The sequence below is a fragment of the Plodia interpunctella genome, chromosome 19 (assembly GCF_027563975.2).
Source record: "Plodia interpunctella isolate USDA-ARS_2022_Savannah chromosome 19, ilPloInte3.2, whole genome shotgun sequence".
NCBI lineage: Eukaryota > Metazoa > Arthropoda > Insecta > Lepidoptera > Pyralidae > Plodia > Plodia interpunctella.
This window is the reverse complement of record NC_071312.1, coordinates 1670848-1788767: the sequence shown is the minus strand read 5'-3', so window position 1 is coordinate 1788767 and position 117920 is coordinate 1670848. Positions and strand designations below refer to the sequence as shown.

Below are 117920 nucleotides of genomic sequence, written 5' to 3'. Positions count from 1 at the left end.
ACGGTTCTGCGTTGGTTGAATTGTCAAAAGTTGCGGTTTTGCATCGGCAGCAAATGTGTAGCTTTTGCGAATTTTTTGCGATTAAGTTGTGATAAAATTTTAAGGTAGGTAATTCCTTGATTATAAAGTACCTTTTCGGGTGTTTATTGTTGACTAAATATTTTTGTTGAGTCAAAATTCATTGTTATTTCATTGGTTTACCTGACAGTTTTTTTTGATATCATAAACATACTCATATCTTCTTACGTATTATTCTTGCAGAAATAATGAGCTCATATTTAGCTTGGGATATGATGTTGAGAGCGCAGCTTCAGGACATTGCCCGGGCTAGAGACCGTCGTAGACAGCCGCAATTCGGTATCAAGAGGGAAGGCCTTTGATATGACCGATAGGGAATTTATAAAAACCTACAGGTTAACAAAGACCCTTGCACGTAACCTCGTCAAAGAATTACGGCCCTTTTTATGCCGGACTCGCCGCAGTGATGCCATAAGCCCAGAAAATAAGGTAGAAATCAGTTACCCATCCATCTACAGTGTGCCTACTATACCAACTTTTAATTTATTCAATTTTAACTTCTAGGTTCTAATAGCATTAGCATTTTTTCATGTCACAGCTAGAAATACTGTAGAGCGATGTATTGGAGTTCTAAAATTAGTGGTTAACCTGTAATTGTAAGTGCAGTTAGCTTAAGGTAATTTTATTTTGTACTGATTTTTTTTTTTTGTATGATATTGCTGTACTTATGTTGGTAACCCTATAAATAAATAAATAAATAAATAAATAAATAAATAAATAAATAAATAAAAGCTCGTTTTAGGTGTGTATACTCAAATTGCTTGTTAAAGTGATTAATGAAATAATAATACAATTATTTATGTTAAGTTGTGTAATAACTATTTTATAATCATTTTAGCTATTTTACTTTTTGGCTCTTCTATTATAATCTCTTTTATTTTTATCTAAAATCATCTCAAGTCTTATTCTAAAGAAATTTAAATCAATAACAATAAAATCATATCTTATATGCATCTTTGAAATCACAGTTAAATTACAAATCAGTCTTATTACCTAAAGAAATATAAATCAATAACATTAACAAGCTTTTACAATGAAACATATTTTAAAATATTCATTATTACTTTTTGGTACCTCTATATCCATTGAAATCACAGTCTTATTACCAAAATCAGTCTTATTTAAATAAATTTTAAATCAATAAATTGTTATTAAGCTATGTAATATTAACATATGAAAAATATTTTAATATACTAATATAAGTATTACTTTTTGATACTTCTATTATTTATATTATGCTTCTTTGAAATCACAGTTAAATTACGGATCCTGTATCAATAAATTCTTATCATTAATATTGTAGATGCCTGTTATCTGCTCGTCAACTTCACTACGATCCCATCTCAGCCGCGCGCATAGTGAATGCATGTTGTGTTTTACACAATATAGCAAACAAGGCACGCTTGAATGTCCATCCATTGAACAATGACGAAATAGCAGCTGAACTTGCTGCTAATGTTGAGGTGCGCAGGCTTGAAGCAAGGACTGACAGCAATAGGAATCAAAATCAGGAACTAGAAGGCAGGGCAGTCCAACAATCGCTCGTGAACCGTCTGTGGGAAGAGGAACAAAGACGTTAATTAAAAACCTAATTGGTAGTGTACTCACCTGACAATAATTTTATTAAATTTTATCATCATCATAATATTTACCTTTCATTATGCCCTCTAGTTACTACTAATGGTCACTCTCATCACTCGAATCAATTCTAGGTCTCTGAAAAAAAGTTATGATTAAAAAAACTGGGAACGTGCCCGATGATATATTATAATTAAAATAAAATCAAAGTATATGTAAAGGCAGTTATACCAAAAAATTCTAAGTTCTATTATTTGCCGGTTTATGTGGTGGTGGCCTATAGCCCAAACCTCTTTGAATGAACAGAGATCCGATCCGCATTAGAACGTATGAATGTGTTGTGACTAACTATAATTTATAATAATAAAAAAAACTTACTTTGTTAAAAATTTTCGCTTGCCGCTTCGTGAATTCAAAACAAACCGCAAAACAAACTTGATACTTGTCAATGTCAACTTCGAACTAAGCGTAACCTTTTTAAACACTGAGCAAAATACTCATACAGCCAAAAATCTTGGAAATTTATTACAAAAGCAGCAATGTACGCGCAACTGTTTTTTTTTTTGAGTTGCAACACCGTAACCCTTTCCTAAGCGACTCTATAACCAACCGCTTCCGTTTCATTTGCGCTTCAGCTATCAACTTAAAGTTACTGGAATACCGTTTGACATTACAAACGCAACTGTAACCAAGGCGAAACGGAGCCGATCTGTTTCGATTAACAAATAGCAGAATTGGCCAGGTATCATTACCAGGAAGTTACATGAGGTTTTATCTTAATGTCGTAATTATAGTAAGGGCCATTGTTTGATGTCGGATTATGGCGACATAACTCCTCCCCCCTTAAGATGAAGGCGTATCGACGACTGTGGCTGGAGCTGGACCTCTTCAGCTTCAGGAACTGGAGTCTGGATATTCGCCGATCTTGGTTTCCACCAGAACTTGCGTACTGCTACTCCTATTATTGTTGGGAGTATTGTGATGTACAGGAGGATAGATGGCCAGCTTGGTGTGTTGGAGACGATGGTGAAGTCTTCGTCTGGTAAGTCGATTTCTTCTGCGTGGCTAAGGATGTTCTTCAGGTTATCTAGCTGTATATTTTCCAGGTTAACTCTAATCTCCGAAGGTTTAGGTGTCAGGTGGGCACGTGGTAGTGGTATGGTTTCTCTAATATTTACAAATCGTTGATGTGTTTTGAGTATTTTATTTAGGATTTGTACTCTGCAGTTGCTGTCTGTGGTAATTAGGAAAACTCCTTTGCTTCGTTGGTATTGCACGTCGTTATTGCAAGTAGTTTTTATCGTTTAGGCGCGATTGGTCCAATTCGCGATTGGTCCAATTGTCCAATTCGCGATTGGTCCAATTCGCGGTTGGTCCAATTCGCGACTGGTCCAATTCGCAGTTGGTCCAATTCTCGGTTGGTCCAATTCGCGGTTAGTCCAATTCGCGATTGGTCCAATCATAACAATGAACAAGCTGTCCGCCCCAGCGTCGCCTGTGAAACATCTTTCCAACGATTAAAGACTTTTTTAATATGAGGACAGTAGTTTATGAGTTTATTCATATCAAACATACATACATACATACAAAAATATAAATTTTTCCTCTTTGTAATATTAGTAGGTATAGATGTATAGATTAATAATTATACAATTACACATTTTTATGTACATGTATTGTTTATTTATCATAATCATATTACCAATCACATATGTCTTACAAGCTTCTTATAAATTATAATTGTGTACTTCGTAAAAAATGAACCAAGTTCAATAAAAATCAAAAATATACTATGATCGTAAACTTAACACATTCATCACATCTTTCATCAAATATATAAGAGAAAAAAATGTTTATACTCTTACTTATCTCAAGATAAGGTAGAAAAAAACTATGGCTTTATATAAATATATACATACGTATTTTTAGTCAAAATTATAATAATGTTCAAAGATATAAATAAATGTGACAAAAATACGTTTTTTCTCTTACTTATCACAAGATAAGGGAAAAAACTATGGCCATATATTTATATATTCATACGTATTTTTAGTCAAACGTATGATATTACAATAATCTTCAAAGATATACATAAATATGATAAAAATATGTTTTTTTTTTCTCTTACTCATCACAAGATAAGGGAGAAAAAAAGATTACCATATTTATGTATACATTATACATATCAAATCAAAAGTATGTTAAGAAAATTAACCTTAAAGATAATATAACAAAATTTTTTTCTTACTTATTACTAAAAAAAGGAAGAAAAAAATAAGACAGACTTATTTATGGCACTAGAAAATACATTCAAACAAAAATAAAAAGAACATGCTTTAACATAACTTTTTATCAATTTTTATATAATGACAATCGTAAATAGATAACTTTTTGAAAAAAAACATCAACTGTTATTGTTCCATTTTCTAGGCTTTTGAGTAATTTTTCATATTTTTTATCAAATAGAATGTCACAACTTCTCCTTTTGTTATTTACGTTTTTGAATAAACTTTGTGTTATTTTTTTATCATAATATTGACTTTCTTTTCGCAGTTTGTAAAGAAACCAAAACAAATTGGGTTTTTTAGAAATGCGTCGATTCAGCCGAGAATGCCAGCCCTCTAAAGCATTGGTTGTTCTATGGCGCTGATGAGCGCAGCTTAATATGTTTGGTGAGAGTCTTGGGTACCACTCCATCTCAAAATACTTGCGAAATTTGATAAATTTTTCGTTGTCTGAAGAAGATTCTAATATATATCTCCAAGCTTCCGGAATGCGACTAGCTGGAAAAAGAGGAATCACCGATGCCTTTCTAGTAATATTTCTATTTAATTTAATCTTTTTGGAGTATCTCCATATGGCGTCATTAAAGTGATGGTAGCATCCACTTATTTTTGCCTGAGGGAAGACAGCTGAAACGGCGTTCATTTGCGCCTTCTCATAATCGCATTTAAAAGATTTGACGTTGATACCCAATTTTTCCTTTAATAATGCGAAAACACGTAGGTAAGTTTTTTCTTTTTTATTGGGTAACAGCGTATAAAAAACAGGTATAATATTTGTCTTCGTTTTCGTAGAATTTAAATCTAAATGTAGCACGTAAAGCTGGTAAAACGGCTTTGGAACTGTTTTAAAAGTACCATCTGCAAAATAACTTTCATGGTTCTTAGCAATTTTTCTACCTAACCTTGTCCCAAATATAAAAATTTTTTCTTCGTCTTCACATCTATCTTCAATCAACAAAAAATTATTTGTAAATGCTTCTGGTAATTTCAATTGTTTTGTGTTGTTACAATTCAATAAATTGGTTTTCAAATATTTCTTTCGAGCTCTGTATAATGAATCCTTTATCGTTCTAAATTTGGGAATAAACCTGGGATTTAAATTTTGAGTCTTTTCTTCAAATATATTTTGCACTGGGCCTAAATCATTGCATACCGCTTTCTTTAATGATGAAATTAACTTTGCTAATTTATTAGTGCAATCAGACTCACCACATGTATGTCCTGTTTTAGATTTCCTTAAAATAGTTTTCCTTGTTGAATCTATGGTTACAGTAGCACTACATATTTTTCTTTTGTTACACCTCCACAACGAACTGCCGTTTGTATTAATTATATTTAGATTATACCGGTGTCTCTTATAAAGCAGTGTGTCATTACCACGTTTGTTTTGAATAAATTCAAACTGTTCATTCTTTGTTCCGTCCATTTTATACTGAATTTGCAAATTTTCAAGTATGGAGCTCAAATGCAACGACTAATACCCCATTGCAAAACCGCACGTAACATGACAGATTTGTTATGACAAATACGATTTTTTTTACTACCTACCCTCAATGACGATTATATTCCTATGCGTTTTGTTTTAACAATCGAGCAACCGATATAATAATTTAATAATCATTTCATTAAATATTTTTTTAAATTATATTACATTAAAATATACATTTATTTTTATAATATTTATGTTTTGTTCTAACGTAAATTTATTTTAATATTGTTTATAAAAATATTTTTTGACGACCGCCGTGGCGCAGTGGGAAAGACCTTGCCTCTGAACCACGGGGTCCCGGGTTCGATCCCCGGTCGGGTCAAGATGGAAAATGATCTTTTCCAGATTGGCCTGGTTCTTGGATGTTTATCTATAAATGTATTTGTTATAAAATATAGTATCGTTGAGTTAGTATCCCATAACACAAGTCTCTCTTACTTTGGGGCTAGTTCAATCCTGTGTGATTTCCCATTTATGTATTTAAAAAATAAGATTTTGGACCAATCGCGAATTGGACCTATCGCGAATTGGACCAACTGCGAATTGGACCAAACGCGAATTGGACCAACCGAGAATTGGACTAACCGCGAATTGGACCAACCGCGAATTGGACATTTTTTGCATCTTTGGACCAATCGCGAATTGGACCAATCGCGCCTAAACGGTTTTTATTACCTCTTCTTGTTTGATTACCACTATCCAGCTGTTTTCTTTTATTTGCTGCACTATATTATTGTTATAGGTAGCCGTCGCGTAAGTGCAGTTCTGTGGTTCTTGATGTTGAATGAGTTGGGCTATGCAGTCGTTGGAGTGCATTAATGTTTGCCATTCTAAGTGTTTGCAGATGACGTCATCCTCTGTGATCTCGATGCATGTGTCGTGAGGGTATGCGAACTCAGCATTTCCCAAGACAAGGAAAGGATATTTGGGTATAAGTATTGTATTATTTGCGTTAGGTGATGGAGTATAGGTGAAGGAGGTTGTAGGGTTGTTCCGCAACGAGTGGCACATCGAGAATAAAGGTGAGTGTTTCATTGTCGCTGTACGCTTTTACTATGATGGCTTTTTCCCATAGGTGGATGTTTTCCATATTTGGAGGAAACGCCAGATATCCGCTTATTTCATTTTGTATTAAATTTAATTCTTCTATTAGGTAGGTTGGGTCTATAATACTAGGATGCATTTTCTTAAGATGAGCAAATGTTATTGCATTTTCTAATACTTCTAATCTATCGTAGAGCTGCTGGAGCGATGTCTCTATGTTAGTTAAAATATTTTTAATTAAAAAGTCTTTTTGAATATCATTTCTTTGTTTTGAGTGTTCATTTATGGCTTTGCTAATTTCCTCTTGATTTTTCTTTATGTACCTAATATATCTTTCAAAATCTTTCATGAAATCCTGCATAATGCTTACTGTTCGTATTTGATTTGATTTATTATTATTAATTGCCGTTTGAATTGCTTTAATTTCGCTGTTAAATTGCATGGCATCGTTTTGGTCTAAATTTCCTGTAATAGCTTTGATTACGGATCCTACTCCATCTACAAGACCTCTTTTATTCCTATAACTAGGCCTAAGACCTACTTTTTCTAAACCTAAATAAAGTAGTCGACTTTCTATAATGTTAATGAGGTATTCTATTTGCTTGTTAATTGTTAGTTGTAGATTACTTATAGTACTATTCTGCTTTAATCGCATGGTATAATAATTACTACATATCTCTACATATATGTCTCTTAAGCTAGATGATAAAATAAATAAAATAAAAATATCTTTATTCACTCCACATCAAAATTGACGTGGATACAAATAGAAATCAAAATCTTAATACTAGTTAAGTTTAAGTAACATTGAAGGAGATAAGTTCTAGGGTTTTAGGATAATACGAGTAATAATACCATATAAAATAATCAATTTAGATGTGGAGATCTGGTGCCAACACTAGGCGTCAAAAACACCTGTATAGCAGGTCACCAGGTCCCCCCCACGGAATATGGCACATAGGTATTAAATCTACGAAATGGTACAATAATTAAAAACGAGTTTTGCGTGATAACCCCTGCATTCAGCCCTACGACGTTAGGTCTTGGCATCAGTAAGATCGGTATTACTACTGAATGCAGAAGCCAGACATTATACACAAGGCTATGCTATGTACATACTTATAACTATATTTGAATAATAAAAATTCTTTAACACTTAGATTCCAAGAGAAATCGTCGAAAGTAAGGAGTAGTCAAACTAAAGGGTGAAGCATATTCTCTGTTTCTTCATAAGAACAATGTAGAAGCCAGTTCGTAACAATTTTTTTGCATGAAAATTTGGTCAGTGCGACAATAGAAAGTTTAGCATTGAGATTTTTGTATAGAAAATGCCCTATAAAGCCAAAGAATCGATTGGAAAACATAGTATTATATTTTGGAAAAGAGAGTTTAAGTCTGTTGTTACGGCCCAAAATATCAGGATGATAAGTTAATGTTGAGTGAAACTTCAAAACAGTGCTTAAAATAAAAAGTTGTCTCACGGTAAGTACCTGCCATTCATTATATAGGTCAGATGTTGGGTATCGAAAAGGTTTAAATGCACTTACTTTGAGGACTGCTCTTTGAGCTCTTTCGAGTGTTATAAGATTAGTGACAGCAGCTCCGCCCCAAGAGGTTATGCAGTATGTGATAATGGATTGGCATAGAGCCTTATAGGTCATTTTTAGAACTTTCATATCAGCTACAGGGCGAAGTAGTTTAAAAATATATATCAATTTTCTCACTCGAGAGGATAGTAGTGAAATATGTTGTTGAAAGGTCATATTAGAGTCAATTGTAACACCTAAGTATTTAACCGTGGTCACTCTCTCCAAAGCTGGGCAACCACAAGCTAAGGACTCGCAAAGTGGGGACGAGAAGTTATGTGAAAATATCTTATGAGTGCCTGTACTCGGGAGATTAATATTTCTCATACTATAGATCATGTATGATGACTTAGTGGTGTTAAGTGTTAGAATGTTCTCTGCAAGCCATTGATTAACTCTATTTAAGCCTAACTGTGCGGATTTAAATACTTCGGGCCAACTATCTCCAATGAAGACAAGTGCAGTGTCATCAGCAAATGACAGTACGTTACCATTCACAAGCTTAAGGTTTGTAAGGTCATTTATATATACTAAAAAAAGGCTAGGGCCCAATATGCTGCCCTGCGGGACACCAAAATGTACGGGACAATCAGCACTGACATGGGGACCAATTTTGACAAGTTGATTACGGTCGGTAAGGTAGCTACGAAATAGATTGAGTTGAGTACCACGAACACCCAAGGCTTCTAATTTCGATAAAAGACGTGGTATCGAGACTGAATCAAAAGCCTTGGCGAAGTCTAGGTAGACAGTGAGGCATTTTTGACCCGAGTCCAAAGCATCAGTAATAAGAGAGGTTAAAGTATCGACCGCTTGGGAAGTTGATCGGCCCGTGCGAAAGCCAAATTGATTCTCAGATAATAGATTATTTTTCTCGAGATAATGAATGAGACGTTTATTTAGAATGCGTTCTAGAATTTTTGAAAGTGCGGGTAGTATGGAGATGGGACGGTAGTTTTCCATTTGATCTTTTTTGCCTGCTTTATGTATAGGATAAACTAGTGCAGTTTTAAAAACATTGGGAAAGACACCGTGTTCTATAGAAAGATTGCATATGTGTACAATTGCAGGAGTAAGCTTACTTTTGTGTTTTTTGATAAGAGAAGAAGGAATATTGTCCCATCCCATCGCAGTGTCATCTTTCAAGGAGTCAATCAATTTCATAATCTCATCTTCGTCTGTATAATTGATAACAAGGGATTTAGTCCATATTGGTAGAGTAGTTGAGGGGCTAGTAGGGAGAGGAGGAGGGATCTTTTTAGCTAAAGTTTCACCGACACCCGAGAAGTATGAATTTATTTTGTTGACTGAGTTAAGAGGAGGAGTACCTATTTCTAGAAGTTCTTCAGAGCTCGAATGAGGTTTATGTGAGTTAGTTATCATCCTGATGGATTCCCATATCTTTTTAGGGTTTTTGCCTGCATTGATTAGTAATTGTTTTTCATGTAGGTGTTTTAGTTTTTTTAGCAGAGTTGTCAAAAAGTTGCGGTATCTCTTATAGGTGGTCAAAAGTATGTTATTACTTGGGTTACGTTTTAATTTTTTATGTAATTTGTCCCTATTACGCATACAGCGCAAAAGTCCCGGTGTGATCCATGGCTTGATTATACTTTTACGTTTAGAGGGTGTTACAAGTTTGGAATTTTTGTCTATGCAATTGGTTAATGAGTTAACTAAGGAGGTGGCAGCAAATTCAGTGTCGTTGGAAGTAAGAACAGGGGTGAGGTCAAGGTTTTCAATGTCACGGGAGAGGGAAGCATAATCAGTCACTAGTTTAGTAACAGGTCTGGTGATGGGTTTGTGATTAGTTGATAGGGCTAACATAATAGGAGCGTGGTCTGTAATGAATGTGTCAAGAACCATAGCTGTAGAAGGCCTTTTGGATTTCACAATGAGGTGGTCTAGACAGGTTAGAGTTGGGACGCGAGTAGGAAAATTATGAGCCGGCAGAAGTTCATGATATGCAAGTAGTTCAAGGTAGTTCGGGCAACGCTCATCAAGATGTTCTTCTATGATATCAATGTTAATATCTCCGACTAAAACAATATTTTGAAAATTTGAGTGTTTCGAGATTAGTGAGTTAAGAGAGTCGAGAAAATTGGATATACTCTTGTAAGATGGTGATCGATAGATTGCAATAATTAAGGTATGATTGCTAATTTTTATAAGAATACAATTTGCATCTGAGAAGGATGGGGTTTCGACTAAAATATTACTCAAAGTTTGTTTCACATAGACTACAACTCCCTCATTTTGATTATTATTGTTGGTGCTATTATAAGAAAGGTATCCATTTAAATGAGGAATATGAGGATTAACTGCTAGCCAGCATTCAGTAAGAACAATGAAGTCCAAATCGTAACCAATTCTAGCCAATAGCACTTCCAGCTGGGGAAGATTAGCAGATACGCTGCGTATATTTTGGGACAAAATAGTCAGTTTATGATTATATTTAGAGAGAATGTTAGATACCGATTCGGGTTTACAATTAAAGGACTCTGAATTTTTGACAGAATCAATATTATTAAGTACTTGTATTACAGAATCGAATTTTGAAAGATATAAGTCAATAGGGGTAAGACTGTGGTAATGTGTAAGAATGGTACAAAACAGGGGAGTTGGCACATTATAAATTTTATTTTAGTGGGCAGATAAGTAAGTAGAGAATTGACAAAGTGGAATAACTTATAGGTAGGGATAAAAATAATGTAGTTAAAGAAATTGCTCAATGCAGGAATATAGACCAAAAAGAGACTTATAAGTAAGTGAAGGTAGTTTAGTAACAGATCAGTAATAACACCAAAAAACTGTAGTAAAATCTTCAAATAAGGAACATTGACCGCTGGATCCGAAGATAGTCATGTAGGAAGATTTATCTTATCTAGGTCGGACTCACACTCAATGCGATATATCGGTCCATTTTCCCTTTGACGGAGATAAACCTTTCCATAGCTCGTCCAACAATATGAGAATCTATTGGCAGCTGCGTAATTTCTAGCTAGGTAGTAAAGTTTTTTCGTTTTGGGAGTCAAAAATTCTGAGACATAAACTGGAGATTGAGGGCCTCCAATACCTAAGGAGCTTGAGTTAAACTTAGTCGTGCCTTTGTTGAAAGTTCTAGCAGCCTTGACTACGTTATTCTTAATAATGACACTATTAAATTCCACGACTAGGGGCTTACGAACACCCGGTTTAGCGCCCGACCTATAAACATCCCTAATGTCAGATGTTTGGATGGGAACAGAGAGGGCAGAGCCGGCATTTTTTATCATTTCAACAAGATGATCTTTTGTTTCCTTGTCTGATTGGGGAACATTCCTCAACTCGATAGAAGAGACTTTAAGGTTACGTTCTAGGGTTTCCACTTTGGCTTCTAGAGTTTGTATATACTCGCGATCCCTCCTCCTTTCGGCTTCAAGAGAGATAATTTTTTGGGACATGTCTTCAAATCTATTGGACATGAATTCCATCGAGCAACGTATGTCTAAGTTTTGGTCTTTAATCTCTTTAAGACTATCAAGCATAGCCCTGTGCTTAGCATCTTGGTCACTTTTCCAGGTGGCGAACATGTCCATTAGAAGCTCCTTAAGATCACCTGAGTCGCCTCTGGGCCGTTTAAGACCACGCACTGTAATATTGTCACTTCTCAGGGCTGTATTGGGCGATGTGCCAGTAAGGGAATCATCAACAGCAGAGACATCTGGTAGAGATCCCGTATAAGGGGTTTTAGGGGGAGTACGCTTCATCATATTAAACTAAAAGCTATAGTACCCTATACCGTGCACTGTATACTAAAAACTTTTGAAAAACTTTTATTTCAAGCACTTACCCTGTGCAGGGCAAAAAATTAAAGTTTCACTCAACCAAACCTTCACAATCAATACTTATTGTACTTACGTTTAGGGATGTGGCAGTAACAGTATACTAGGCAAACATAATTCACAAGCCAGTAAAATACACAAACACAAATCACCAATTCATGTAAGAACTAAAATTATATACTGCCAATATTTGAGTAAAGTCACAGGCGACCATATAGTTAAGTTGTTGTCATAGGGATTCTTGTTTATAATAAAATTTATCAAATATACCACCGAATCCGCAATTGAGTACTAGGAAACATAAGATATTTACAGATGTTCATGCAACACAACACAAGCAATATAGATTAATAGATCTAAAACATACTTAAATCACTGTTATTGTAAATGGAGATACTAGTAATATTTAAAGTTCATAATGAGAAGAGTGGACTGGAATGGAACTGAGGACAACGCCGGGTGTGTAAGTAGTCTTTCACCTGTCACGCACGTTTGGACGGAGTGATGCGATCCGATGTGTACTAGGCGTTCATAACTCAAGCGATGGTCTTCGATTCGCACTGCGATGTACCATTACGTAGGTAGGACAGACGAAGCCGATGCATAGTATGTAATTTCACTCGCACTTACTGCTAACGGTATAGTTGCGTCGCTGTCAGCCGGCGGCGGAACCGTAAGGCAGAGTTGCTCAGGCGCACACCTAATGGGTGCGACAAGGATGAAGATATATTGCGCTGCACCCTCCGCACTGCTGCAGTATGACGAACTTGCGCGGTGATGTGTGTGTGTGTATCGGTATTACTCACTATCTTCCTTTGAGTCGGGTTCCTGCGTGTGCTAAATCGCGTTCACACACAAATGCAGCAGGATGTGGCGTGGAGAGAGGGACAGTCTGTCGAATCCCACAACTTTATGTTCTCCGAATATTCAAAGCGAATTTATTGAGATGAAATTGACACTTTTTTAGAAAAATACAGCAAAATATTTGAGGCACGTCTGCTCATAAGCGAGGTCCGAGGGGAGAGCCAAAGATGTGTTATATACTACTGCTATATGGTACGTATCTATTTGATACTGTGCCTTTGCTTCCGTTAATACTAGTATCCCATTGTGATTGTCTATTGGCTGTATGACTGCTGCTGCGGCGGCGAATCCGAGCGCTGCGAGGAGGAAGATGGCGTTCCTGAAACATTTTCAGGTCGCCTTAATAAACGGAAATGAACTCTAATTGTTTTCGCGTTTACGTGTTTTCCTACTATTTCAGCTATTTGTTGTGGGTGAATGCGTACTATTGTGTACGGGTCTAGGTATTTAGGCTCGAGCTTATTATTTCTTGCTGTTTTTGCTACCTGGTTATAAACAATGTCGCCAACTTTAAATTTTGCTATTTCTGTATTTTTGTTTGCTTTATCTATTACTTGCTTCTTTTCGTTTGATAATTTTTCATTTATTAATTTTTGTGTGCTTTCCATTATTTGTTTATGTTTCAGGACATATTCCTGGTAAAAGAATTGAATGTATATGTTGTGCATTGCACAAATTTCTGTAATTACTTCATTATTGAATTTTGAATCTGAGTCCGTTGTTAATTTCTTTGGTATCCCTATTACCGAGAATATGTTGAGTAGTGCTTCCGCTATGTGTATACTTGTAGAGGCTGTTAAGGGTATGGCTTGAGCATATTTTGTGAAATTATCTATAATAGTAAGAAAGGTTGTACTTCCACTACTATATAAGTCCATGAACATGTGTTCCATAGGCTTGTGGGGGGTTTCTGTCAACGAGAGTGGTAGTTTTAAGGGGTTGCGTTCATATTTGCTTTTTAGGCACTTGTCACATTTATTTATAAAGTGTTGTATAGACGCTAGCATTTTTGGCCAATGGTAGTTTCTGTGTATATGTTTATAAGTTTCTTGTATTCCTCTATTACAGACCATAAAACAACATTTTTATCTATATCAAAAGTTAAGAAAAACGTTACCCCACAAAAATCATTTACAAAAATCAATTTTGAAAATGCGCGAAAATACTTAAGGGAGAAAAATTTACACAATTTATTATTTTGTAATGATCCTAACTTAATTACGTATACCCTGACTCAAACTGTAATAGAATCTATAAAAGAAAACTCTACTGTTACAAAAATTGCTAAAAATCAACGGACAGTTAAACCATGGATGACCAAAGGTATCTTAAGATGCATTAACAATAGGAATAAACTGCAAAAACAATATCGAAATGATCCTGACAATATTACTACAAAAATTACTTTCACCAGGTACAGAAAAGGGTTTGAAGATTTGTGGCATACCTACTGCCGCCATTTTGATTTTTTTTTCAAAATCGCGGCCAGCCATGAAACGTATATAAATCGATAGCTGACATTAATACCAACAAAAAATATTAAAACAATGACCCTCGTAAAGTGTCAGGTTTCTGAGATAATAACCGTCAAAGTTGATCACGTGACATCCATAATTATAAGCAAGGGTATGTGTTTTGATGAATCAAGATGTTAAAAAAAATAACTTTTAGAACAAATATGTATGTTGCATTGTATCTGGATATATTTTTCAACTTAATAACATATTTTGTGACCATCTATGTGTGAGTGCAGTATCGTCATTTGATTTAATATGACATTTGACATTATAGGGTAAATAAAAGTAATAGGTACCTCTGTAAAACCATTTACTACATAACATAAGATAGGAATAATCATAAAATTAAAAATTCTCTTTACATTTATATTGTGGCATAGTTTTATGGTTACCTACTACAATTTCTCTTTGCGAAAATAGTTATATAAACGTGGATTTATTTTTATATTGGCACAAAAGGGAAAAAAATTAAAAGTACAGTTTAGGAACAGTATTTTTATTGCCCGATAAACATTTTAAGGCATCATGCTTTTAGTATACACAATTTAAAGACTTTTGAGACTACTAACACAAAAATCACATTCATAACATCAATACAAATACTAAATAACGAATAACTCGCACAGAGAGGCGTTTACTCCCGCATAGAAAGAACACAGGTAGCAACAACTGAGTGCAGCAGTCGGGGGGGTATAAAGGTGCCCCCCCCCCTTCCGTCTCGCTTGCACATTAGAATAATACAATATATAATCTATTTTCTTGTTACGAGTATATATAACACCTAAAACAATACCTAATGAACAGTACGTCACCATTGACTTTTTTGTCGTAGTATGAAATATTCTTATTAAGTACATAGTAGCCGCAACATGTAGAAATATCATGAGGCATAGTTATCTATGTTTTATTATTAATATTATCTATACCTATTAGAATATTTTGTGTATGTTTACACATAGTTATACCAAATAGATGGGATTATAGTAAAAAAAAATCACGTGATCAACTTTGACGGTTATTTTCTCGGAAACCTGACACTTTATGAAGGTCATTGAATTAATATTTTTTGTTGGCATTAATGTCAGCTATCGATTTATAAAAGTTTCATGGCTGGCCGCGATTTTGAAAAAAAATCAAAATGGCGGCAGTAGGTATGCCACGCTCTTCTAAAACTTCACGCTAGTAAAATCTTCAAACCCCTTTCTAAACAATCTAATTAAAAAAACAAAAAGACACTATGAAAAAAATTTAATAAATAATTCAATCAAAAACAATAAACTACTTTGGAAAAACATAAAAACATTAACATATAAAAACAAAAATAATACAAGCCCGAATCCAGAATTAATTAACTTAAGACCCACCCCATTTGAATCAGCAAATTATATAAATGACTTTTTTACGAACATCGGGAAAAACTTAGCAAATGAAATTCAATCTACCACATCCACAGTTGAGTTAAATAATTATCTTCACACTTTACCTTGTCAGCCCCAATCCTTTGTTTTGTTAAAAACAGACTTAGCTGAAATTGAAACCATTATAGAAAACTTAAAGCCGGATAGTGCTCCTGGATGGGACAATATATCTACTAGGTTCATAAAGTATATAAGTAATGACATATCACCCATTATATCTTATCTTGTTAATGTATGCTTTGAAACAGGCTGCTTTCCATCTCTTCTCAAAATGTCTATTGTTACACCTGTGCACAAGGGTGGGGATGGTGAAGTCGTCAATAACTACAGACCCATTTCCGTTATAACAGTATTGGCAAAGATTTTGGAAAAAATATTAAATTATAGACTTATGAAATATCTTGACAAATATAATATATTATCTAACTCACAATTTGGCTTTAGAACTGGAATTTCTACAGAAGACGCTATAGCATCCCTCACCTCAACTGTTATTAACAACATGGATAAAGGCACCAAATGCATATCTTGCTTTATAGACCTAAAAAAAGCATTTGATACTGTATCCGTTCCCATCCTTTTGCACAAACTAGAAAAGATCGGAATTAGAGGAAAACAACTGGCCATATTCAGAGACTACCTCTCTGGACGAACTCAAAGAGTGAAACTTGATGGTTGTGTTACCAGTGAGAGCACAGACGTCACTTACGGCGTTCCGCAAGGAAGTGTGTTGGGTCCAACACTCTTTCTTGTCTACATAAACGACCTGTGTAACATGGCACTTAAGAATGGAAAAATTTTCACTTACGCTGATGATACAGCTATCGTTTTCACTGGCTGCAATTGGAGAGATGCTCTTGATTGTGCGGAGGAGGGTATGGCTAGAGTGGCTGAATGGTTAAAATTTAATTTACTTACACTTAATACCTCCAAAACTAATTATATTTGCTATTTTATTAACAGTAGTACTAATCCACCCCCCGTTTTCAATTTAAAAATTCACACATGTGGCATAATCTCCAACTCTGACTGTAATTGTCCCTCTATAGCTAGAGTCGCTCAGACCAGATATTTAGGTATATTGGTCGATGAGAGGCTATCCTGGTACCCTCAAATTGAGCAAGTTACGGCCAGGGTCCGAAAATTTATTTGGATGTTTAAGACTTTACGCCATATTGCATCTAAATCAATTTTAAATAAAATTTACATTGCATTAGTTCAATCGGTTATTACGTACTGTATTCGGATCTGGGGTGGTGCGTTAAAAACTCGCTTCCTAGAGGTTGAACGGGCTCAAAGAATATTGCTAAAAGTCATGTATTTAAAAAAACGAAGATTTCCAACTATTGAACTATACCAACTAAGTGATTTGTTATCAGTGAGAAAATTATACGTTTTGCAAATAATTCTAAAAAAACATAAAACGCTACCATATATTTCAGATATTGCTGGGAGAGGGAGAAGGAGAAGAACGGCTGTAGCTAACACCCCCCTAGTAAACACCCAGTTTGCAAGGGCACAGCTAGATTCTCGAGCTTCTACCATTTATAATAAAATAAACAAAGAAATATATATTTATGACAAAGCATATCATGAGTGTAAGTCAATGCTAATAACATGGCTCAAAGACAAAACTTATGACGAACTCGAGACGTTTATTAACATTTCCCCTGTATAGACACATATTATTTTTAATATTTGCTCTAATTTAAATACAATTTTATGTATAAGTATATATCTATGTATATTTATTTATTTAAGTACACTATGTAAGTATATTTATTTTATTTAAGTACTTTATAATAATTTATATTTATTAAATTAAATTTATATTTACTATAGCAAATACTTATATTTACATAAACTGTTTATTTAAATTCATAATATATATTATATTCTATTCAATATAATATTCCAACATATAAATAGTATAAAATTGTGAAAAACTTTGTTTTATAGTTATAGCTTAAGAGGTCAACTGTTAAATAAGTTATGAAAGAGCGGAGCTTCCTGGCACAAGCACATTTTGCTTAAAAGGAGGTTCCCACAACCTGATCTAATGTAATTTGTAGTTGCCCAATAAATATTTTTATTTTTTTATTTTTATTTTATCTATGTATTGTTTTTCCTTCGTGGTACTTCCGTATAATGTCTGTTTGTTCCGGAATGCTTTAAAGTGACTCTATTTTTACATCATATTAATTTTGGGCCGCAATTACTAAAGACGTCTTTATAAACTTCGCAGAACAATGGGTAGAATTCTTCGTTGTGGAAAAAACAGTGGAAAATTCTGTCTGGGATTGTATGTTCTTTAAGGAATTCTATTATTTGTTCCTTTGTATTATTTATAGGTATCCAAACGTCCTTTATGCTTGTTTTTACTTTTGATCTGTCGTCAATTCTATAATGATTTCCGGGTGTTTTTCGTATGTGGAATATGTTGTTGTTGTCATCTATTATTGGTATTTTGTCCTTAGTCGTTTCCGTTTCCGTGTTTTGAGGTTGCGGTATGAGTTCCATATCTATTTGTTCAAGATTTTCTTGACCTTGTTGTAATGGGTCGGGCGTGATTGGTATATTTAATAAGGTACGTATGTCTATATTTGTTATGTCCTCGTCAATGGCTGAGGTACTTGGTTCTGCGTTATTATCCGTAATTCCGGTGTTGTGATGTAATAATTGGACTCTTGAGAGGGCGTCTGCATTTATGTTAGTTTTCCCTTTTTTGTATTGTACGTCGAAGTTATACTCTGCTAATCGTAGTCGCCAACGCGTGAGTTTTGAATTAGGGTCCTTTATAGACATGATCCACGTTAGTGGGCGGTGGTCTGTATATATGGTGAAACGTTTACCATAAAGGTACGGGCGAAAATATTTAATAGCCCAAACTATGCTGAGTAATTCTTTTTCTATAGTGGAGTACCTTTGTTCTGTGTCGGATAAAGTACGTGAAGCGTACGCGACTGGTTTATCTTGGCCTAATTGACCTTGAGAAAGAACTGCACCTATAGCTATATCAGACGCGTCTGTGGTCAAGATAAATGATTTCTGAAAATCTGGGTACTGAAGAATTGGTGCGTCAATAAGTACATCTTTGCATTTTTCGAATGCTTGTTTGTATTCTTCAGTTATTTCGATTTTACTGCCTTTTTTTAAGCATTTAGTAAGTGGTTTTGTTAGTTTTGCAAAATCCTGAATGAATTTCCTGTAATATCCCACCAGTCCTAAGAAGGATTTTATTTCTTTTTGCGTTTTAGGGATTGGAAATTTTTTTACGGCTGCTATCTTATCTTCGTTAGGTTGAAGACCTTTATCTGTTAAAGTGTGACCTAGGAATTTTACTTGTTTCTGTAGGAATTCTGATTTATTTAGTTGAATTTTTAGGTTATGAGTCCTGAATCTGTCGAATACTTGCTTGCATTTTTCTAGGTGTTCTTGTAGGGAAGTAGAGTAGATGATGACGTCATCAAGGTAGGTGAGAACATTATCTATTCCACGTAACACTGAGTCCATTAGTCTCTGGAACGTACTGGGTGCGTTTTTTAAACCAAAGGGCATCCTTAGAAATTCGTAGTGACCTCGTTCTATGGAAAATGCTGTTTTTCTATATCGTCTTCCTGCATCTCCAGCTGATGATATCCAGATCAATGGTTGAGAAATATTGCGCGCGCCCTAATTTGTCTAGGATATCATCTATGTTTGGGAGTGGACACTTGTCTTCTATTGTTTTGTCATTTAGTTTTCTGTAATCTATGACAAGTCTGTACTTTTGTTCACCAGTAGCGTCAATTTTTTTGGGACAATGTGGACTGGACATGACCACGGGGAATTACTTTCTCTTATTATATTTTGTTCCAAAAGTTTACTTATTTGTTTTTTTATTTCTTCTTTTTGTTTTGGGGCTTGTCTATAATTTCTTACAAAAATCAGTTTGTCCTCTGTTAGTCGTAGTTTGTGTTTAATTTCGTGTGTAAACGTTAAAGGTCTTCACAATGGAAAAGGTCGCGATAATTATAGCACAATTTTTTAATTTCGCGATATTCCTCTGTATTCATATGTTCCGTCCGTAGTATATTTAAATTGTTTTTTAGTAATTCATCAACATTATTATTATTTTTTTTATTTAATTATTTTCGGTTGAGATTTTTCTTCTTTTTTTTTAATGTTTAGTCGTTGTAAATTAAAGTGACAACTATTTTTCAAAATTATGGTTCTTTCAGACGTATTAATAACAGTTGTTAGCATATTTCCGTTTTGCACTGAGACTATCGCTGGTTGTAATATGAGACCACTTTTTGTTGAAATACCGCTTGAGAAATAATCTCCCTCTTGGTAGTTACACAATAAGTTAACTACCTGTTCACATTTGGGTCCTATTTTTGTAAAAGATTTTATATCGTCTCTAATGCTAATATTAGCTTTTGCCGTGCGAAGTTTCATGTTTTTAATGTTTATTTTACAATTTAAGGGAACCAGCAGATCTAATCCTAACAAGCCTACGAAGTCCGAATCAAAGTTAAAAATTAGAAATTTGTGTATAATATTGTCATTAAATAATTTTTTTGGCAATTTTATATGTGCTATTTATGGTTTTTACAACTTTCGGGCTTATGAGGGATTGTGAGGCTCCTGTATCTATTAAAAATCGCCCTCCTAATTCACTTATATAAATGTAAGGGAGGCGACTGTAGTTTTGTATATTGTTCATGAAAACTACGTTGCTAGGTGTTTTTCCACCTCCAACAGAAAATTTTTGTCTAAGGTTTCCTCATGTGAATTTTCCTCGAGGTCTTCCTCGGAGGGTTGTTGTTCTTCTTCATCATAGTCTAGTTCCTGATAATGTATTTTATTTTTATTTCCCGAATTTTCCGAAGGTTTTTTGAACTGATCTTTCTTTTGGGAAGTATTTGGTTTTTGTTGGAACGACGATTTATTTGTGCCCGCAGCATTTTTTGAAGAATTTGATTTATTCTGTTGCATTCGCCTATTGCGTAATTTTGTTTCTTCTTGTTTAGCTACCGTAATCGCTTATTCTAGGTTTTCTACATGTTTTAGTCGAATAAGAATAGCTGTAATGGGATTCAATTTATCTAAGAACGTATCTAAGGCCATTTGCTCGTAATAGGTACGTTTAGTAGGTTCTAAGGATATTAATGTACTCATTAAATTTCTAATCTTATCGCCAAATGCTTCTAAGGAATTATTTTCTCTATTTGTTTGAATTAATTCTTGGACCAATTGCAGTTCGGTACGAAATTCGCCAAATTTTCTTTGTAATGCGTTTTTAATTTCCGGCCAGGTAATAGCACCTGGGCTTTGAGATAGCGCCTCAACAGCTCTACCCGTCAATTTATTTCTAATTAAACAACAAATGTATTGATCATCTCTACTGTTTACAATTAAATTTAATGCATTTTCTACACTTTCAATATAAAATGCAAGGGTTCTTTTGTTGCCATTGTATGTAGGTAACAATTTCGCGAATGTGGAAAGTTCAGCGCATACTGTTGGCTTTTCTTCCACGAAGGACCCCTCACCTAGGTTTTTCTTATCGGAAGCCATTTTAATCTAACGAATAAAAAGAACACAAAAACAAGGAGGTCGTCACAAATGTGTGAAAATTATTTTCACAACACTAATACCTTGACACTCGTGATACCACAATAATGCGGAACGTGTGACAGGAAAGGTTTTTCAGGGAAGTCTCGGGAGTAAAAGAGTTTTATGCTTACCCCACGAGCATTGCCAATTTGGAGGCTTGAAGGTGTTGCGAGTCCGGCTGTCCTCTGAACTGCTGTCTGCTTTCTCGGCTATCTGCTCCCACTGTAGGTTCTTTTCGGGTACGGAGTTGATTTCTTGAAACTTTTTCACGAATTCACTACCGATATACGCGTTTGCCGACTGCGCCAGTTATGTGTGGGAATCGGTAGATAGTCTTTTTAAAAAGAGACTTTAATACACTTTTATTATCTATCAATATTGAGTTTACTTCAAAGGTTTCTAAATAAAAGATAATATATGCGTGTGATCAGCTTGAAGAGCAAGATCGGACTGGCTTTAATTCTATCTTAAAGATTATCTCTTATCCTAACAATGGTTCTTATTGCTAATGTTTCCTGGTATCATTACCAGGAAGTTACCTGAGGTTTTATCTTAATGTCGTAACTATAACAAGGGCCATTGTTTGATGTCGGATTATGGCGACATAACTCATGTCAATATAATTTTGCCATACACCTTATGCCAATCGCTTGCAGGACCACGAAGTCTCATCACTGCATTTACTAACCTCAAATTATCTGACCAACTTGCCAAAGATGCTACCCTTTCTACTTGTTTAATCCAATCCTTGACATTATCTGTCTTATGCCCAGCAAAAATAGGAATTGCCTGGCTAGTATCTGACGTAGAGAACACCTGAATGCCTGTCTGTGTTGGATTGACCAATTTATTCAATAATTCAGATTGGGTTTGCAAGATATGAATTAATATCGGATTCTGTGACGTACCTGGATTTTCTTGCTCATCTTTATTTTTCGACATTTCTAGCTCCAATTTTAAGTTTTTAAGTTCTATTTGCTCTGATTGTCTCCTTGATTTCTCCAATTTGTACGACTCCAACATACCTGTTTCTAACTTCGCAATGTTATCTTGTAACAAACGTTTGACGAAATCGCCTTTGTTTCCTGTCATTGGCAAAAATCTTGATCGCAATTCATCCTTAAATTGATTTACGGTAAATTTATCGAGTTCCTCAATTCGTGTGCTTTCCATCTTGAAAATTTCCAATTCCAAGTCGTGAAAAAATTTTTGTTTTTTCCCTAATATATATTCTATGTACTATTTTCAATCAACACAACTAAATATAAATAATTGGTGAGTTGATCTCGGGCTTCCGGGTCAACTACCGGATATGCAAAGCAATCCGCCATTGGCTCTGCGCCTCGACCCCCGCGCGCGCCATCTACCACCGCGCGTTTTGAGAAACCTCAGTACAAGTATTAGATCGGCACGCGACTCTTGAGTAGCGGCGTTGCACGCCCCTCTAAATAGCTATAAGTGTTAATCATAATATCCTACCAATTATCGTGTCTGGCCATCCGACTCGAGTATAAATACAACCCAGTGCCTGTGGATTTGTGCGCTCATGGTAGAAGAAGATCGAAGGCGCCTTAGCATACCCTCACCACGCGGAGCCCGAGGAGCGCGAAGCTGTACGGTGTTTGCCAGGTAAGCCCGGAGGCTTCTCACCATGTATATATTTGTAAATCTGGTTGTAAATACCTTTCCTTTTGTATATAATTTCGTTATTTATATATTTTCTATAGTTTGCTTTGTATAAAGTGTTGCTGAGGTCGGGGTAAGTTTTTACCTTTCCAGCGATGGGCGGCAAGAAGAGGAAAAAGAAGGAGCAAGAATCTGAAACCATTTCGGTAATCCAGAGCTCTGGTAGTGACTCCGAATACTCTGACGCGTCAGAGTCGCCACTGGACAAATACAAACCATATAGGGTCGCCGATTATAGTCGTAGATATCCTGAAGATAGTCCAGGGCATGATCATGTCGTGTTCATAGCTAGCTCAGATGAAAATGTCCCAATAGGTTCCAGAGATATGATGTATTTAAGTAATAGTTTCACTCGCTTTGTAAAAGGGATAAAATATTTTAAAAAAGTCAACAAATATAGAATGGGGGTTGTATTCGATAATCCTAACATGGCTAATTCATTCTTGGACAATGCTACTTTCCATAGAGAACATCGCATCACTGCTTCTATTCCGGCAGCGGTTACAGAAATAACTGCAGGCCAATTCTGCTATTTGTTAACCGAAACAGATCGGCTCCGTTTCGCCTTGGTTACAGTTGCGTTTGTAATGTCAAACGGTATTCCAGTAACTTTAAGTTGATAGCTAAAGCGCAAATGAAACGGAAGCGGTTGGTTATAGAGTCGCTTAGGAAAGGGTTACGGTGTTGCAACTCAAAAAAAAAACAGTTGCGCGTACATTGCTGCTTTTGTAATAAATTTCCAAGATTTTTGGCTGTATGAGTATTTTGCTCAGTGTTTAAAAAGGTTACGCTTAGTTCGAAGTTGACATTGACAAGTATCAAGTTTGTTTTGCGGTTTGTTTTGAATTCACGAAGCGGCAAGCGAAAATTTTTAACAAAGTAAGTTTTTTTTTATTATTATAAATTATAGTTAGTCACAACACATTCATACGTTCTACTGCTGAGACGGATCTCTGTTCATTCAAAGAGGTTTGGGCTATAGGCCACCACCACATAAACCGGCAAATAATAGAACTTAGAATTTTATCTTGTAAAATCATCATATCAAATTTCGTTCGTAGATAAAATGTCACAAAACTCGTCTGCACTAGCTGGCGGTAGCAGAAGAATAACTTCTGTAAGGCAGTTCGAGCTGTTAGTACATTTTATGGAGTGCCATAAAGATTTGGCACTTGGTCGTGTACACAGTAAAGAGGCACGGGCACTTGCTTCTCGCCTGTGGAACGAGTGTGCCACTATTTGCAATGCTGAGGGCACATACAGAAAACCCAAGGAATGGAGCCGTGTAAGTACCTAGAAATAACTTTACGAAAAACTATCCATTTAAGGGCCGGTATGTAGGTATATTTTTATTTCATTTAAAATTAATCCTCTCTAATATAAGAGTACAGTAACACTGAACCTATCTTGGATGAAATTTTGCATACACATAGGGGTATAGAGAAGGATATAGGATATCCTTCATTCCGGATAAGAGAATTGTTCCTGTGGGATCATGATAACGCGGGCGGAGCCGCGGGCAATAGCTAGTAACACAATACAATCGAAAAATGTAGGCACTAGTGCATGCACAAAAGGTAGGTATTGAAAATATTCTTTATAATTCATAAAATTATTTTAGTTGTTTTAATAATTTCTTGCCTAGCCAAGCAAAAACCTTTTACTAAATTTATTTTTGTACATAATTGTTTCAGTACTGGAATGATTTTAAAAGCAGGGTGAAATCAAAATTGCTTACCATATGCCAAAGTGTGGGTGGGACTGGAGGAGGACCGGCTACAAATATCTGTTTGAGCCCTATAGAGGATAGAGTGGCAGCAATATTAGGACGAGATGTTGTCACTCCATTGCAGGGTGTTCAACAAAATCCCTTTTTGTCTCAGGTAATTTATGTATACAATAAATGTTGGTTTGTTATGTTAGTTTAAGAGTTATTTATTAAGTTTTGATTTTCACTGTAGAACACTATTGCTGATGAACAACAACCTCAAGAGTTGTTGAGTTATATGAGGGACATCGAAATTGAGTGAGTAAACTAACATTGTTGTGACCTCTTTTGTGCCAGAGCTTTTTTTTGGCGGCTGGCAACACTGGAGATTACTTGTCAATTTGATAGCTCCGTATTTAATAATTGTAAATAAATAATAAAAGCAAATAAATCTTTACAATACAAATAATAATTAATAATAACAATTCAGTGAATATATTTGTAGATATTTGTGTGCAATAATTATATGTATTTTCACGACAAATAGTGTTGAAAGTTATCTTTGTGGTTACCGGTGTATTTGTGTTTGTTGTGGATTTCTTTCTATTTTTACAAGGTAATCACAGTCTATTACATCATTTAATACAAGTTAGAACACTATTATCTCGTTTTGCTGGACACTTAACTTACTTTGTCTTGATACTTTCGATAAAATATTTCTTAGTAGGTAGTTCGTATTTAAGGTTAGGTCGGTTGGTTTACTGGCTCGAAATTGGAAACAAATCGTTCTTTCTGCTCCCTGTATTAGTCCCTTTTTTGTTCAAAATGTCTTCCTCAAGTCGTGCTGTGACAGCTCGTCAACTTGAAACTGAGTTAAAGGCAACTTTACTCAAACTGAAGACCGCGGAGGAGGATAAGGAACGTTTAATTTTGGAAAGGGAGGAGAACGAACACCTGTTCGTTTCTTTATTAAATAACAATACTCAGCTAAAGCGTGAGTTGTCAGAAAGTAAAATTTATAGTGATAGTTTGAATGAGCAGCTTAACCACCTTGAGTTAGAGTTAGGATCTTTCCGTCAATCTACTGAGATGTATGAAGATATCCTCATGCGGAACACTACACTAGAAAAAAGACTGGGAGAGGCACAAAGGCAAATTGATAGTTATGAACAAGCTGTCCCACCGATTCAGTCACTGGAAATTAACAACCAATATAACCTCGTTGTTGTTGCGTCTGCCCCTCTCTCATCTAACTCCCCAGCAATAGCTTTTGCAAATAAATCATCATTATGTAGTAATTGTAATAATAATAAATGTAATCAAAGAATAAGTCATAAGAAATTTAAAAAACTTAAAAAGTTAAACAAGATTATAAAGAAAAATAACTTACAGTTAAGAATAAATACTAATAAATCCCGTTTGTTGAAATCTGGATTCAAAATGTTCAATGATGTTTCCTCTCAATTAGCACTAACAGAAAGTAAATTGGCGGAAAGTCAGGAGTTGTACTGTGCCGACATAGCCAGACTGAAATCTTACATCACAGAACTTGAAGAGCGATGCTCCAATCTCATGAAGACAATTGATTCATCATTGCAGGCAGTCACCGAACATGTGATTGATATGGAGTCATTGATTGAAGAAAATAGGTATATTGGAGAGAAACTTCACTCTGCAAGTAACTTATGTACCTGTGGCGCGTTTAACCAGCCCGAAATCAGTGACTCCCTACCAACTCTCTCTCCATGTGAAGGTGATTTGCATAAATATACTAGGCCTGGCTGTGCTGACGCGGATGACTCTCATAATACTTTAATATTTTCTGATAGTGTAGGGCGTAATATGGGTTACTTGTTCAACCAACACCTAGAGAATGTTACAAATTATTGTCTGCCTAATGCATCCTACACCCATATAATAGAGAGTATCAGAGCGACTACTTTTAACAGAAACTCAACCATAGTACTCCTTATAGGTAACTGTAATAATTTATGTAAAAAAGATATTATTTGTGGTCTTGATAGTTTGAATAAGTTAAATGTATATAAAGTTATAATTTGCGCCTTCCCATATCTTAGTTGCCAGCCTCCATCAAAGAATAAAAACATTCACTATTTTAATAATTTAACATACTGCGACATGTTGTCATGATAGTAAATTAGTTTTCTTTGACACTAATAATTTATTGGTGAATGTTTAATGACTAAAGATAAGAATATTTATCTCTCAAAGTTTCATAGACGGAAACTTGCTACATTGGTAGCTTATACTGTAGGTGTATTGTATGCGTATCTATGTGTATGTGTCTCGAGCGCATTATAAACTATGTATGCTAGAAATATGAGTCTTGTTACTGGTGCGGGCTTAGCGGCGTGACGTGCCGAATAAAGTGCTATCTATTTTCGTTCAGTGTTATCATTTCCTCCACACCACGTTATCCTAAAATACTATTAATTTTTGGACGAGTTTATATTGTAAACAAAAAACTATTTATAAGGAGACTTCTACAGAATTGCCAATATTTTGTGATGGTAACTCTGTAGATAAATTAGATTTAAACTAGATAAGCAGACAACAGGAAGGTCATATGAACTGAGAATAGTACACCAAAACCTAGAAGGCCTTCCCGGCAAGGAATTAATTACTGTTATTTAACCTAACCATCAATCGCACGCGCGCGTCTGCGGAGCGGAGACGTTTGTTGTGTGCGTGCGTATTTTGCGAAAATGGCGGCTAATATTGTGAAATGTACGAAATGTAATATAGTTATTAATGAACTATTAGCATTTATCCAGAACAAAGCTGACGTGATGGATGAAGACTCGCTTATTCGGATTTGCAGTGACAGTTTTTCGGATGGTGAAATAGTGACGGCTAAGAAGCTGCTTTTTGATATAATACCGGAGTCGACTAGAAAAATCCGAAGGAAGAAAGATAAAAGCCGCCGTGATATTGATGATATCATAGGCCTTCTCAAGCTAACGGACCCTGAGAGTGTACCAATCTTCGTCGCTCGCGACCTGGCAAAATTACCGCCTATTTTGTTTGACCACATAGATGTAACTAGACTGCTAAAAGACATACTTGTGTTGCAAAGTGATGTGAAAAACATAAAAAGCAATTTTGCTACTTCTGCAGAGGTGATCGAGTTAAAGAATGAGATGGAAAACCTGAAGCAAGCCTCCCTTGTATGTAACAAATATAACTTTGTAAACAATAAGCGAGGAGCCTTTATCGATAATCTTGATTGCTACGACAGTGGACCCATGGCTCTATACACACCAGACCCAAAAAGTTCTGAAATATCAAATTTGGCGATAAATAATGAGTGCGAGGGTAGACAACAACAAAAATCGGTCTCAACGGCAAGTTGTGTTAAAAGTTCGGAAGGTATGTGCTCGGGCGCGGTCGCCCCACTTGTTCAAATGGATGTCGAAACTACTCATACGCGTGAGCGAGAAACTGTATCGAAGTTACCTGTCGCTATCTCAGTCTCTCCGACTATCGCAGCGCCACCGACACGGAAGGTGGTGCCCCCGTGCAACTTGACGGCTGCTGTCAATGTCACAGTCAATGACAGAATGTTTCACCCACCAGTTGCTAATTTGGATGTAAACAGTAATAAATCGGCTAGTAGTCAAGCGTCTATGTCGAATATTATGAGGCAACGTAAAACAGGTCATAATAATGTGGAGGAATGGCAAACTGTTTCAAAAAAGAAGCGGAAAAGAGTGAGTGGGAACATGGGAAAAGCAGACGTAAGCCCGGACAGTACTTTCAAGGCAGCAGATGTTAAGATTCCTATCTATATTTCCAATGTTAGTAAGGATACTCAAGAGAGTGATATTGTAACATATATTAAAAGCAAAACAAATGAAGAGGTCGCATTGTATAAAATTAATAGACAGTCTGAGAAAAGCTATAACTCCTTCAAATTGTATATATCCAAAAATAAGTTAGATGTATTTCTGGATAAAGGCTTATGGCCAAGCGGAATTTCCTTCAGACGTTTTGTGAAGAATAACTTGCCAATAGATAAAAGCAGTATAAAGCATAACTTAGAATCAAATGATAATGGACCACAACAACCTACAAACCTGTAAATTAATAAGCTTTAATTGCAAATCAGTAAAACGGTCATTTGAAGCTGTGCAATCATTATGTGAGATATGCGACATTATAGTCCTGCAGGAGACATGGCTGTATGACTATGACATCCCTTTACTGAGCAGTATCCATGAGAATTTTGAGTATACAGGAAAATCATCTATGGATTTGTCAACTGGCCCACTAAGAGGTCGACCCTACGGTGGTTTAGCTATCCTGTGGAGGAGCGGAGTGTTTGATTCAGTTTCAGTGATAGAATGTAATAGCGACCGTCTCTCGGCAATCAAGGTAACGCTGGCAGACCGGCAAATTCTAGTTATTAATGTGTACATGCCGACAGATGAGATTCCAAACTTAATTGAGTTTACTCAATGTCTTAGTGAAATGAGTGCAATTGTTGAGTCTTGTGATGTGGAAAGTGTCTATATGCTGGGAGACTTTAATGCCCACCCCGGTGAGTCTTTTTATTCAGAACTTTTAAACTTTTGTGCTATGGAACAGTGGACTTGTGCAGACATAGAAAGGCTTAATTCAGTCCCCAATACTTTTACATTTATAAGTGATGTGACTGGTTCTAAGCGCTGGCTTGACCATTGTGTGGTTACAGAACAGGCTCGTGATACAATAGCTGATATAAGTATTATGTATGATGTTTTATGGTCTGATCATTTCCCAATGATTATAGAATGTAATTTTAGTGTCATTAAACCTAAGTTTGTAACCCCTTATTCATTACATAATAAAGCTATCTGGGGTGAAAGAAATATTGAGCAAATTAGAGAGTACTATCACCTATGTAACGATTCACTCAAGGATGTTGACTATCCCCATGAACTTGGCCTTTGTAATAACAGAAATTGTAATATTTTTGAGCATAGAGTTGTACTAGATGTCATGTATGAAAGTATTGTCAAAATTTTAACTAAGGCTGCTGAAGAGACTCATGTGGATTGTCAACATATAAAGCATAAAGCCCAAATGTTGGGCTGGAACAGACATGTTAGGGAGGCACACGGGTTGGCTAGGTCTAAGTATCAGATTTGGCTTTGGCATAATCAGCCTTTGACAGGTCCTATATTTAATGATATGCGTGCTACACGTAAGATATTTAAGAGCAAACTAAAGTGGTGCCAAAAGCACCAAGAACAAATTAAGCTGGATATTATTGCTGAACATCGTAAAAATAAAAATTTCAAAAAGTTTTGGAAATCTACAAATAAACTTGATATTAGACCCAGTCTTCCCGTGACTGTGGGTGATGCCAACGAGCCTAGTACTATCGCCGATATGTTTGTCCGGCACTTCCAAGTCCAGTCACCACTTGGTTTGTCTAGCAAGGTGGTTGATAATGGGACCTGTTGTGACTCTGATCAAATTCGTTTTTCAGCTAAACAGGTAGATGATGTCATTAAAAAAATGACTCGGGGAAAGTCCCCTGGTCATGATGGGCTCTCCATAGAACACTTGCAGCATGCTGGCCTTCACCTCAATAGAGTATTGGCTATGTTTTTCTCCTTGTGTTTTGGTCATTCTTACCTGCCCGACAGCCTCATTAAAACTATTGTGGTACCAGTCATTAAAAATAAAACTGGGGATGTAACTGACAAAAATAATTACCGGCCCATTTCGTTAGCAACAATTATTGCAAAGGTATTGGATAGTTTGATGGATATTGAATTGGAAAGCTACTTGAACTTACATGATGCCCAGTTTGGTTTTCGTTCTAATCTGTCCACTGAGAGTGCTATCCTGGTACTGAAGAATACTGCACACTATTATACACAGCGACATACACCTATCTATGCTTGTTTTCTAGACTTCTCACGAGCATTTGACCTTGTGTCTTATGACATTCTCTGGGAGAAGCTCAGGGAAAGAAATATCCCTGCGGAGTTGTTGGGTATTTTTCAGTATTGGTATCAGAACCAATCTAACAATGTCAGATGGGCCAACCAGCTATCTGTGTCCTATGGTCTGAATTGTGGGGTCAGGCAGGGGGGAATCACCTCACCCAAGTTGTTCAACCTCTATATTAATGACCTGATAGTTGGACTCAGCAACAGACATATCGGTTGCAGAATTGATGATATCAGTATTAACAATATCAGCTATGCTGATGATATGGTTTTGCTTAGTCCAACTGTCAGGGCGCTACGGGAACTGCTTGGTTTATGTGAGCAATATGCACGGCAGCACGGTTTGCTATATAATATTAATAAAAGCGAGTTTATGGTCTTTAAGGCGGCCGGCGGTAGGTGCCCAGTCTCTGTGCCTGATATCAAGTTGAACGGACAATGCCTAAAACGGGTGTACTCGTTTAAGTACTTAGGGCATATTGTCGACGACCGTCTTAGGGATCAAGCCGACATTGAAAGGGAGCGCAGGGCGCTGGCGGTCCGGTGTAATATGTTGGCACGTAGGTTTGCACGATGTAGCCAGCAGGTTAAAGCGTCATTGTTTAAAGCTTACTGTCAGGTGTTTTACACGTGCAGCCTATGGGCTAACTATACGCAGCGGGCCATTAGCGACCTGCGAGTCCAATACAATAATGGCTTTAGGATGATGTTTGGGCTGTCTCGCAGGTGTAGTGCATCAGATATGTTTGCTCAGGCGCATACTGATGATTTCTTTGCAATCATGAGAAAAAGAGCTGCCTCTATGCTCAAGAGAGTTCGCAGCAGTACAAACACCATCCTGAAAACCATTTCCAACCGGTATGACTCGCCCTTGCTGATGTCATGGGTAAAACTGTGCATCACAGGACGCCAAATTGTGGCAAAATAAAAATTTGTTTATTTTGTATTTATTACTAACATAGCAAGTAAGTATAAATTGTTACTAATATTTATGGACTGTTTTGATGGTCTGAAATAAAGATGATTATTATTATTATTATTATTAACCGCCGCAGTCGTATATAAGCGACAGTGTGATTTCGACTTATAACCGCCACAGTCGTAAAATACCGACTACAACTTCCTAATCGAATTTTATTAAAACTATTGCCTTGAATAACTCATAAAAATAAAAATAATTACCTTAATCATATAAACGTTTGTTTTAAAACACTATCTATCCTCTTATTTACCTCTAACATTCAAGAAAATATCAATAAACATTCACATCTAATAGGTCGCTCAATTGGTGATTTACTAATAGTTGAAACGCCACAGTCGTATAATTCCGACAGTAGTGCTGTGGTAAAACAATTTTAATAAATTATTAAAAAATATATATTTTATCTATCCGGGTATGTTGTTTGTGATAAAAATGAGTCAATCATATTTTCTCGATAAATAAAACCAATTAAGTATTGGTTTCTAATACAAAAGGGCAGATTTTATCCTAAAATCATCAAATATATATTAACCGTTTCCGTGCGGAGGTCTTTTTAGTAATCTTTAGTTCCTGGCGTCAAACATAAATTCCGTGATGCCTCTGAGGCACCAAGCGCCAGAGACTTTGATGATTCCCCTGGGGAATCATCCGCCATGAATTGTAACTTGTAGCTTGTTCTCGTCTACTTGCTAAAATGTCATTTGCCATTGTGTATCTAACGTAAGCAGTCAGTAAATTCGTTCAGTGCGTTTAAAAGTGACGATCTGTGTGTTTTTATGGAAATGGAAGGTAAGTGATTAATTTATATCAGGTGTTGTAAACCTTTTTGCATTATTTATTGATTTATTCATTCAAGAGTGTTATACCGAATTTATTCACGTACCATTTGCGTTTGCAGCGAGGTGATATTTATTTATTATTATTTATAATAGTGTTTTGTAACATATAACTGAATGGGAAGTACGATTCTAATGAATCAAAAATATTCTACTCGTACCTACCAAACACTTATGTGTATCTATTTAAAAATGTGGATTTTTGTTAAGCGTTTAATTGACAACCTTTTTATTTTGTTGTAGAGTCACCCAGAAAAAAAATGAAATATATTCCTCAATCAGAAGTCGAGACTCAATGCGACGACGACGACGTGTTTTATGAGAATTCACAAACTTATGACGATTCGGAACCAATAGCGAATAATGTTAGTGGAACTATAAAAAAAACAACGAAGGATTGTGCAACATGCACAGAAAAAATAAAAGATAATTCCACGAGCCTTCCGTGCACTTTCATAACTAAATTTTGTTAACTGGTTAAGAAAAACCCTTTTTTATTATTGTTTTCACAACTGGTTTTTAAACAAGAATACGAAGTGTTCATTCATAACTGACAATCACAAATAGTTAAGAAACGAATAATTATGATTATGTTTTTATAACTAGCTACAGTCAGCAATAACATTTTTCCTTTAACCTTAAATCAAAATAAAAACAACAGAGTTAGAGTTTTTATCGAGAGTATTGCATGCGGAAAACGGATGAGGTTCTTATCTTAATAAATTATCTATTATTGATATGTAAACTGCAATGGCATGACATTGACATTGTCATTTTAGTATTATTTAGTTTTCTATTGCAATTGAGTGCAATTTATATAAAATATATAGCAACCGAAAACTTAAGTGATAAACTATGTCGCTTTCTAAGCCCACCATGGAGTTCATAACGACAAAAAGGGATCGCGAGAAACTACTATACGACGGCCGTCAGTACCATAAAATTAAAACTTATGTGAACGAAAATGTTTTTTGGAAATGCTACAATAAAACCGGTTGTAAAGGTAATGTGACATTAAGCAATGAAAACCATATAGTTAAAGAGGGCGTGCACGATATTGATTGTTTACCTAATAGTGCAAAATATCTAGTTTTGAAGAAAATGAATTTGAAAACTAAAATAGTAGCTAATGTCGATCCAATACAAAAACAGTTTGAAGAAGTAGTATGCGAACTGGAAGACGATGGCGTGCACTTAGTTGCTGACTTACCAAAATTTGACAATATTAAAAGTGGTCTATACAAAGCAAGAAATAAGGCATTAGGAGTTTCTAAGCTCCATTTTGAATCACCAACTAAAGTAGAAATACCAAAAAAATATAAAAACTTCCTCCTGGCTGACTATAACGACAATGACACAAACAACAGGATTTTAATATTTTCTTCTTCTGATATAAAAACGTATTTGGACAATTTCGAACATTTCTTTCTGGATGGAACTTTTAAGTCTTGCCCTGAACCTTTCACACAAATATATACCATTCATGGACTACATAAAATAACAAAAAAAATGGTACCTTTATTATTTGGTTTCATTCATAATAAAACTGAAAATACCTACAAACTTATATTTGAAATGATAAAGTCACAAATTCCAGAATGGAACCCCGTAAAATTGACACTGGATTACGAAATCTCAGCAATGAAAGCGATACGTAAATTTTTTCCGAATGCAGTAATGAAAGGATGTTATTATCATTTTTGTGCCAGTCTTTTTAAAAAGGCGATACGATTAGGGATTAAATCTACAGTACAAAGACGACATATTGCGAGATGTGCTGGCTTAGCCCGATTGCCATTGAGATATGTAATGGCAGGTTACAAGTATACAATGACCAAATCCCCGAAAACTGAAGCAGTGATAAAGTTCAACAATTACCTAAACCGTTACTGGTTCAGCGATGTAAATTTTATCAAGACTTGGTGCTGCTACGGCGAGGAAATTCGGACCACCAACAATCTAGAAGGCTGGCACGCAAGACTTAATAGAATGGTTGGACGCCAAAAAGCGTCGCTAGCAACAATTCTGAATGTTCTTCTTAAAGAAACAAAAATTTCAATGTCGTTCAAAACAAACAAAAACACATCGAACAAAAATTACCAAGAAATTGCGGATACTATACATCTTTTAACAAATAAGTCTATCACTGTTGGACATTGTTTAGAAATAATTGCCCCATTTAAATATTAAGTAATAGTTAATTTCACCTAAATTACATTCTGTGTTTGATTTAAGGTTAAAGGAAAAATGTTATTGCTGACTGTAGCTAGTTATAAAAACATAATCATAATTATTCGTTTCTTAACTATTTGTGATTGTCAGTTATGAATGAACACTTCGTATTCTTGTTTAAAAACCAGTTGTGAAAACAATAATAAAAAAGGGTTTTTCTTAACCAGTTAACAAAACTTAGTTATGAAAGTGCACGGAAGGTCCACGAGCACCAAAAAGACCCGGGAAGAAATAGATGAGCGGCAGATTCCAACAATTATTGATTTGCATGGTTGCAAATATTTTGGACAATTCGTGTCCAACGAATTGCTACGATTTAGTATAAATGAAAGATATGCAATCATGCAAAATATTATAGAAATTCTGAAATAATCATTTACCAACATTATAGTAATGTGTGAGGATAGAGCTGATTAGTAAGAGTAAAATGAAACCAAGTTTAGTGTTTATATAGATTTATTAATATTTAACGTACAACGTGATACTTATAAATAAGGCTAATTATTATAATTGTTTGAGAGACTGATTTTTCATTATGTAAGCTCCTGATTTTTGTGATAGAACCATTTCTAATTAAAAAAAGTAATCGTTTTAATGTGTTTCCATTTTTCATTGAGCCTAGACACTTATAGCTACACATGTCTACCTCGAAACATTACTCACAAAGCCAAATAACATTTTTAATATTTATGGTATTCCCTAAAACATGGGGTAAGACACAACCCTGGGAATCCTGGGCAATCAGGACACCCATACAGAACTTGGTTGTTTTTCTTTGTTTTTTTGTAGCATATCCTACACCGTTTTCTACTTACCCTTCCGCCATGGCTTGGGAGTAGTATTGGCAAATGTATTCTTTCATTCGGAGATTGAGCAAGCCCTGGGACATTTGGCAATAAATTTTGTAATATACCCTTTCTAAAATCATAAAGTTCTATAGTTGAATTGTTAATTTTTCGATATAACAAAAAAGCGTTCACTAAGCATATTTGGATGATATGTATAATAATTTTTTTATACCAGCGCATCGTTTTGTGTTCGCACGAGTAATAACTTAAGAGTTGATCGTGCCTGTCAATTGCTCGCATGTATTTGTTATACTCTACTTGCGGCGCAGGCTTATATTTTACACTGCGTATGCGGCGACTAGTAGTCTTTTTATAATTACCGTCATGTTCAGAGCTCAAAAACAAGATTTCTCGTTTATCCAACCATTTGGTAACAACAATATTTTTTCTATTGTGCATTATACAAGATTCCCCGGGTTTTAATTTATTGTGTATTAAATTAGGATTGCCAGCGCGATTTGCCCGAAGGGTCCCTGTTACATATGTGTTTTTATTTAATAACTCCTCTGCTAATACCACACTCGTATAAAAGTTATCAACATATAGTGAATGTCCCTTATTAATATATTTTTCCAACAATAACATTACCACTTTATTCACGTGGTTTCTGCCACCCACCTTTTGATCCCCAGAACCAGCATAAAGGTGTATTTTTTGTATAATCCCATGCATGTCAGCTAATACATATAATTTAATGCCATAACGATGTCTTTTCCCTTTTAGATATTGGCGGAAGGACAGACGACCTTTCCATAATATTAAAGATTCATCAATCGCGATGTTTTTTGCCGGGTAATAAATGGAACACATTGATTGGTTAAATAAATCAATCAAAGGTTTTATTTTAAAAATGCTTTCGGGTCTTTCGTCAGTTTGGACGTTTAGTGCCCTTAAAATTAAATAAAATCTGTCTCTTGACATAAATAAATGTGGGCTAAGCCGCATTAAGTAATTTGTTGACCAATAATCAGCCATTCTGTTTAATTTAACGGTACCCATAAACAATATTACGCCGATAAACACTTTTAATTCAGGTATTGTTAAATCTTTCCATTTAGTAAACCTAGCGCGAGAGGTATTTGCTTCGGTTTTTAATTTGTTGCCACGCTTATTTGTACAATCAAATTACATAAATTTACGTTAAGAAATAGAAAGAAAAAATCGATATAATTTTTACCATGCATGTTATGAGGCGGTAAAAGGCCTGGTGTACCGCTAAAAGGAATCTTAATCATACTGGTAGGATTACCGGGATACCAGGTATTCGGTGCTTCAGGCGTGTTCTCGTGCGTCAGTGTTGGCAATTCTTCGTCATAGTCGCCAGTTTCGGCTTCAGGGTTTTCATTGACCCATTCGTCAATGATGTTGTCCATATTATCTGCTAAAATCCCGTAGAGATCAGTGTCACTTAGTTCAACATTTAAGCCTGACATATCTTGTAAATCAATGTTTTGGGGAGACATTATGCCAGACAACTCCGCAGACACGACATCCCAGTTTGACGGCCCAGGTTGAGGAGATGGTGGACTCGCAGCCATTTCCGTTAGGAACTGAAAAATAAATTCCAGAATAAGCTACCAGCACCAAAATTCACCTAAATTGTCAACTCCGATAATTAAAACTGCACAAAAGTTTCTCCCTTTAATTTTTCATCCTAACAATCACACTTTCTAACTAAATAGGTACTCTATTTCTAATGTAATATAAAATGTACACAATAAATATTTCTAATGTAATTAATAATTTTCCGATTCATTTAACTTCATAATGTCGCAGTAAACGACTTTAATATACATTTTTAAACATACAAATACAAAATATTTACCTATTAAATCACTGTAATATCGTTTCGCTTACTATATGTTTATTGAACTTATTGCTTTTATTTTTCGTTTTATTCTATACCTGCTGTGTGTGGTGCGAGTGAAAATGGTCATAAACCTTGATTATAAACATTGCAAAAGAAAGTTAATACTTATAAAAAATAATACATTTTATGTAAAAATATGTTTTTTTTTGCAATTTTTTACGAAAAATAGGTAAAATGTATAAATTATGGGTTTCTGGGGAGCATATTGCCTTTTATTATAAACATAAGACCAAAAACTTACCTTTAATGCACGGCACGTAGCGGAATTTGTGAAAGGCAATCTCAAATCTCGGAGTTCAGGTAAACAGGATACAGTCTTCACATTGTAAAATCAAAGAGTCCATTATCACAAGCCAATGTCGTCACAAATTAAAATCACGGAGTCCTAGTGCACAAGCGAATGTCGTCTATAATATAAGTAGTAAGATCACATCTGTTTACTAAGGGCAGCAAGACAGAAGTGCGGGATGGAAAAGTTATGCGCCGGCGCAAACAATTATGAACGGTGCGTAGTTTTAAACAATAATCAACCGTATACGCAAGGAAATACGGAACTTCGTAGGCGAAGGGCCGAGGAAAAAATGAGTAAGTCCATTTTTTGTGAAGTCGCCGATCCGCCCCGCATTCTTTGTATGTTTTGGGGCAAAAATGAACCTTATGTCAAAAGCTTTTGATTTTAGAGAAACATTCCAGAAGGTTGGCTGTTAGAATTATCACTACATAGTATAAAACAAAGTCGATTCTGCTGTCTTCATGTCCCTTTGTTCGCTTAGATCTTTAAAACTACGAAACGGATTTAGATGCGGTTTGTTTTTAATAGATAGAGTGATTCAAGAGGAAGGTTTATAATAACATGCTTACTATGATTTATAATAACATGCTTAATATATTAGAGAACCACTAATAATTTCAAGATTTCTAATGCGAAGCCGTAAATAAACACATGTTTTTTGCGCTTACATTGCAAACGCTGGCTGAATTCTACGAGAGAGATCAAAATAATGTACTACAATATTGTATACCTTAAAAAGGTCTAATAAGAAAGTCCGCGATGTTATATGTTTATCTCTTAGGGTTAACCCACAATAACCAATTTTTATCCTTTACATTTTACGAGAAATAATTGCTTGAAATCGCTTTCGTAAATACGAAAGCAATTTCAAGCAATACAGCATTAATCCTTATCTAATTAAGTACCATAAATACATTTTACATTTAATATGGAACAATATAGCCCTTTACAGCATGTGTAACGGGCGTGAAAGAAAATACAGGATCGTAGTAAGAAAATAAATATATTACAATGACCAAATGCAAACTAGGCGCACTATAGTACAGTGAGCGAGTCACCGCGCGTATAGTAGTCAATACGTTGACGTTGGTATGTACAGTGCAGTGAGTGAATCACCGCGCGTGTACGCTCGCGTAGTGCGGAGTCCGGTTCTAGACTGTCCAGCCCGAAAGGTGAAGCAGCCGAGAGCGCGGTCGCAGCGATACTGGCGGCACGTAGGCAGCCGGCGATCTTTTATAGTGGAGGCGGCCGGCGATAAGGGCGTGTTCGGCGCAGCGCTACAGCGCTGCCGTTAGCAGGCGCGGGCGCTCGATGACGCTTGTTACAGGCTCCCCCTCTGTCTTGGAAGGCGTCCCGACGACAAGGCAGGAAATGGACGTCGAGTGGGTGGTGGTCTTCTTGGGTCTTCCACGTTTTCTTACAGGGTTGCCCTCACCATTGGGCTTCTTGCCTGGTTGTTTAGGGCGTCCTCTCTTTCTCAATGGTTGCACAGGTGTCGGTAGTTGAGCTGAATCTCCAACGAATGGGACCAAGTCGGAGGCGTGGTACAAGCCTACTATGACATCAGGGTTTTTTGGATCAGCAACTTCGTAGGAGGCTGGACCATGTCGTTTGGTGATGACATATGGACCATCACGTCGAGGAGCAAATTTAGCACTGACTCCCCTAGAAGCGTTACTCAAAGGATGTGATTTAATAAACACAAGGCACCCAGGGAGGTATTCAGGTGCTGCACGACGATGTTGGTCGACATACTGCTTCTGTCTTTCCTCATTATATTCTTGCACTTCTCTAGCTCTTTGTAGGGTATTTGCTAAAGTTTTAAGTTTTGGGGTGATTTCGGGGATAAAATTTTCGGATAAGAGGACTTGCCGAAAATCAGTCGATACATCATCAGGAGTCCGTAATTCTCTTCCGAATGTCAGATAGGCGGGAGTGAAACTCGTAGATAGGCACTTGGCCGTATTCATCGCGAAACGAATACTGGGAAGTTTTTCAGGCCAATCTCCATGTTGATCTCCGACTAGAATAGCCAACTGAGTCTTCAGATCACGGTTTTTTCGCTCTACGGGATTAGATTCTGGGTGGTAATAAGGGGTGAAGGCATGTTTTATGTTCAACGTATAAGCAACTTGCTGCATGACTGCACTCACAAACTGCGTGCCATTGTCACTTATCATGCGGCGTGGCAATCCATATCGGAGAAATATCTCATTAATCAGTATCATTGCGCAATTTTCTGCTGTGGCTTTCTCGAGAGCAAATAGCTCAACCCAACGTGTGGCTACGTCTTCCACGATAAAAATCCACATTTTCCCATCGGAGGACACGGGAAGAGGTCCAAAAAGGTCAAATGATATGACTTCAAACCGTTGGTTCATAATAGTGGTCTGCAACAGACCTGCTGGTTTTTGATTTGAGGGCTTGTAACGTTGGCAGTCAATACAATTCTTGGTATAACTGTCTATGTATTTTCTCATGCCACGCCAATGATATCTTTGAGCGATTCTCTGAAAGGTTTTCTCCGAACCGTAGTGGCCCGCTAAGGGATCATCATGGTAAGCTGCTAAAACATTAGCCCACTCCTGTTCCGGTACTACGAGCTGGGCGTCATCGGTATCGGCGTAAGGAGAATGTCTGTACAGAAGTCCATTGTTTACAAAATAGCCCTTATTACTCCAATACTCAGCTTCTTCGTGTTTGTCTGAATGTTCTAATGCTTTGATTATCTTATTTATCTGCTCATCTTTCACTTGTTCAGACCTGATTTCAGATGGGCTTCGTTTAGGGATATCCACTGCAACTGTACAGATACTACAAGCTTGCATCGTTTCAGCAGTACACGGCGGCCTTGATAATGAGTCAGCTACTATGTTTGTTTTACCAGGTGTATACTTGACGGTTATGTTGTATGCTTGTAACTGCAGGGCCCACCGAGCGAGTCTTCCTGTAGGTGACTTTAATGACATGAGCCATCTGAGGGCTTGATGGTCGGTAACGATGGTGACGGGTAGACTTTCAATATATCCACGAAATTTAGATACAGCCCAGACGACCGCAAGTGCTTCTCTTTCGGTTGTGGAATAGTTTCGTTCCGAGGCAGTCAAGAGGCGACTGGCGTATTCGACAGGGTGCTCATCTTCACCCTCCCCCTGGACCAGAACAACTCCAATAGCATAACTACTAGCGTCAGTTTTAATGATGTATGGCTTGTTTTCATCTGCTTGTCTGAGTATAGGAGCGGAGGTGAGACGGTTCTTTAACTCATCATAAGCCTTTTGCTGTTCTTCTCCCCATACAAATGTTACACCCTTTTTTGTCAGGCGTGTGAGTGGTTCTGCAATCTTTGCAAAGTCACGGATAAATCTGCGATACCACGAACATGTTTGAAGAAAACTGGTTAGGTGTTTCAAATTGCTTGGTGGAGGGAGATTTTGAATTGCAGATGTTTTTTCAGGATCCACCTGAAGACCCTGCGGGGTGATGTAATGACCTAGGTACTTCATCGATGAACAGCAAAATCGACACTTTTCTCGATTAGTAGTTAGACCAAATTCTCTTAACCCCTCAAAAACTCTTCTTAGGTCTTGTAGGTGTAGATCAAATGTTGGAGAAAATACGGCAAGGTCATCCAAATATGCCAACAATTTTACATCGTTCAAGATCACACGCATTCTATCGATCAAGCGTTGAAACGTGGCTGGAGCGTTGCGTAAACCAAAAGGCATACGCTTAAATTTGAAGATTCCAAAGGGCGAAATGAACGAAGTCTTGTCTTGATCTTCTTTGCGTACTCCGATCTGCCAGTAGCCTGCTTTCAGGTCAAGAAGTGACATAAACGGCGTTGGTTTTGCTTCATGTAACAGGTCATCAATTCTTGGAAGTGGATATAGATCTGGAGTAGTGATTGAGTTAAGGCGTCTGTAATCCACACAGACGCGGACCTTTCCATTTGACTTCGGAACTAGTACGACTGGCGCAGCCCATGGGGATGCACAGGGTTCAATTATCCCTTCGGCTAACATTGTATTGATTTCTTGTTTGAGGATTTCCTTGCGAGGTGGTGAAAGTCGGTACGGAGGAACTGAGATTGGCGGATGATCCCCTGTCGGTATGGAATGCTCAATATATTTGGTAGGCTTTCGTTTAAATTCAAATACATCCCGGTTTTCTTTCAGGAGTTGATCAAGTTGCTGTTTCTGTTTCATAGAGATTTCAGGCAGTACATCAATTGCATCAATCTTAATGTTCCAATCACTATGGTCAAAGAGACTAGCAGTACGAGGTGATAGTTCAACTTCTTCCCTGTGAACATTTAGTTGGGCGTCGCGAAGCATGAAGTCCAGGTAACTGGGTGAGTACCCGTCGAACAATTTTGTTTTCTTATTTGGTGGTGTACTTCGAAGATCTATAGGGGCAAGCTTATAGGTTACTCCAGAAGTTGTCAGCTGAGGGGTCGGCGTTTTCTTAGCTACTTGAGTACTGTCAACTTCCTCCAACGACACAGTCGCTACGGGACCGGGCATTGGTGTGCTTGTGAGCATGGGTTCAGGCGTTTTGTGCACAGGAGACGGGGGTGGAGTTAACGCAGGCGAATCTTGACTCTCAAGCGTGATATTCATCGGAGAGACTGGACTGGGTAACTGAGTGACCTGATTTTGGAAAACGGCGAATTCTTCTGAATAAAGTTCATAAATTATCTCAGGCTCATGAATATAGTTCCAGGTGAACTGAGGTATATTCAGAATAATTCCAGCATCTTGTAAAAACCCAATGCCCAGTAGTGTTTGGTTGTGCTTGGCATCGGGTAAGACGATGAGGGTCGTAATTATTTCTCGTCCATTCAACCGTACTTTAGCTTTGAACGATAGAATCTTTTGATATTTTGTAACTCCATCCGCTAATGTTATGCTCACTGGCCGTTCCTCAAAGGTGTGACCACGTTTGTTCAATTCACAATAGAGAGAATATGATGCAACGCTGGTCTTGGCACAAGTATCTACATATGCTGTACCGTTTACTCCTTCGACATCCAGGAATACCACAGGCCGGGAGCGTGCACCAGTTTGAACATGGAACGAGCAAAATGCAATATTCTCTGGTTTCACTGGTAAGGGTGTTGGCCGACTTTTACAATTCGGGCAATTGCTACGGTAAACCCCAGGAGCGCCACACCCATAGCATGAGAATTTTGGTTGGCTTGGCGAAGGAGCTTGTGTTTGGTGTTCTGCTACATCCTTGGGGCGATCCACAGCAGCACCTTCAGCTCTCTTTTTCTTGCGACATTCCTCTACAGAGTGGCCAAGATTTTTGCAATAGCTGCAACGCACTCTTCCTCCTCTTCCAGGCTTTGCATTTCCCGATGAGGATGATTTGCCTTCATCCCTGTTCATGGCATATTCCTGTAAGGATTGCTCGATGCCGCGAGCTGTTTCTAGTAGCACATCAAAGGTAGGCACTGTATCTCTTGGAATGCGATTTCTAATGTCCAACCGAATCAAGGAGAATATCATGTCGATTTGTTGGCTTTCTGTTAAGGCTGGAGGGGGCAGAGATGAAAAAAGTGACCGTTTCTTCGCAATGAATGCTTCGGTTGTCATATTATGCTCCTGTGCCTCGTGTGTTATCTGGTGGTACACCATATAAGCAGGTCGTCTAGGGGCAAAAGTGTGCCGAAGGCTGCGTATAAAATCATCCCACCGACGTATATTATCCTTCATCCCTTGCCACCAAGTTGCAGCCTCTCCTTTCAGAAGAAGCGGGAGTCCAACAAGTGCATCAGCATCAGTGATCCTTTCCGCGGATTTGTATACCGAGATAGCTGCTACAAAGGCTTCTACGACGTCAGTGTCCCTTTCTCCACTATATGTGATGTTACACGATGCGAAGGAACCCCTCTTGCTATCCATGATGGTGGTCAAAATCCGATGAAATTGATCTTCCGACATCGCCATCCTGGGAATCCTATGTGGGAGCGTTCGAAGTCTTGCAATATAAGATCCTTTACTAGATCCTGGCCCCGCGTTGAGCGCCACGATGTAACGGGCGTGAAAGAAAATACAGGATCGTAGTAAGAAAATAAATATATTACAATGACCAAATGCAAACTAGGCGCACTATAGTACAGTGAGCGAGTCACCGCGCGTATAGTAGTCAATACGTTGACGTTGGTATGTACAGTGCAGTGAGTGAATCACCGCGCGTGTACGCTCGCGTAGTGCGGAGTCCGGTTCTAGACTGTCCAGCCCGAAAGGTGAAGCAGCCGAGAGCGCGGTCGCAGCGATACTGGCGGCACGTAGGCAGCCGGCGATCTTTTATAGTGGAGGCGGCCGGCGATAAGGGCGTGTTCGGCGCAGCGCTACAGCGCTGCCGTTAGCAGGCGCGGGCGCTCGATGACGCTTGTTACATATGTAATTTAAATGAATATTATTGAAGATATTACAGATTTAAAATATAGGGATATCGCGGTTGCGGCCGTGAAATATGCAAAAAAATAAATAAGCAAAAATGTGGAAGTCTTCACAATGTAGGAAAAGGGGAATTGTTTTACTAATAGTAATATAGTGAAGCGGTAGTCGACTGGACGTAGATCTTGACTTAGGTAGCCTAGGTGATGCCTATACCTAATACCTAACTATCAGTCCTAACACTTACAATTACTGAGAGAACGAAAAAAGGCGTGAAAAAAAAGTTGGTATTGCGACAAGTAATCTATTCTGATTAATATTTACAATGGCAGTATTCACTTTTTATACAATAAAACAATTAATAATAATTACGACTCGCGCTTGACATTGCGTGCGCGCAGTGGGGCATTCCGCAAGATGGTCGCCTTGCGAAAACAAAAGATGCGTCGGCGGCCATGATGCACGTCGTAGCAGGACGCACCGGTCATTGGCCGCTTATCACAGTGGGCGGAGCTTGCGTAGTATCGTAGCTGTGTGCGTAGCTCGTCATAGCTAGGCGAGGCTGAGTCATACGCATCGTATGATCGATGACGTACTGGTGGCGTGATCTACGCATTCTTGTGCTGCGTTGTAACGGCAAATGCGACTTGCATGTTACTCGCCACATCACTCCCCCGCTGAGCCCGTTACTACGGGCGATAGTAATTTGGAAAACGAACTGTGCGCCCGCTTCTTGTCTTCTTGAGTGGACTCTGGTGTTCATCAGCTGGAACTTCTGCTGGACTTTCTGGAGTGCTGGACAGGTCTTCTTTGGCCATGTACGCTGGTTTCAGGCGGTCTACAGTCACTCTCTGCGTTTTGCCGTTGACGTCTAGGTCGAAAGTCTTCTCGCTGCGCTTGATTACTTTATATGGACCTTGGTATGGTGGCTGCAGTGGTCTTTTGACTGGTCCTTGGCGAAGAAAGACATGCGTAGCTGTGCTGAGGTCCTTGGGCACGTAGAAGGTTTTTCTGCTGCTAGTATGCCAGGACGTAGGTTGCGGTGTCAGCTTCCTCATGTGTGAGCGGAGTCTACTGACGACGTTGGTTGGGTCAACTGGCTCATCTGGGCTCGTGTTCAGGAACTGTCCGGGCAAACGGAGTGGTTCACCGTAGACCAATTCTGCTGTCGAGGCTTGGAGATCGTCTTTCCACGCGCTGCGGATGCCTAGAAGAACCCAGGGTAGAACTTCAGTCCAGTTGGCGTCGTTGTGACAGACAATTGCGGCTTTCATCTGTCGATGCAGGCGTTCCACCAGCCCATTTGCGGCTGGGTGGTAGGCTGTAGTGTGATGATGAACCGCACCAATGAGCGCGGCCAGATCTTGGAAGGTCTGGGACTCGAACTGTCGTCCGCGGTCAGTGGTGATGCGCTCAGGACACCCAAAGCGCGCGATCCACCCGGTTGTCAAGGCTGCTGCACAGCTCTCGGCGGTGATGTCCTGGAGCGGAAGTGCCTCAGGCCAGCGCGAGACACGATCCACGATGGTCAGGCAGTACCTGTTGCCAGAAGATAAAGGTAAGGGACCAATTATGTCACAGTGTATATGCTTGAAGCGACCTGATGGCGTTTGGAAAGCAGATGGGGGTGCTGCCGTGTGTCTCGTCACTTTACTGCGCTGACATTCTTGACATTGTTTTGCCCACTGTCGACAGTCCTTGCGAATACCAGGCCAGACATACCGTTGAGATATCAGTCGTACGGTGGCTTTGACTCCAGGATGACTGAGGTTATGCAGCGTCTCAAATATCTGCCTGCGAAACGGCTTCATAATGAAAGGGCGAGGGCTTACCGACACATCGCAGTATACCTCGCAGTCTGTGCCCGCCATTCTGCGCTTCTGGAGTTTGAGGCTGGATCCTTCTTTTAACAAAGTCTGCAGCTCTTCGTCGTTGTCTTGGTCTCTGGCAAGGGACTGGTAATCTAGGGGCAATTTAATTGAATTAATGCGGGATAAAGAGTCGGCGACTACATTGTCCTTTCCTGCTATATAGCGTATGTCAGTGGTAAACTGGCTTATATAGTCGAAGTATCGGAACTGGCGCGGTGAACAACTTTCTCGCTGTTTGGAAAAGGCGAAAGTAAGCGGCTTGTGGTCTGTTAAAACGGCAAACGGTTTGGCTTCCACCATGTGCCTAAAGTAGCGTATTGCCTCATAGATTGCCAAAAGCTCCCGGTCATATGGACTATATTTGCTTTGGGAGGGGCTCAGCTTCCTAGAGAAGAATGCCAGCGGTTGCCAATCTTCACCTTTTCGCTGTTGCAAAACCGCTCCAATCGCGGTGTCTGATGCATCGGTCTGTATGGCAATCTCTGCATGGGGGTCTGGATGGGCCAACAATGCTGCTTCTGCCAGTTTTTGCTTGCACTCGTTGAAAGCTTGCAGCAGTTCCGCTGTCATATGAACTGGATGCGAGCCTTTAACCATTGGACCAGATAGCAGGCTGTTCAGGGGGGCTTGAATTTGTGCTGCGTTGGGTGTGAAGCGACGGTAGAAATTGGTCATACCGAGAAATCTGCGTAATTCCTTGATGGTCTTGGGTGCTGGGTAGTCCATGATGGCTTGCACTCTGGAGCTGAGTGGTTGGATCCCTGCAGCTGAGACTTTATATCCCAAGAAGCTTACCTCTGGTTGACCAAATACGCACTTACTGGTGTTTATCAAGACGCCGTATTTTGCCAGTCTCTCAAACAACTGCCTGAGATGCTGCTCATGCTGGATGGCGCTGCTGCTATACACCAAAATGTCGTCGATGTACCCATAACAAAAGTCTAGACCCCTGAGCACCTCATCCATGAAGCGTTGGAAAGTCTGTGCGGCGTTTCGAAGACCAAATGTCATGAACGGAAAGTCGAACAACCCAAAAGGCGTGGTTATCGCTGTCTTCTGAATGTCCTCTTCATACACTGGAATCTGATTATATGCCTTAACGAGATCGATCGTTGAATAGACCGATGTACCAGTCAGCTGGTGTGAAAAGTCCTGTATATGCTTCACAGGGTATTTGTCCGGGATTGTTCTTGCATTCAGAGCACGGTAATCACCGCAAGGACGCCAACCGTCGTTCTTCTTGCGGACTAGATGAAGCGGCGATGACCAAGGGCTCTCCGATGGTCTCGCGGTCCCATTCTGCAACATCTCTTCGAACTCCTTCTTGGCTATGCGCAGTCGCTCTGGATCCAATCTACGCGGGCGGCTGGAAACTGGAGGGCCAGGAGTAGTGCGGATGTGGTGAACCGTCGAGTGCCGGGGCTTGTGGTTGGTTTACCAGCAGGTCGTGTGATCGCGCTGTACTCTCGCAGAAGGCGGTGGTAAGTAGAATCCTCTGTGGTGGTAGTGCGTACAGAAGAAATGGTGCCCGATGAATCCCGGCATGGCAGGTGGATTGTCAGCGTGGTGATTCCATCAATAAGGCGCTGGTTACGAACGTCGACTAGAAGATTGTAGTAGCCCAAAAAATCAACTCCGATTATAGGTTTTGAGACGTCAGCTACGACGAAACGCCAGGAGAAATCGCGACGAAGCCCCAAGTCCAGAGTGAGACCTAAATAGCCAAATGTGGATATCACTGTTCCATTTGCTGCGAACAACTCGTACTTGGACTTGGTTAGCTGCCCTCGAATTGCAGACCTAGGGAATACACACAAGTCTGAACCCGTGTCGATGAGGTATTGTATCTTGGTCTTGCGATCCGTGACAAATAGGCGGCTTGTCTGACCTGGGCAGTCACTTTCCGCCACTACTGGCTGCCCTGATAGTTTCCCGACTGCTGGAAGCTGCATGGCTGCGTGCATTTACGTACTCGTTCCTTAAAACGGTAATGATACCAACAGTGCGGGTGGCCATCAGGTCGTTGTCGTGACTGGGAACGACTGTAGTCTCGTTGTCCTCTGCTTCTGGATCTTCCTCTTGATCTACCACGTAATTCCATTGCTTCTAGCCTCCGGGTAAGCACTTGTATTTGCTGCGACAAAATATCTATAGTAGTACTTGCCGATGTAGTACTTACGGGTAAGTGTTTAGTACTTGCGCAAGCTACTTGTCCGGTTACTGGAACGATGTCATTAATTTGGTCGGCTAGTTGTGCTACGGCTTCTAACTCCATACTCGACTGGGATGCTACTATGGTTTGCAAGTTAGTAGGCAGTCTACTCGCCCAAATTGTGCGGATGAAGTCAGTAGGTACGTTGGTTCCTGCCAGGTACTGAAGATGTCTCAGGAACTGGGAAGGCTTCCGGTCTCCTAATTCTTCATGCATTAGCAACTGCTTGGTTTTGCGCTCCTGTGACGCGGAAAGCCTCCTGATGAGTTCCGCCTTCAGCTTTTCATACTTCCCAGTAGCTGGTGGAGAAACGATGATATCCCGAACTTCAGCAGTATGTTGCGGCTCCAACTGGGATAGCACGTAGTAGTACTTGGTACTATCAGTGGTAATATTTGAAAGCGTAAACTGACCTTCCAACTGTGCAAACCATAGTTCGGGATCAGCGGGATTGAAAGCAGGACTCCTCACTGCTACTCGGCAGGACTCCATCGAGGTAGGTAGACCAAGCACTGGTAAAACGTCCTTCTTCGTCTCGTCCATTCTTCTTCCTCGGGGTCACCAGTGAAGCGGTAGTCGACTGGACGTAGATCTTGACTTAGGTAGCCTAGGTGATGCCTATACCTAATACCTAACTATCAGTCCTAACACTTACAATTACTGAGAGAACGAAAAAAGGCGTGAAATAAAAGTTGGTATTGCGACAAGTAATCTATTCTGATTAATATTTACAATGGCAGTATTCACTTTTTATACAATAAAACAATTAATAATAATTACGACTCGCGCTTGACATTGCGTGCGCGCAGTGGGGCATTCCGCAAGATGGTCGCCTTGCGAAAACAAAAGATGCGTCGGCGGCCATGATGCACGTCGTAGCAGGACGCACCGGTCATTGGCCGCTTATCACAGTGGGCGGAGCTTGCGTAGTATCGTAGCTGTGTGCGTAGCTCGTCATAGCTAGGCGAGGCTGAGTCATACGCATCGTATGATCGATGACGTACTGGTGGCGTGATCTACGCATTCTTGTGCTGCGTTGTAACGGCAAATGCGACTTGCATGTTACTCGCCACAATAGCTAGTAATCAATAATAAAATGTGACTCGGCCCTTGGTTTACAACCCCTGAAGTTTGCAAATTTGCGAAATTACTTGAAACGAACACTGTGGGCATGATATGGGTGACAAATAAAGACACTTTTATTTAGGGAACTCTTTTGACAAATGTCGTTTTAGCCGAGTTTTTTATGTCTTAGTTTTGTATCCTCTCGGGCACCATACGCCATACGCAATAGTTTTACATGGTGCCTGTGCGGCATCATCCGCATCATCGTTATTGGTGATGTGCACATCACTAATGATACGAGTATTAAACTATGTGTCAGCGCCGGAGTCGGAAATATCCGTCCGCTTATTACGTCACAGACGGAGACGATATTGGCGAAGTGAGGGTAAGTTGATAATTTTATCGACATGTCTATATTAATTTGTTCGTGGGTAGTCAGTATAATGTAAATTATGTACTGTGAGCTTGAGGACGCTAAACATGTCGAGTGCAGAAGACTTAATTAAAATTTTGGAAGGCTTTGAGGAAAATGAAGTGTTTGAATCGGATGATGATTTGGAGTTAGGCATGGTGAACGAAGTGGTAAGTATGTCATATTTTTTTTGTTGTGGCTTTGCTTTACGTAAAATTACTTAAGTGTGGTTTTAAACCCCAATGCAAAACCACGAGGTCAAGTATAAGTTTGATGTGTCTGTGGGTTTCGATTTGTAGCGTACCTCTCAAACGCATGAACCGATTTTCAGTTAATTTTTTTTGTTTGATATTCTTACTGATTATTCGAGACGTATTCTTACCTATATGTGTTGAAAATCGGTCCAATATATAGCGGCCGCTCACAATTAGTTATTATCTTCTATCGGGGGTATTTTAAATTACAAATTTATATTTGTGTTGATTATACCTCCTATTATTCCTATCCATAAAAGTAATTTACAAAAATTATCAAGTGTGTATTGCTTTTTCAGGTCGTTGACGGCAGTGACACGGAGTGGAATTGGTCAACGGAAGGGGATGCTCCGACTATACAAACTTTTGATGATTTCATCTCGGGTTTTACAACTACTGACCTATCTGCCAATTCGACCAAATTACAATTTTTTGAATATTTTGCGGATGAAACTCTGATGAAAGAAATAGCAAGATGCACGAATCGGTATTTTCAATATTATGTGCGCAATGTTGATATACGACAACATTCTAGAACTCAAGATTGGAGTGATGTCAACAGTCAACATATCTATTTGTTTTTAGCAGTTACCATGTTGATGACCAGAAATAAAAGAATAAGCATCGAAGAGCATTGGTCTACGGATCCTTTATTAAATTCGCCGATTTTCCATAATATTCTCAGCAGGAATAAATACTGCCTTATTACGAGTATGTTACATTTTACTGATGTGTTTACAAGTAATGAAAGACTACCACGATTGCATAAACTACAATTTGTTATTGATCATGCAAGAAACAAATTTAAAGAAGCTATTATACCACATCAGAAAATATGTATAGATGAGAGCATAGTACCTTTTAAGGGCCGTTTAATACTCAAACAGTATTTACCTAAAAAAAGAAACCGCTTCGGTATTAAGTTGTTTGTTTTGTGCGATGTGAAAACAGGATTTATTATTGATTTTATAGTTTACAGCGGCAAAGAAACAAATATCGAAATGAAACCGGAGTTGGGTGTGAGTGGATCAGTGGTAACTGCACTCATGGAAAATTATTTGAATTCTAACAGAACACTTTACGTAGATAATTGGTATTCAAGTCCAACACTATTTAAACATTTGATGGAAAAAGGTACGTATGCTTGTGGAACAGTAAAAAAAAATAGAACAGGTATGCCGAAATTTAAAAAACTTAAAAAGGGAGAAATCGAAGCATTCTATTCTCCACCCTTGATGGCACTGAAATGGGTTGACAAGAAGGCAGTGACAATGATTAGCACAAAGCATGGCTCGAATATTATTCCCACAGATAAGGAAGACAGAGCAACTGGTTTGCCTAAGTTAAAGCCAGAATGTGTTGATGACTACACAAAAAACATGGGTAGTATTGACACTGCTGATATGCTTATAAGTACATTGACTTGTATTAAAAAAAGTAGAAGATGGTACAAAAAATTGGCGTTGCGTATTATTGATATGCATCTTTTAAATGCATTTTACGCATTTAAAGAAATAAAAGGATGCAGGAACAAACCATTCAGTGAGTTTCATCTCGAAGTGATTCGTCAATTAATAGGAAAATATAAATTATTAGACTACCAACCGGTTCCTTCAACTTCACGCGGGGTACAAGACAATCCAAGTCGCTTTTTGCCACGAGATGCACTCAAACATTTCCCTACCAGGATCCCAAACAATAAAAGCCAGCGCTGTAGGGTATGTGCACTAAAGAAAAATAGGACCGAAACAAGATTTATGTGCAAGGAATGTAACGTATTTCTTTGCATCGAACCATGTAGTGCTAAATTTCATTTAAATAAATAAATAAAACACTTTAGAAATCAAATAATTGTTTTATTTACCAGCGATATTTTTACATTCTTTCTGTATCAGTTACCGCTATTTCATAAGAATGATTATTTTTTACAGAATTAACGAAGTTTAAAATTCTAGTGAAGCACCGTGTGCGCATGCAAGGATGAATTTCTTGAAGTTCTTCGGCTAGGAGCTGCGAAAAATAATCATTTTTCTTGTCACGTCTTAAATTTTTATGATCAAATTTCGTACACTCCTCGCAGCCCTTATCAGAATGCGCGGTTCTTTGTTTTCCAAATTCAGAATCCAAATTTTTTTTTACACGTTTTGCCATTGTCTCTTCATATAACTCTTGTGTGTCCATATTGCTGGTGATATCTATAAAACAAATAAGAAAAATACAGGTTGATTCAAATTCTTTATTAGAAGTTAAGATAAAGAGCAAGGCATGTATATTGGTGTCGAATATATGGTTTTAAGTTTTGGTACCTTATCGGGTAGGAGAAAATTACTTCGTAATACGGTACGTACGGTAGTCTTACTAAGCTAAGACTAAAATGTAAAACCGTACATACTACTATGCAAGCAAGACAAATATTTTTAATTTTATTGTTATATGCAATTTATCCAAAGAGAGTTAACTTCCCGGACCCTGCTAGTTATAAAAATATTCATATAAAATTAGTTGGTCAGTAGGTATATACTCAGTAGGCGAACAAAATGTTTAATCGTTTTATTGGTACTAAGCCGTGTATATACCTAAATAAAATAAAAATAACATCTTACCTTGATTGCCTTTCTATTAATATTATTATCACGATCGCAGTGTGGACGATACACGGACTTCTTATTGAACCTGAGTTGATCAGAGAATGAACAAACTGTAGGAAATGATGTTTCCTAGTGCGATTTTTATTCGATAAGTACCTATATTATTTTCTTGTTCTTCCTTTATTAATATATACTTACATGTTTATATATAAATGGTAATTGAAAAATAATAAAATATTTATGTTTTTATTAGAAACAACATTTGAATTTCAAATAAGCAATTTACGAAAAAAGCAATGTGATTGATTATTTTATATCGCGAATATTGTCGATAGTTGGAAATTAAGTTTTGTCAATCCCTTACTTATTCCTACTTTATTTTGTACTTCAAAGCCACAGTCGGATATATACGACAGATAGGGATTTCAATGTTTTAATTTAAAGAAATATCGATTCGACTCAATTGTATTACTGGTTCATTATTGACGATTTATACTATTGTAGTCCAAATTTTAGTGTATTATCTGTATGTTATTAATTTAAACAAACTTTTATTTATTATATTTAACTTTTATTCAGCTAATTCAATTCCTTATCGACATGTAAAGTGCACGACACTGGTTTTCATAGACGAAAATATGGCTCTGGCGCTAGGAACATTTTTGTCATAAAAACTCCCGGCGGCTAAGGTTAAACAACTATAATATTGTAAGCTGCTTTAAGAGAAAGTCTACAACTAGAGGCGGTTCAGTTATTTATGTAAAAAATGGTCTACGTAGTAAAGAGCGAACAGATATAGTGATACTTTCTCTTGAGCGCTGTGCTGAGGTATCCTGTGCTGAGCTTGAGGACCATATTATTATTTGTGTGTACAGCCCACCCATTAGTAAACTTAAAGATTTTTTTAAAGTAATGGAAGATGTTCTCATCTAGCTTCACAAAGTAAAAATTGTTTGCGGAGATTTTAACATTGACATTCTCCACAGAAAGTATCAAATTTCAAAATCTTTTCAAAAGTTTTGGTTTAGTAAATGCTTTTTCAGAACCGTATTACCGCCACTTCTGCCAAGTGCATTGATAACTTCTTTAGCAATCAAATATTATTAAATAAATCAGTTTTTTCTAAATTACCATCTGACCATTGCTGCCAATTTATGACTTTTACGAAAGAATATTGTTCTAGAGAGGAAATAATTACATGCAGACCAATCACCGACCATAATATTTCGTAGTATTTGCAAATTTAAAAGTTCATTACAGAATAAAATATGTTCAGTCACTTATACTGGCACCAATCCTAATGAACACTATAATATTTTATTTAGTACTATTTCTGGAGTCTTTACTGATACTTTTAAACAAACGAAAGCGGCATAACAAATTAAAGTTTAATGAATGGGCTTCATTAGGTATATATAAAAGCAGACAAAAACTTTATGATTTATATGCCGAAAAACAATATGGGTTCGATACCAAGTTAACGTTTTATTACGAGTTAATTAATTAAAATAATTTACTGCAATTCGTAATTAGTAGAAATGGAGACAAAAAGGTAAGTACGTGATATTATCTAATGGCAAAAACAACAATGGAAAATTGTATGTATGAGGTTCACAAGACTACCAATATAAGTTTACAAAAATTCATTGCATTTATTCAGAAAACCGTCCTCACTCTGTCTGCGCGCTTTACGCGATCCTACAGGCTCTCAAGTGGCTCTGCGAGAAAAACCATTCGGTTGTTATCTTCACCGACTCGCTGAGTTCCTTGAAGGCCATACGGCAGCGGTGCGGACACGGACCCGGTGGTGAACCAAATTCATCATATGACTAGGGACCTGACAGACAACAGCGCTATGGTCAGCTTCGTCTGGACTAAGTCTCGTACGTAGGAATAGTCGGGAACGAAATAGCAGATATGGCAGCCAAGACGGTCGCGGCGAAAAAAACCGCGGCAGCCTTGAACGTGTTCCCGCTATCCTACGTGAAGCGCGCTTTTAAAGCGAAGACCATGTGCCTCTGGCAACGTCACTACGAGTCAGAGGTGCATGGGGCCCACACTAGATCCCTTTTCCCAAAAATAGAGGATATAGAAAAGTTCAAACAGGTGGTAAAAACAACTTTCCACACAACCCAATTTTTGGCCGGTCATGGCTATAACAAATCGTACCTGTATAGATTTCATATAACATCATCAGATAAGTGCCCCTGTGACGACAATAGCCCTCAAACCTTCCATCATTTAATCCTAGACTGCCCTATATATTTTAATAGAGCACAAGACTATTTGGAGGAATGCAGGAGACGTGACATCGGCCCACTGGACATGACGAAGATCATAGAGTCCCGATGTCGCCTGCAAATTTGAAAAATTAATTTACGGGATAGTAAACAGCCTTAACCCTTAAAGTCTCTTTGTACAGTATTATATACACTCATCTTTAAAAAAATCCCACAACGTTAATAATTATTTAAACTGGCAAAACTTGGGAAAAATATAATTTCTGAACGTTTCTCTAAATGTCAAAATTGACGTTACTTTGTTGTCACTGCTAATTTCAAATCAGTTGTGAATAATAACCGACATGGTGCGCCCGAAAATTTTTGCTAAGGTAAGTTTTGATTATTTTAATTGTTTATAATTATTATTGGTTCATGTTTGAGTGATAAAATGTGTAGCTAATTCTATATTCTATTGAATATATGTGTGTATTATGCATGGGACTGTGTTTTTGAAATATTTTTTTTCTTGTTTATTTGGACGTATAGGATACTATACATTGCTACCGAAGCGCAAATCTAATGATTAGTTGTTGTGTATAGAATAGTATACAATGCTACTTGCCCTGTAAGAATTATATTGCGTATATTTACTAAAAACACTATCAATATTTTGACATTAGCTTTCACCTGCGGGTTCGCTCGCATCAATGACAATACTTCATGAACAGTACTTTTTTCTGGCATCCTTTTTACTAATATTTTTTTCTAATATTAGTATAGACAGAGACTATCTTTTTAAAATGTGAATGGTTTTTTTGGCTTGTGGTTATGGTTTGCCTGCATGTTCGTTTTGATTTGTTTTAGACTGCTTCGAGTGAAAGAACTAGGCGTATCATAGCCTTGGTTCCTGATAGAAAGGCTGCTTCAGACGTCAGCGATGACTCAAGTAGCAATGATGAAGTTAAAATACTGGATAGTTCGCCAGCACCTTCCTTAGATTCTTCATTAGAGAATTTGAACCTTTCAGAGAGCTCTGAAGCTGAAGAAGAGACCGAGACGCCTGTAGAAGAATCATTGAATTATCAATTAGAAACTTCTAAAAATCTTTTGAATAATAGTGTTCCACTCGAAGCTCCTTTAACACCTATTTTGAATGAAGTTTTCCCTAGTCCTAATAACTGTAACTACAAAGCTTTGCCTTCGATTTCATCAATACAATCAATACCATCTTTTCAACCATCACCATCCACTCCTACATATTCAAGAGCTACTCGTGCACAAAGAAAACGCACTGCACCTTTTGTTCTTACTCAAAAAGTAAAAAAAGCTCGTATCAAAACAAATAATTGGAATTTTCGCTGGAAGAATGTACAATTCGATCATCGAGCTACGATAGTTGATAATGATTTTCAAGAACAGGTTCCGCATGATTGGCCCCCTTCAGATTATTTTTATCGTTTTTTTTCAAAAGAGCTGATTACCACCATTACTGAGAATACGTTATATAGTGTTCAAGAGACGGGTAAATCTATCAAAGTTACAGAATGTGAAATATTAGATTTTCTTGCTATAAATATTTTAATGGGTATTGTAATTATGCCTTCCTATAAAGATTGCTGGAGTACATCCTACCGTTATGCTAAAAATGCAGATATAATGTCACTAAAAAGATTCCAGCAAGTTAGAAGATTTATACATTTTATAGATAATACCCAAGCTTATTTGTCTGATAGATATTACAAACATGACTTTTGATTGACAGTATTCGAAACCAATGTTTGTCTGTAGAAGAAGAAAATGCTTTCAGCATCGACGAAATGGTCATTCCATACAAAGGTAAGAAGGCAGGTAGTCGTCGGCAGTACAACCCAAACAAACCAAGCAAGTGGGGTTTTAAAAACCTGGTGAGAGCTGAAGTATCTGGTATCATTTACGACTTTATGCTTTACGGAGGGGATGATACCTTCAGAGGCATACACTTTACAGAAGAGGAAGAAAGTTTGGGAATAGGTAGTAAAGTGGTCATAGCGCTTTGTAAAACAGAGAAGAAGAAGGCTAGTACTATTTATTTTGACAATTATTTCACATCTTTGGAGTTGGTTTATATATTACGGGAGAATTATGGATTATTTAGCTTGGGAACCGTTCGTCAAAATAGATTGAAAGATGCTGGGAATAAATTGGTTTCAGAGAAGATTTTGAAAAGAAAGGAAGAGGGTCGTTTTCGCAAGTAGTCTGCAATGAAAATAAGATAAGTGTGGTGAAGTGGTTTGATAATAAACAAGTAACGCTAGTAAGTTCCTATACAGATGCATATCCATTGGAAAAAATTAAAAGATTTCGTAAAGAATCAAAGGGGCGGGTTGATGTCACCTGTCCGCAAATCGTCAAGCATTATAATCGCCATATGGGTGGCGTAGACTTAGCTGACATGTTAATTTCTTTGTATCGTACTGGAATAAAGTCACATAGGTGGTACATGAATATTTTTTCACAACTCTTAGATATCTGTATCAATAATGCTTGGCTGTTGCGGCGTAGACATAATAAAATGAAACATACAGTACCATTGAAAGATGGTTTGAAGAAATTTCGGTATGAGGTTTATGCTGGTCTCTTAAGGGATAGAACTGCTGCAGTAAAGCAAACTGAATCGGTTTCTAAAAATAAAAAAATAAAGAAACCCGTTGCAGAAAGACCACCTGATGAAGTGCGCTTTGATAAATTTGACCACTGGCCTCAATTATCCGGATATCAGCGATGCAAATATTGTAAAACCGGTCAGGCTAGTACACTATGCACAAAATACAATGTACATCTGTGCTATGTCAAAAATAGAAATTGTTTTTTGGCCTACCATGTAAAACAATGAAAAGCATAATGTATAGTATACTATACATTGCTAATTTGTTATTGTTGTGTGGAAACGTGGCAATGTATAGTAAAATATACATATGTTTTTTTACTATTTTTTCTAAGATGTTCTTTTTAATAATAAACTATTACATACATTTTTTTTTGTTTTTTTTTCACAACAACCAACTTGCGACTTTAAGGGTTAAGGCTATAAACAAAACTAAAAGCAAGATCAAACGAATAAGTTCTTTTATTCATTAACGGTATATACGTAAAAAAAATATGGTATAATACAGATACCTATATAATACTTATATTGTTGTTATATATGTATATATATATATATATATATATATATATATAATGTAAAATGTAAATTAATATAATAAATAATGTAAATTAATATAATTGATATAACTCACTATTTATTGATTTTTTTTATACTGATAGTTTGTAAACAATATTTTAATTAATATGATCATTGAAAATGATTTCAGTTTGAATTACATTATTAAATAATATTATTATAATAATTTAAGTCACAATTGTACGATAGTTCCTAATTATGTAAATTTTTCTCGAAGCGAGCACTGTGGTGTGATGTCACGTACGTCACGTATGTCACGTACACATTATTGTGGAGATAACATTATTATTTTGATTATTTAGATATTTCTATCACGTAGTATTAAGTATATATAAGTATATGTGATAATGAATAAAGGCAGATAGAATCGGAATCTTATCCGAGAGGTTGTCCTCAAGCCTTGTGTTTTCTTACCATCGCTACCACCCCTACACGCCACACCACATGGCGACCCTGCCATTCGGACGGATGGCGTAGCTGTTGGTTAGTATCGTCAAGACGTCGGTGTGATTTTGACTCCACTAAGCGCAGAAAAGTTTTGCTGAAGTACACCATGGGCACAAGTACGTCCAAGGAAGAGGTAGTCATAGCCCAAGTCGCATCAGGTGGGTCTAACGATGCATCGGTGATACAAGAACATATTTCGGCGGTAAGCGCGGCCGTCCTGTTCATAGCGACCTGTTTCGCTATTGGTATATTGGGTGGAATCATATACTTGTACAGAAGATGTCATCTTGAATGGATCAGACAAGAAGTGAACCGGAGAGAAGTGCAACGAGTGGTGCAGACAGCCTGATGAGCAAGCAGTAAGTGGCAATAATAATTAAGGAAGTGATATTTTTTGTGCGGTCTTGTGTTAACTATATAAAATAGAGACATTAGTGTAAACATTGTTGTGTTATAAATGGAAATAGAGTTAACGTCAATTTATGTTCAACTTAAGGTTATTAGGGAATCTATTGTTAAGTTAGGACCTAGTAGACGAACGGGGAGTAACTTCGACTCAAAGCTTAGTCAAGCAAAGACCCTTTACGACAAGTTTAAAAATGTAGTATCGGGCGTATCAAAATTTTCAGACGAATTGACACTGTTGATTAGTAGAATAGAAGACTTGTACGTAAAAACAATTAAGTTTGAACGCGAAACTGAAGTACCAGCAAAGATGGAGTCGCGAAATTTGGAAAAGTTTTCGTTAAAAACGGCAGTTAGTTTGCTTCCGAAAATGAACGGTGATGAAACTGTTACCCAAGATTTAATAGAAGCCATAAGTTTGTATAGTTCTATGTTAGAGGGGCTCGATAATGATCTCTTAATAAAGTTCGTGCTCACCACGCGTCTAACACGGGGGCTAGGATGCGGTTAGCTTCACAATACGCGACAGTGGATAGTCTTTTGGCTGATATGAAGAAGCATCTTCTAACGGCAAAATCAGATGTTGCGATACAAGCTAAATTAGCTCGTACTAGGCAAGACAATAAGTCTATTGCAGATTTCGGAGCAGAGATAGAGAGATTGATGGTGGATTTGACTATTTCTCAAGCAGGGGATAGTCAAGAAGCCTACAGAGTCTTGCGGCCCTTGAATGAAAAATACGCGGTTAAAAAATTCTCAGACGGACTTCGCAACCAACGTTTGGGTACCATTATTACGGCAAGGAACTTGACGTTGTTAAAAGACGCAATAAGGGTAGCCGAAGACGAAAATGGTACATCATCGGGACAGGTCATGACTTTTCAACGTCAGTATAGGCCACATAATTTTTCAAGTAGTAATAGGGGTCGTGGCAATACATATACGCGTAATAATCATGCACAACAGAAAACAGCTGTCGAACGTACATTCCAAAGGAGCAAGAATGCTAACGTAGGTTTTAGCAACGGTGCGCAAGGTCGTGACGTGAGGAATGCTACATATCGCGGTCGACGTGGTCAGCAGAATCGTAGAAACGTAGGGTGTTTTGATCATACGTCAGACGGACATGACTCTGGCACAATGTCAAAGCCAAAGTATTGCGAGTCTAGCAGAAGTCAGTTTTTTCGAGACTAAGCATATTTTAGCTTGTAATAGTATTAACTGGGTTAACTTTGTAGTCGGTAGTATAAATTCGGAATGGTTAGTAGACACGGGGGCATCGTTGTCAGCCATAAAAAATGGTTTCTTAAAATCAAGTGCTATGTGTTATAAGTTAGTTAAGGACGAGTTAATAATTAATGGTGTAGATGGTAATTTACGGTCTATGGGTTATGTTAATTTAAAATTAGTATGCGGAAAATATTCATTCTTGCATAAATTTTATGTTTTCGATGATTTACCCTGTAAGTCAGTTGGTATAATAGGTCAAGATTTTTCACAAACATATAGCGGTATTATAGATTTTTCAGAAAACAAGTTAACGCTTAGGGAGCGTGAAGGGAGCGTGATTTCAATACCCCTTAAGTATTATAGTTATTCATTGAATATACCTCCGCGTTGTGAAGTAGTAAAATATTTTCCGGTGAATAGAGCGGACGATTGTGTGGTCGTGAGAAAAGAGTTGCAGAAGGGTGTATTTTTGGCTAATGTAATAGCTAGACCTAGGAATGGGATAATACCCATTAGGATATTGAATACGACTTCCTCAGAAGTTGTTTGCAGTATGACAGACGTGGAAGTATATCCGTTAAGAGATTACGATTATTGTTGTTTCGCGGAACCGGAAATGAGCGTGAAACGTGTTAAGGAAATATTTTCTTTGCTTAAACTTGAGTATTTGAATGAGGAAGAGCGATTGAGCATTGAACAGATATGTGCCAAGTATCCAGATATATTTCATGTACCGGGAGATAGGTTGACGGTCACAAACGTGTATGAACAGTCGATAAGGTTGAAAGAAAATGCCGCTCCAGTCTATAGGAAGCAATATAGAATACCATATGTGCAGAAAAAAGAGGTGGATAGGCAGGTGCAGGAGATGCTGGAAAATGGTATAGTTGAAGAAACAGTTAGTGAGTGGTCTAGTCCGGTGTTGATCGTTCCAAAGAAGGCGGATCGTAGCGGTGAAAAGAGGTGGCGTGTAGTTATAGACTATAGGCAGTTGAATGACAAGATACAAGATGATAAGTTTCCTTTGCCCAATATAACTGAAATTTTAGATTCTTTATCAGGAGCAGTGTACTTTAGTCATTGTGATTTATCTCAATCTTATTTTCAATGCAATCTTACAAAAGACAGTAGGAAGTATACAGCGTTTACTACAGACAAGGGACAGTATCAAATGTGTAGGTTACCGATGGGATTGAAGATTAGTCCGAGTTCTTTCAGTAGAATGATGACTGTAGCTATGTCTGGGTTGAATTACGATAAATGTCTGGTTTACCTTGACGATCTGATTATTTTTGGACGGAGTTTAGAGCAGCATAACAGGAACCTCATGACAGTTTTTTCGCGATTGAGAAAAATGAACCTTAAGTTAAATCCTTCAAAATGCGAGTTCTTGAAAAAGCAGATACTTTATTTGGGGCATATTATTTCATCAGAAGGTATTTCACCAGATCCAGAAAAGGTTTTAGCGATAAAAGATTACCCGCGTCCCACAACTAGTGATGAGGTGAAGCGTTTTGTGGCATTTGCAAATTATTATAGAAAATTCATACCAAACTTTGCTAGGATAGTTCTTCCAATGAATAAGCTGTGTGGAAGGTATGCGACGTTTGACTGGACCGATGAATGCGAGAAGTCATTTTTATTACTAAAAAACTCATTAATGAATCCTCCAGTTTTGGATTATCCAGATTTTTCTGATAACAACACTTTTATATTACAGACCGATAGTTCAGGATTTGCTGTAGGTAGTGTCTTGTGCAATGGGAACGGAAAGCCTGTTGCTTATGCTAGTAGAGCTTTGAATAAAAGTGAATTAAATTATCCTATAATAGAGAAAGAGTTGTTGGCTATTGTTTGGTCAGTTAAATATTTTAGGCCATATTTATATGGGAGAAAATTTGTCGTAAAAACAGATCATCGACCTCTTTTGTATTTATTTAACATGACGGATCCATCGAGTAGGTTGACTAAGTTTCGGTTGTGCTTGGAAGAGTACGATTTTACTGTGGAATATGTGAAAGGGAAGGAAAATGTGCTAGCGGATGCATTGTCTAGGATTATAATTTCAAGTGAAGATTTAAAGACCATGCGTGAGAAAACCATATCTGTGATGACGCGAGCACAATGTAAACAGTTAGAAGGTTCAAGTAATTGTGAGGAAGACTCTGCGGTTAGTAGGACTGATCACCCTAGTATCGTAGAAGTTCTTAAGAAACAAGGAGATGACGTTGAAATTCTGCAAATAAGTGTAGATAAGTGGGAAAAGTTATTAGAGAGCTCTCGTAAGAAAATAATTTCAAAGGCGCGCAATTTAATGTATATGCCGGAAAACTCGAGTATTTATTTAAACTATGAATCTTTATCGGCATCATCGCGAGACGAGTTGTCGAAAGATATAGTTACATTTTGTTTAGAAAACGGCATACAAGAAGTGGTGATATTAAAAAATTGTTGCAACAATCGTATTATAAAGGAAATGGCGAAATATTTAAAGGAAAACGGTAAAACTTTAAGAATTTTAAATTTTGTGTAGTATCGGGTGTGCGGAGAATAGACGACGACGATGAGAAGAAGATTGTTATGAATGATTTTCATGTTCTGCCTACGAGTGGACATACAGGAATACGTAGAATGGTGAATAATATAAAAAAGTATTTTTATTGGCCATCAATAGAACGTGATGTCATCAATTATGTTCGTAAGTGTAAAAAATGCCAAAAGCAAAAGAATCATAGTAATGTTAGGGAACCGATGACCATAACAACCACCGCAACTTCGTCTTTTGAAAAAATCTACCTAGATTTAGTAGGACCTCTTGATAGGGATGACTATGGGAACGTATACATATTGACTCTACAGTGTGAGCTTACAAAGTTTGTAGAGGCTTATCCTTTAAAAAATAAATCTGCAAAGGAGGTTGCAAGGGCGTTGGCAGAAAATTTTATTTTGAGATATGGGGTACCAAAAATCATTGCTACAGATAGGGGTTCGAATTTATTTCGAAAGTTATGGTAGAGCTATGTAACATTTTAGGGATTAGTAAAACGGTATCAACTGCGTATCATCATGAGAGCATAGGATCGTTAGAGAATGTTCATAAAACTTTAGGTGCATATTTGCGAATACAGACGAATAATAATACATCAGCATGGAGTTCTTGGATTCCGTATTGGTGTTTTTCATATAATACAACTGTAAATACTGTAACCAAATATACGCCTTACGAATTAGTTTTTGGGAAAATATGCAAGTTACCAAGTAATTTACAAGGTGAGACTGTTGAACCATTGTATAATTTTGATGATTATCCTTTAGAATTTAAGTATCGGTTGCAAAGAGCGCAAGCCGAGGCAAAACAAAATGTAATAACTAGTAAAATAAGGAGAAAAAAATGTTATGATGTAAATATAAATCCATTAAATTATAAGGAAGGTGATTTAATTTTAGTAAGAAAGGAGACAGGTAGTAAGCTTGATTGTATTTATGATGGACCATTTGTAGTCGTAAAAGATGAATCGCCAAATGTTGTTAATCAATGTCTGTCTGTTGTTTACGCCCTATAAAAACTATATATATATATATATGTAGGATTTTTTTTTTGTTAATTAATTTCTGAACGCTAAGAAAGGCTAATTCGGAAGTTGATGGTTTCCGAACGAGCGGATGTAGCTAGCTCGCTCTAAAAAAAAAAAAAGAATGACAGATATAAGACTGTAGGACATTGTGGAGCGCGTAAGATTTTTTTTTTTTTGTGATTTAATAATAAAAGAATGCAGAGTTAACATAAAATATTATTTTATTTAGACCCTCCCACATATATCTATAATCATACAGTGGCGGGACAGTGGAGGGAACCCCAAAACTTGATCCCCATATGCCACAATGTAAATACATGATAGCGCGTCAACGATCGACGGTAGTTAAGTAATTATTTTGTTGTTATAAATTAATATAATTGATATAACTCACTATTTATTGATTTTTTTTATACTGATAGTTTGTAAACAATATTTTAATTAATATGATCATTGAAAATGATTTCAGTTTGAATTACATTATTAAATAATATTATTATAATAATTTAAGTCACAATTGTACGATAGTTCCTAATTATGTAAATTATAAACAACACGTGGTGTTTTTCTCGAAACGAGCACCTGTCTGTTGTTTACGCCCTATAAAAACTATACTAACCCGATACTAACGCCTATAGATTGGATCGACCTAAGAGAAGAACTACTAAGCCAATTTAGTGCTGAAACTCGTCACATTCATTTCATTACAAAATTTCGAGAATATACTTCAAATGATGCCAAGAATTATGCAAAAATCTCACCGAATGCCACCAATGATCTCATAATTGAGACGGTCATTTCTGGTATCCGTCCCAAATTTTACCAGGCTGAGAACAGAGCAATGCCAAAATCAAAAGCGGAGCTTATTTCAACCCTGATCAATTACTGGAAATGATCCGCGCCAGTGGAGCCACGTGAACCATCGGATTTAACTGAGCAAAAACGACCTCGTTTCGATCATCGTGAGATTCAAGACTGCAGGACGCCTCTCTGCAATATCTGTAAAAGACCAGGACACGTAAGCAACAACTGTTGGTCAAGATTAACAAGGACAGCTCCACAACCAGCGAAACCTTCATCTTCACAACAGGAAATCAACATTGTACAACGTGCCTGTCCAAACTGCGTGCCTATTCAAATTGGTGAGACTATTCTATCATGTCTTATTCTATCATACATATCATGTCTTATTATCCTACAACATCATCTTGGGATTGATTCCTTAATTATACCAGATGTAAAAGTAGTAATCACAAATAGTGGAGTATCAATGACTAGAGTCCCTTTCATTGGTCAAGTTCTAGCTCACCATCGTCCTCCGCAACCTGACACGGATCTATGTGACATTTCGAAACTACAACTGATACTTTCCAAACATTCTGACGTTTTTGGTGTCACATCACCTATTAAAAAGGTTAAGACTGGTAGCTTAAATATTCGCCTTCGAGACCCAACTCGCATTGTCCAACGACAACCGTACCGACTCGCACCAATTGAACGGGAGAAAGTTAAAAACATAATCAATGATCTTAAAACCAAAGGCATAATCAGAGATAGCTGCTCTTCTTTCGCAAGTCCCATTCTCCTGGTTAAGAAGAAAAACGGTGATGTCCGACTGTGTGTTGATTTTCGTGAATTAAACGCAAATACAATACGTGATCATTACCCGCTGCCTCTAATACAGGACCAAATAGACAAACTTGGTGCCGCGAAATTTTTTACAACCTTGGATATGGAATCAGGTTTTCACCAAATTCCGATCGAGGAAGAGTCTTTGGAAAGACAGCTTTCGTCACTCCTGATGGACAATTCGAATATGTCACAATGCCATTTGGCCTTTGTAACTCCCCCTCAGTCTTTCAGCGAGCCATAAATAAAGCACTTGGAGATTACAAAGATAAGATTGCTCTCGTATACATTGATGATGTTCTCATACCATCTGAAACGGAACAAGAAGGCCTCGAACGGTTAGATTTGGTATTAAACAGACTATCAAATGCTGGATTTACAATCAATATGTCTAAATGCAAATTCTTAAAGAAATCAAGGAGTACCTCGGAAATGTAATTGAAAATGGCAATGTTAAGCCTAGTCCACGAAAAATTGAAAGTCTAAAAAATTCGAGTCCACCTAGGAACTTGAAACAATTACGACAATTTACCATATAGCTAGTTATTTTAGAAGATTCATCCCTGACTTCTCCCGAATTATGGCTCCACTGTATGGTCTAACAAAGAAAGATGTCAATTTTGAATGGAAAAACACTCACGAAATTGTAAGAAACAAAATATTAACTTAAACTATGAAACACATCCAAATTTTGTAAAACAGATTTGTGAAAAACGATACAATTATACTTGAGACACAAAATTTGCAAATCAGCAAACATATTTTATGTGTACAGTGATACAATTCGACATGAATCAGTTTACAAAAGTTTCATATTCCGTTTCAATGACGAGTGTTAATTGATACGAAATGATTTGTACTATTATACATGAAAGCCATGTGACGTGCATACTACTTAGAATTATATCAAAAAATCGTAAAGGTTGACGCACAAAAATATGATCTCTATTTGGTGTATAATGATACAACTACAACAGCGGTGGCTATACCCCCCGCGCTCGGCCGCCATCTCTTAGAAGAGAGAAAGAGCGAATGAATCTTATGATTGCGCGAATGAAAAAGATTATTCTTCGCGCGACGTGCGTAGTGACCGCTTGTGTCACATAGGATAATCTCGTGTTTTTGATTACGTAAGTACTGAATTGTATCAATTTACACCTATTTTTGACCATAACGCAAATTTTAACAGTTAATATTTTGGAGTTTATGGTACTGTAATAAGTGCAATTTTTGTAATTAGATACCTATTACAGAATGCGGCACAAATATTAGGTTCGGGGATCTTTATATTGTCATTACTACTGTGTGTGTGAATACTATGTGTATGTCTCTCCATAACTCAAAACAAGTTTTACCTAAATAGGTTCAGCCGTTCAAAAGTTGAAAGGAGATGAATGTTGAAAGTCGGGGTTTTTTTTAAATTTGTCTAATATATAAACTTGTGAAAAATTTGCTATTATTTTTCTTTATTTCAGTTTCCAATTACAAAAATGCATTCGCGAAGTGCCAGATTATTGGATGCCGCTTTACGAAAAAGTTTTTCCTGTTTTTGATCATAGTATTCCTTCTACTAATGACACTCAGGATTTAGTAAATGATCAAGACTTTTCTAGTGGTACTCAAGTAATATTTGATCAGGTTCCATCTTCTTCTGAGACAAAGTATTAGGACTCTTTGGAGACACTCGAACCTGCAGTTGTTCCGTCAACTAGTGGAACAAATGTTACTCGTAACGAACCGAATAAACAGATATCACCTGATATTATGGCAATAGAGTCTGCTTTAAGTATCGAATCTGATTTTGATTTTGACTCGGATGATTCTGTAGCTGATAAAACATATGAATTACCAAAGTCGCAAACAGTTTTATTTCCAATAGTGAATCATCACACTCAAGCAATGAAAGGATTTCCAAATTAAACTCAAATAATAAAAGGCACAAAATACCGTTTAACATAAATGAAAGTAGTGATTCGGAAGATTGTAATATTATAGTCGATGAACAGGCTGTGAATGCACAAGAGAAAAATAAAAAACTGAGACAATCATTGAAGGAAAGAATTCAAGAGACAGAAAGAGAGCATATTTTTAAAGAATACTGGCAATTGGGTTCTTATGACGAACGCGCTCATTATGTAGAAAGATTCGTCCAAATTAATCGCTTTTTGCAGATGTTGGAATAAAACAAGCTGATATCAGAAATATAGCAAACTATATATATATATATATATATATATATATATATATATATATATATATATATATTGTTAGGTGGAACAATCTCGATTAAATTTTGGCAATCGAGTTACGCACTGCACTAGTGGAGACAGCGCGCGACGTGTCCCATCCCTATAATTTTTGGCAGTGTGACGTTTGGGTCTCGCGGTTACTGCCCGGGGTTAAAAAGTGTGTTAGAATTTTGATTTAGAATAAATGTCTTCAGATTAAGTATATTCCCATTGTTTTAATATTCTTATCAGTTCAGAAGTGCGATTTCCACGAACACAGACAATAATACTTTGTAAGTAGTAATACGAAACCGAAAAAAAAAATGGCGTGTTAAAGTTTTACTAACTTGGTGTTGGAAAAGTTCTTTGTTCTATTTCTAACTAGCAATATCGGATGCTTATTACTATAAAATACCAATAAACTAACATAGTTCATGCACGTTTGTTGTGTGTTTGTATGTGAACTTTGTGTACCTACGAAAGAAACAAGTTTGCCGAGTGACGCCGGAGTTGTTGGATGCCGATTTCTTGGCTAGAGACAGCTGGAACTGAGCCGCCAGAGCTTGGTTGTCGAGTCCCGAGGTCGAGGTGTATGCTTGGCATGCAGGCATTCCGCTTATTCGTCCATAGTACAGTTACCTGCCTTGCAGTTACTTGGTGAGGTCTTTCCATGTTGTATATTATACTTTTTCTATTTTGAGTGACTTTTAATAAATGAATAATTAATAGTGAAAAGACACTGATAATGTGTATATGAACAGAATTTCTAAATAATTATTTTTATGGTGACTGATATTAATTGAACAGATTTTAATAACTTTTGAAACTTGATTTCTATTTTCATTTCACAGTGCTGCATATAAATTTGACTTTTGTATATCATATTATGAGATGTGTGTGTACTGAACTAAACTATATTTTATCTGAGTGATTTACTTTAATAAATAACATTTAACAATGAGATGTGTGTGTACTGAACTAAACTATATTTTATCTGAGTGATTTACTTTAATAAATAACATTTAACAATGGGTCGGTCTAAGCATAAGAAGCGTAGACATAGTGTAAGTTCATCTTCTTCGGATGAAGGAAACAGGGTATCTAAAAGTGAGATGAAAGATAAAGATAGAAGAATAAAGAATTTGGAAGGGTTGGTAAAGCAGTTAAGAAAGAAAAGAAAAGATTGTGATAAAAGTGGAACGCCACCGTTGCCTGAGAAGTTCACTACTACTACTAATGACATGCAACCAGTTGTACGATATGTAGGGCGTAACGACTTTGTTCCTGAGTTTAACCCACAAACGACATCTGTGTCTGTTGAACACTGGATCCGTAACTTAGAAAGTACAGCCAAAATGCACGGATGGGATGAGCGTACTCTGATCTGTAATTGTACCTCAAAATTGAATGGTTATGCTAAGGGGTGGTACGAGCAACAAGCCTCTTATGACATTAGTTGGAAGGAGTGGAAAGAGAAGTTAATCAAGGCATTCCCATTCACTAAGAATAAATTGTCACAGATTAGAGAACTTGTAAACAGAGTCAAACTACCTGATGAAGATCCAATTGAGTTTTACTATACTAAATTAGGTATAGGCATGTCGTGTCATCTAAGCGATGAAGTTATTACTGAAGCCGTTATTGGGACCCTTGGTAACAAATTATTGGAAGTAGGTGCTAAATCAGCTGGTTGCCGTGACACTAGCTCTCTGTTGCAGTACTTGGCTAGCATAAACTCTGCTGGTCTGAATAATGAGAACAACCAGCCAAGCACTTCCAAGAATAGCGACCAAAGATCAAATAAACATACAAAATGTTTTTCTTGTGGCAAGATGGGTCACAAAGCTAGTAGATGCTTCAGAAATAAAAATAAGAAGCCAGAGATTGTTCAGAATCACAATAAGAATAAGGATGATAGAGAGAAATGTTCATTTTGTCATCGTGTGGGACATGTTGAAGCTGATTGTTACAAGAAAAGATATCAAAAACATTGCACATATTGCAATATCAAAGGTCACACATTAGATGAATGCAGAAAACGACCAAAATCTAATTCTGAGTCAAACGCAGTACGTAAAATTCAGACCGTATGTATCTTTCTGACAAAAAATATTTCAAAACTGTGTTGGTTGATGGAAATGCTGCTAATGCTTTTATAGACTTTGGTAGCTCTTGTAATACAATGAGGGAGAGTTATTGCAAAGAGCACAATTTTAATTGCATTCCCGGAGATGACATTGTAATAAAAGGGTATGGTGATGGTCTTACTTTACCAAAAGGGATTACTACAGCTGTGTTGAAGCATTTTTTGGTGGATTTTGTGGGAAGAAAAAAGTTTCGCGGAGGAGTTAAGACTTGTTAAATATGTAAATAATATATAGTGGTTTAGTGATTACAGTGTATTTCCTTTTTTTATTATTATTATTTCGTTATATAAGGTCTAGTATTATTTTTATGTATTGTATATGATTTATTATTAATTAAAATGTCTAAATTTGTATTGTCGTGTTTAATTACTGGGATTAATTACTGAATATATTGGGTCTAATATTCCTCTAGCTTGTTTTTTTACAAGTATAAGATCATCTACTTTATAGTTAACCGCAATCCCCGGCGAGAGGCGCGGGGCGCGGGGCGATGCCGCCCGCTGGCTGCGCGCGCAACTCTATCACATGGCTGGCCGACGCGACTACGCTAACGTCAATTCATATTTTTTTCATATTGTAAAATTTTCTTTTCGCATTATGTGCAAGATAACACCAGTACCCCGAGCACGAAAAAATATCGTATCGTAATCGTAATTCTTTACTATTCGATAACAATCACGATATTGCATTGGTAGCACGAAACTATACTAGATTACTATTGTGAAGTCGATTGTAATACGATACTATAGTTATCTTAGGCTGTCCGCAAACTGCACGACGTAGTTAAAAAGTGCGTTCATAAATGTCGGTAACGTAATTGTGGTTTTAAAATAAATTGAAAAACGACTTAATTGTTACGATTTTTATTAAAAACAAGAAAACATATTCATTTTAATGCTAATCTTAACAAAATCTTTTGTCTAAAGTTATAGCTATGATATAAATCAGGTGTGTTTTTGTCACCGACGACCTAGCAACAAAAATGATTTTGAACGCACCAATCCTATTAGTCAATGTCAACTTAGCATTAAAAAAACCTATTAACCAAAAACTTTTAAAAGTTCTTTCGTCAAGTGGAACTAAGATTAGAAAGAATATGAAGTGGAATTTCGTGAAATTTATTGCCATTTGCAAGTGCAAGGAATTTAAAAGGGCCTGCGATGCGATGTTGCATTATTATTTGTTAAATAACCGTTCTACGATGAGAACTCCAACACAGTTTGTTATTATGGTGGAGTTCATGGAGAGGTGAGTTTTTTTAAATACTTAGTGTCGAAATACTTTTAATGTTGTGTTAAAGTGACCTAAACTTATCCTTGTATTGTTTTTACATAGAAATGGGGACTTAGCTAAACCAACTGGAGGCGCAAGAGGTCGGCAGTGGGCCACAAATAAATGGCGGGAGCTCGCTGCGAAATTAAATTGCGATGGAACTGGTGACTCCCGAACGGAAGAAAAGTGGCGAAAGGTAAGTTTTACATGAAGGACATTAAATATATATTTTTATAAACATTGTTAATTAAAGTTAAAGTGTTTGGTATATATTACTTTATGGTCTGGACGGATTTTAAAAATAATACAAAAAGGAAGGCGGCCAAATTAAATAGAAGCATGACTGGAACAGGGGGTGGTCCAGCTTTGAAGATAAGCCTCACAGACTTAGAGCTCAGAGTGCTGGCGATTATGGGAGAGCAGGCTGCCTCAGGCATGAATACCATCCCTGAATTTGGTTTTGAGCATGTAAGTATAATATTTGTGTTTTATTTGTCACATCATATTTTATTACTTCTGTGAAACTAAACACCTGTGTAGTAAAGAAGCGAAATATTGAAGTCAAAGATTTGGCTATGGTGGTTATATGATAGTAGGATTTAATATTTGTTTGTTTTCATACTCATATCGTTCAATAGCACAGAATTATTTACGTCAAATGACACATCAAAAAGCTCGGCCTGCATCCTCATCAATCCCCGGCTTGCCCCAAGATGGTGTGATGGACATTTTCCACAAAAACTTATTAAACCATTAAGATGTGTTATTTGTCATTCAAGAGTTCGCGGGCAGTGCAAAAAATGTTTGAAAAATATCACACATAATACGCCGTTGTATTCAATTGAGTACCCCCCCATAAAGTGGGTCTAATTTTTTTTTTCTAGATTTTTTTTTTACTTGGGCTCTGTGTTTGGTTACCTACATACAAATAAAATTTCATAAAAATGTCATGGCTCGTTTTATTTTGGCGCTTAATGGGTTAAGACGAATAAGGAGTGAAATTCCAGCACAACACACCTTGCCACATATGAACGCGCGCAATGCGGTGGCCCGAATAAAATTCTATTGAACTGTTAGAGTGGCAGTCTCCCGACCTCAACCCCATAGAGCATTTGTGGAATTTAATATCAGTCTTACTTAGATCTATACCAAAACGCATTAGTGCAGTAATTAAATCTAAGGGTGGTCCGACAAAATATGGATAATTTATTTGTAAATAAACACTTTTAATATTTTTTTTACTAAATATACTAATAATTTAAATTACTGTTATTCCGAATAAAAGTATTTTTTTAAATCCCTTTTCAAACATTAAGATCAATATTTTTGAACAAGGCTGCATACAGGGTTACTTTTTAGTCAGTACGCAAACTTGTAAAACGGTATCAGTATCGGTAATAGAACATATTAAGCAAATAAAAAAATGTACATTATACCAAAAGTCGATTCTATATATCGTCTACTGCGGCTCAGTCTATAATTAAATATTTTTTTCTTGTGGGTCATATTGGATCGTGCATATGGCTTCAGAATTTTATTTGATATTCTAAAAGCACCATCACCCACAATTACATGTGGAGTATTTGTTCCAGGCAGTGGCTTCGGTCCTGGAATATTTAAAGTGTTTTGTTGAAGGCTCCTGTATAGTGTACTGTTTTGGAATATAGTTGAATCCGAGATTTTCCCATATGATCCAATGTTTACATATGTAAAACAATAATCTGCATCGCACATTGCTAGCAGAACTATGGAGTAAAAATTTTTATAGTTGTAGAATATAGATCCACCACCGGTTGGATTTACGATTCGGATGTGCTTGCCATCAATAGCTCCGATGCAATTTGGAAAGTTGGTCTTTTGTAGAAAACCGTTAGCAAGATTTTGCCACATATCAGGTGTATTTGATGGTATGCATTCATCGTGTAGCGTTTCCCATATTACTTTACACACTTCGTCCACGATCTTACTGTACCCCGAGCACGAAAAATTATCGTTCTGGTTATAGTAATCGTAATCGTATTATTTTCTATGAAAACCAGAGCAGCGCCGCTACGGTCGTTTGAGGAACTAAAATTTTATAGCACGTACTTAGTACTCTTGTAATCGTTATCGTAATCGTATAGTAAACGATAGTTAAAGTATGGAAATCATAGCACGAACACACTTTTGACAGATCGTATCGTTTTTTTCGACAGCTAACTATCGTATCGTGTCTCACCGAGCATTTTACAGTGAGAGAACTCTCGTTTTGGTTGTGCTTCGTGATATAAAATATTTTTTAAAATAATAATAGGTGATTCAGTGCTTTAAAAAATATCTATTATCAAGGAACCATCCATTACGTAGTTATTACTACTTATGGCGTTTATTTAATAGCATTCAAGAAGAAGAAGACGAAATCAGAAGGTAACTAGTCAATTGTATAAAAAATATTTTTGGATAATTATTTTTTAAAGAAAATAAAATATTTTTGCTTTTTTACGCAGAGAAATAAAAATTAGAAGTTATTTGAGGAGAAATTTCAAGCCCCTAGACTTACACGAAAGGGAGTTTATAAAGAGGTATCGTCTCTCTAAAGCTGCATTCCATTATATATGTATTGAGCTTAAAAACCTCCTCCTTAAGATCCAGCATAAGAGTCGATTTAGAACATAAGGTAAGGTGCTAATTATTATAATGAAAAAAAATCACTATGAGTTAGTGAAGTCCTAGTTTTCTTATATAATTTTACTTTTTACAGGTAGGCAGTTAAAAAGATAGAGCGCATAATCTCTATCTTTTTATGCAACTGGTTCGTATCAGCGAATTGTTGGTATGGGCAAATATTTAGGGCAGACCACAGTCAGTAAATATATAACAGAGGTGACTAATGCCCTAAATAACAGAAATATATTAAGCAAATTCATAAAATTTCCTACCAATAGAGCTGAAAGAGATATCATCAGGCAAAAGTAAGATTTATATTTTATCCATGGTTTATTTACTTTAAATTAAATTCAAATAAAAGTGATGTAAAGGTTATTTTTCCCTATATTTTGCAGGTTTTATACACAATATGGATTTCCCGGCGTTCTTGGGTGCATTGATGGATTACATTTCCATATATTTTCACCACCAAAGGATGTGGAACATCTTTTCTTTTGTCGAAAACATTATTATTCCTTAAATGTGCAAATGGTAATAATATGAAATAAACTATTTACTACTACCTGCTTAAATAATAAGCACAATGCATAAGATTTATAATTAAAACGTTTTCACAGGTATGTGACAGCGATGGGCGAATTTTAAATATTAATTCGCGTTATGGTGGAGCTACACACGATGCATGAATTTAAGCAAAGACTTGACCAAAGTAATGAACATACATGGCTTCTAGGTGGGTTGCGTATTGACGATTATATTAATTATAGTCATATAGGTAAAATAACTTCAATAAAATCAATAAAAAAATGATTTCATAAAGTTAATTTTAATTATCATATTATTTTTTTCGCGCATTTGCAGGTGATTCTGGATATCCGCAAAGATCTTGGCTGATGGCACCTATTACCGACGTAGCTGAAAATAGTCCTGAAGCTAAATATACCTCCGTTCATGGTCGAACAAGGGTGGTTATACACCTTTGGACGATTGAAAAATCGCTGGAGATGTCTCAGCAAGGATCGGACTTTGCATTATAAGCCTGAGAAATGTGCAAGAATTATAACTGCATGTAGTGATTTGCACAACTTGGCCCTTCCTGAAAAGACATCCCAAGCTTAGTATCAGGACTTCGGAAGGCGTAACCAAAGCCAGTGCATGTGTCTCCGAAAAGGACATAAGGGGATGGTTCAAGGAAATAAATAACTACATAACAGAAAATGGTCTTTCTCCAATTTTAACCCAGCCTCACCGTATATTTAACGCAGATGAGACTGGTTTTCAGTTGTGTTCTTCAACAGGTCAAGTACTGGCGCAAAAGGGATCAAAAAACGTGTATATTGCCAACGTTTTCCATCCTTATCTCGTGAGCAAGGGTATTGAACTCCCGGTCATTCTTTTTGTAGATGGCCATAAAACTCACTTAAATTTTAATCTAAGTCAACTATGTAGCCACCTTCAGATAGAACTCATAGCACTGTACCCAAATTCGACAAGGGCCCTACAACCTGCTGACGTTGCTGCATTCCGTCCACTAAAAGTTGGCTGGCGAAAATTTCTACACAAATTGGAAAATGAAAACCAAAACCGGGGTGTCACTAAACAAAATTTTGCTCCTCTTCTAAATGAAGTTATTGCTGCTAGTATAAGGCCTGAAATATTAATAAATGGTTTTCGTGCCTGTGGCCTCTACCCATTTGGCCCTGACGCCATCGACTATACAAAGTGCTTGGGCAAATCCATAGCGATTATAGGTAATAATAAAAAAGTTTCTGAATCAGCTGTCTTGACTTACTACGATTTCTCGAACATTGTTGGACACGACTTAATAAATAGCTTTGAAAATCGTGATCAAAACTTGCCACAGCAGAATTTGACACCTCCGATGGATGTTTTATTTAAGTTATGGCTAAGATTCAATACTAATCAAACCAGTTGAAATCAGTTGAAGTCGAAAACTCATATTGTAAGTGTTTTAAGTGCGTGGCGCTCTTAAGTTAGTGGGACGAAGTTACTAAAAATGAAGTTTATAGTTGCGACAATATTCACGGCACAACAAAGTTTTCTTCCTTGTTTATACTCCGAAATAAAGGTAATTATTTCAATTATTATATCGTGTGAATATTTTTATTATTAACTAACGACTGAATGTTGTAAAAGTGATCTTAAAGTAGAATAATATGCCTAATCCTATTATTGCAGAAATGGCAAACAGACCTACACTACACCAAATTGAAGCCCTTGTGGAGTTTCTGGAGCAAAATCAAGGAATAGCTCGAGGCCTTCTGCGAACGCAGCAGGCCAAAGTGGAAACAAAAAGGAAGTGGCAGGAGTTTGCGGTTACCACAAATGCCATGGGCGGGGTGATCAAAAATGGGCAGGCTTGGGCTAAGGTTAGCTAGCAATGAAATACTTCAGTAAAGTTAAATATCTATCATAATTATTTCCTTTTCATGGTTTAGTATTGGGCGGAAAAGAAGTCTGCCTTGAAGAAGCTGTGCCAACAACGGGCTCAGTCCATGAGGCGCACTGGGGGTGGCTTAGATATGGTGCCAGAGCTGTCACTGGCAGTCATGGGTGGTGATTCATTTGCCACAGGTACCATAGGAATAGCTGTAGACCCCTTTCCGCAAAGTAATGTGAGTAAAATTACATTAAAAATTGCATTAAATTTGTTTATTCATTACAGTATTGGTCTTTCTTATTCCAAAAGGATTTGAAATTATTTGTATAGAAATGTATTAAATTAAAAAAATACATAAATTATGATCAGCTGAAAACATTCAAAATTGAAATAAAAGTTAAAAAAATATATAGTAAAAAACAAATAATTAATTTTGCACACAATAATTGTGATCTACATCCATATTATGTGTTATGTGATATGTAATAACTTCCTTTCTTCTTTGGTTTTGCAGTCTAGCCCCTCGATATTAATAGACCTGCCATCCACATCTCAGGCTGCTGCTGAAACCCTGGAAAAAGAAATTCAAAATCCACATTCCCCTGTGGAGGCAGGGCTACAGGTAGAACAAAGCGAGCAGCAAGGCGACACAAGTTTTGTCCTTCCGTCCGGTAGGAATTGTAAAATTCCATACCATATTTATGAAGAGAAAAAAAAAGCATTTTTGTTTGTAACAAATAAATTGTAATTTTCAGAAAGTTGCCGCGTGCCACGACTCGGTCAACAAAGCCGTCATAACCGCCGAGTTTCTTTTGTGGACTCACAAGTTCGGCGCTTTGAAGAGATCGAGTCGAGGCGTGTTGAAGCAGAGATGCTGAATGCGCAGGCACAAGTGCAGACAGCACAAGCCTTGGCCCAACTTGCTGCTGCTGTGTCCGATACAGGACAGACAGGACAGATAGGTCTCGCCACTGCTTTAAGCCCCGGATACACTAGGGAACATTTTGTCCCGCAACATGACGCGCAACACAAAATATACGTGACGCTGCAACGTTGCATAGTGTCCCGCAACATGACCCACAACATTGTACGTGACGCGGGGCATGTTGCTTGCTCCCGCCTCGTGAGCGAGCGCATGTGTCCCGCGTCAGTGTTGCGGCATTTGTCACCGAGTATAGTCGCGTACGCAACGTGCCTTTAAAATGTCTGTTGTGTGGGGAAATGATACCGTGCTTTTGCTTATTGAGCTTTACGAAAGTCGTGACTTGTTATGGGATACTTCACACCGTGACTATCGAAATAAAATAAAGAAAAATGATGCATGGGAGGATATTGCCAAGGCGCTTAAATTGCCTAGAAAAGAAATAGAAGCCAAAGTACATACCCTGCGTTCGCAATTTGTCCGAGAAAGGAAGAAAGTGAAATCGTCAAAAACTACTGGCAGTGGACGAGAGGACGTGAAGTCCAGTGCATGGTTTGCGTATGATGCAATGAAATTTTTGCTAAAGGGAGCCACAACGTCTGGAAGCTTGGACACTTTGGACACAAACGTAAGTTATGCTTTTTTATTTCTAATTTATTTATATTTACTAGCGGCCCGCCCCGGCTTCGCACGGGTAGCTAAATTTATACATACTTAATTTATTAATTTAAACTTTCTTCTATTTCTATTTCCTTTTTTCTGCCCATATGATGCTGTATTTTTTTATCTTATCACTTATTTTATTATTATTTCACCTTATCACTACTAATATAATATGTATTATTTACATTAACTAAGATTTGTACACACCTCACCCACAAGACTTCACTTCTAAAAGGATTGACGTTGTTCAATAACATTAAAAGAAAAAATATAGTACAATACTAGTTTATTCATTTAAAAATTATTCTGCCAGGGAACACGTCCTTCTTCACTCATGAAATATTCAGCAAATTTGTTTCTTATTTCCATAGCAGATTCAGGGTAGCGTCGTCCCATAGCATTTAAATTCGACATATTAACAGAGCCAGCTTCTCTGCGCCAAGATCCTTCTAAAATATCGTGATCCACATTTTCAGAATCAAAAGTTCCATGTGGGTTGTACAGTGATCTCGATTGACTATTTCGCCTTAAAAAATTATGGAGGTATATGCACGCCATTACAACAAGTTCAGCATTACAGGGTAGGATGGTTATGGGAGTTCGGAATATACGAAATACAACACCTAAGATACCGAACACATTTTCGACAATTCTTCTAGCTCTTGACAGTCGATAGTTGAAAATGCGTCTTGTTGTACCCACGTCATGATTACCGGGATATGGCTTCATCATGTTTTCTGTCAGTGCAAAGGCGCTGTCTCCTACAAGTACGTAAGGCATATTCGGCCCATCTTGTCGTATTGGGTCTGGAGTCGGCCAGTTGAGTTGGTTATCAGCCAAAGCTTTATAAAAAGCAGTCTCTTGGAATACTCCACTGTCAGAAGATTTTCCTTTAGCACCACAATTTGCATAGATAAAATTGTAATTTGCATCGACAATACCCAATAGGACAATACTAAATTGTTCTTTATAGTTAAAATAGTCACTTCCAGAATTCGAAGGAGCTTGGATCAAAACGTGTTTACCGTCTATAGATCCAACGCAATGCGGAAAATTCCATATATTTTCAAAGCTTCTAGCCTTGGCTTTCCATTCATTTGCAGTAGCTGGGACCTGTAAAGAAATTATTAAACATTAAATACTATTTTTACGTACTAATAATTAAGGATTCATGTCTAACAGATGTTTGAAATAATACAATACGTGTTTTATAGTCTATCCTTATTATAATAATTGATTTAATATTTATATCATTAATTTTTCAGAGTCCACAAAGCCAAAACACGATTTCGTCTCCGGATGAAGATGTCGTTCTACAGTCTCAATCTACCGTTCCAGAATTTCAATCTCCTCATCAACTAGAATCGCAATCTACCATTGATCAAGCAGAGCAACCTACAACCCCTGCACCAACACCTTCATCGTCGCGACCAACTCGCAAGAGGAGCCACCCCAATGAAGATAGATTAGAGGAGGCTTATGAAGTTCTGCATGCTGCTAAAAACAGAATGATGTCCCGAGATGAATTCGATGTTTATGGACAGTACGTAGGAACTGAGTTACGTGCATTAAATGACGAACACAGTGTAATTATGGCTAAATATTATATTAATAATATTTTATTAGATGCACGCTTAGGAAAATACCGTACAATTTATAATAATCAAAGCCAGCCAGTTGTTCAACAGGGCTATAGCACTGCATCCAGTGATATTAGCCCCGAGCCTTCTGAAGAGCATATTATACAAGATATACTTGAAACTATGGATTCCTCGAACACTAATAGCATTGATGGCACTAATACTAATTAATTTACGTTGGTCGCTATATCCATCTCGTACTCTTTAAAATTTATTTTACTGAAGATTAAAATACAATTATAAATAAAATATATGCGTTTTCTTTAACTTACCTTTACACATATCTTCAATTTATTTATCAGTTCTTTACAAACTTCTGGTACTATTTTACGTATCAGTTGTTTTGACACTCGAAAAGTGTACGACAAAGAAGCATAAGAATCTCCAGTCGACAAGTACCTCAATGTAATGGCAAGTCTGATATGAGGACTAATAGCGTTTCGTAATATTGTATCCTGTTTGGCTATGGAAGATGCGATCATTTGCAACAAAGTTTCAAAATCAGATGATGACATGCGAGTAAAATTCACAAACGATCCGTCAGACATTCGGAGATCACTTAGAATATTTACTCTTCTTTCTCGTTGTAATAAGAAATTCCGCATCCACCACCTTCTCTTTCTCTTACGTTTCAACACACTCGATATAATTACTATGTACGCAGCACTAATAGCCACAACCTCCTCGGGCGACATTTCTATAAACACTGAGAAGTGTGGTCGACAAAATGTTCCGCGACATGTATCTCGGCACATTCCACGTAGTTGTTGAGCAACATGTTCCGCAACATGTTGCTCCATTTGTCCCCTAGTGTATCCGTGGCTTTAACCGTTTCCGTGCGGATGATGCCGCACAGGCACCATGTAAAACTATTGCGTATGGCGTATGGTGCCCGAGAGGATACAAAACTAAGACATAAAAAACTCGGCTAAAACGACATTTGTCAAAAGAGTTCCCTAAATTAAGCCGCGTTTTCACTAAGGGACATTTGTCCCGCGACTCTGTCGCTCGACATCAATTCTACGTGTCGGGCGACGTCGCGCGCGATATCGCCCGACATCGCAGGGGACATTTACGTGTCGCCGGACAGGTCGCATGTCGACGCTCGCTGAGCGTCGACATGCGCGACTCCCGTGTCCCGCGACAGTCGCCGGACAGGCTTTGAGTAGTGAGAACGTGTGTCGCTTTGTGTTCTAAAAATGGCAGTAGTGTGGTCCAGTGAGCAAATATTGACCCTTATCGAGTTGTATCAAAATTCGCAAATATTGTGGGACACTTCACATAGTGATTATAAAAACAAAATAAAAAAAAATGATGCATGGGAATCTATCGCGACTACATGTCGCGATAGATTCCCATGCATCACCTTATAAATAAACCTAGAAAAGACGTCGAGGGAAAAATACACAACATAAGGTCTCAGTTTCTCAGGGAGAGAAAAAAAATAGCGAGCTCAAAATCTACAGGAAGTGCAAGTGGGGATGTTCACAAAAGTAACTGGTTTGCGTATGATTCGCTGCTTTTCCTAGTAAAAGGGGCGACAAGTTCGGGCAGTATGGACTCTATGAATGCGCAGGTAAGCTCCTCATAATGTGTAAAATGTGTTTATCAGTAGCTTAGTTTAATTTCAAGTTTTCTTTATTTCTATCTGTGGGAATCTGACTGCCATTAAGTAGATGGTCGCCCCACTTCCCGCGGGGTGAGGGACGCTGACAAGATGGCGCGTGTAGAAGTTACGACCGACACGCTATCGAGAATTAAGATTTGATTGTACTCTCGCATTACTGTTACATTCTGATTAAAGTTTTCTTTATAACTTCCGAGTTCCTTATTTTTAATCGAGAGCCATATTATTATTATATGTAAATAATATAAAAAAAATAAGATAAAATAAATATATATATATATATATTTTACAGTTTACAAATTTGACAGAAAAGAAAGTAAAATTAGGAACAATTCGAGCATATAGTATAATTTTTTTGCGTGATTTAATGTTTGTTTTAGACTGTTTTTTTCCTTTTATAGACATCTGAAAGTTCGGTGGCACACGAAGAAATACCAGCGGCATCGCAAGTATTAACGCAACCACCAGAAGCACCAACGTCGCCGCCACCATTACCAACGCAACCAATGCCGCTTACAAATACTCAAAATAAAAGGAAAAAAGATGATCTGAGTGAGGTATATGAAATAATGAAGAGTGCAAAAGCCAGGATGGATCAACCAAAAGATGAATATCAAATTTACGCCGACTATATAGCTTCAGAGTTAAGAAATATAAAGAATGAACATGCTGTGCTACAGACGAAGTACTTTATTAATAATATCTTATTAGAGGCTAGGATGGGAAAATATAACTATACAGAAAACGCAATGGGATCTAATTCAAGCGATACTCAAAGTTATCAAAGTTATGGATACCGTTCTGCTTCTCAACAGTCATCCTATTCAACAAATTCTGTTAATAATAATATCGTCACTGCTAATGCCTCTCATGTTAATAATGATAATGGAGCATCTGCAGAACCAACTCACATAGAATTTCGACAATTTGAGAATATTCAGGAACTAGTTTCCCACTTTGAATCAGAAACGCAAAACAAAGAATAATTATAATACTTGTAATAATAATAACCTTGATTTTCTGTCACTTTTATAAACATTTATATATAAGAAATAAATATCAAAGGGAAATAAATAAATACTTAAAATTAATGAAATCTTTTATTTATTATTAGTGGTTTTTCAATATGTGCCTAAGGACACTAAGATTCTTATCATTTATTCCTTGGTCATTAAACCTAGACAATAAAAAACTCCATTCAAATTTTTAACAGACTATGCTTGATTTGTTTGCCATGGGACACTTCCTTGAGCACTGGAGAAATATTCAGCAAAGTGGTTTCTTATTACCTGAGCGGGTTGAGGAGGAGGCCTGCCATGAATATTTAAGTTTCTCATATTATTATTTCTCAATTCCCTTCGCCACGAACCTTCCACAACATTATGGGCAGCGTCTTCGAAATCGAATGTGGTATTTAGTGTATAATGCGCGGTTGAAGATGTATTACGTCGCAGGAAATTATGTAGGTACACGCATGCCATTACAACTAATTCAGCGTTTACTGGACGTAATGGGATAGCTTTACGAAATACGCGAAACACTACAGACATAATGCCAAAAACATTTTCAACTATTCTTCTTGCTCTTGAGAGCCTGTAGTTGAAAATCCGCTTTAAGCTTCCCTTTTCATGAATGCCGGGATAGGGCCTCATCATATTTTCCGATAGAGCAAATGCGCTATCTCCCACCAGAACGTATGTTATATTCGGACCACCTTGGGTCAGTGGCTCGGGATCTGGTAAATTCAGTTGCTGTTCATTAAGTGCTTTATAAAATGGAGTTTCCTGGAACACTCCACTGTCAGACGATTTCCCTTTTGCACCACAGTTAACATATACAAAGTTATACTCGGCATCCACAATTGCTAAGAGAACCAAGCTATAATTTTCTTTATAATTATAATAATCACTGCCAGAATTTGGTGGCGCTTCTAGTAACACATGCTTTCCGTCAATCGCTCCGATGCAGTGAGGGAAATTCCATAATATTTCAAAATTACGTGATTTTTCTTTCCATTCATTTACATTGGTTGGAGTCTGAAATTCAAGTATAATATCAATAAATTAACATACATTATAAAATATCGATATAAAATTAAAAATACCACATAAGTATATAGTAACCCTTACCTTACGGTAAACGTTTGTAGTATTATTACCGTAAGTAAGGGTATATGAGATTAAAAAATATTAAATACTTACCTTTACAAAAGAATTTAATGCCTTTATCAATTCTTGGCAAACTTTTGGTATAGTATGACAAATTACTTGTTTTGACACTCTGAAAGTATAGGACAATGAACCATAGCTATCTCCAGTTGCCAAGTATCTCAATGTTACTGCGAGTCTGATGTGAGGGTCGATAGATTTTCGAAACTTTGTATCTTGCTTGACTATGGCCGGCCCAACCATATTTAAAAGTATCTCGAAATCGGTTCTAGACATTCTAGTAAAATTTTCGAAAGATCCGTCGCGCATCCTTAGACTGCTTAGTAAACTTGAACTTTCCCTTTGTTGCAAATATTCTCGGACCCACCACCTCTTTTTTTTACGTTTTGCTATGGTCTTCCGAATTATTATGTAAGCTGCACTGAACAACACTACCTCCTCGGGCGACATACTGGTCGCGACTGGCCAATGTGAACAAGTCATATGTCGCGGGACATTGTCCCACAACTTTTGCAGAGACAACTACGTGAATGTCGAGCGATAAGTATCTGCGACATGTCGCCAAGTGAAAACGCGGCTTTATTTGTCACCCATATCATGCCCACAGTGTTCGTTTCAAGTAATTTCGCAAATTTGCAAACTTCAGGGGTTGTAAACCAAGGGCCGAGTCACATTTTATTATTGATTACTAGCTATATTACTATTAGTAAAACAATTCCCCTTTTCCTACATTGTGAAGACTTCCACATTTTTGCTTATTTATTTTTTTGCATATTTCACGGCCGCAACCGCGATATCCCTATATTTTAAATCTGTAATATCTTCGATAATATTCATTTAAATTACATGCTGTAAAGGGCTATATTGTTCCATATTAAATGTAAAACGTATTTATGGTACTTAATTAGATAAGGATTAATGCTGTATTGCTTGAAATTGCTTTCGTATTTACGAAAGCGATTTCAAGCAATTATTTCTCGTAAAATGTAAAGGATAAAAATTGGTTATTGTGGGTTAACCCTAAGAGATAAACATATAACATCGCGGACTTTCTTATTAGACCTTTTTAAGGTATACAATATTGTAGTACATTATTTTGATCTCTCTCGTAGAATTCAGCCAGCGTTTGCAATGTAAGCGCAAAAAACATGTGTTTATTTACGGCTTCGCATTAGAAATCTTGAAATTATTAGTGGTTCTCTAATATATTAAGCATGTTATTATAAATCATAGTAAGCATGTTATTATAAACCTTCCTCTTGAATCACTCTATCTATTAAAAACAAACCGCATCTAAATCCGTTTCGTAGTTTTAAAGATCTAAGCGAACAAAGGGACATGAAGACAGCAGAATCGACTTTGTTTTATACTATGTAGTGATAATTCTAACAGCCAACCTTCTGGAATGTTTCTCTAAAATCAAAAGCTTTTGACATAAGGTTCATTTTTGCCCCAAAACATACAAATAATGCGGGGCGGATCGGCGACTTCACAAAAAATGGACTTACTCATTTTTTCCTCGGCCCTTCGCCTACGAAGTTCCGTATTTCCTTGCGTATACGGTTGATTATTGTTTAAAACTACGCACCGTTCATAATTGTTTGCGCCGGCGCATAACTTTTCCATCCCGCACTTCTGTCTTGCTGCCCTTAGTAAACAGATGTGATCTTACTACTTATATTATAGACGACATTCGCTTGTGCACTAGGACTCCGTGATTTTAATTTGTGACGACATTGGCTTGTGATAATGGACTCTTTGATTTTACAATGTGAAGACTGTATCCTGTTTACCTGAACTCCGAGATTTGAGATTGCCTTTCACAAATTCCGCTACGTGCCGTGCATTAAAGGTAAGTTTTTGGTCTTATGTTTATAATAAAAGGCAATATGCTCCCCAGAAACCCATAATTTATACATTTTACCTATTTTTCGTAAAAAATTGCAAAAAAAAAAAACATATTTTTACATAAAATGTATTATTTTTTATAAGTATTAACTTTCTTTTGCAATGTTTATAATCAAGGTTTATGACCATTTTCACTCGCACCACACACAGCAGGTATAGAATAAAACGAAAAATAAAAGCAATAAGTTCAATAAACATATAGTAAGCGAAACGATATTACAGTGATTTAATAGGTAAATATTTTGTATTTGTATGTTTAAAAATGTATATTAAAGTCGTTTACTGCGACATTATGAAGTTAAATGAATCGGAAAATTATTAATTACATTAGAAATATTTATTGTGTACATTTTATATTACATTAGAAATAGAGTACCTACTTAGTTAGAAAGTGTGATTGTTAGGATGAAAAATTAAAGGGAGAAACTTTTGTGCAGTTTTAATTATCGGAGTTGACAATTTAGGTGAATTTTGGTGCTGGTAGCTTATTCTGGAATTTATTTTTCAGTTCCTAACGGAAATGGCTGCGAGTCCACCATCTCCTCAACCTGGGCCGTCAAACTGGGATGTCGTGTCTGCGGAGTTGTCTGGCATAATGTCTCCCCAAAACATTGATTTACAAGATATGTCAGGCTTAAATGTTGAATTAAGTGACACTGATCTCTACGGGATTTTAGCAGATAATATGGACAACATCATTGACGAATGGGTCAATGAAAACCCTGAAGCCGAAACTGGCGACTATGACGAAGAATTGCCAACACTGACGCACGAGAACACGCCTGAAGCACCGAATACCTGGTATCCCGGTAATCCTACCAGTATGATTAAGATTCCTTTTAGCGGTACACCAGGCCTTTTACCGCCTCATAACATGCATGGTAAAAATTATATCGATTTTTTCTTTCTATTTCTTAACGTAAATTTATGTAATTTGATTGTAGAGAGTACAAATAAGCGTGGCAACAAATTAAAAACCGAAGCAAATACCTCTCGCGCTAGGTTTACTAAATGGAAAGATTTAACAATACCTGAATTAAAAGTGTTTATCGGCGTAATATTGTTTATGGGTACCGTTAAATTAAACAGAATGGCTGATTATTGGTCAACAAATTACTTAATGCGGCTTAGCCCACATTTATTTATGTCAAGAGACAGATTTTATTTAATTTTAAGGGCACTAAACGTCCAAACTGACGAAAGACCCGAAAGCATTTTTAAAATAAAACCTTTGATTGATTTATTTAACCAATCAATGTGTTCCATTTATTACCCGGCAAAAAACATCGCGATTGATGAATCTTTAATATTATGGAAAGGTCGTCTGTCCTTCCGCCAATATCTAAAAGGGAAAAGACATCGTTATGGCATTAAATTATATGTATTAGCTGACATGCATGGGATTATACAAAAAATACACCTTTATGCTGGTTCTGGGGATCAAAAGGTGGGTGGCAGAAACCACGTGAATAAAGTGGTAATGTTATTGTTGGAAAAATATATTAATAAGGGACATTCACTATATGTTGATAACTTTTATACGAGTGTGGTATTAGCAGAGGAGTTATTAAATAAAAACACATATGTAACAGGGACCCTTCGGGCAAATCGCGCTGGCAATCCTAATTTAATACACAATAAATTAAAACCCGGGGAATCTTGTATAATGCACAATAGAAAAAATATTGTTGTTACCAAATGGTTGGATAAACGAGAAATCTTGTTTTTGAGCTCTGAACATGACGGTAATTATAAAAAGACTACTAGTCGCCGCATACGCAGTGTAAAATATAAGCCTGCGCCGCAAGTAGAGTATAACAAATACATGCGAGCAATTGACAGGCACGATCAACTCTAAAGTACTTGTCCACGTTGACTCGCGGGCACGGTGGCGGGCGCGGTCACGAAATATCAAACATATGACGTGTTTCCGAGTGTTCACGTACAAAACGCACGTGCGGTCTAAGTAGCGAGCAAACTAGCGACTGGCACGCGCGGCGCGCTCGCGGCAATTTCAAACGCGTGAGACGTTTGTGTGTGTTCATGTCAAACTGGCGGCGGCGCGCGCGATTCACTCGCGACGTCAGGTAAGTTCAACCAGTTTGATCTTGTCGCTAGAAACGATAGCACGTAATCATGTCGTTCAATACAGAAGAGTTTATTAGTGCTGTTCAGGCTAGAACTCCTATTTGGCAAAGTAAACACAGTCATCATATGAACAGAAATGTTCTCAATAAGCTATGGAAGGAAATTGCTGGATTGTTTCCTGATATGGAGGGTGAGTAAATGAAATACTTATGTTATTATTTGCAGGTATTTTAAACTTTTTATTTCCTGAAGGCTACTAAAGATACATTATACAAAGGCGACTTACGTGTATATTAAACGATTATTTTCCCAAAAATATTTTGTGAATAGATTCCGAACTTGTTTAGCCCGATTTGATGGATTGTTGTTTCTTCCAGTTCTAGTTTGTCGCCTTTGGTGTCGAGTTGGAGTTGTGAACTCATTATCACAATCGTAACCATCTGTATCAATTACAATATTATGCAATAAGCAAGCGGTTTTTATTATCAGGCGTGCATGTTTAACATCAGTTTCAATAGGTTTTAACAAAACTCGCCATTTATTGCATAAAATTCCAAATGCACACTCCACGGTTTTTCTCGCTCTTGACAATCTATTATTAAAATTTTCTCTCTCTTGATTCAATGTTCTTTGTGGGTATGGACGCATTATATATTCTTTAAGAGGATAAGCTTCATCGGCTACTATAACATATGGAGCTGTAATGTTAGAATTGGGTAATGTTCTTGGTTCCGGAATATTAAATGCACCTCTTTCGAGTAACCGGTTCAGGGACGAGGCATTAAATGTACCGCCGTCGCTTTGCTTTCCTCTACCTCCCACTTCAATAGTTAAAAATCTTTTCCTCGCATCAGCGACAGCTTGCAAAACAATAGAGAAATAATGCTTGTAGTTAAAAAATGCCGATCCTGATTTTTTAGGTCTTTTAATCCTACAATGTTTACCGTCCAAACTGCCAATGCAGTTAGGAAAGTGCCACATCTCCTTAAAATCTGAAGCAATATTCATAAGCTGGTCTTCAGATGGCTGTGGCATGTGGACATTCAATTTTTTTTTCCAAATTGCTTCACAGGTACCATAAACAATCTCAGCAACAGTACTAACACCCATACGAAAGCTATATGCCAAAGATCGAAAGGCCAACCCAGTGGAGAGATATCTGAAACATAATAAAAAAATACAATTATAATGTAAAACTTAAATGTATTTACACTAATCATCAACACTAAACAATATTTCTGATTTTACAGAAAAGGCTTTAAGGAAAAAATGGAAGAACATTCGGGACCAATTTATGAAAGAATTTAAGAAAATTCCAGTTTCTCGTTCTGGTGATGCTGGAACAGATCAAAACACGTCAATGTGGCCATATTTTCAAATGATGCTGTTTATAAAAGATGACATTACCCCAGAAATAAATGAAGGCAATTTAGATGAAACTACTGATGAAAACTGCAATAATAATGATGATGATTATGAGCGGTCCTCAACTCCCCAATCCATAGCTGGTGCATCTTCAAGTACACAATATACGAGCACCAAACGTAAATGTGCACAAGATGTAAGACAGGAATTTATGGAATTGGAGAAGAAAAAGTTGGAATTATTACAAATTAAACTGTCACAAAGCAGCGAAAGACAAGAACAAGATTGCGAAGATCTGTTATTTTTTAAAAGTTTGTTGCCGTACATGAAAGACTTATCTCCTATGCAAAAACTACGTGTTAGAAACAATATAACACAAGTTATTATGGATGAAATGAATAGTGGCATGACTCAGTCCTACCATGGATACAATACATACGATTATAACACAACTAATTATGGAAATTAAACTTTGTATTATTGATAACGATAATGTAAATTACTTAAATAAAATAATAAAGAGGAGTTTGAATTTGAATGACTGCAATATGTACCCCGATAAAAATGATAATTTACTTACTATGAAAATTCTTTTTTTAAACTCACCTTATAGTTACAAATAGTCTTTCTTCGGGCTTTATACTTTTATGAAAATTTGTGTCTACTTTTGAAATATCACTCCTTATTGAATCCAGTATGTAATCAAAACATTTGACACTCATCCTGGTATATCCAAAAAATCTTGAAGGATGTTCTCTCAAATTACCATATAAAGTATGAAATTCACCATACCGTTCTCTTTCTTTATTGATTTCGTGGACACCAATTCTAATTTTTAGCATCTCCCATTTTAGGTATGAATTTTCGGTTAAAAATAAAAGATCGTCGTCCATATTTACGACCTCTGACAATACGTCACACTCGCGCGAACGCCTGGCGGTTAATGTGAACACGAACTCGCAACGTTTCCCGCGCCCGCACCCGCCCCCGCGCCCGCGCGTAGCTACGTGAACAAGCACTAAGTTATTACTCGTGCGAACACAAAACGATGCGCTGGTATAAAAAAATTATTATACATATCATCCAAATATGCTTAGTGAACGCTTTTTTGTTATATCGAAAAATTAACAATTCAACTATAGAACTTTATGATTTTAGAAAGGGTATATTACAAAATTTATTGCCAAATGTCCCAGGGCTTGCTCAATCTCCGAATGAAAGAATACATTTGCCAATACTACTCCCAAGCCATGGCGGAAGGGTAAGTAGAAAACGGTGTAGGATATGCTACAAAAAAACAAAGAAAAACAACCAAGTTCTGTATGGGTGTCTTGATTGCCCAGGATTCCCAGGGTTGTGTCTTACCCCATGTTTTAGGGAATACCATAAATATTAAAAATGTTATTTGGCTTTGTGAGTAATGTTTCGAGGTAGACATGTGTAGCTATAAGTGTCTAGGCTCAATGAAAAATGGAAACACATTAAAACGATTACTTTTTTTAATTAGAAATGGTTCTATCACAAAAATCAGGAGCTTACATAATAGCCGGGTCCACACCGGACGATCCATCGCGCTCCGATCGCGCGCGGCAGCAGCGCGATCCAAAGATGCAGGCGGTGTAGACGTGCCGCGCGCGATCCATGCGCACGTATTGGAGCGCGCGCTCCCTACCTCGCGCGATCCGTGTGCGGTCGGTTTTTGTGCCAGCATCAAAGGTGCCTCAGTTGCGTGATGCGCGCGGTGTGGACGGTTGTGTTGGTTCGCGCGATCCACCTCGCCATGGACATCTCAGAAAGTCGCCGTTTGATATCGCTTTATAAAGAATTTAAATGTTTATGGGATCCCAAAGATTCTAATTACACCAATAGAGGTGTTAGAGATGATGCTTGGCGTCAGATTTCTCGTGAAATGGGGAATAAGTCGATCGAGAACCTAAAGAAAAAAATGCGATCTCTGGCGGGAGGCTACAGAAGGGAGAAATACAGAGAGAAGCAAAGCCGTATAACTGGATCCGGTAAGAAAACAAAGCTACTTTTTATCTGTAGGTATTAAAATTATATATTTTAGTATAAGTAATTACATCATAATATTTACTGTGGATTTCACGTGATTTCACTTTTTACATTTAAGCTGTTAGAAATACACGTGGTTATTTTAATGAGTAACTTGTTTATTTCAGGTGCTCAAGATACATATAAATCAAAGTGGTTTGCGTATGATGACTTCGACTTTATGGCGGATAAAAATGAACCCGGAACCACACGCGATACATTGGAACATGTAAGCTATTAGTTTACTGATATTCATTTTGCCAAACTATTGTATGGTTTGTAACAAAGTGTCTTGCTAAGTGGGACCGTAATGTAGTGGCATTTTCTGTTGCTCTTCTTGGTACGACGGCCATCGGTTGTAGCGATTGTGATGGCGGTTCATTTCGCCAGCTTCCAGGTATTACATCTCCATTCTCCTGTACTGTATCAAACGTTCCTGGCGATATAAAGTTAGGATTACTGCGTAAGTAGTTATATAGATGAACCGTTGCCAGCACGACTTTAGTCGCAGTTTCTGGTTCCAAAAGCATAGGTTTACGCAGGACTCTGTAGACAGAACTAAGTACTCCAAACGCGTTTTCAACTACTCTACGTGCTCTTGACAGTCGGTAGTTGAAAATTCTTTCACAAGAACCCCTTTCCCGTGTACCATCGTATGGTTTCATAGTATAATCATTAAGCTGAAAAGCTTTATCACCTAGTATATAATAGGGTACCTCAATTTTATAGGGAACTTGCAATATCTCCGGTGGAGGAATATTTAGCTCTTTTTTTTCAAGTTTTTTATATAAATTTGTGCTTTTGAACACGCCTCCATCTGATATTCTGCCTTTAGTCCCAACATTCACATACAAGAACCTATAATTTGCATCTACTAATGCAAAAAGAACAATACTAGGAAATAATTTGTAATTATCAAAGTCGTTGCCACTATTGAAAGGCGATTGTATAGCGACGTGTTTGCCGTCCATCGCTCCTATCACGTGTGGGAAATTCCACTTATTCTCGAATTGCTGAGAAACTGTACGCCATTCTTCTTCAGTTGACGGCACCTGAAAATAAAGGAGATCTTAATTATAATATAAAGCTGAAAATAAGAATATGCAGTAAATAGTAATAATAATTGTTGTTACAAGAATCTGATACGACTGAAGGGGTTAATACTACAGTGAGCGAAAACGAGAACAGTAACATTAGTAGTGACATACAACCGGAGAGAGCCAACCACCACACAGAGCAGAGTAGAGAGCACAATGATCAGAATGCACAAACCAGTGTCCAAACAACAAACAAAAGAACAAAAAAAAGAAAGAAAACTACTTCTAATAATGCAGATGACATATCAGATGAAACTCTTTCAGAGGCTTTCCAACTTCTGCAACAATGTGCTCAGCCACCACAACCGGAAACTGATTCTTACATTGCTTTCGGGCAGTATATATCTACTGAATTGCGGAAATATGATGCAGTAACATTAGCTAATGTCAAAAATGCTATATGCCAAGTTATTTTTCAAGCTGACACAGGAAGATATGGGGATAGCAATTATGGATATTACACTAATTCATATCCTGGCACACCAATAGCATCCACTTCATCACAGTCCCAGTCTCTACAACCTCAAAATTATCCAGCTCCAATTCCACAGACATCACCGTCTGCTCATCTAGCCTCCAATTCATCGCAGTCCCAGTTTGAGAAACCTCAGGATTATTCACTTCCACAGTCATCACCGAATTAAATAAGTACCTACCTATATACCTATATCATGTTTTCAAAAAATAATTAATAATTGTAAACATGTTACTTCTTTAAATTATGATTGTAATACAATACTTTTTTATTGAGTAATAAAGTATGGTTTTACTTACCTTTACATAATCATTTAACAGGTCAATGATGGCTTCACAAACTTCAGGAATAATTTTCGATATAGACTGTTTGGAAATGCGGAACAGATACTGCAAACTGACATACGAATCTCCAGTTGCTAAAAATCTCAATGTTAGTAATAATCTTTCCTTCACAGTAATGGCATCTCTATAATTTGTATCATTCTTTCTTAGCTTGTTATTCAATAATGAACACAATATCTCAAATTGATTAGCATTCATTCTTGCAAAATTGTGTTCAACTTTATCTGACACTAACTCTGCGTACAGCTGATTCCCAGATTCCAAGCGATTTTTGTAAATTTGTTTCACCCAAAACCGTCGTTTTCTTTTTTGTGATTTTTTGCGCAAGCATTTAAGCAAAATAAAAGTTACTGCTGCAACGGCAAGACGCCGCCGTTGTACGTGTGACTCCATATCGTACAAGAGTTAGACTGGCTGAATCACGGATCGCCTTAGGATCGCTTGGAGCGCATATTTGGGATCGCAAGTTTCCAAAAGTGGATCGGCCTAACACGATCCACGATCCACGATCCACGCTCCGCGATCCTGGATCGCGGATCGCGGGATCGATGGATCTTTTTTGGTGTAGACCCGGCTAATGAAAAATCAGTCTCTCAAACAATTATAATAATTAGCCTTATTTATAAGTATCACGTTGTACGTTAAATATTAATAAATCTATATAAACACTAAACTTGGTTTCATTTTACTCTTACTCATCAGCTCTATCCTCACACATTACTATAATGTTGGTAAATGATTATTTCAGAATTTCTATAATATTTTGCATGATTGCATATCTTTCATTTATACTAAATCGTAGCAATTCGTTGGACACGAATTGTCCAAAATATTTGCAACCATGCAAATCAATAATTGTTGGAATCTGCCGCTCATCTATTTCTTCCCGGGTCTTTTTGGTGCTCGTGGAATTATCTTTTATTTTTTCTGTGCATGTTGCACAATCCTTCGTTGTTTTTTTTATAGTTCCACTAACATTATTCGCTATTGGTTCCGAATCGTCATAAGTTTGTGAATTCTCATAAAACACGTCGTCGTCGTCGCATTGAGTCTCGACTTCTGACTGCTTACGTTAGATACACAATGGCAAATGACATTTTAGCAAGTAGAAACACGAGAACAAGCTACAAGTTACAATTCATGGCGGATGATTCCCCAGGGGAATCATCAAAGTCTCTGGCGCTTGGTGCCTCAGAGGCATCACGGAATTTATGTTTGACGCCAGGAACTAAAGATTACTAAAAAGACCTCCGCACGGAAACGGTTAACGGACTCCGGCGAGCGCCTTGCTACAGCAGTAAGAGACATGGGCGAACATTTTGCTGCTGCAACTACAGGGAGACCCCATCATTCCCATAAATGATAATATATAACTTAACAATCATGGGAAATGATATTTAAATACATATAAGTATACTAGCTGCGCCCCGGGGCTTCGCTCCTGTGGGAATTACGGGATAAAAAGTATCTTTTATGATCTTCCAAGTTATGTATATTTATGTACCAGTGTACCAAATTTGATAACAATCCGTCCAGTAGTGTGTGAAAGAGTAACAAACATATACACATCCACACATTGTTACAAATTTTAGCATTTATAATATTATTAGTAGGCTTTTAAACTTTTGTGTAGTTTTAAATGTTATTTAAATAATAATTTATTAATTAAAAATTATACTAGTATCTTTGTATTTTAGGTCAATATAGATTGTAACTCTATAGAAGCTTTGTAGCTCTATAGAAGCTCCAGCTCTTTCTTGTAGTGCAGGTTCTGCATCACTAGGTCTGTTTATGTTGTTAGGGTTCTCATCATCTTCCATTATTAAATGTGCCCGGTTACACATATTGTGGAGCACACAGCAAGCATTTATATTTTTTGCTGCTACAACAGGGTGATAATGTAACACTCTATGCCCCAACAAACACCTCCAACGATTTTTGAGCACCCCAATAGTGTGCTCCACTGTATTACGTGCTGTCACATGCATTTTTGTATAATGTTCCTCTGGAGAGCCAGCAGCAGCATCCACGATGGGCGTCATCATATATTCCCTTTGTGCATACCCAGAATCACCTGAAATAATGTTATCATATGAAATAATATGATTATAGTAAATTTATATTAAAAATATATGAAAAAAAAAAATTACCAAGTAAATATGCAGATTCACCAGCATTAATCAATTGCGTGAGGTGGTCTTTTATTGGATGCTGGTTCCAAATAAAACTATCATGTGATGCTCCTCCAAATGATGCATCCACACTTAATATATTTAAGTCAGAGTCACAAATCTATAAAGAAAATGAACAATGATGTAGTGTGCATATTAGGCCTCCTACGCACTGGCGACCATGGTCGCCGCGACCTGGTCGCGGCGGCCAGTGAATTCTGGACTTTATATGGCAATCGCTATAGCCCCTACGCACTTAGCGGCCAGCGACCAGCGGCCACCGTTGGCCGCGGCGTCAAATTTGATGCCACGCGACCAGCGACCAATCGTGGTCGTCGAGAACATCACTTCTGTATTAAAATTCATCAGTGCTACCGCATCGGCCGCGGCGACCAGACGTGTAGCTAGCTAGCTACAGAGTGATTATTTTACAATGGCCAATTTCGACACGGAAAGGTTCATAATTGAAGTTGAAAATAGAAGAGGTTTATGGGATTTAGCATCAAATGATTACTCCAATAAAGATTTTAAGCGGCAGTTGTGGCTTGAAGTGGTCGATATATTTGGCGGTGAATCCATGGAAGATAAAGAAAAGGCAGAACTTGGTTAGTATTTTATTTTATTATGCCTAAGTAAATTAATAATGCGATGAACTACAATAAACGCAGCAGGTGCTGTAGTAGCATTCGACACGTATATGTGACACGAGTGATTTTTTTTAAAGTTGTTCCGTTCATTCAAAATCTAAGAAATTTTAGCAAATAGGTAATTGTCAAAAGTATAACTATTTTATTTCTACTATTTTTCGCTTTGCACATGAGTTTTGACAATTATTTGCTAAAATTTCCCAGGTTTTCGTAATGATTGGAATAACTTTTTAAAAAGATTACTCATACCGCATGTGCGTTCGACGCCATTTTGTTTACGGCGCGCAATGGCGGCTCGCGGCGAGCAAGTGCCTCAACGCACAAACTGAGCAGCCGTCGTAGGTACGCACCCATATATTTACAAATTAATTGGTTAATTGTGCCAGGGCAAGCGACCATCGGTACTGAAGTAGTTTGCGAATATATCTCGATATTCGGTTGATGTTCTATTTGCTCTATTAGGTAAACATGCAGGTATTTCTAATAAAGCCTCTGGTACAGTTAACGTGTCCTTGAAATCATATCCGTCTCTTTCTCGCACAAAATTATGAAGCACACATAGAGCTTTTATAATCACAACTGCAAATTCTTTCTTGACGTTTAGGGGTCGGTGAAGAATCTGCCATTTATTGGCTAATATTCCAAATGTACATTCAATATAGCGGCGGGCACGGGATAGTCGATAATTAAAATTAGTCTTTACATTATTCAAGTTTCTCCCAGCATACGGTCGCATCATATGTTCCGATAGTGAAAACGCCTCATCACCCACTAAAACGAACGGCATTGATTGGCCATTTTCTTTGATGGGGTTATTGCTCGGAATATCGAGATCATTATTTAACACGTTAGATGCCATAGAAGAAATAATTTTATTTTTAAAAAATATTTTTAATGTAATTTGGCGCGGAATATTAAGATATGAATGTATATCTAATTTAATGTGAAATCGGTTCGATAGTTTTCAAAATATTTTCGAAAAACCTGACGAGGTCACCGGTGACCTGCTTGGCGCTATTAAGCGAAAATATTAAAAACCGTTACGAAGGCGCCGGAGTGTCCGCAACCCCGGTCCACCCGCTCCCCGCAGTCGTTTGCCTACACTGGAGGTGCGCGCACGTCGCTTTAGATAAGGTTTATATTGTCAGTTTTCTTTCGTTATTTCGTTATACCCAATACTTGTGAAATATGGATATTGAAACTTCAGATTTGGAAGATTTTACCCAAGAAGATTTACGTGACATCGATTTACTTGAAGCTAGTATTTTTGAAAAGATAAGACGGGATTGGGATTTGAATGAAAGACAAGATACAGATAGCGAAGAGGTTATTCATGTTCCGAGAAAGCGCAGACGTATTTTTATTACAAGTGATTCTGAGTCAGAATGCGATCCCGTGGAAAAGTTCGTTACAGAAAACATACCTAGTTTGAGTGGAAGTACATCACAAAAATGGGTTGAGCCAAAGGGGCACCAACCATCTGTTATCGCCTTTACAGAGCCAACAGGTAATTGTTTTTTTTTTTTAGTTTTAGATTGCAACATTTATTTTAAAACAAACTTGAAAACGGAAATATTATATTAATTTGTTACGAATATATTCGATATCATTAACAAATTAATATATCATTACAGTCAAATGAAATGTACATATAATTTTCTATTATTTTATAGGAATGAAGAAACCATAGCATATGGTTCAAGTCAACTGCGAAATGCAGCCCAAGGCCAATATTTCAGCCTTATGGTACCAGATGATATCTTTGAAGAAATCGCAGTTCAAACGAATTTGTTTGCAGAACAACGACAAAGAAGTGTAAAACCTTCGTCACGCTCGCATAAGTGGAAACCAACTACAAAAGATGAAGTAAAAAGATTCTTTGGCTTAATATTGTACATGGGTCTTGTGAAGTTACCAAAAATCAGTCTTTATTGGAGTACAGACCGTGTTTACAGGCAACATTTTCCTCCAACTGTCATGAGCCGAAACAGATTTGAAATATTATTGCAGAATTTGCACTTTACAAATAACGAAACAGCTGATACTAAAGATAGAATTTGTAAAATACGACCTCTCATCGACAAATTAAACGAGAACTTTAAAAAACACTATGGGCCTAAGGAAGACGTATGTGTCGATGAAACGCAGGTCCCATTCAGAGGCCGTATAATCTTTAGGCAATATAATAAGAGCAAAAGACACAAGTATGGAATGAAACTTTTTAAACTATGTACAATACCAGGCTATACATGCAAATTGCAATTGTATGCAGGTAAAAATAATGAGATACTAAATACCTCACCGCCAAAAGTTGTGATGTCTTTATGTGATCACATATTAAGTTTGGGACATACTGTTGCAACAGATAATTGGTATACTAGTTGAGAGCTAGCAAACCAACTTCTTGACAAGGATACTCATTTGGTCGGAACCCTGAGGAAAAATAGGAAAGGTTTGCCCAAAGCAGTGGTTGAGGCTAAATTAAAACCAGGTGAATCTATTGCAATGGAAAATGAACGTGGCATATGTGTACTTAAATGGAAAGACAAACGGGATGTGTTGATGCTATCGACAAAGCACTCAAAAGGGTTCTCTAAGGTTATTAAAAAGGGCAGGACGATTCGAAAACCAAGAATGATAATAGCCTACAATAAAGCAAAAGGAGCAGTCGATATGAGTGACCAGATGACTGCATATTCGTCACCATTAAGAAAAACAGTAAAATGGTACAAGAAATTAGGAATCGAAGTTATTTTAAATACAGCTGTTGTAAATGGATGGATCATGTACACTGAAAATAAAAAAGTGAAAGAAAGTATAGTAGAGTACAGAAGGCAGTTAGTGGAGTATCTGGTAGATTCAGGAATGGATAATGAAAAACTTGAACATACTGAAAGACCAAAACGACTGAAGCACCAATTGGAAAAGCGAGAGGGCAATGTTAGAAACACAAGACGTTTCTGTTCAGTATGCTACAAAAAAAACACTGCAATGCTTGGTTATAAAGTTGCCAAAAATAAAACAAAGAAAGTTGCAACATACTGCAAAGAGTGTCCAAATGAACCATACTTTTGTTTGACCTGTTTTAATAAGTTCCATCGCTATGTTTAAGTTTTTAAATTCATCATTTTAATTTTATTTTTTATTGATACTTTTAAATAAAATAGTTTGCGCTGCGATTTTCATATGCTAAAGTAGTTTTATTTTCCCTTCAACAAAATTTCCAACCCTTATAATTCTCATATGTATGTGTAGAATATTTGAGATTGAATTGGTATTTTCTATTATGATATTATATAATCTATTTGATAAGTGTAATACAAAAATTGAACTATTTGATAAGTGACAAAAGCACAAACAAGTTGGTTTTCACTTATCACAAACTATCATGTTCATAATTTCAGAAGTATTTTCGAAAAAAAAATAGTTAGGCAGGAACCACGCCGAAGATGTATTCTACAGCGCCACTCCGGTCATTTCAGTCCAGAAATTGTATTAGAAACGCGTCCTACGGCGCACAAATTCGTTCCAAAAACAAGTTTACCTTGAGGTCACCGGTGACCGCTATGGCGCGTAAATCTAGGTAGGGGCCCGGTCACCGGTGACCGGGGTGGCAGCTAACGTGTAAGCCTATGATAAAATACAGAGTCTTTGTAAATTGACGAATCACTGCATTTGCCGTATGCTCCAATATCTACGTAAAGAAATTTATAATTTACATCACATATTGCAAGTAACACGATTGAAAAATAATTCTTGTAATTGTAATAAAGAGATCCCGAATGTTGTGGTTTGATAACTCTAATGTGCTTGCCGTCGATGGCTCCGATGCAATTAGGAAATTGGGCGTATTTTTGAAAACCTTCAGCCGTTTGAATCCACTTATCTCTGGTCAATTGTGGCATCACAATTGGTTTTAATATCTCCCATATTGCTTCACAAACATCAAATACTATTTCCGATACTGTAGAAAGCCCTATACGGTATTCATGACTTATATGAGATAAAGAACACCCAGTAGCCAAATACCTGAAAATAAAATTCACATTAATAAACATAATATTAGTTTTGTAATATGTATTACATTTATTTATTGATTTACAGGCATTACTCTCCAAAAAAGATGGAAAAACCTTAGAGACTGTTTCACAAGAGAGCTGCGCCGTCTTAAAGATGTCAAAAGTGGTTCTGCTGCAAAACGTAAATCACAATACACCTATTTCAACCAATTACTGTTTTTGAAATCAGTGCTGGACACAAACGCAACAGAAAATAGTCTCGAAGAGGCAAGTCAAGAAAATGAAAGTGCAAGATCTTCTGATCTTGAGACTCAACAGTCTGCATCAAAGTCGCTTAGAACAAAAAGGAAGAAAAAAATGCCAAACGAAGAATCCGATACAGACCCTCTAATTTCAGTTCTGCATAAGACCATAGCGACTACACAGAATGATTCAAATTGTGACAGACTGTTTCTTTTATCCCTCCTCGAAAGATTTCAAACAATCCCTGCTGCAATGAAGACCAAAGCGAAAATGGAAATCATGGAAATTATAGAAAAATACCAACCGAACTGTACACCTACAACAGCGCGCATAAACTATTCAAGTAATTTCAATACTCGTAACGACCAAGAATATGACCCGCATCGACCGAGTTATTCAGGTTATTCTACTACCAACAGGATATCAGATGATTCAAATTACAGCGATACTCATACTCATTATTCTGATATTTCTCAAAATTCAGAAATGATAGACCTATTTCCCAATTTGGATGATTAATTGTTCACAGTTGCGATTTTTTAAGTTATGAAAATACAAATAATTTGATTATCTACTTCAGTTTTTTAATATTTAAAAACATGTTATAAGCAAGCCCTTTTCCTCTCCTTTTCAAAGTCGTAAAGTAGAATACTACTGAACAATAGTTCATAAATCTTTTAAAGTGGCAAAACCTTGGTCAATGAATTATACAGGTTGTTATGAACATTCCGAAACACCCTTTAAAATATATCACGTATTTTTTAAACATTCTGTATTTAAAAAAGAAAAAGCTTACCTTATTGTTATTACTAATTTTTCTTCTGCTGGAATGCATTTCCGATAGTTGTTACCAGTTCCAGTAATTTTTGGTTTTATTGTATCCAGTAACAGGTTAAAAGTATTCGTTGACATTCTCATGTAATTAAAGAATCTCTTCTCATACATTTTTAAATCCAAAAAATAAGTATAATATAATCCTTTAGTCTTTCTCTCGCAAAGTAATGGATGCACCCAAAACTGTCTTTTACGTGAAATCTTCCGTTTTCGTTTTCGTAGTAAATACACAAGCACAGTTAGCGTGATTATCTTCCGCACGTCCATCTTGACACACCCTTGGAAGTCGACTGCAAATTTTTCGGCCGTCCACATGTCGCGCTTGCATAAGCACCGGCGACCATGGCCGCGGCGGCCTGGCCGCGTCTATGGTCGCCAGTGCGTAGGCAGCCTTATAAGCTATTGTTATGTAGGTATTTATGTAGTAAACCATATTAAATGGACACATACTATTAATACATTCCTTGAATGGAAATGTTTCCGGTTAAAATATCTCTCATTTTCAGCAGGACGTAGTATAGCCACATGGGTTCCATCTATGCATCCTATTACTCCAGGGATACTAAATTTTTCATAAAACCTAAAAACAAAAGATTGTTAACTCATTTCTCCAATATAAACAAAATCATCATAGCTTATTAAATGCAATTTACAGACTTTCTTTTGATAACATTGCGTTCTTGCTCGGTTTGAGGAAATTTTATGTGTTTATGCAGGACACTCGGGCTATTTAATGCTGCAAATACATCCCTCAATGCTCGAGACACTGATTGTTGTGACATGGGAGTACCTAGTGAACTTCCCACTAGGCGTTGATAGCTGCCAGTCGCAAAGAATGAAAGTGCTACTAGTATCTGTAAACCAAAACCAATTTATTAAACACAGGTTCTTTCGCAAATTTTGTGTTTCAGTATCACAAACAAACACATAATTTCAAACAAAATTACCTTGTATTTTGTACTGATATCACTTCTCCTTTTTGGAGTTTGCATCAAGGGTACAAGTTCTTGGCACAATCCATGAAAAAATGTCTTGGTGACACGATAATTTCGCTTAAATTCATCATCACTTTGAGCAAGGGCTTTATCGGCGTATCGAGCAATCCTACGAAAATTACGCGTTTCTCGCAAATCCTTCCTATAGACATCACTAAGAATTACGCTTTGCAACACCAAACGAGCCATTTTATGCACTTTTTCACAACTAAAATGTTAACTCAGTTCTAACAAAGTTACTCTTTCGCTATTGTTACAATATCCAATAACAACACAACTTCAACGCAATATGGAGCTGTCAAAGTGGCTTCAAGAGTAACGATCTCAAGTTCCAAAACTCAATCTCAATGAAATTTAGTTCACTCAATATCCGCACCAATGTGGCGCTAGTGTTAAATTCAAGAGTGCCAAATGACGTTTCTTGCATTGAGATTGGGATCGTATATTGGGATTGTGATTCGAGAGTAAGCCTACTGGCACCCAGTGACTATTATCTATTTCCAAAAATGAAAAAAGAACTGCGTGGAAAAAAATTTGGCGACGATGAAAAAGTGAAGTCGGCAATTTCGGCCTATATTGACACCAAAGATAAATCATTTTTTTTCGATGGTATAAATAAGTTATTTGAGAGATCTGAAAAATGTATTAGAGTTGTTCGGTGGTGATACCATGAATGTTAAAGTTAAATTTCAAGATGATGCAATTGTGAATCGTACACCATGTATTGTATTGTCTAATAATGATATATTTCCCAAAATATACAGCTTTTCGAACTCGAATGTATTCTTATAATTGGAGACCTTGTGAGGCTTTACGTAATTGTAAAAGGTGGAGGTGCGTTGTATTACACTTTACAACGCACCTCAGTTGCTCGAGATGTACGAGGTAAATTATTCCACTCAGCAGCACTTAAATACGACGGTATAAAATCTACCAAACAATTCATTAGAGAAGTACAAACACCTTTATCGTCGTTTGTTTAATCGCTTTCAAAGGCAAGAGCAATGGAAGGTAATTGCCTACCATGCAGTTAGTCACGCTCCAATCGGTGTCGCGTCTACATGTGTTTGAGTACCAATAATATTTTAGTAAAAAAGATGCCTACTTGTGTTTTTAGACACTGTACAAACTACACATCACTGGATGTGTAATGAAAGAAAAAAAGTTTCATTTTATGCGTAATTACATAACATTTTACCTATTTAATGTAAGAATACTGAATTTCTTATAATTTTCGACTGTCATGGCGGCGCAACTGGTTACATCCGATGAATTTAACAAATAAAATCATTAGGTATATTATTAAAATATGCCTGCTATGTTAATAAAAAATGTGTGGTAAAAAACCGTGAAAATTCAATTATTGAATGTACATAAAAAAGCCTTCAATAAATACTGCGATCTTGCCATGACAGCTGTCCGTCTGCAACGAAATAATCTGCGAAGTTATCGCGTAATGTATACGAATCTCTGTGGGTATTTCCAATTATAGTAGAACCGCCTAAATGAGTCCTCGCCCGCGGAGTACAAGGGGCGCGGGGGTACGACGACAAAGGGGACCGAGAGAGGTGCGGGCGGCGGGCGCATTCTTGTAAAAACTCAGTTCGCTCGCTACGCGGTTAGCGATCACACGTGTTGACAGTTGCGGACGCCTTGTGAAAGTTATACATGAGATTACATTCTCAAGATGAGTCGAAATGTTTTCGGACATAGAATTAATAGTCAGTGCAAACAAATGGCGTTTAACGTATATGAATATTTTAGAAAAAAGAAACTCGACCCAAATTCTGATGAATATAAACAAGATATACCTTTAAATAAAACTGTAGCAGAAGTTACTGGATTATCAGAAAAGACTGTATCTAGAATTGTACAACAAGGGAAAGCATTAAATGACAACGAGAGATTTAAATCACCAAGAAAACCAAAACAGGTTCGTAGAAAAAGAGTGGAAATAGACGATTTCACAAAAGGAGTGGTAAGAAGAAAAGTCACTCAGTTTTACACAATTTTCAAAAAAATACCTACTCTGAAAACTTTGAACGCTGTACTTAGAGAAGAGAATATATTACACTGCGGCAGGGAATATTTAAGGCTATTATTACATGATCTAGGTTTTAAATTTAAGAAATGCGGATCTAAAAGGAAACTCCTTATCGAACAGCCAAATATCACATCGTGGAGGTGGAAATACCTAAATACTATTAAAAAATATCGTAGAGAAAGAAGACATATTTTATACCTTGACGAAACTTATGTAAACGCGTCTCATAACGTTTCAAAATGTTGGCAATCAAAGGATGAACTTGGCGTTCTATCTCATATTGGTAAAGGGGACCGTTTGATCATCGTACATTGTGGAGGTCAAATTGGATTTGTAGACGGAGCCCTTGTGATATTCAAATCCAAATGTAAAACAGGTGATTATCACGATTCTATGAATTTCGCAAATTTCAGTAAATGGATAAATGAAAAGCTCATGCCTAATATACCGCAAAATTCTGTCATAGTAATGGACAACGCAGCTTATCATTCGGTTCGAGAAGAGAAAAAGCCAACTATGGCTTCTACCAAGCCAACTATGCAAGAATGGCTACGACGACATAACGTGCCTTTTGATGAAAAACTTAGAAAAGATGACTTATATAAATTAATTAAAAGCCATTTCACAGAAGATATTTACAAAATTGACGAGGTATTGAAAAGAAACGGACACGAAGTATTGCGTTTGCCTCCATATCACCCAGACCTGAACCCCATTGAGTTGGTCTGGGGTGATATCAAAGGACAATTAGCACAAAAAAGTATCGACTCTAATTTGGACCAGAAAAAAGAAATATTAGAGAGATTATTTGCTGAATATCCCAAAGAGAAATGGGAGAATTGTGTTAAACACGTGATTAAAATCGAAGACGAATATTGCAAACATGATGGAGCACTAGATGAAGTTGTTGATTTTATTATTAATGTGCAAGACGATTCTGATGATTCTGATGATGGCTGTTTCGAAAGTGAAGAATCAAGTTCCAGTGATACTGATATTATGGACATAAGTGATTGATTTATAATTTTGATAAATTTTGCATAAATAAATATTACATACATAACTTTATTACCTTTTTTTTACCTACATATCATACCTATATATCATAAAATCACATTTTTATCGAATTGTTTTGTATGAAAAATAAAAATTTGAAAATAACAATAATCGAAAAATGCTTATGCTATTTAATTCATGTACGTGGTCTCGTTGATACCATGGAGATATGGGATAACAAAAGGAACACGTTGTATAGTTTACAGTTGTTTCATTCAAATTTTGTATAGCCATTATTAATTTTTTAATAAAAATCTTCACCTGTTTGCCGCTAACCACTATGACTTCACATATCTCAAGAAATGTCCAGTAACATTTCGCCTCTTGTATTACACGCTACGCTCGACCGCCGCCCGCACCTCTTTCGTTCCCCTTCGTCGTCGTACCCCCGCGCCCCTTGTACTCCGCGGGCGAGGACTCATTTAGGCGGTTCTACTATAACCCCCGAACTGAACGTATATGGTCTGGTATAATGACAATATCATGAAAGTCATTAATTTGACTTCTTGATCTTATAAAATTATGCAAAATACAAATTGTTTTAAGAAAACAAATTGCTTTGTCTTTTCCAACGTTCAATGGACGATGGAGTATGCGAAATTTATTAGCCATGATACCAAATGTACACTCAATATAACGTCGCGCTCTCGTTAACCTATAATTGAATATTTTTTTTTTGTAGTTTAAATCGAGAGCTCGAGCATATGGCCGCATGACATGGCTAGATAACCCAAATGCTTCATCTCCTACAATAATATAGGGCAAAGCTGCGGTTGCAGCAATGTTGGTTGGTTTATCATTGTGTATTACGGGCAATGCTTTGGCAGGAGGAATATCTATTAAGTCATTGTTGATTTGTTCGTACAATCGGCTTTGTGTGAAAATTGCGGAGTCAGATTCTTTACCCTGCACTCCCACGTTTATATAGGTAAACTCATAGTTGGCGTTACACATTGCAAGCAGTACAATAGAATAGTAATGCTTATAGTTGTAATAGAGGGAACCACTATGTGGAGGTCTTATAATGCGTATATGTTTTCCGTCTATTGCACCTATGCAGTTAGGAAACTGGGCTTGCGTTAAAAAACCTTTTTCAGTCTCTACCCATAGCGCACGGGAAAATTTTGGTATACATTCTTCCTTTAACCTTTCAATTATAATTTGACAAACTTCTGTTACTATTTTTCTGACCGTGGTTAGTCCTGTCTGATACGCCAGATGAATATCGACGAAGGTATGTCCACTAACTAAATATCTGTAATAAAATAAAATACCTGTGTTATTGTTTCAGTGAAAAAGCTGCAGCAAAGATGGAAAACTGCAAGAGACACTTATATAAGAGTGAGGTCTACTAAAAAAAAACTTAAATCAGGCTCCGGTTCCAGGGCAAATAAAACATACATTTACTATAACATGCTGTCATTTTTAGATTCAAACTCGAATACTCAAGGAGAAGAATCGGCAGACAATTTTAATCAGTCAGTAGAGCAAAACGCGTCACCGAGAACTTCACAAAATAATACGATTATTGAAGAAGATTTGATTAATGTACCTAGCACCAGCTCCAGCGTTACCAAAGAAACACGATCTTCCAAGAAACGTAAGTGCGAATCGCCAACTGATTTCGAATTAGAGTTGTTAAATTGCGTGAAGAATAACACTGCAGATAATATGGACGAAGACTTGAATTTTTTTAAGTCATTATTACCAACTGTAAAAAAATTGAGTTGCTTTAAAAAATTATTATTTCGTACGAAAGTATTAGAAGCTTTAATTGATATTGAAAAAGAAATGATTATTACCATTGATGACCTTTCATTAACGCAAAATACGGTAACGAATGATTTAGAATCCTTAAATGTAAGATCAGATACGAACAATGAATAAATAGGTAACAAGAAAGACTTTGAAGATTTGATTAAGACTGTTTAATTATTAAGAACAAAAGAAAGAGAAGAACATGAAGAACTATTTAAGTTAGTAAAAAGCGCAATTTTATATTTATATTTTTCTGGTCTCATGTGCAATTATTATGATATACAAGGGCATTCCCAGGCAGGACCCCTACAGACAGGCAATAGACCCCTTTTTTACTTAATGGACCTTTTTTTTGAACCTACTCATAACATTGCTCCTTCATATGTCCTCTTCTTAAATTTAATCTTTTATGTAGTAAACTGTGATTATGATTGTGATGATAAATAAGAATTTAAAATAATATTAGTACCCGATCTAGTAATAGAAGGGAATAATTAATAAGGGAAATATTCATATGTAAAAACTTGCAATCAATATGCGTCATTATAATTAATACTTTGTAAGGTAGGTATATTATTATAATTAAGACATTTAGACTTATTGTACTGTTTTAACTGTTATTGTGTTTTTTTATTTTAAACTTGAACCTGTGATTTTATTAGTGTATTTCAAATGAATAATCAATGACTAATTGTAACGTAGCGTTTATGCAAGACACTGTGATGACTGTTGTGATTAAGTATATAAAAAAATAAGTGAATAAGTAGGTATAGATAAAAAAAACGAAAAAGATAAAACTGTGTAATTTAGAAATAACAAAATATAATTAATAAATATAAGAAACTGTGATTAATATGATGATTAATAAGTGTGCGGTTATGTGTTTCGGTCCTAAGAACAGAGTGAACCACATCAAGAAAAACATTTTAAGCCATATTCAGGTGTCACTGCCGAAACAATAAGAACTTCTTCTTCTTTCTTGCTTGATGTGGCTAAACAGTAATGTGACTTACATAAATTGGCAAAAAATATGAGTGTTCTAAACTTTTGTTAAATAATGACTGTTTTTTTACATGAATAAAGATGATTATTAATATCGAAATGTCTTTACTTACCGCAATGTCATTGCAAATCGTTCCATTGGTGATACGATTGACGTAGATTTCAATCGTAGATTGTTAGTCTTCAAATAGGGCTCCAGTTTTGAATATAATTCATCATAGACTTGTAATGAAACTTTAAAATATTTGAAAAAAAACCTTTCATTTTTTCTTAATATACCAAACTTCACCACGAATTCCCCGCACAGTAACCTAGATTCAACGAACGGGCTTACTGGCTGGCGTCTTTTTTTGGCAATTCGTCGTCGCCGTCGTCTTGATAAATAATACAACATTAATTTATCCATTATTACTTATTCGACTGTACACCTCCAACGTCCAAATTGTACTGAGAAAACTGCGTACGCGGATGCACGCGCCGATGCCCGCGCATAAGCACGCGAACGTGCTCACGTGCGTGCACCAGAAGCGTGGCCCGTGACGTGCTCACGTGCGTGCACACGCTTAACGCAGTTTATCCCCTAACTCGTGAACATTTTCGCGCGATGATTTATTATGATTTTCGGCGTGGATTAACTCAAAAACAGTGCATCGAACAACTGATTTTAACTTTTGGAGATGAAGCACCATCGAAAACCACTGTGTATTATTGGTTTAAGGAATTTCAACGTGGACGGTCTATGCTCATGGATGAAATTAAGGAGGGTCGTCCTAAATCGGTAGTGGTACAACAAAATATTGATGCTGTGCGACAATTAGTAATGCAAGATCGTCATGTTACATACCGCGAGATAGAGGCGTCTCTGGGCATTAGTATGACGAGTATACACGCGATATTACACGAACATTTAATTGTTAAAAAAATTTGTTCGCGTTGGATTCCGCACAACTTGAGCGTAGATCAAAAACAGGCTCGTGTCGACTGGTGTAAGAAAATGATAAAAAAATACAACCGTGGCACGTCAAAAGCTGTTTATAATATCTACACAGGTGACGAAACCTGGATCTATGCTTATGACCCTGAAACTAAACAGCAGTCAACGGTGTGGGTCTTTCAAGATGAACCGAATCCAACAAAAGTTGTTCGTGCGAGAAGCACTTTAAAGCAAATGGTCGCTTGTTTTTTTGGTATCAACGGACATGTAGCTACAGTGCCACTAGAGAATAGTAGGACGGTTAATTCTGAATGGTACACCACCATTTGTTTGCCAGAAGTCTTTGAAAAAATACGAAAGAACAACCCACAACGCAGAATCATACTTCATCACGACAATGCTAGCTGCCACAAGTCGGCTGAAACAAATAATTTTTTGGAGGGTCAAAAGATTGAATTGACGGGTCATCCGCCGTACAGCCCCGACCTGGCACCCAATGATTTTTATTTATTTCCAAACATTAAAAATAAATTACGTGGTCAACGTTTTTCGAGCCGCGAAGAGGCCGTTGATGCGTTCAAAACACACGTTTTGGACATACCTCAATCAGAATGGAAAAAGTGCTTTGAAATTTGGTTTCATCGTATGCAGAAGTGCATAGATCATCGCGGAGAATACTTCGAGAAACAATAAAACCATATGTAATAATATATGTTTGTTTAATTTTGTTATTCCGGATACATAAATAGCAGCCCTCGTATTTCACGCATATGTGAGTTCAATGGAAACGCCGGTTGTAGCTTCAAAGGGAGTGTCTTCTGGGTGTCCAACCACGGAAACGATCATCTGCATGTCGTCCACGACTGCGCCTATAACGGAAGCACTTGTAGATGCCAGCGAATCCGAGAAATTAGAGCCGCTTGCGGTCAACCAAGACTTAATCGAAGACTTCTTCGGTCTGCAGAATGTACCAGCGACCACTGGCTCAATCTCGCAATCTATTTCGAGACATGCGAACGGGAAGCAGTACATTTTAAAATCGCCGGGCGAGTGTGGACTAAATGTCATCAAGCTAGAAGTCTATCCATTCGCAAAAATAAACTGCTTGGAAAAGAAAAACTGGTGGAAACACGCCGAAACGAAGATGTTATTTCTGACAACTTCAGGTGTCGATCCGATTACTCCGAAGGGAGAATATATTGAAAAGGAAAAATAGTTTGGTGTTTAATTTCAACCCGCTTCCCCCTTATTCCGCGAACTTTTTGACCTCCCCTCGTAAACAGAAGTCTCGCTATTACCAATAAACCCATAACCCTAGCTTATTTACTTTTTATAACAACTTTTTTTTTATATCTGTACTTTTTTGCGACGGATGACGTCACGCAGCTACGAGGGTAAATCAAAAAGTTCTTAGAATGACATATTGATATATTTTTTTTGTGGGTAGTTTATTATTATTTTTAAAGAGTGATTATCGTATAATGTTTATGCTCAGTTACAATCGATTCGGTCGTATCGTTTACAAGCAATAAATTATTAAGTGCCAAGGGTATTCCAACGTATTGAAATATGGAAAAAAACGAATTACGTGCGGTGATAAAGTATCTGTGCCTAAAAAAAATGTCCACTAAGGAAATTTTTTTGGATATTCAGGAGACATTAGGGGATAATGCTTTACCCTATTCTACAGTAGCTTACTGGGTTTCGGAATTTAAAAGGGGTAGATCAACTTGTGAAGATGATCTGCGTTCAGGGCGGCCGTCAACCTCCATCACAGAAGAAAATATCAAAAAGGTCGAGAAGTTAGTTCTGGAAGACAGAAGAATAACTATAAAACATTTAGCCGAGGTCCTAAAGATTTCATTTGGAAGCATCCAATCCATTTTAACAGATTCCTTGGGGTTCAGAAAAGTGTCGGCAAGATGGGTACCACGAATGTTAACAGAAGAAAACAAAAAACGTCGTTTGGAAATTTCAAAGCGCAATCTTGAAATATTACAGTCCGATCCGGATGAATTTTGCCGTCGTGTTGTTACCATGGATGAAACATGGGTCCACCATTTTGATCCCGAAACTAAAAGACAAAGCATGTCTTGGAAACGGCCATCATCGCCACCAATGAAGAAATTTCGCGTTGCTCCTACCGCCGGCAAAGTTATGGCCTCTGTGTTCTGGGATAGTGAAGGAATCCTTTTTATCGATTACATGCCGAAAGGACAGACCATTACTGGATCCTACTATGCTAATTTATTTCCAAAAGTGCGTGAAAATATAAAGGAAAAACGGCGAGGAAAACTGTCATTGGGCGTGTTGTTTCTTCACGATAACGCTCCTGCGCATCGGTCCGAAGTTGCGCTCACGGCAATCCGCAGTGCTGGCTTCGATCTTCTTGATCACCCACCATATTCTCCGGACTTAGCCCCTAGTGACTTTCACCTATTTCCAAAATTAAAGGAGCACATCCGTGGAACTAAATATAGTGATGACGACGCAGTTATGGCTTAGACGACTTTTTTGAGAGTCAAGAAAATGAATTTTTTTTGGAAGGAATTAGAAAGTTAGAGAAGCGGTATACTAAATGTATTGAATTAGAAGGAGATTACGTTGAAAAATAAAATATTTTTGTACACATCTCCTGGTTTTTTTATAGTGATTCTAAGAACTTTTTGATTTACCCTCGTATTATTGTGACAAGGTTTCATCGCAATATTAACTTGCGGGGCTTTTAATGTTTACACGAATCTGTGGAAATTATCCATATGCATTACGAATATTACGCGTGTTTGAGCAGTTGGATAGGGCATTCACGCCTAGCTGTGGAGGTTGCCTATCTGCGTTATAAATATTTCGGTTTCGCCACAGTAAGATATATTGTATTTTTTTCAGGCAATTTTTTTGATATGATGTTTACACGAAACTGTGGAAATTATCCATATGCATTACAAATATTGGGATTTCGCCAGTATAGGAAGATTCTACTATTGAATAATTGTGTGTTTGAGCATTTAAAATGGCGTTCATACCAAGCTGTGCAAGTTGTCCATATGCTTTGAAAAAATGGTATTTATATAGCCAAATTAACGAAGCATTCGTACATGATGTTTACACGAAACTGTGGAAATTATCCATATGCATTACAATCATTGCGATTTCGCCAGTATAGGAAAAATTTATCAATGACTTATAGATGTGTTGAGTATTCGAAAATAACGTTCATACCAAGCTGTGGATGTTATACATGTTTTGAAAAAAAAATAGTTTCGGTATTATAATATGGCTAAGATTTGAACGAAGCGTTCAAACATAATGTTTGCATAATAATAATAATTCTTGTAATATAATAATTCATTCTTATTTAAATTATAATAAAAAGGCATTCTTATTTAAAACATGTTTACACGAAACTGTGGAAATTGCATTCCAAATATTGCGATTTCGCCAATATACGAGTAGGAAGATTCTACTATTGAATAATTGTGTGTTTGAGCATTTCAAATAGCGTTCATACCAAGATGTGCAAATAAATGGTCCATATGCTTTGAAAAAATGTAGTTTCGTAATTTATTTGGCCACATTTTGAACGAAGCATTCGAACATTATGTTTACACGAAACTGTGGTAATTATCCATATGTATTATCTATTTTGCGGTGACGGCCGGGCCGGCGGCGGCGCCTTTGAAGCCTCTGCGCAAACGCCGCGCCGCACACTGGTTCGAAAATCGTATATGGTGGACTTAGGGATCAAAGTGCAGCTATCACGCTGATTTTTTTTTTACATACTCCTTTTAACAATAGCTTTGACTTTTGTTAATAAGGTTTTTGCTAAAAAGTGCATTTTCATATTTAAAAAAAATACTGTTTATTTTTTTGTATGGAGAAAAAGTAATAATCATAAAAATCTTTGAAATGGTAATACTGTTAGGCAGGGCGGCTAGTAGGCGTTATAGTCCGCACAATTCTCAACATTTTATACCTTGAAGTCATATTCATATGTCTGCCGCTTTGGCGTCCACAGCGCTTGGAAATTTTCCTTATTAAATATATAGGCATCATAAACTAAATTACCGTACCCATACTACGTGACCCGTTCAGAGGCGGATGGGTCAGTCTTTTAAAATACCGCACTTGATCATAGGAGGGGGGGGGGGGGGGATTTCATCATCACGTACACAATATCGCAGAGAGAATCAGAGGATCACAGAAAAGGAGGAGGGGCGGGGATAACAAAATGGATCCTTTTATACGTAGTATGGGTACGTTCCCTTATCTTATTAATATAATATATATATTAAATATAAATATTCTAGATCGAGTATAATAAAAATAGTCTAGACAGGAAACATTGTTTTATATTTTGTAGATCAAGTATATTAGTTAAACTGTCTAGATTTCAAACAAAAATGGACAAAACAAAAATGTTTGCATGTTTTAATAATATATCGTCACAGAAAAATTATTAAAAATGCAACAGAGAACTTCGGCCACTTTTAATATTCTTATACGTCTATTATTTAGTACCATACATTAAAAGTGACTGAATGCCAGACAGATTACCAGAGCCCTCCCCTCCACTGAAAATTATACTACTTAGATTCCATAGCGCTCTTCCATCCCCTCCACTAAAAAAATACTCGACTCTCATTGGTCGAGCCCGTAATCTCGTCCAAAGTGTGATGCATGAACAGGTAGAAATTATATAAAAGAGGCGCGTACGATAAAAAAATCACTACCAATTGAACTGTTGAAGAAGATACATCTCCATAAAATCAGTGACGCTCTATTATCATCTACATACCATGACTCGATTTGGAACCAACTTGGACTTCTACATATTTCTACGAGAAGGCGACCTCAAGGATTATAAAAGGCTCCATCAAGCGATTTTGGCTGGTATTCCACTCAGTGTTTGTGACCAAGATTCTGAAGAAATATTAAAGTTTTCAAGATCCATCACTGTCAACTTGAATCGCAGATGGACCGCGGCAAACAGAACTCAGAAAACATTTATGAATAAACATATGGGCTGGTTAGAGGAAAGAATCAAGTGGCCTGTGTGCAATAACCTGAATCTCGCGAAGATTTTTGAAGATACCATAGAGGAAGAAAATCAGCTACCAGAGCCTACAGATTACGTCACTCCATCCACATCTTCTGTTACAAAGGATATGAGCACTTCTACAGAAAGTCCGGTCAGAAAACCATTTTCTGACCTGGGAAACAAGCAAAAAAAAAGACGGTCAGGTACATTAACTGACTATACAGCAGATGAGTTGTCTTTTGCTCTCGTCTCTAACCTGAAATCGGAAGGAAAAATCGACCTTGCCCAAGTGATTGGGCACCTTATGAAAAACCCAGAACGAGCACACGAAGTTCAAACATATTTGTTTCACAAGGAGAAGAAGGAAACTCTCGAGGAAGATCAAGCTTTGGCCCTTGCTACTTCACTGGATTTGTCAAAATGGAGATATTTGACGCTAAGGGCTTTCTTGACAAACTACGAAGGTTCTGCACAGCTTCCTTCGTACTACAAACTGTTGAAAGCTAAGAAGAAATGCTATCCGGATACGTCTGATATTGAAGTAACTGAAGATGGAGCAAAGGTGAAATTGCAGTCATTACTGAATTTGACTGTACAGAGGATCCTGCAAGTTGTTGGCGAACCTCTAAATCTCCCAGATGGACATCTAAAAATGACCAGCAAATGGGGATTCGACGGATCTTCAGCACAAAGTAATTACAGACAGAAAAGCGGGCAACCTGACTTCGATGATTCATCAGTATTCATGACGAGTCTTGTGCCATTAAAGCTTGAGTCTGACAATGTGCTGATCTGGGAAAATCCAAAACCTTCTTCCACGTTTTACTGTAGACCAGTGAAGTTTCAGTTCGCAAAGGAAACCAGCGAATTCATCAAACAAGAAGAAGCTGCGATGAAAGAAGAAATCCGAAACCTGACTGTGTCAAGATGCGGGGAAGTCGAGATCAGTCATGATCTGCACATGACGATGATTGATGGCAAGATAGCTACAATCATCACCGATACTCCATCTGCAGCGACTTGCAATATATGTCTGGCAAAACCCAGTGAAATGAATAACTTACCAGAAGTATTCTCAAGACCAGTTCGGGATGAGGTGTACCAGTACGGACTCTCTACACTTCACATGTGGATCAGAAGCATGGAGTGTCTATTGCACATATCGTACAATATGGACTTCGAGATGTGGTGTGCACGAGGTGAAAATAAAAACCTCAAGAAAGCAAGGAAGGATTTCACGCAACAACAATTCAAAGAGCAGATGGGACTCTTGATAGATATTGTTAAACAGGGCTTCGGAACTACGAACGATGGCAACACTGCAAGAAAATTTTTCAGAGAATACCAGAAGAGTGCACAGATTACGAAGATTGATGAGAATCTCATTAGGCATTTCGCTGTGATCTTGCAGGTCATATCCTCTGGGAATGCCATCAACATCGAGAAATTCCGGGAATATTGCAGAGAGACAGCTGAACTTTTTGTACACCTCTATCCATGGTACAATATGCCAGCAAGTGTGCACAAGCTGCTCATACATGGGGCTGATATTTGCCGACATTTCTCTTGTCTGCCTATTGGAATAATGTCGGAAGAAGCATCCGAAGCAAGAAATAAGGAATTTAGAAATACAAGGGAGCAACACACTCGGAAAATGGGAAGGATTCAGAATAATGAAGACATTCTTCATAACTTTTTAATAACTTCGGATCCATATATATCACACATCAGGCCAAAGTATGCAAAATTCAATAAATTAAAATTATTTTCAGAAGCTATTGACTTATTAGAATCAGCGGTAGAGGAAGAAGCAGAAATGGAGATCGACGAAGTTTCAGTGGATAAGACAAATCCTTTGGAATAATCATCTCTTTAGTGTGCACAATATCACAGCTCTTTTCAGAGCTTTACAACAGCTCTCTCCAGAGCTCTACAAAAGCTCTTTTCAGAGCTCTACAAAAGCTCTTTTCAGAGCTCTACAAAAGCTCTTTTCAGGGCTACCATATATATCTTCATATTTCTTAGCTTTACAACAGCTCTTTTCAGAGCTCTACAAAAGCTCTTTTCAGGGCTACCATCTATATCTTCATATTTCTTGGGCAACATAGTCAATATCTAATGTATAAAATTCTCGCACGGTATAAATTTTGTGTGCTTGTCGCAAAGGTCTTGCTTTAAAAAGATAATCGTTTCATCATTAATAGTATGAAATTTCATCTCAATCAAAAATTTCATCGTAATCCTGACCTCCCCCCCAGCCTTCGTATGATCAAGTACGGGTATTTTAAAAGACTCCCCATCCGCCTCTGAACGGGTCACGTAGTATGGGTACGGTAATTTAGTTTATGATGCCTATATATTTAATAAGGAAAATTTCCAAGCGCTGTGGACGCCAAAGCGGCAGACATATGAATATGACTTCAAGGTATAAAATGTTGAGAATTGTGCGGACTATAACGCCTACTAGCCGCCCTGCCTAACAGTATTACCATTTCAAAGATTTTTATGATTATTACTTTTTCTCCATACAAAAAAATAAACAGTATTTTTTTTAAATATGAAAATGCACTTTTTAGCAAAAACCTTATTAACAAAAGTCAAAGCTATTGTTAAAAGGAGTATGTAAAAAAAAAATCAGCGTGATAGCTGCACTTTGATCCCTAAGTCCACCATATACGATTTTCGAACCAGTGTGCGCCGCCAGTCGCAAATACGAGGGGAGGTCAGTAAGTTCGCGGAATGGAGGGGTTGGTGGGGGGTTTACTCGTCCAGGTAGTTACTAGTTGAGCACCTCATTAAGAGTATATATATCAAGTTTGAACGCAATCGGGTCATTAACTTTTGTGTTATCGACCTGTAACCATCTGAATCGAGAAGAAATCAGCCAGTATGGAGAAAATTGAACACCGCGCCGTTATTAAGTTCCTTACCAAGCAAGGAAAATCCGCTCAGATTATTTTTCAAGAGCTGTTGGCTATTTACGGGAACTCTGCCCCTGGAAAAACCATGGTTTACAAGTGGCATGGTCTTTTCAAACAAGGAAGAGAGTCCATTAAAGATGACCCACGCTCCGGACGGCCAATTGAGGCCACCACTTCGGAATATCGAAAAAGTAGAAAAACTTGTATTGCTTCCAATACAAGTTTTCCTACTTTTTCGATTACTGATGCGACTGGAACGATAAGAGAAAATAGGACTTAAAAAATGTCAACTAAAAAGTACTAAAGAGATGAAGAAGATCGTGCCGCGTATGATTACAGATTTGATAAACAAAATGAAATAATTTTAGTTAGATGGAAAGACAATAGTGTACTCGTAAAAAATGCTTGGCTATTGTACCGCCAAAAGCATTCCGGCAACGTGAAATCCAAAAAACGTTTGAAAGCATTTAGATTTGATATTTATGACTTATTGTGCAAGGCAAACAGGTCGGCTACAAGAAAACAGACTGAATCCGTCAAAGTAAAGAAACCGCATGCACCCCGCCCTTTGAGTCCATTGAAATACGACAATATAGGACACTTCCCTTCGACCATGGAAGAAGGACGCTGCAGGTTCTGCCAAAAGAAAACCGTCGTGTATTGCATAAAATGCAATATAAGATTATGTTTCGTGACAGGAAAAGCCCCCAGAAATTGTTTTTTAAATTTTCATACAAAATAAACTGTACTTCGGTATCAATTAGTTCTAAAATGTTCATTTCTGTATTTTTCTTTAGTAAAAAAACATAAAAATAACTGGTTTTTATTTTCCGTAGTTTGGCAGTGTCCGCCTCAGAGAACATATAAATCTGACCATTAAAGTCACAGTAATTGGCAAGGTCCGCTGTGACGGACACCAGTTTTCCCAGCAGTGGGCTATTGTAGATTTTTTTTTCATTTTTCCAGAACTTTATGACATACTCCTGAAATCACAAAATTGTCAAATTCATATATTTTGAATAATTTTATCGGTGCCAAATTAAGGGTTAAGGCAGAAAGGCGTGCGATTTTAAAATCTCTCTAGCGTTTGATCCTTATGAGCGGGGGCTGCCCGGGTGGTGGGGTCGAGAAGCTCGGTTCTCGGAAATTTAGTCGCGATGGATCACTTCACCGGAGCGCATTGCGCATTCTGCGTTAAACGTTATTACAAAAATGGCGATTCGTGCGCTATTGTCAGGCGTTTATTTCGGCGTGAGTTTCGATTACATAACTTAAATCAATGTCCGAAGGAAAGTGTGATTCGATCGTGGGTCACAAAGTTCGAAGCTACTGGTTCGGCTCTCAAACAGAAGCCTGCGCGACGCCCAAGAGCAACAAGAACTGAAGACACAATTGAACGAGTTAGAGCGGCCATATCAGCACACGGAATTATCGGACCCTTTTTCTTTAAAAATCAACAAGGGCAATCTGTCACTGTAAATTTCGACCGATACATAACATGGTTATGTATAATGCCATACATCTAATGCCTCTTTGGCGGCCGTAAACGAGATTTTTGCTGGGAAAGTAATATCGCGCCGAGGTGACATTGCATGGCCCCCTAGAAGTCCAGATCTAACGCCACCGGACTTTTTCATGTGGGGATACCTGAAAAGTAGAGTCTACTCAAATAACCCAGCAGTTGATGACTCGAACAACTCAAATAACTAAATAATTAACCAGTTGAAGACCAATATCCGAGAAGAAATGGCAACCATTCCCCGCGCAATGTGCCAGCGAGTTTTTACCAATTTGAGGTTCGGATTCGAGGAATGTTTGCAGCGCAATGGTTGATGATGTTATTTTTAAGAACACCTTGATGATGTTATTTTTAAGAAATAATTTCTCAGATGTCTATTTTAATAAAAATAAAAAATTGTATAAGTATTTTATTCAATTTTTTTATTATATTTTTTTCAAATTCGCAAGTCTTTCTGA

General features: G+C 37.2%; 12 protein-coding genes, 1 long non-coding RNA gene and 1 pseudogene across 17 annotated transcripts; 11 read left to right on the top strand and 3 right to left on the bottom strand.

Annotated features, from left to right (window-relative positions):
* Positions 1 to 23312: 23312 nt before the first annotated feature.
* On the top strand, positions 23313 to 27079 carry LOC128678045 (uncharacterized). The gene is made up of 2 exons (XR_010370164.1): positions 23313 to 24252; positions 24662 to 27079. It is a non-coding gene; the product is annotated as an uncharacterized LOC128678045 (long non-coding RNA).
* Positions 27080 to 27353: 274 nt separating this feature from the next.
* Positions 27354 to 31671, top strand: LOC128678044 (uncharacterized). The gene has a single exon (XM_053759288.1). It carries the CDS (start codon positions 28744 to 28746, stop codon positions 31564 to 31566), a length of 2823 nt encoding a protein of 940 aa, XP_053615263.1. The 5' UTR covers positions 27354 to 28743; the 3' UTR covers positions 31567 to 31671.
* A 105-nt stretch (positions 31672 to 31776) lies between these two features.
* On the top strand, positions 31777 to 35094 carry LOC128678476 (uncharacterized). The gene is made up of 3 exons (XM_053760052.1): positions 31777 to 32409; positions 32700 to 32901; positions 34889 to 35094. Exons 1-3 carry the CDS (start codon positions 32397 to 32399, stop codon positions 35058 to 35060), a joined length of 387 nt encoding a protein of 128 aa, XP_053616027.1. The 5' UTR covers positions 31777 to 32396; the 3' UTR covers positions 35061 to 35094.
* Positions 35095 to 49267: 14173 nt separating this feature from the next.
* On the top strand, positions 49268 to 51984 carry LOC128678042 (piggyBac transposable element-derived protein 4-like). Its single transcript, XM_053759287.2, has one exon. It carries the CDS (start codon positions 50378 to 50380, stop codon positions 51743 to 51745), a length of 1368 nt encoding a protein of 455 aa, XP_053615262.1. The 5' UTR covers positions 49268 to 50377; the 3' UTR covers positions 51746 to 51984.
* A 4311-nt stretch (positions 51985 to 56295) lies between these two features.
* LOC128678475 (piggyBac transposable element-derived protein 3-like) lies at positions 56296 to 61779 on the top strand. The gene is given in 5 exon segments (XM_053760051.1): positions 56296 to 56476; positions 56479 to 56931; positions 56934 to 57324; positions 60455 to 61102; positions 61755 to 61779. Coding segments are annotated over 5 exon segments (1683 nt in total). The 5' UTR covers positions 56296 to 56310.
* Positions 61780 to 73666: 11887 nt separating this feature from the next.
* LOC128678474 (putative nuclease HARBI1) lies at positions 73667 to 74650 on the top strand. Its single transcript, XM_053760050.2, is given in 6 exon segments — positions 73667 to 73836; positions 73927 to 74062; positions 74149 to 74213; positions 74215 to 74264; positions 74393 to 74504; positions 74506 to 74650. Coding segments are annotated over 6 exon segments (645 nt in total). The 5' UTR covers positions 73667 to 73699.
* Positions 74651 to 75247: 597 nt separating this feature from the next.
* LOC128678473 (uncharacterized) lies at positions 75248 to 77133 on the top strand. Its single transcript, XM_053760048.1, has 4 exons — positions 75248 to 75921; positions 75991 to 76167; positions 76447 to 76603; positions 76688 to 77133. Exons 1-4 carry the CDS (start codon positions 75709 to 75711, stop codon positions 77131 to 77133), a joined length of 993 nt encoding a protein of 330 aa, XP_053616023.1. The 5' UTR covers positions 75248 to 75708.
* On the top strand, positions 76911 to 79431 carry LOC128678126 (transcription factor Adf-1-like). The gene is made up of 2 exons (XM_053759460.2): positions 76911 to 77482; positions 78783 to 79431. Exons 1-2 carry the CDS (start codon positions 77135 to 77137, stop codon positions 79326 to 79328), a joined length of 894 nt encoding a protein of 297 aa, XP_053615435.1. The 5' UTR covers positions 76911 to 77134; the 3' UTR covers positions 79329 to 79431.
* Positions 77787 to 79957, bottom strand: LOC128678120 (uncharacterized). Its single transcript, XM_053759454.1, has 2 exons — positions 79430 to 79957; positions 77787 to 78630 (listed from the first exon to the last, which is right to left on the bottom strand). The coding sequence occupies exons 1-2, from the start codon at positions 79955 to 79957 to the stop codon at positions 77812 to 77814; spliced, it is 1347 nt and encodes a 448-aa protein (XP_053615429.1). The 3' UTR covers positions 77787 to 77811.
* A 166-nt stretch (positions 79958 to 80123) lies between these two features.
* On the top strand, positions 80124 to 81782 carry LOC128678125 (spastin-like; annotated as a pseudogene).
* An 88-nt stretch (positions 81783 to 81870) lies between these two features.
* Positions 81871 to 83460, bottom strand: LOC128678122 (uncharacterized). The gene is made up of 2 exons (XM_053759455.2): positions 82986 to 83460; positions 81871 to 82820 (listed from the first exon to the last, which is right to left on the bottom strand). The coding sequence occupies exons 1-2, from the start codon at positions 83433 to 83435 to the stop codon at positions 81999 to 82001; spliced, it is 1272 nt and encodes a 423-aa protein (XP_053615430.1). The 5' UTR covers positions 83436 to 83460; the 3' UTR covers positions 81871 to 81998.
* Positions 83461 to 90346: 6886 nt separating this feature from the next.
* LOC128678123 (putative nuclease HARBI1) lies at positions 90347 to 111682 on the bottom strand. Of its 5 annotated transcripts, none has more exons than XM_064436571.1 (7): positions 107164 to 111682; positions 101143 to 105545; positions 100853 to 101049; positions 100646 to 100775; positions 94432 to 94573; positions 92237 to 94355; positions 90347 to 91417 (listed from the first exon to the last, which is right to left on the bottom strand). In XM_064436571.1, the coding sequence occupies exons 2-6, from the start codon at positions 101377 to 101379 to the stop codon at positions 93943 to 93945; spliced, it is 1119 nt and encodes a 372-aa protein (XP_064292641.1). In that variant the 5' UTR covers positions 101380 to 105545; positions 107164 to 111682; the 3' UTR covers positions 90347 to 91417; positions 92237 to 93942. The 5 variants fall into 5 exon arrangements, with proteins under 5 accessions (XP_064292641.1, XP_064292642.1, XP_064292640.1 ...); XM_064436572.1 differs by having other exon boundaries at positions 101143 to 101684; positions 109375 to 111682; XM_064436570.1 differs by lacking the exon at positions 107164 to 111682 and adding an exon at positions 105843 to 105983.
* On the top strand, positions 94845 to 99880 carry LOC135309914 (uncharacterized). The gene is made up of 2 exons (XM_064436594.1): positions 94845 to 95057; positions 99204 to 99880. The coding sequence occupies exons 1-2, from the start codon at positions 94886 to 94888 to the stop codon at positions 99878 to 99880; spliced, it is 849 nt and encodes a 282-aa protein (XP_064292664.1). The 5' UTR covers positions 94845 to 94885.
* LOC128678472 (uncharacterized) lies at positions 105566 to 106177 on the top strand (the record flags this gene model as incomplete). Its single annotated transcript, XM_053760047.2, has 1 exon — positions 105566 to 106177. A coding segment is annotated over one exon (612 nt), but the record flags the coding sequence as incomplete, so codon positions are not given.
* Positions 111683 to 117920: the final 6238 nt, after the last annotated feature.

Excerpts from the sequence above, each read along its gene's own strand:
- LOC128678044 (XM_053759288.1), top strand. The coding sequence starts at position 28,744 with ATGATAATGGACCACAACAACCTACAAACCTGTAAATTAATAAGCTTT.
- LOC128678476 (XM_053760052.1), top strand. Across the intron at positions 32,902-34,888 it reads GATAATTCCACGAGCCTTCC|GTCCACGAGCACCAAAAAGA; the intron begins GTGCACTTTCAT and ends AGTGCACGGAAG.
- LOC128678042 (XM_053759287.2), top strand. The coding sequence starts at position 50,378 with ATGAAAGAAATAGCAAGATGCACGAATCGGTATTTTCAATATTATGTG.
- LOC128678473 (XM_053760048.1), top strand. The coding sequence starts at position 75,709 with ATGCCTAATCCTATTATTGCAGAAATGGCAAACAGACCTACACTACAC. Across the intron at positions 76,168-76,446 it reads ACCCCTTTCCGCAAAGTAAT|TCTAGCCCCTCGATATTAAT; the intron begins GTGAGTAAAATT and ends TTGGTTTTGCAG. Across the intron at positions 76,604-76,687 it reads AAGTTTTGTCCTTCCGTCCG|AAAGTTGCCGCGTGCCACGA; the intron begins GTAGGAATTGTA and ends TGTAATTTTCAG.
- LOC128678126 (XM_053759460.2), top strand. The coding sequence starts at position 77,135 with ATGTCTGTTGTGTGGGGAAATGATACCGTGCTTTTGCTTATTGAGCTT. Across the intron at positions 77,483-78,782 it reads TGGACACTTTGGACACAAAC|AGTCCACAAAGCCAAAACAC; the intron begins GTAAGTTATGCT and ends TTAATTTTTCAG.
- LOC128678120 (XM_053759454.1), bottom strand. The coding sequence starts at position 79,957 with ATGGAGCAACATGTTGCGGAACATGTTGCTCAACAACTACGTGGAATG. Across the intron at positions 78,631-79,429 it reads AATTGAAGATATGTGTAAAG|GTCCCAGCTACTGCAAATGA; the intron begins GTAAGTTAAAGA and ends ATTTCTTTACAG.
- LOC128678122 (XM_053759455.2), bottom strand. The coding sequence starts at position 83,435 with ATGACTTGTTCACATTGGCCAGTCGCGACCAGTATGTCGCCCGAGGAG. Across the intron at positions 82,821-82,985 it reads CATTAAATTCTTTTGTAAAG|ACTCCAACCAATGTAAATGA; the intron begins GTAAGTATTTAA and ends CTTGAATTTCAG.
- LOC128678123 (XM_053759456.2), bottom strand. The coding sequence starts at position 92,674 with ATGGAGTCACACGTACAACGGCGGCGTCTTGCCGTTGCAGCAGTAACT. Across the intron at positions 91,418-92,236 it reads TGTTAAATGATTATGTAAAG|GTGCCGTCAACTGAAGAAGA; the intron begins GTAAGTAAAACC and ends CTTTATTTTCAG.
- LOC135309914 (XM_064436594.1), top strand. The coding sequence starts at position 94,886 with ATGGCCAATTTCGACACGGAAAGGTTCATAATTGAAGTTGAAAATAGA. Across the intron at positions 95,058-99,203 it reads TAAAGAAAAGGCAGAACTTG|GCATTACTCTCCAAAAAAGA; the intron begins GTTAGTATTTTA and ends ATTGATTTACAG.